Here is a 143,804-nt window from a genome sequence, read left to right as displayed (position 1 = left end):
TAATACAGACACAAGCAGGTTCTATCTAACTTCAATTCGCTTAGGACAAACTCTAAGCCTAGTTGACATGTTACATAGTCAAACTAGCTTATTTTTTGCTTACTTGCTCACCCATCCCAACGAGTTTGCCAACCATAATAAACTGCATTTCACATAATTACGGGAGCTCCATTGATGCAATATCTTTCCATTCCCAACATTCAAAATTGAAAAGCAGCCCTTTTAAGGTTTTTTTTTTTTTAAAGCTGTCTTGGGGAAAGTCAAGTTGAAATAATTATTCTAAATATGGGAAGGGGCTGATTCATATGCTTTACTTTAGAAAACTTGGGCCAGTAAAGCTAAAATTGTTGAAGTTTCAAAGCATTGGCCAAGAATCTAAAGTCTTTTCGAGGCTGGACTGTATTTTCTATTGGTTTATCTTAAAAATTGGCTGAAACTAATAGTTGAATTCCATATACAGTCAAGTTCGGGTAAAGTCCTTTTATTTTAAAAAATGAAGCTTTGATAATAGTTATTGTATTTAAATATGCTAAAATGATAAATGTATAGATGGCATTCAAAAAAAGATTTGGCAAAATTAGAGAAGCTATAAATTAGGCAAGCAGGAGAACAGCACTCTCATCCTTCATCTCTGTATATAGGAGAACAATGGGCTCTCAAGCTGAATGCTGCTGGGTTTGTGTTCAAACAACTGATATGCTTCTCTTCCTGTAACTAAGGAAGCTTAAATTTTAAAAAAATGCTCCTTTTGATTCTGACAGTGAAACAGGAAGAGTCATGTTATTCTTAGTTACCCTGGGAAATAGCAATTCTTCAGACAATGCCAAACAGATATTCATCCAACAGTGGAGAAGTATTATGCTTAGTCTGGTCTAAGAGGAAGACATTTTGTTCTAATTGTTTTGTTTGCTGCTTTGCAAAATAATGCAGGATTCCTTCCAATAATTTCCTAGAAAACACTGGACTTTCCATTGCACACCGTTGTGAATCAGGTTTGCTGTATATCTTAATGATTATGTTGAATGTTTGAATATTGTCTATAGTATGGATATGGAACTTGTAGCTTTCTAGAGTTAAATGAATTACAGTACCTAGCAGTTCTGATCATTCCAGTCAGTGTCGAGCAATTCTGGGAACAGAAGTTGAGTGATTCAGGAACATCTTGAAGCCAGGGTTCTCTTTCCCTGAGTGACCTGTGTGGTAATTACCTAACTCATCGACTGTTTAGGAGTGCATCAGTATTTAAAGTTTGCCAGGAAAAGTGCAAATATTAGTTTTATGAAGGTCTGAGAAGCTGATGTATCTGAGGGGAAGCAGGGATAGAAATAAGACATCAATAGTCTAAGAAACAGCATGAGTTATTTATGCAGTTTTCCCCAACCAGATGTATTGGTGTAGGGGTGTCAAACTCAAGGCCCTTGGGCCGGGTTCAGCCTGTGGGGTGCTTAGATCTGGCCCACAGGACCAGCCTGGAAATATCAAAGGACTGGCCTGTGGTGCTTCTGCTGGCCAAAATGGGGCATGGGGGGGGGGCTGTGTGTGGCCCCTGCTGCCCTTTTTTGGCCAGCAGAGTGCTGCAGGAGGTTTCCATCCTGTCTGCCACCCTCACCCCCAGCTGGCCTACCGAGGAGAACTACAATGCTGATACGACCCTCGGAAGAAATCCAGTTTGACACCCCTGGTGTCAAACTTCCAGAATTCCTAACCACAGGGAATACTAGTTCAGTTGTCTATCAGTTCTGGAACTTGCCAAATAAGGGGAAAGCTGTACTAACTATATTACTTTGGAAGTACAATACAGCACACAGTGAACTGGGTGAACTTTTCAAGGAAGAATTGAACCAGACAACATAAAATTACTTTGCCCAAGGTATTTTAACTGGAAAGTGTATTTTGGCAATGGAATCTTTCATAAGTTTGATGGGAGCTGCAACCACTTACTAAACTTAATGGAGGATACAGTGTTGTGACTGGATTTTATTTTACTTCCTTGGGGTTTTCCTGTACTTCTCCATAGATCAGGTCCACTTGAGACAGAATGCAAGGATTACTTTGTTGCTAATTCACTAACTAATAAGGGAGTGAAATTTTTAAAGATTTGGCCTTTCTTTTCCCAAACAACGCTAATGAAAATTTCATTTTTGGCAGTAAAGTGAACAGGCTTAAGGTAGTGAATTATATACAGCTGATATAGCAAGCTGATAACAGACCTCCTCCAAGATAAAGCTTGCTCTCCCCCAGTGTGGTTTTCAGATCTTCCAGTGGTGCCGCTATTGTAATCAACATCCACTTTGTTGGTGGTCATTCTTTCCACTTTTTACTGCATTATAAATTTCTCAATTTAATTGGGTCTTCATGTAATATGTACAGGATATATTTTGAGATGAGCCATTTCTGCCTCAGGTGAGAATTCTGGTATGATTTGGATTTGGATTTTGTTTTCTTGGCTATAACATTCTTGGGTGTCTTCTCCAACCCCAAAGTTCAAAAACATCAATATTCTTCCTGTCCTACTTCTTAAAAATCTTTTGCTTTCATAGCAAAAGCATATCATAGAGTGAATTATTTCTAAAGTTGTAGATAAAGGCACATCATTCTCAGCCAGTCCTTGAGTACTGAAGATTTGTCCTGAAATGAATACAAACTCCAACTCCTTTGTAGTACAATGGTGGTTTATTCATTAGCTCAGCAAACAACAAATACTCTTCTCTGACAAGAAAGGCTAAAAGCCAGGCAAGGTTAGAGTTGGGTTTGAGTTTGCTCCCTTTCCTTTTATTACCATTATCATGAGACACACCACACCACACCACACTCAGGCCTATAGCAGTTCTAATTCTGGCCATGCCTAACCCATTATCTCTAAATGCTATTAACCCTATAACATGTCTATATCCCTATCCAATTCCAACCACCACTAACTGATCCCCACCTGGTGCCACCTTCACCATGTTTTAACCTAAGGCTTAATTACCACCTATATGTGCCCCAACCCCCTCTAACAATATGCACCACATCAATACATGAAAAAAGCCATTTCCAGCAGCCCCGCAGTTGTTTCAAAATCCATCCTCCATCGCTGTAGTTGTTGCAGAATCCATCCTCAGCTGAGTCATTCCAAAGCCATCTGCCAGCACACAAGCAGAAATACAGATCCAGCAGCAACAGAGATAAGGTGAAGTGGCCAGCTGACTTGCTGCGAGGCATATTCTGAGCTGACAGCCTCAGAGTGAACTCTGAGCCGGACAATCATAGCATCCAAGTACCTTTTTGAAAGACTTAAATTGCTCTCCTGCTGAGTGCAAATGTAGTATATTTCTTGACTGCTAGTTATTTCACTGTTGTCAGTAGTAAAAAGTAAAAGCTATGGGAAGATTATAAGAGATCAGATACTTCCTCTTAACTTTATTCTTCATACTGTCTCAATCACCCTCTAGCCAGGTCAAACATTTCCCAAACCACCTCTGATCCACCAGCAATTTACAGCCTATCAGATGGAATGCCCTCAAGATAAAATCACAATACCAGACCGCTCACAATAAATCCATACTTAGAAAGGCATCTAAGCATCTGAGGGTGATCTCTTTTGGACTTCATGTCCTCAGGACAATATCCAAATACATCTAATATACAGCTCATAATCGAAACCCCTGGCAAATACCTCAATCTACATATCAACATCAAAAACTCTTTCATTATAAAACTATTTGTATATCCCTAACAGGGTGGCTACCCATAAAGCAAACCTCTGCTCTAGAAGATGAATAAATCATTTCCATTCAGCATGTTGATTTCATTCTCATTTGTTCTTGTGTAACACTGGCTTGAATTGGGACCCAAATTATTCTGGCAAAGCTATATAACACTTCTATATCTTTATTGTCATTTCTAAGGTTGGTTGCTATATACATTATTAATTTGCTCTTCGTTATGTTTAATTTCATTTTCCAATGTACTATTTGACTTTCATTACCAGAGTTCAAAGATTATTTGCATTTTCAGCTGTTACAATGATCTAAGCACAGCACAGATTACTGAAAATTACTTCCATCAATTTAAAACTTGCCTTCTTGCAATCCAGCTTCTCTCAATGTATATATTCAGCATATAGGTTAAAAGTTCACGAAATCTTGGTAGGCTACAAATAGCTTGATGCCCAATAATATTTCTACAGCATCAGAGAGTTGAGAAAAGATTAGAGAATTGTTTCCTTGAGAAAAGCAACCACATTCTTTTGGGTGTGTTTTAAAAAGGGCCTTTATTTAGTTGCTGCAAAGAAGATGGAGCAGGAAATGCTTTAGGGCCAATTTTACATGTTTGAGCATCTTGACAAATAGTGTCTTATTGAAGATACTCAGGCTGAGCCAGGCCTGCCAGCGGTGGCTCTGCCAGCATGAAGTGATTTACGTATGTTCTCACAAGGAGACTTCCAAATGATCAAATTACTTCCCTTTTCCTCTAACTATTGTCCTGTTTATACAATAATGTCTTTTTACTGGTTTGTAAAGTGATCTATAATCCCATACCTGTTCTTCAAGAAATAAAAAGGGCAGGGAAGCACAGAGCAACGAAACAAAGCTAATTCTTTCTCTCTCTCTCTCTTGCTTCCAACAAATATCTTATTTTCAGCCCACTGGTTCCTTATTGCACCAATGATATTTGCAAGACATTTCAAAGTTTATCCTTAATCTTATGTTCTGAACAAATCTGCACTCTGGGACTAGTCAGAGTGTCACTTCTTTAAAAAAGGATTCTCCTCTGATTTGCTCAGAAGAAAAATCAGCCATTTTGGTCCCTGGGAAAAGGCATTGGGGGGAGGGGTTTAAAGTAAAATCCATTGCTTGATAATACTGTTCTTAGACTCCTTCAGAGTACACCAAAGACCATACCCAATTTTTGATTTGGGAATCATTTTTAGATCTCTCGTTTGTGGTCCTTGTTGAGAAAATGCATTTCGTGATAATACATTTGCATATAATGTGAAAATAAAATAGCTCTAATATTATTTAGAAACAATTCGAGAAAGACAGAAGAAATCTAAAGTAGGGAAGGGAGTAGATACTTTAACAAATCTTTCAGTAATCCAAATTTTGCACTTCCTATCCTGTGACTGTCTATTGCAAGCAGTCAAAAAAATGTATCTACCCATGAACTGAACCTTGTGATGAAAGATGCCATGAAGATATATGTGTGTTATTTGAATAGGAATATGGGAAGTGGGAAGAAACATTAAGTCCAACTTCTCTCCTCATACCTGCACACTGCTAATAGTAAATCTCCATCAAAGTTGCCTTTCTATAATGAAGTGTGTTTATGTGTGTGCAAATGAATGCATGCTAGTTCTGCAGAGTTAGACCTAAATTGAAAGCAGGCAAATATGCGATGAAACCTCTCTCCAGAAATTAGTTCCATCCAAGTATAATTTCACATAAATTGTTCCTTGTTGGTGAAAAACATAAAGGATGCGGTGTAATTTTAACTTTGTTTCTGGGTTTTCAGCTTAAAAAGCATGTTCCTTCACAAAAGAGCTGTAAAGCACACACTTTACAGCTCTTTTGCTCTGTTCGTTCCCTAGGGCAGTCATCCCCAACCTTTTTTACGCCGCGGCCCGGTATCCCCAACCTTTTTTATGGCGCGGCCTGGTACCGGCATTAGCTGGGCGCCGCCATCTTTTTTTGATGAAAAAGTGCTTCCGGTGACCTCACCGGAAGCACTTTTCATCAAAAAGATGGCGGCATGCGCTCGTGAGCTTTCCGGTAGAAATGGCTTTCTACCGGAAAAGCTCACGAACGCTGGTGCCGCTATCTTTTTGATGAAAAGTGCTTCCGGTGAGCTTTCTACCGGAAAAGCTCACCGGAAGCACTTTTTCATCAAAAAAAGATGGCGGCGCCCAGCAAGCCAGCGGCCCGGTAGGACTTGTTCCACGGACCGGTCCCGGTCCGCGGACTGGTGGTTGGGGACCCCTGCCCTAGGGGATGTACTAATGATCCACTTGCTCCCTGATGTCTGTAATAAATGGACACAGCATTGGTGAAACTGACAAGGCATTTTGTTAGTTTCACTACATGGGCAGGGCAGAGAGAGAGATGATGGAAAAAAAGGAGGTTGGGATGGGCTGGAAGCATGAATCATGAGTTATATCAGAGCCAAATTATAAAAGTCTGGGTCACCATCCAGGGAATCTGGATAAAGGAGTGGCTTCTCCCATGGTTGCTGAAGGAAATGTATTTAACATTGAAAAAATAAACGGTAAATGTTGGCATGTAGATTCAGAGTTTAAAATGTCTGAGTGATGCATAAGAAGAATGCTGCATTTCAAAATTGCAACAGAGATTACATAAAATAACCGAAAAAGTAAGACCTACCTGAGGTTCTCATTGCTGCCAAGGCAATGAATAATAATTCTGAATACAAACTATTAAAGTCTTGATGTATAACACACCAAATTTAACTGGTTAAAATGAAGGTGTGTAGATAATTGTGGCAATACCACAATTATCTACACACATGCATAAGCGCACCAACGTGCCTACCGTCCCTGTCCTATTGTTTCTTTTTTCTCTTTTTTTCATTATATGCATCCATTTCGTGTATTCATAACTATACTTATACCTGTTATCTTATAATCACTTGACAAAATAAAATAAAATAAAAAATACCAGGGAGACTAGAAGACAAAAGGACTGGAGAACATTCTAAACTTCCAAAAATCAAAGCTGAAAGATTATGGCATATGCTGGCCATGGTGGTGCAAAGGTTATCGGCACACTGGGTGCCAAACCAGAAGGCCTTGGGTGACACTTCAAAAAAACTGTCCTTTGACAACATTTCCATCTGCCAATGACAAAAGACCACACTACTTGGATCTGCATGTACTGTATACTATACCAGTACAATACAACAATCATAGGTTCCTGGGAAGAACTTGACGCATATGAAGATCAACAGCAAAAGAAGTAGAACCTGCATTTTCTGCAGAGAAACTGAAGAAACAGTGGACCATCTTATTAACTGCTGTAAGATCGTACAGACTGACACAGGGCAAAGTACATCAATGGCACATTAGGATACCTCACAAGAAATCTATTGCCTGCAAACAAGAACTGGTGGGACAACACAATAGAGAAAGTAATAGAAAATGAAGCTGAAGTGCTCGGGGTCTTTAGAAATCAAACAGACAAGCACCTTCCGCATAACCTGCCCCAGAAGTAACAATTGTCAATAAAGGCAAAAGTCTGGTTAGTGCATATTGCAGTACCTGAAGACAGCAGAAGAGAAGAGAAAGAATTGGAGAAAATAACAATATACGAAGACCTGCAAATAGAAGTAAAACAACTGGCAAAAGAAAGCAATGATAGTATTAATAGTAATAGGTGCCTTGAATGTGATCCTTAAACATCTGGAGCATCACTTGAGCATCATCGGCACCGACAATTGGTCAATTGCAAAGGACAGCTTTACTTGGAACAGCTAATATCCTATGATGATCCGATCCCGTTAGTATTACCCGATAACATCTGTGTCACAAGTTCTTTTTTAGTTATACCCAGTTCAAACTCAAAAGATCCACAAAAGCATTGAACCCTAGACTTAGATTTTCTATAAGGGAGATAGTTTATTTCAGAAAATACTGTATATCTAAGATACAAAAGTGAAATATACAGATATGTGTATTGATTCATTCTCTAACATCTACACCAGGACTGCGAAACTCGTGGCCCGTGGTCCAGATGCGTCAAGCACTGGTCATGCCCAGTTTAGCCGAGGTGGGGGGAAAGTCACAATACATCACGTGATGCTGCCGTGATGACGTGAGTTTGACACCCCTGATCTATACTATATCCTACTTCTCTTACTGTTGGTGTTGCACAATGTTCACTTGTACTTCTACTTCTATGCTTTATTATTTCTACTAGCAGCGTACTATTACCATAACTACTATGCTACTATTACTAGTATAGAACAGTATTTTTACTGACCCTGGTCCGTTTTTAAACCTCCCCTCCCCCACCTCTTCAGGATTTTCTTTTCCTATTTTCTCCTTTATTAATGGGCAGCATATAATACACTGACATTAGTTTGGGGGAAATGAAAGACTTAAAAGAAAAAAACCTGCTGGTGGCATGAATCTATCTGATATGATTCAAAGTTTTCACAATCAGATTGGCATCCAATACTATAGTCTCGGCCAAATCTCCATTGTGACATTTAGGAATTTTGTAGCCCTTGGGTGCAAAGAAAAAACAAAGTCCCCAATTTATGTTGGCTTAATAAATATTTTGAACTTACCTGGACTTGGTTTCTTACCCTAAGCAGAATTTAGGGCCAGGCTGCAAGAAGACAATGTGGAATTAAAAGCTGAATAGATTCCAAATGTATTGAAAAATATAAAAAGAAATTGAAGAGACGCACACAATGAAGTCTTTATGTAATTGGCCCAGTGATATTTCGCTGCCATGCAAGAACATCACTGAACATTCTGTAATGCAGGAGTTACAGCTATCTAAGGAGATCCGATATCTACCATACTACTGTGCAACGTTGCTTGCATTCCCTTTTAATAACGGAGAAGGGTATACCTGTTTCTTTCAGCTGTACTGGTTCCTGAAAGACCTCATTATGTCTGATCCAAAGTCTTTTCTTTACCAAGGAATATTTATTGAAATCTTTCCTTATCTATACATGTTATAATCAAGACTAACTACACCAACGTCCTAGTGTGTGCAATTGTGTGGATGTAATTTTTAATAAAATTTTAACAAGATAAAAACAATACTAATTTTAGAGAAGAAATAAAGAAAAAAGTGAACAGATAAAGAAAAAGGATTATAAAAAACTGCCTTTTAATATTACGTAGTTATAAATGAATTTATATGTTACCCTTAATATACAGGGTGGGCCCCGATACAGGGTGCCTCGTGGCTCAGTCCCGTGTTGCCTCAGGAAGGAAAGGCAAAGGAAGAGCGCGGCGGCGCTGCAAGCAGCAGCGGCTCCTGGTTTGCCTTTCCTTCCCGGCACGCGTCGAGAGGCCGGGCAGGCAGTGCCGGGCGGGCGGTGCACGGCGGCGGTGCGAGGCAGGCGGTGCGAAGGAGCTGGGCAGCGATTTCTTGGCGTGCGGTGGTGGGGGTCTCTTTTGGCGGCCCCAATTTTTTTCAGAGGGAATATCATGCCTGGGTGGGTTTCTACTGGTTTTGTCCACCTCTGTAGAACCGGTAGCTCTGAATAGCAGCAGACATAGAACCGGTTCTATGTCTGCTGATGTTTTTGCCCACCCGCCCACCTGGGCTCTTACCTAACCTTTATTTCCTGATTTTTTCAACTTCAGCTGCCATGCGAGGCACAGCCGCAGTTTAAAAGCAGGAAAAAGGGGCTTTTGAAAGGCTGCTTCTCTGCACGCAGCATGCTGATGACGATTTACAGGCGCGCCACCAGTAGTTAACCCTGTCGGATCCCACCCATGATGTTACATTATAATTTCCAACTTTCCATAGTGTACCTTCTCTAATTACAAGTTCATTTTTTCTTTCTTCAGTAAAAAGTCCATAAGAGGTTCCCAATCACTAATAAATGTGCTTATCGTTCTTTCCCTAATGAAACAAATTAATTCGGCATATGTTAATTGTACCATCTTTACCAACCATTCCTCCATTGTGGATGGTTCATTTTTGTACATGTAATAGTGTTGCAGCAGTTATCATGTGCAATTAGGGTTAGGTTTTAAAGTCCTAAATGGTATGGGGCCCAAAGGTTGCAAAGGCCTTTCCCCCCATACTGAAAAGCAGTACCCCTCTTGATAATTTTAGTGTCATAGCCATCTCAGCTGTGAGCCTCCAGCTATGGAAAAATCCCCCCACCCCAGTAATGGCAGCATAGCAAGTTTTATTCATTCAAATCTCACCCAGGTATTTTAGTCATTTGATTTTTGTGCGCTTACGCTGTAGTTTTCCTCTTTTTATCATCTGTACAGTACGCTGATAACTGAAAGACGGAGTATTTTAAACCTGTGTTAATAGTAAACAACCACCGAAAGACAGTCTTTGCTTGAACCTGTAATTCTACGATGCTAAATAAGGAAGCAACTTTGCAGAAAGCCCCGTGCTGTTGTGTTTTGATTCCCAGGTGTTCACAGCTTCATCCAAGTGATGCTTTAGGTCTAACCATGGCAGAATGAGGTTGGATTCAATTAAGCTGATGCAATTGTTTTTCTTTTTTCTTTTTGTCTTTCCAAGGGTGAGCATCTTCTACTCCTCCAAATATGCTGGATTAAAATTCTCCTTGTTCCCTAAATCAGGATTCAGTATCACAAGAGCTGCACATTGCCCAACATTGGCTGCCCTGGGTTCTACTGTACCACTAATTGTTTTTGGAAGAAGCCTTGAGACAGACAACCCAACCCAACTTCCAAGCAGATCGTTAATAGCTATAATTAAAACTGCTAGGTATCCTAGATTAGGTTTGGCTGGGCTATGCTGATGCTCAACAATTGACTTTATGGGAATAGAAAGTTACCATAGTTGAACCAAAGGAGGCCAGTGTGATGTGCAGTTAAGATGTTGGAACAGGTTCTAGTCCACTGTTATCCATGGAAGGCCACTGGGTGATTTTGAGCCCAATCATTCTCTCTTGGTCTAACCTATCTTGGTATAGTTATGGGGAAAAGTGGAAGAGGGAGGGCTATGTGCACTGCTTTAAGCTCCTGAAGTAATTTACCAAAAAAAATGAAACACATTAATAGTACTCATACCCAGTACTCTAACAGATTAGCAATTCAGGAAGTAGCAGTACAGTATTTGACTAAATAATCTTGAAAGCTAATGCTGGACTAGAAAGACTTCCTGGCAAACAGCAAAGGCAAATAGATCCATAATGTTGCCAAGAAAGACAGATACCTTGGTGCAGTCATCATGATTTTACCTTTACCTTGAACAGACAGGTAAAACTGACCTGACATCCAATTATCTTAATGCCCAGTTTCTACTTATGGGAATCATTTGTAATCTGTTTAACGTTTTCATCAAGTAAATCTCTTCTGATTCATTAAAACATTCTGTATTCTGGAGCTTTTAAAAATAACACACATGGAAAAATACTAAGTTATCATCCTTCTCGCCTCCTTCCCCAGGAACATTCTGATGAAGACATTATTTCTGTGAAATAGTCAAAATGTTAAGCTAGTGAAGCTATGGAATGATGGACCAGGGACTTAGGTCTGCAGTTCCAAAACAGAGACAGGAGAGAAAGGCAATTGTGATGGCATCTGGAACTTATCAAAGCTTCCTCTCAAATAGACTTTGATCAAAGAAACCTGAGCCCCTTTCTCTGTGGGGTGAGTGGGGAGAAAGGCTGGCCTGGAGGTTTTCTTGGACTCTTGTTTAATTGTGCACCACATAATTAATCAGGATTGCTGATGCTAGACACCCTTCTAGTGGTATCTCAAAAGCCTGAGTGATGCATTGAGGAAATTACACTGCACAACAATATGCTGACCGGGTGCTGCTAATTAGAGATAATTTTAATTCAGTCTTCTCCAAGCGAATTAGTGCATGACAATGGGAAAGCTTTCACTGCTGTTCCAAATTATTATTTTTTAAAAAACAATGTGCGTCACATAATATGCCAACATTGTGGGGGTTTGAGGACACTTTCATAAGAAGCTAATACCCATAGAATTATATGACCCAGAAAAGGGGTCATCTAGTTGGAAATAGGTTCCCCTGAAAATAATAAGTCTTAATTTCTCTCCAATAGGCAGTACGTGAATTTTAATCTCAAGAACCTTATGCAAGCAGAGAAATGGCTGTTTCTATAAGTAAAATAATTTTCTACACTCCATAAAAGTGGCTAAAAAAACAAGAGATGAGTATGGGATATTTTAAATTTGTTAGAATTCCTCCCCGGTTCCAAACTGTAAGTGAATTAGGTATTGAACATCATCTTGTCTTCCTACCAGCCCCTTTTTAACATGGGGGGTGGGGGGAAGGTTCAGAAGTGGGGTGGGGAAGGCTGCAGATTTAGTCTATAGATTAAAGAGGTGGGCAAACTTTGGCCGGCCTCAAAGGCTTCTTAGTCCCTCTACTATACCTTGAACTCAGGTGAAATTTTATTTAGCCATTAAGGAGCCAAAATTAGTTGTTCACAATTACATTATTTTTGTGCTGCTATTTGAAAAGAATTTCAGCCAGACATGACAATATTACTCAGAGATCAGATGCCTGTAAAGTACTGCATTTATCAGACTACTCCAAAATCAGAATACTCTTGAGCATTACAAAAATTTCTGTCCATGAGACTTGTTTGGGATATGAAGATAAAATGAACATAGTTTACCTGGAATGGACATGTGAACACAAAAGCATTGTTAAAAACATTAATCAAAAATATAAAATTGTTATTACAAATAATTTAAAAGTATTTTCCCCACCAAATGGTGCAGAATTGTCTATCTTATAAATAGAAAAGAAAATAGCAATTCGCAAGCTGGATCTCTTGCTTGGTTAACCAGGCTTTGGTTTTTCAAAGGGTCTTTGGTTTGCAAGTGCTTTTTAGTTCAACTATTCAATTCAGCAGCTTCATTCGATCTGAAGAAACCTAGCAACTTCCATCCTCCTTCTTTGCTTTTCTTCATTAATTTCCTGCACCAGCACAATCCAATCACAATCCAAGTTATTAAATCTTGTTTGTGTTCCATGGTCATGCTCTAGAACAGGAGAAAGGGGGAGAAAATCAATGGAATAAAAATATTTCTCAACAGAATAAACAAATCATTTTTTCCCCTACCAGAATGCAATACATAGATCACCCACTACTGTATTTCCTTAGCTTCCAAACAGGTTGTATACGAGACTTCCTCCTAAATTTATTTAGTGTTTAAATGAGATGACCTCTAAAAATAGTATCAGTAAAGCAGCAGTTACTTTTCAGATCAGAAACCAAGTGACTTAGCACAAATGGTAAATGTTTGTCTCACTTACACAGTAACAACTACTGTCTCAACATCATGAAGTGGTGGAAACGTATTTAAGTTTGGGTCTGTAAGGTTCTGACTGATTACTTTTACTGGTCAAATTTGGCCTGCACCTTAGAGATTCTTTACTGAGACTTCCCATTAGCAAAGTACTTTGAGAGTACTTTTGTCCTGTACACCTGGTGTGTTCTATTTGTGTTGGCACTCAAATTGACCAATGCATGAAAACCAATGCTGGGAATTGGGAGAGGCTGATTATGGCCTTAGGACATCTGGAAGGCATCTGACTGGAGAAGGCACTATGGTACTTGAAATTGATGAAACTGTGACACACCTGCTGCAAAGCATCTGAACTTCCAAGGGCTTCTCAAATGACAGGGCAAACCACAGAGACACAACAAGCTTTCGGCAATAAAGGATCAAGGCATATCCTACAGGGATCTCCAGAAGAACTTTCAACCCTAAGGATGATTGCTAAGACATTTCACAATGTTCCATTAGTCTTTAATAAGCATCTTAGAACTGAATAAATGTATTTTAGAAATAAGTGTTATGTTCTCTATGAAACCTTATCACTTGACATTTGTATCCCCTAAGAATTTTTGTTCAGTGTATAACATTGCTTAAATGTTAGCAGTTGCGAGATCTCCTTCTGCCTTTGTGCATCCATTTGAATTGAATTGTGTTTTAATAAAACCAAGAAAAATGCTAAGCCAGGAGTATATAAATAGCATTAATGGAATTTTTAAAATTATCCTTTATCCCCTATTACAAGAACAATGATACTAGCTCATTCTTCCTTAGTGGTTACAGTTACAATGAATCCCCCACTAACATGATTGATTGGTTAAGTTGGGTATGATCTGTTGTTAAGGCTGGTATATATCTTTGCATTTCTGGCTACTTCTACAGATCACTGCCTCCTATCAAAGACATTAGTTGCAGCATTGGTGACTTCATCCTGCAGTTAAATATGCATTTCTAGAACTAGGTGCTGTATGTGTCACCCATAGCTCAAGTTACTCAAGGAGAGAAAAGAAAGTGAACACATTTTGTGAAGAAATCAGTACTAGTTCAATGGCTGCTTTCTATCCTGTTTCCCTTGTATTAGCAAAGCATTTCCTCTCTAGGTGATCTTTAAATGTATTTTTTTTAAAAAAACAAAACAAACTGTGCACCCAATAACAACTTTTAAAGCAGCAGCATATTTCCCTACAACCATGCAGGCTTGGTAGGAGCAGTGCAAACCTGGGAAAAGATGTATTTGGTTTAGAAAATTGCTAATATGTATTTCAAAGCATCATTTTATTTTGTCTTTAAATCTAAAGCAATGAAGAGCCCTCGCTATGATGGAAAGTGCATGTATATATATAACACTATATTTGCACATTTCCATGTTTGTCAGAACATGAGTTGCACGTGGTAAAAATACTAGTTTCAGAAGGGAAGAAGACACAGATTATAGTAATGGGCTACAAGGCTGCACTGCAAGGTCATTATTTAAAAAAACAGCAAGAACTCCCATGTTCACTATGAAAAAAAAAAACCATCTGTGTGATTCTGCAGTTTGGGATTCTCAATCTAAGTTTGCCCATCATACTAAACCATGGTTTACAAATGTCAATGGAGATGCAAAATCAAACATTAATTAAATCGACCTGAAATTCTATCTCTCCCTTCCCTCTCATAATTAGCTATTTAAATGGCTTCATCATCTTACATTTGCAGAAAAGGCAAATGATGTTTTTTCTTAGTTTCCTCTTTGAAGGATAGCAATCTAAAATTCAGAGTCATCTTGCTCACAGATAAATACAGTGTATCTCAGTTTGATGTGTGAACCGCACCAGTACTCCCATAATGATTTAGCTGGCTTAGTTCCCTATGTAAACAAAAAACAAAAAACAGCCGATTTGTGAACCATGGTTTACCTAGCATGTTGCACTACACTCTATACAGAGAATAGCCCAATTCATTAGCAAACACATTAGACTTGCAGCTCACTTTCATAACAGTGTCTATTCCGTCTAGGCAAGAAGCCAAGCTACGAGAAGCCCCTTTTGCAAAGGCGCCTTTCATTTAGCTTCACTGCCCACTTAAGGAACCGGAACACTCAATCTTCTTGACTCCAAGAAAAGCCGACAGCTGGCAAGAGAATAAAGGAGCGGTGGCGGGTATGTGTGTGCATAACTAAAGAGGAATCATAATTGAAGAGGCGTCAATCATCACGCCGCCAACCCTCTTGAATCTCTTCCGGACGCTCGTCCGCAGCCCTTGGGAACCATCTACGTCCTCTCACCTCGGCTAGGCTGGTCCGCGCGGGACTGGCCGGGCGCGGGGCTCAGGGCGCCCGAGCCAAACGCCGGTCCCGACTGCCCGTCGCCGCCTGCTCGACGGCCTCCTGCCGGCTCTTGAAGTCCTGGATGGCGCGCTTGTTCTGGAAGTCGATGAGCGCCATGGTGATGGAGGCGTTCCAGCAGCTCTCGCCCGGGCACCGAAAGTCGATCTCCTTGCGGTCCGTGGTGACGATGGTGAAGTAGACGTACTTGCCGGTGCGCTCCACGCAGTCCACCTTCTGGATGGAGCCGAAGCGCAGCTCCTTGGCGCGGGCCTTGCCGCCGCCCTCGGGCGAGAAGAGGCTCAGGCTCTCCTTGCTCAGCACCACCTGCTTCTTCTTCCACAGCTGGAAGAGGCTGTCGCTGCGCTTCTCCAGCTCGCCCTCGCGGATCACCTCCGACGCCGGCCCGACCGACGGCCCTTTCATGCTGCCCGCGCTCCCGGCCCGCTCTCGCTTTGTTGCTGCTGTTGCTGCTGCCGCCGTCGCCGCCGCGCCACGCGAAAACGATGCCGGCTCGCCCGCTCGGTTCTGTCGGGTGCCGGTGGCTGCGCGTCGTGCTACTGCGCGAAGAGCTCCGTTTATCGTCTCGGGCGGCGGCTCCACCTTGCTGCGAGCCTCTCCGCCCACGCTGTCGCCCGATTCCCTGGTGCCAGACGGGACTCCTCCCTCCGTTCTCCGCCCGCGTTCTTTAACCCACGCCTCAGATCGCGCCCCCTGAAGGGGGCGGTTGGGGAGACTTGGTAGCCGAAGCGGAGGGTTTAAAAAAACACAACGATGGAATGAAAACAAAGGCATTTTTGCGGGTGCTGTGAGGATTGCCCATTTGACGGAAAGATCGATTGTAAATTTCCCATTTCCTCCTCACTTAACGGGGATAGACAACTGCCCTACTAGCTGGCAATCGAATACGTGAGCCACATTGACTCAAAAGTCTTCTATTCGAGGCCAAGGGAATCAAGTTACTTTTGTAGGAGCTGAAGTTATTATGGTGGCGCATTCCTGCGTGCGAGAAAACCATCGCGGGCAATTACCAGAAAGTTCGGAGTTCAGAATGCAAGATGGAAAGAGTTTTCTCGTGGGTTTTTTTTTGTTGTTAATTGCTAAAGTATAACAAAGAGGCGGCATCAAAGACACACGACTACAACAACATCAATGAACAGTGGTCCAGACCGCCAGAAGAGAAAGAAATACAACTTTGTACCTCCCTGGACACCCAAAGTGGTAAAAGGGGAAGTGAAGAAGAAGAAGTTTATAACATCATTAACATCATAGATCAGTGGTTAGGATGCAGGAAGGAAAGCAGATTGTCGTGGCATACCCAGCCCCTGATTTCTGCCTACTTCTTAGATGGTTGATAGAGTGAACTTAGCTGGTCTTGGAGATCTGAGCAAGCTGAGCATTGTGAGACAGGACTTGATTTGCAAAAGCCTGAGATACTGCAATTGCCTGCTTTTGCCAAGGGTGATGCTTGAACCCAAGTGAAAAGTTCCTCCTTACTTTACACCAGGGGTCCCTCAACCGCCGGTCCAGCGGACCGGTACCGGTCAGCGGAACAAGCCTTACCGGGCGCTGGTTGCTGGGCGCCGCCATCTTTTTGGTAAAAAGCGCTTCTGGTGAGCTTTTCCGGGCAGAAAGCTCACCGGAAGCGCTGTTTCGTCATAAAAGATGGCGGCGCCAAGCTCCGGTGAGCTTTTCCGGGTAGAAAGCCATTTCTACCCGAAAAAGCTCACCAGAAAGCGCAGCCGCTTATCTTTTGTATGACGAACAGCGCTCCGGTGACGCCACCGGAAGCGCCGTTATAAAAGATGGCGGCGCCCAGTTGACGCCGTACCGGGCAGCGCGCCCAGCTGATGTCGGAACCGGGCCGCGCGTCCGAAAAGGTTGGGGATCCCTGCTTTACACCACAGTGCAAAAGTCCAACTCACTCCTTAGCAACCAAGGTCATTAGTCAGGGGACATGGAAGCATCCATTGTTCATTCACATGTAGAACGTTAGCACCTACCCCTCTCCTAGAAGAATGAAATATTCTAGGAAATATTTAAAAAGGCAGAATATTTCCCTAAAAGAGAAGTAAAAATCTTAAAGGAAACAGAAACAAAAGATTCCCAGCTCCCTGCCCTCAGCAGATATTTTAGTGCCAGCCTATCTACAAGACAAAAGACTGGGCCAGTCTATCTACAAAACAAAAGACCTCAGCTCCAGGATGATGGGATTATCCTTCAGGGCAGGCCATTCATCAACAATAGGAAATTGCCCTTCATTGCATCACCCAGCAAGATTCAAGCAAGCCTGGGACACAGACAACCTCAACTATCACTGCATAGCCCCATGGGAGTCTGACAGCAGCCAATAGGATACCTGCCCTTGCCACAGGAACAGGAAGTTCAAAGAGAGTTTCCAGTGTCTTTCTCCCCACTTGGAATTGAACCCAGATGGACGTTTCTTCCAACACAGAGAAATATAAAACATACATTTAGGCATGTATGTAGAAACACAAATGTTAACATTTATATGAAAACCCCAGTGTTTGGGATTCCATTAGTTGCAGACAATAATAAGAAACAAAATAAATAAAACAGTTGCCCTAGAAATGATAAGCAATAGTAGCAGATTACAAAATGATGACAAAATAGCAGAAGTTTGTGAATATCATTTCCAATCTGTTTGAGTCCTATATGAAAATTAACATCCTCCCTGGCACTCACATGAGAAGATCACTTTTGAATCATCTATGAATATGATTCATTTCAAATTTTAAAATAGCTTCTAAGATTAAGGAATGGCCGTTCCAAGAGACCAAGCATTTGGAGGGCAGCAAATCAGGAATATAAGCCCTTGTATTTTGAGGGGCTCTTGATCCCAGCATAGCTGCACTATGCAAAAAGTCCATGTCCCTCCATGTCTTCTGATGAGGTATTTCCATAGCGTTTTAACTTTCGGAGCCTATTGCATTCATTGCCTATGTTGGCTGTAATCAGAGGCTGGATGCATCATACATAGGTGCTCTAACCTAGGCTTCTCCAGCAGCGCGAAGCCGACTCCTCGTCCTGATAAACCCCTTTTATTTAGTTTACAGTGAATGCTTCTCCAGCAAAGCCCCAGTCTTTCAAGATATTTCACAATTACAGACCTTTATCAGGCTTGGAGAGTTGCCAGGCCAATATCTTTCAGTTGCCACACTGTAGCAAACAATACTTGGCAAGAATGCAGGAACAGATCTTCACCCAAATGAACTGTCTCCTGCAAAACCTCACCCCCCCTTTCGCTCCTCTTTTATGCTCTATGGGAGGGGCCATTCACCGTCCACCTGTGGCTTTACTCCCAAGTCGACCCTTGTTCCTTAGCTGCTCCCTTCTTCTGGCAGCTCTGGGCATGCGCACACTGGGAACAGATTCAAGCTGTTCTTCTGCCTCACTGATGTCCGACTCCGAAGGCAGCCAATAACTGTCAGATGTCCCTGGCTCCATCTCTGCCTGCGACGCAAAGCACTCATCGGAGCCTTTCCCAGACTCCAGGACTGGCCCATGTTCCTCCCCCAACCTCTTCAACCCTACAAATCTGGAGACATACTGGAGAATCCTCTCCTCTCCTGTTTGGCTCACTTAGGTCTTGCAGGACAGCCTATCTCAAGATTGTTGCCAAGCTCCATTTGGTGAATCAACTGCAGTCACTCCACAAAGGTGACTTCTTTTTATATCAGAGTTCCTGGAATAGAAGCCATTTCTTGAAGTGCCTATAATTTGTTGCTTAGTAATGTTAACCAAATCACACCTCCTCTTTTTCCCTCTGATGATACATTGTGGCAATTCTGTGAGGGAGATTATATCACCCTCCAAATGCAAATCTGAATTTGCCCAAAGTGTGATCTAGATGTTACCTTGATGAAATACAAATGTGAGAAACATTAGGTAAAATGTAAGTCGGGTGCTTCCTCCCTGGGTTGAATCATAATGGCTGTGTTCACATAATATGCTAAGCATTGCTTAGAAGGCAAAAGACTTTATTCAGAAAGACCTTTCTTTGACAGGCTTAGAGAAGAGGGGGAACCCTTGCCACCATGGGAGATATTTTTCCAACTTGCCAGTAATCCTGGACTTCCCAGCTGACCTGATTTCCCTTCCAAGGACTAATCTAATTTTGTTCTGCTTAGTTTCTGAAACCAGGCAAAGTGGACGAAGTGCAGTTCTTATCAATTCTGGTGCTACTTACCCAGGCTTCACTGAAAAAAAAAATAACACTATTGACTTGGTTCATATTATATACTAAATTATAAACTATAATTACAAAGTACAGAAGTTGAATATGATAGGTGAAATCAGCCAGTGTGATTTGTTGAATTGGGCTTAGTATGTTATATGAATGTATCCATAGTGGTTTGTAAATTGTGGTTTATGACTTTGGACATTGTCTGCATTCCATTCATTTGTTTAAATATTTCAAATATGTAGTCTTGAATGGGGCCTGGTGACCTTTCATATTTGGACTGGGTTTATCTAAAGGCAGGGTCCCAAACTGTTGGTGGGTTGAAGAGCGACAAAGGTTATTAAAGATTACTTGCAAAAAAAAGGTAAACATTTGCCAACCTTCAGTAACTGGGCTACCCAGAGAACACACATACCAGAAGATCTTGAGACAATCAGTTCAAGTTACTTTAGTTCTCTCCTAAGTGGCTAGGCATTGGATGGGTGGCTATGGGAAAGTAACAGAAGAGAAGCGTTTGTTTCCTGTTTGACAAATCCAGCAGCTCCAGGCAAAGGAAAGAAACAAGAGGTTGTGATGAGTAATGCCAAGAGTGAGAGTAAGTAAATATTATATTTGCAGGAACATTTTTTTGCACATATTATGCCTTACATGTGTATATTTATATGTGGATAAACTCAACATAGCCATTTCCTGAATAGATGCATACATCCAGGAATGGCCTTTCCCAAGATTTTCCTGTAACAACCCCTCTTATTTTTTTTGTTGATATTTTCTGAATAAACAATTCTAAAACCAAAAAAATATGCATCTAATTAATCAGCAGTGCAAATATTTATGATTTTTTTTTAAAATCTAAAGCTTCTGCACCAGGTCCAGTTGAAAACATTGCTTTTTGCAAGACTAGGAACAGCAGCACATTCTCTGAATTCCTAATTGAGTTTGAAGAGCTTTATCTAGTTTCATGAGATAAAAAAAACAAATGCAAACACTCAAGATGGAAGGAGAAATTACTTTGTTTAAAGCAGTATGTCACATCAGTGATGTGATAATCCACAAAATATCAGAAACTGACTGCAAAGTACAGCAAGTCGCTACAGAACCAAGCTAAAAATATTATTGATGCATTCCTAAAAGCACGGAATAAAATCTGTCTGGGATTAAAAGGCCTTTACTGCTTATTAAAAGACAGGTAAAGAGGAAGACCAGTGAACTTGTAATATGGCCAATGACTATTGAATTGTTATTAATAAAAACATTCAAAAACTAGTTACATTGAAAAAAGTGTTTTTCAAAAGGCAATTGGATTCTGTTTTTCTTTGAAGACGTTTTGCTTCTCATTCAAGAAGCTTCTTCAGTTCTGACTTACAACAGAAGCAAAACATTTTCAAGGAAAAACTAAGTCCAACTGACTTTTGGAAAAGAACCTTTGGGACCACTGTGATTTGAATACTGAGAATCTCCATAGATAGTTACCTGTATCAGTTCATACCAGATGAACATCAATATGATTTCATTTGATTGATTGTATGTCAAGTCGTCGTCAACTCTTAGCTCCCACATAGATTTTCTCCATGAATGATTTTATTAGAGAACAAAAAAAAATGATGTCATATGTTATGAGGAAATCATTCTGTTGTGTAATGGCAAAATCCAGACATCATTTCCCAAGTGCCTCCTGAAATTAAACAAAGTGGATATTTGTTTGATAAATCCATAAACTGATTTCCTTTGGCCTCAGTCTTCAAGAAGAAGAAAAAAGGATTTTTGTAGCATTTGCACAAAGGAAGTGGTCAAAGTTTAATTATCTAGAATCTTAGACTGTGAGAATTCCTCTTTACTTCAGCCAAGCAGGCATTAACCAATACTGTTAAATAATGTCATCCTGTGTACCAATGTTTATCAGTTTGGCATTCCTTTCCTCTAAGCAATCTTTAAATGTTTCCAAATTATTCTTACAAAACAATACAAATCTTTGGGTTGTGAGAAATAAGCATTTTCCGGTAAGTAGAAAGTTCATATTATTTATTTGCAACCTAGTTAATAATTACTATAGTTGCTGATGATTTTATGCTGCTTATAGTTTTATTGCTTTCAATGTAAGATATTTTTGTATTACACCTTATTCATTAAATCACTCTGAGAATACAATTAGTGATTATAATTATCACTACAGTGAGTAGTTATAATTATTAATAAATACATACTGTACATATTAATAAATTAATGCTTAGCATATTTGACTATTCAGTTTACTAAGCCTCTTTTGATCTGTCAAGCCTTCATAGATCTGAAGTTCCATTTATTCATTAAAGAGTTGCCATAATGAAAGATCATCCTTACTAGCATAATTTTGGTTTATCTTTCAGACTAATTTAAATTACTATACAATAATAAATTAATTTTTTGCTTCCATTGCTTTAACCTGTTTGGTAATGCTTTCTACTGCAAATGGAGATTAGCCAATGTATCCTATTAAAAATCAAAATAGAAAGATTTAACTTTGCCTTAGTTAGCTTCAAGCTTTAATAGTTTCTTTAAACACACCAGAAACTACATTTATCCCTCTGCAGAAAATTAGGGTGCTGTTCCTATTCATTTAATTCAGTACCTGGTACTGCAAAGTTTCCAACCAAATTTCAACAGGCTATAGCAAAAGTAATCAAGCAGAGGCAGGATGTGGATAAAAATAATAATACTTTATTGTCATTGTACATATATACACAGTATACACATACAACAAAATTCACATAACACCCAGAGACCAGACCCAACACACACACACACACACACACACACACCAATCCCCAAATACACCCCCACTCGCCAAACTCCCCGCCCCCTAAAAACACACAAGCATCCACACAAAAAACCAAGTAATAATCACACCAGATAGACTCAGCTACAATTAATACCTAATACATAGCACTCATGCAGTCCCTTTCATTTATGGAATATGAACTATCTATGTTGAACATCCATTTTGGACCAGCTGAAAAAGGAATGTATGATTTGATAAAGATACTCAATGCCACACTACCACTGCTTCCCATCAGGAAATGTCCTGAAATACGTTTTGGTGCATCTTGTTCCTTTATAGGTGAACATGACCCAAGTAAAACCATCAGGACAGTAAAAATTTCAGATTCTACTGCTATCAGGAAGCTTGGCCGGTCTCAGAAAAACTAAACAGGATTGGGCTTGATTAGTTTTTGGATGAGAGTTCACCAAAAATACTCTTAAGATTTTGGGATAGACTGGGAAATGCAAAAAGTATAGACTATCTTCTCTAACAAAATTTGTTAGAAACCTGTCCAAGGTGTCTCTTGGAAGAAAATGCTGAGCTCTATCAGCTCTACCTCATAGAAGCTAATTTAAGTCAAGTTGTGTAATCCTTAGTGCTCTCTGAACTTGGTTGTTTGATCCTCAATACTAGTGAGTGTAGTGGGTGTGTGGTTGACTCCTTGGCAGGTCTTTGATTAAGACATTGCTTTCAGCTTTATTATTTGTTTCCTTAGTAATTCATCTTGATCGGTGTATTGTGTTCTGCTTGATTGTTTGGTGTTAATCCCTGTTTAATTGGGTGTTGGCTTCTGGAGAGGATGTGTCCTGGGTATTTTGTTTCATATTTTGTTTTTGTTTTTATTGTTTCTTTTCAACGGTGTATAAATGTGGTTTATCTCGATGTGTCTATTAATGGATTGTTTGTCTGATTGCCAAGCTTCCAAGAATTCTGTAGCATTTTTGGGTTTATTGAGGATGCTCAGTTTCTCGGCTGAAACTATGGTTGGGTCTGTCTATGTGTTGAGAGATTAAAGAGTATTCATTGTGTCTTTTGATTGCTAGTTGGTGCTTGTGGTTATGCTTTGCTAGCATTCTGCCTGCCTGTCTTACATAGTGGCCATTACAGTCCTTAGGCTATATGTTGTAGATGACTCCAATTTTTTTCTTCTTGAGCTGCTACTGGAGCTTTTGGTTTAGGTAAGAAGTTTTGGAAGGCTTTAGTTAGATTGTGTGCTATGATGCACACAATGCACAAAATTACCTTATGGTTATAGGGTAATAGTCTGTCAGTTGTTTCTCATATATTTTTAATGCACGACAATATTAGTCTTTCAAAGCTTATATTGGTTGTATGGTAGTAGATTGAGTGGTCAGGCATCTTTTGATAAAGCTGCATGGGTATTCATTTTCTCGGAAGATATTGTGTAGGCCAAGAGAGTCAAACTGGAGGGCCGAATGCGTCAAACACAGGCCACACCCACCCCAGCTCTGCAAATGGGAAAAACCTTGCAAAACGTCAAATGACAGCAACATGACGCGGCGAGTTTGACACCTGTGGTATAGGCAGTTTGTTTCCTCTTTTTTTGTTTTTTGTCTTCTGGGCTGCTGCAGCACATTGTGTTTGTCTGAATAATGTAACAGCTCCATTTATGGGAGATTAGGTTGTTACTTTGGTGATAGAATACTTGTTTAGTATGGATTGTTTTTTCGATAGACTTGTGTTTTTTAATTTGCTGTCATTTGCAAAAAATTGTATAAACTTATACTAGACCTCTCAGCAACCTGCATGCTCAGCACAATGAGTTAGTAGTAGTTCTCTGTTTAGTCAAACTGTTCAGCTAATGAGCTTGTTGCAAAGTTGTATTAACTCAGTGGCAACAGACTGCCTGCTCCACAGATAACAGTCTGTATTCATTCAGGTGTAACCAAGATATATATCATAATTGGAGCACAATATCCTACACATGTTAACACTTGCTTTTCAACCAGTCTGTGTCTGCCATATTGTAATACCTCAAACTTTGGTGATGCCGCTGATATCACAAAACAATAGGAATGCCTGAAACAAAATTCTTTTGCAATTGTCCAAATTTTGAAAACATGTTTATACCAGTAGTGGGATTCAAAAAATTTTTTACCACTGGTTCTGTGGGCATGTCTCGGTGGATGTGGCAGGGTAAGGAGACTGTAAAATCTCCAGTCAGAGGTGGGATTTGCCGGTTCTCTGAACTACTCAAAATTTCCGCTACTGGTTCTCCAGAACTGGTCAGAACCTGCTGAATACCACCTCTGGTTTATACTATTATCTTACCCCTTCCTTTGTCAGCCTAATAAGTGTTAGAATGGGTAAAATATGTTGCACTGAGGGCAAAAATCAAATTTTTTCTTAGTTGTGGAGGACACTTGTCTCAGGTAAATAAATTCTTCCTCTATTTACACTACCTCTCAATTTATAAGAAAGATTTTGATGCTGCTGTGAACTCTTTGGAAAAAAGATGAGATACATTAAAAATACTTTTTGACCATACCCATTAACATTTTATATGGGTGGTCCTTGACTTACGACCACAATTGAGCCCAAAATTACTGTTACTAAGCGAGACAGTTAAATGAATTTTGCATCATTTTATGACCTTTCTTGCCACAGTTATTAAGTGAATCACTGCAGTTGTTAAATTAGCAACACAGTTGTTAAGGGAATCTGGCTTCCCCATTGACTTTGCTTGCCAGAAGGTTCCAAAAGGTGGTCACATGACCCCACAACCAACCTAAATATGAGTCAATTGTGAATTTTTGTCACATGACCATGGGAATGCTGCAGTGGTCTTACGTGTGGGAAAAAAGGTCACCAGTTACTTTTTTCCTGTGTGTCAGCCTTCAAGATTTTCTCCCTTTGCTTTGCATCTTTCGGCTGTCATAAGTAACGGGGGGAGGAGGAGGGAATGGTTATGGGAAGTGAGCTGGAGGTGTTACAAACCAGAACTGTATAAGCTGGGCGGGAGGGGGGGTAGATTCTTGCTTAGGTTTCTATCCTATTCTATGCGCAGCTGCAACTCTTTATCAAAATATGTCAAGGTCAATGGACAGAGGCCTCATCACCACCTGGAGATGCCCACATGATGATATACACAACTTTTAATTGGATGAGCCAATTGAACTATTGGGGGTGGGAACGTTGCCATTACTTTGTATATGTGATTTACGGGCCCATTTTCTCAGATTCAGAATTCTTTTGTTGCTACCACTTGATTTCCAGTAAAAGATATCTTTTTGCTGATCAATGGAGTCTAAGTATTTCTTTCTTGGATTTTGAATGGAGCACCAGCTGACAGTGTGGTTGTAACGTCAAACAGTCACTAAATGAACTGTTGTAAGTTGAGGACTACCTATAGTCAGCCCCTAGCTTCATTATCCAGACATATGACCTCTGGATCTTGAAGGACACTTTCACTTTGGACGAACATGTAGTACTGTCAATGTCTAATCTGATTGCTCATGAAATATGAGACGGAAACAGTTTGCAGCCACTGGGACAATATGAAAGCCCTAATCACGGGAGGCAGAACATGACAAACTGGGAAACCCTTTGTGATTTTAATGATGTTGGGAACGATGTTTGTTGCCTTTAGAAAAGCAAAGAAATGGACATCTTTACTAGGTATGAGGGTAGCCAGCTTGAAATGATTTTTTTTAAAACCAGCCATTGTTTTTGAGGCAATACAAAAACAGAGACTGATGGTTGAGAAATCCCCTTGTCCACAATACCACCCAGGCAATTGAGATCACAGAATCTGGGACGCAACACTTGTCTCTGCCCCTAAAAATGTAATGCCCTCAGGACAGGGGTCAACTATCTTTCGGAAGGCGAAGGTATGTGTTGTGTTTGGTGGCAGCAGCTGCGACAAGGGTGTTGAAGCAGACATGCCACCAGCTTTGGCGGAGGGCGGGGAGGGGGAAGGGAGATGAGTGAATGGAGTGAAATCTGAGTCCATAGTTGCACAAGCCTCGACACGCAGGCAGTCCCACCCGTCTTTTCCCACAGCGAGGGAAACAGCCTCTCTTTTTATGGAGAGAGAAAAAGGGTGTCCACTTGTCACTGTTTCCTCCTCGGCCTGACTCAGCCGGTCGGTTTGGGATGTGGGAAGCCACAGAGTCTCCTTGTGTTTAAACTGGGTGTTCGGTGTTAAAAAAAAAAACCAAAAAACACAAGGCAACCAAAATACTACGTTCATGAAGAAACTGGATGAAGGGCAAAGCGCTTTTTAATTGTGAAGATCGTGGCTCCCTCCCTCCCTTGCCTGGCCAGTTCCAATAGGTCATAATGAAGAGGCAGTTGCTGAGTTTTGATGACTTCGGGGGAAAGAAATTAATAGGAAAGAACTGCAACCTGCACCCACAGAGCAGGAACAGGTGTTGCCTTTGCTTGGAGCTCCAGGCTAAGACCGGGGCGGGCTGGCTACAGCACCTGTGCGACTTCCCTCTCTGCCTTCCCAGAATGCTCTGCGCCCGCAATCAAATGACAAAAAAAGCTGGGGCCTTGTCAAACTGTGGTTTAGGCCAGAGGGGGTATTCAGCAGGTTCTGACCAGTTCTGGATAACCAGTAGCGGAAATTTTGAGTAGTTTGGAGAACCGGCAAATACCACCTCTGACTGGAGATTTTACAGTATCCTTTCCCTGCCACGCCCACCAAGCCACCCCCACAGAACCAGTAGGAAGAAAAAAAAAAGAATCCCACCACTGGTTTAGGCATATGTCAACTCAGCCACTGTATTCAAAATCAGCCTCACTGATTCCCGTGAAGTTTGCTTAGAATTACATTAAATATGATGAAGAACTTATCTATTGAGGTTTTCCAATCTTGCAACTGTAATTCAGTAATTGAATCCACAGTTTTGGTCATAAGAACTCACTGATATGATAGGATAGTCACGTGACCATAGGACCTCTCTAACTACCATAATTTGAGATCTGTTGCTGAGTGCCCAAAATGCAGTCACATGACTGCGGGGGTGGGGAGGACAGATGTTGCACCTTTGAAGCCAGGTTGTAAATAGCCTTTTTTTTATCCATCATGACTTTGGACAGTTGCTAAGTGACTGTTGAGAACTATCTGTAGTGTATTCAGTAAAGTAGCAATTTTTGCTAAAGAATGTCATGGGAAGCAGTGATTTTAAATAGAGGAGAACAGACTGGGATAGTGGTTGAAGGAGGTCTTCACTCATCAAACTCTCCCTCCATGATAGTGAAATATGATTGTCATAATAATTTTAATTGGCAATGAATATAACAAAAATATGTAATGTAGGCTACAGTTTGCAGATAAAGAAATACACACACACAAACACATACATACATACATACATACATACATACAGGGGTGGGATTCTACAGGTTCGCACCTATTCGCTAGAACCGGTTGTTAACATTCTAAGCAGTTCGGAGAACCGGTCGTTAGAAGAAATTATTGGCCTAATCCTGTAAGGAAGGCAGGAAGGAAACATTCTGGTGTTGCTTACAGAAACTGCCTCTCCGTTAACCCTTATTACATTCTTGGCAAGTTCCTGTCTCAGGAACTTCTCTGGAGTTTTTTTCCCTTCCTTTGCTGGTACTTTGCTTGTGTGGAGTGACCATTCAAAGTTACAATGGTACTGAAAAAAGTGACTTATGACCGTTTTTCACACTTACAACTATTGCAGCATCCCCACAGTCACGAGAGGCCAGGCGAGGAGATGCGTGCCTTGATGTGAGTGATATTGAGTTGGCCACGCCCAGCCAAAAACATGACCACCAAGCCATGCCCACCACCTAAGCCACGCCCACAGAACCGGTTGTTAAAAAATTGAATCCCACGTGTGTGTGTGTGTGTGTGTGTGTATTCTAATTATATGGACAATTATGTGCCACATAGTTGTTGTGGTACATAGCAAATAGTACATAGCAGTAGATGTTGAGACTTTAGAAAGAGTGCAGAGAAGAGCAACAAAGATGATTGGGGGACTGGAGGCTAAAACAAATAAAGAACGGTTGCTAGAATTGGTTATGACTAGTTAATGAAAAGAAGGACTAGGGGTGACATGATAGCAGTGTTCCAATATCTCAGGGGCTGCCACAAAGAAGAGGGAATCAACTTATTCTCCAAAGCACCTGAAGGCAGGACAAGAAGCAATGGATGGAAACTAATCAAGGAGAGAAGCAACACAGAAATATGGAGAAATTTCCTCACAGTTAGAACCAATTAGTCAGTGGATCAGCTTGCCTCCAGATGCTCCATCGCTAGAGGTTTTTAAGAAGAGATTGGTCAGTAATTTGTCCGAAATTGTATAAGATCCCTGCTTGAGTAGGGAATTGGAGTACAAAATCTCCAAGTTTCCTTCCAACTCTGTTATTTTGTATTCTATTCTATATTTTTAAGTGCCTTTGAAAAATAAGAAATAGAGAATTGCCAGGCTGCCAAGCAAGTACCAAAATCCAGCATTCTCTTTACTCCTGAGACCTTTGTGGGTGTAAGATTTGAGAAAAAGTTATATATTTCCTGATAGTGGAGAACTGGGAAGGAAAATAAGTTCAGTAGCTGCCTGGCCTAAAGCCAATAAATAATGCTTTGGACTTACAACATATCTGTGCCCTTGTTAAGAGCACAAAGACTTTGTGAAAGCAAATTCCTGATGTGAACTAATGGGATGACTTTATGACTAACAGCTCAGTTTAAAGAATTATTGCAGTAAGTCCGCTGTAAAATTGATGTGAGTCATTCAACATACTGTGACATGGCAGGGAATGTTATTGCTCCTCTATTGCAGCAAAACAGGATACTGGGCTATGCTGAAAGTAGCCAAATTTTTCCTTTAATGGTACTGAGAATGGTGCTATGGGGACACGTGGAGAGATCTGCATATTCTGACTTTTGTTTGAGAATTCTGCAAGTATAATTTTGATACTCTCCTTATTTGCAGGTGGGGAAACAAAACTTCTGCAAGTTCATATAGTTGCTACCAAACTGTTAATTGGAATTATCGAATAATGCAGAGGGTGATCATGTGAGGTACTGGTAGTGTTGTATTGAAATTTAATAAAATAGCCACACTTTTCAACCTGGTGCTTTGAAAACCAAATATGTCCTTCACTTGAAAAATTTGCCCCTCCACCTTTGATAAAAGAGGTTCTTACTACCATTGCAAAAGCAGGTGATAATATCACAGCAGAGGGGGGAATTGTCTCAGCCAGTCACCACATGGAAGAAGCTAGAAAAACCTTTCATTCAAGAGCAGGGATACTAATAAATTACATCTAATCCCAATATATTGGGTTTTCCTGTGCTGTTCCAAAGGTTGCTGAGTTTGATATCTGTCTTTGGCACCCAAAGGATAAAGTAGGGTAAATATTAACATGTGCATGCCATCACACTCAATTGACCCAACTTCCATACTTTGATCACAACAGCACAGGCATCTCACATATAATCTCACATATCCTGCCATTTGGGTGTCATTGCCTTTTTCTGCAGATGCTGCTGGCCTCTCCCAATCTAACCAAGGGAAAGATGTAGAACAGAATGCGAAGAAAGGGAACATTTTATCCACCAGGCCACTATACAATAATTAAATTCATTACTGTATGCTGAAACTTGTAACGAAGCTACTTTTAAAAGAAATCCATTTTGCTTTCATGCATTGGAATGGTTGGAATGTGTCACTCGGTCAGTATGCTTAGACAGTAAGTATAAGCTCAGTTTGGGACATTGTGGCCCCCAAAGCATTAGATGTGTCTGGATGTACCTGTCATGACAACACTCAATCTTGACACATGACTGAGGTTAATAGTGTTGCCTACCAGCCAATCAACCAACTCACAACTGCTATAAGGTGGCAAATTCTTTAGAAAAACCTTAGAGATTTCTCAGGTGAGCTGGATAGTGTTCAGAATAAAAATCTACAACAGATGATCGACTGAGTGGCATTCCTTCATTTTGGCTTCCTAAGGTAGGGCCAGAGATTAAACTGCTATTGAAGCAGCGGAACTAATGACTCATTAGTCAATAGAGATAAGAAGCCAGTATCCGCCTCTCATCAAGTTGACTGCAGAGATAAGGAAAGGTGAGGTTGGAAGTCCCCTTAACATTCCAGGCAAATGTGTTCAGAGGACATCTTCTATTTTCAGAAGTGGTAATTGCAACTTCTCTATTTTGGTAACCGATTGGAGGTAAATTTAGACATCTTTCAAGCTGAATCTTGTTAATGGACTTCAGAGTTAAATGAACTGCCAATGGTTCTGTGACCACATGAGGGAAGTTTGAAGTTTGACAGATGATAACCTTCCTGATAGTATTGTAGAAAAATCCTGTTTCAGGAAGGGCAAGGCTGGTGTTCAAAAGCACTTATCTAAACCTTCTAAAGATCTCTCCGTGTACTGAAGTGGCCCTGAAAAACATATTGTGTGTGAACAGAGAGCTCCACCCTTGTATACCGTCCAAGCCAGTGATTCTTTGGATGTCTTCATGCTGCCGGTGTAGTAGCCATTTAAATAGTAGCCATATAAAAACTCTAAGTAATTATATATTTAAATAATTGTGCTTTGCAGACACCTCGTGAAAAAAACTAAAACTTCCAATCTGCTGGGGGGAGTGGCTAGAATCCTCTCCTGAGCCCAATAAGTATTTATTCATGTACTCCCCTGTCATTGCCTTTGATCTACCTGTGATTTACTTTTTTCACTTTTAATTCTAATAGAATCAGTTGGAAGCATTTCAAATCAAAATATTAATTTTCAGCCTTCTAGCCCTGGATGAACCCAGAGATGTTCCAAGTAGCAGAGGTGGTATTCAGCAGGTTCTGACCAGTTCTGGAGAGCCAGTAGCAGAAATTTTGGGTAGTTCGGAGAACCGGCAAATGCCACCTCTGACTGGCCCCGCCCCCATCTATTCTCTGCCTCCCAAGTCCCAGCTGATTGGCTGGGTCTTCTTTTGTTGCCCTGCACAGGAGAACAGAGCTGGAAAGCCGGTTAGTGGAGTGGGGAGGGGAGGGGATTTTGCAGTAACCTTCCCCCAGGAGTGGGGAGGGAATGAAGATTTTACAGGATCCTTCCCCTGCCACATTCACCAAGCCATGCCCACAGAACCAGTAGTAAAAAAATTTGAATCTCACCACTGCCAAGTAGGTAAATGTGATAAATAGCTGCTGGCCAGTCATTGTCTTTTGAATTTATGGGAACTGTAATCCTAAAAATCTGGAAGATTAATTCTCACAATGTGTGGATAAGCTCTAATGCACTAAAGATTTAAAGACTGTTCAAAGATAACATTTATCCAGAGTATTAAATTTATTGTACAAAGTGATGTGCTGAAACCTCACATTGGCTCACAAGAGTCATTTAATATATATTTTTTAATTTAGTAAGCAGAGAGCAGAGCTCAGCCACCACACTTAGCATGCCAGTCAGCCATTCTGTGGCTGGCTGGTGGTATGGTGCAGTGGTAGTAAGAAAACCGGAAAAGCTGGTTCTTAAACATTTACCATCACACCACTGTAACACACACCCTTCTGCAGCCAAATATGCAAGGCTATAGCCAGATCATCACAGACTGCATTGGGTATGATGGTTATACTGATGGTAATTACAATCTAATATATAGTATATGGATGACAGTAAGTATAAGCATAAGCTAAATTTGGGACACCATTAAGTTCAGGGAAGCGGCCTTTGCAGGAAGATCAGGAGGAAAGCTTTCAATCTTGTTTAAAAATTATAAAAAGAAACATCCATTTGCTATCATGTTCGGAACCAATATAGGAAATTACTATCTGTCTCCATAGATCATATGGGGATGCTTTATAAATATTCAGCGATGAACAAAAGGTGTCCAGAAGCTGTATCATGACAATATTTTGTCTTTATGGAATCAAGGACCGAGGTTTGGCCCCAAAATTCCACTTAGATTAAGAATTGAGCAATCATTGGTAAGTTCTGTCAAAATTGTTCCATTTCTAGTTGCAGTACTGTGTGGCACATTGTAAGGACAGATAACAGCTTGCTTCAGATTTATTGAAGACAGGTTACTCACAAAGAATTAGAGTATATTACTAAAGGAACCCTTCTGTATTAACCATTTTACTAAAACTGGCAAAGTGGGATAGAGTTCATCACCCCCATTGCATAGAGCAGGGGTATCAAACTCAAGGCCCAGGGGCCAGATCTGGCCCACTGGGTGCTTAGATTTGGCCCACTGAGTCACCTTGGAAACAGTGGAAGGGCTGACCTGCGGTGCATCTGCCAGCGAAAATGGAGCTCCGCTTTCGCTGGCAGAGGTTTGCAGGAGGCTGTCACAGCCAGAAATGGAGTTCAGGAACCCATTTTCGCAGGCAGAGTGCTTGGGCCACCACAGGCAGAGGGTTGCAGGAGGCCGTCACTGCCAAAAATGGAGCTTGGGACGCCAGAGGCACCCCCAACATGAATGACGTTGAGCTGGCCACAACCCCCCAGCCCCCCAAGGTCAAATACCACCCTGATGCGGCCCTCAGTGAAATTGTGTTTGACATCCCTGGGTTAGAGTATTTGTCCAGGTAGCCAATATTTACCTACTTTGTTTAGAGATTCAGGCAATATGGTTTTGGAATGTCTCCTATTAGGTCCTTTGACTGGAGGTATCTTAGATTGTAAGAATAGAAAAAGTACCCAAAGTATCTTCAGCATTCTATGAAGCTCACATAGAAGAATGTGAGCACTCACATTCTTTATCATTGGGATGACCAAGTAGTGACTGCCACCTTTTCTATGGTTTTTTCTAAATATATTTAAACCAAGTCTTTCACTGGTAAAGCATGGATTCCTTTACCAATGAAGAATTCCCAACACCAAGGAAGAAATATAACTAATTCCTTTGTGAATAAGGAGTTATAGAATTAAGCATTGCTTTAGGGAAATGAGAATAAATGTATGTAAGGATAATAACAGTGGGTTGTATATACTTTTATTTTAAAATGGATTTCTTAAAAATGGCAATTCACAATATAGACAAATATATGTAAAATTTGCATCTTTTTATGTTGAAATCTCAGTATTTGCAACTTATAAAATTACTAAGCAATCTCTGCAACACCCAACAACTATAAAATAGATGTTTAAATGATAATATTTTCAGTTCCACCAAACTTACCTGTTTCTTTTCTGATGAATTCCTGATTAGTGAACTTTCTTCACCAACAGTATAATTCCTGGATATTTGCAGTGTTGATCAGCTATAATGTAAGTCAACTGAATTTTGATGAGTTCTCAGGGAACAATTAATAGACATTTTTTGCTGTGAGAAAAAAAAGTTGATGACAACTTCCAAAGAGATGGTAATCCTATATCACCTTTTTATAATTAAGTCCTTCTGCATAAAGCTGTATAAGACCAGGATATTTTTGTGTGAACATAAGCAAGCAGCCATGTTAAACATTTTAACAGGTTATGTTTTAGTTTTTATTGTTAACGTATACATTTTGAAAAGTGCGTTGGTTCTCTCTTATTCTGTGGTTTTAATTAGCTGGTTAGAAGGAAAGGACTTTTAATTAATTAGTTCCAGCTTGTATACTGAAGTGTATGCCATGAAATGCCTTTTTCTACATAATTTAAATTTTTTTACATCTGGATATTCTGTTTCCAGAGGATCACATTTATTTTATGCCATGTGATCACATCCAAATATTCTGTTGTTGTTTCCTTTATTAAAGTTGCCTAATATTTCATAACAAACAATGTATTTTGAAGGTTTAAATTTCTGTATTGAAACTACAACTATCACCATGATGTTTTTGATGCAGACTGCAAATATGTCAGATATGAACTTTATTCTTTAAAATCACAAGTTTTGAATTTTAAAGTACTGGAAACATTCTTGTTTTTCTATCATATAACCTATTCTTTTCAAATTTGGGTGAAAATGACCAATGGACCTTTTTAGATTTTTAAAGAAAGCTAATCCTCCATTGATAAGATTTTGATGAATAGTTCAAATAGGTTTTTCTAGCTAATAAAAAAATCTTGGCACAAGTGCTGCCAAAACTCAATGCTACATCTCCAGTTTCATTCTGAAATGACAACACTGCAACAGTCTGAGCTGCTAACTACTAGACAATCACACTGTATATTTGTTTATTTATAGATTCAGTTTCCACCCCAAATAATTCAACTTTAACATGAGAGATTGACTTCGATATATTGAGAATATAGTTAAAATGTGGGTAAATATTTACTTTTGTGTGTGTGTGTGTGTATGAGAGAGAGAGAGAGAGAGAGAGACAGAGACAGAGAGAGGGGGGGGGGGGGAGGGGAGGGGAGGGAGAGAGAGGGAGGGAGGGAGAGGGAGAGGGATACATATAGGTTGGGGGATGTATAATAATCTGTATATTCAGAATTGGACCAGTAGAGAGCCTCTGTCTTTTTGAATAATGAGCAAATATTGCAAAAACAGAAAGTTGGGAGGAAACCTAAACCTAGAATGCAAAAATTAAGGTAAGTGCTTAGAGAACAATAAAGATACCCAAGGCACTCTCTTTGGTGCTACCTAAATCATCCAGAACTTTGCAGTTCTTTGAGGGGGGGATTGGTGTGCTTTCAGGTGTTTCTTGACTCTTGGCAACAATTTTCAGAAGTGATTTGACATTGACTCTTCCTATGGCTAAGACAGAATTATTGGCCCAAAATCAACCAGCTGGCTTTGTGCCTAAGGCAGAGCTAGAACGCAAATTTATCCTGGTTTTTAGCCCAGTGCCATTAGCCACTCTACCAAACCAGCTATAATATATTGTAGCTTCGTTGATGTATTATATTATTTGGAAGCAACTTGAATTTTGGACTCATTAATCTAATTAATCTTGGACTTATTAATATGGTAAAGGTAGGAGACCTTAACTCCCTGGGGGATTACAACTCATGAGGGGAAAATATCATCAGAGAAAGTCAGTCTGTGAATAACACCTGTTAAATAAGAAGGATCAAAACATGTGATTATACTGGACTTCCGGTTTGAGCTTCTTCAGCGACGGACTGAAATCCGCGATCATGCATGGTTTCGATCTGTGCTTGCCGCCGAGCGCCATGAGCCGGCTGGATTCGGGGCTAAGCCATCCTGTAGAGGTGGTGAAGAGGGGGGAGACTGCCAGCAGGGTCGAGGAGAGCCACATCTCTCCTCCTCAGTTGGCCATTACTCCCTTTCCCGAAGGCGGTTGCAGCGGTGGTCAGAAATGGCCATCTCAAAGAAGAACTCGACCGGAAAAGAATGTGCAGGAGGAAGATAAGAAGAGAAAGTTTTGGTTGACCGGGTTAAACTGAAAAAGCAACAACATAAGGTACCCTGGAGTTTGAACTATAAAAAATAACATTGTTCCCAAAGAAGACTTTGAAGCAGTGAAGGAGAGAGGGAAGGGAAAGGATTTGGCTTTTTTCCCCTTCCCTTCCTTATACTGACAGCTAAGAGATTTAAGTAAGAAATTGACAAAAATCCACTTTGACATCAATAGGCATTTAAGCTGAAAATAAAATGTCAAAGGGATAATAAAGACTTTAAAAGCAGGAAAGGAGAGAAAAGGAAAGAATAAAAGGGCGGGATCTGGAAAAATGGAGGAGACTGTCTGGAACTAAAAGGAACTTACAGTGAAACCTTAACAACATTCCTAAAAGATACATTCTAACTGAAACTTTGTAACAAAATAATAGAACCCCAGGAAGAGAAAGTGGAAAAAAGAAGCAAGAAGAAACAGCTTTGGGTTATTTGGATTACTTGGTGATTTTTGGATTTTTAGCTATTGGATTTAAATGACTAAAATCAATTGGGTGGTTGTTTAAAAGTGTTTAAAATGGCATCACTTTTATAAGAACTGAAAATGGAACTCAAAAAACAGAAAGAAGATGCACAAGAAGGAAGAGGTTCTTTTGGCTTCGTATTTCAATTTTTAGAAATGGAGATCTAGAGATCTAGAAATATGAGAAACTACAAGAAATGCTTGTAGAACAAGAAGGTTGGGACAAAGAAGATGCCATCTTTAATGATCAAATAACTTTATGTGGGGGGGGAAAAGGAAAGGGGGGAAAGAGAGTGAAAAGTTTAAGATTTTAAAAAAACAACAACAAAAAAAGAATAGTTTGAAAAATAATTACAATATTAGGAAGCAACAGGAGAGAGGATCACAGAAGAGAGAATTAGAAGTAGAGAGACAAGGGGGCAAAAAGGGGAAGGAGAAAAAGAGGGGGAAGAAGGAAAGGAAAAGAAGTTATAAAAGACAGAAACAAGATATAGAGAAACAGGGAAAATGTGTAATGATTGAAAGTATAAGCCTATTTAGAGATAATGGGTGAAAATTTAATTGAAAAAGGGATTCTGCAAAGGTACATAAGATAGTATTGTTATATTAGAAAGAAATAATTTTAGAAAATATGAAACAATGTATGATTAAAATGATGGATAAAATACTTATTGTAATGCAGTGGAATGTTTGTTAATAAATAAATGAAATAAAGTGAATGAGAGGATGAAATTAGGAAAGGATGGGAACATTTTAATTATTATTAATGATTTATAAAAATATAAGAGAAATATGGAAAAAAAGGAATTAATTATGGAAAGTTTATAAGTGTTCACAAAGAAGTATGATATTCAATTGAAAAGAAATGTTAAAGATGTTAAGATTCTAACTAATATTAATGATAGAATTGAACTGGAATGGAATGAGTGTTTTATTTACTATTGTTTTATATATATATAAAACAAACGAACACAATACAGAAGCCTGATGACGGCAGATGAGATTCTGCTGAAACGTTGCTACAACTTTAAAAGCACAACTATAATGACGTGGGAAAATACCCAAACAAAGCTGAATACCATACATGTAAGTACCCGAAAAACTTAAGAATATATATATATATATATATATATATATATATATATATATATATATATATATATATATATATATATATATATATATATATATATTCTTCGCTTGGTTCAGGTATTTTCCCACGTCATTGTAGTTGTTCTTTTAAAGTTGTAGCAACGTTCAGCAGAATCTCATCTGCCATCATCAGGCTTCTGTATTGTGTCCGTCTGTGAGTCAGACTTTTACAGTGGTTTCAGATTTAAATTTGGGGCAGCCTATTGCTGTGCCAGAATGGTTTTTTCTTCATCCTGATTGGTTGGGAGTCTTGGTCTGTGTTTATTGGTCTCGGAGTTTGCTGTGTTCTGCTTGATTGGTGTCTCTAATATCTTCTGTCTGTTTTTTGGCTCTTTTTGTATCTTGATTGGCTGGCAGCATTGTGTTGCTTTATTGGAGGCCTTTAGTGCAGCTTGGCTTCGGGTAAATGGACGGCTATCATTAGTTAGGAAGCTGGGTTTCATCTGGGTGCCTGGTTGGGGTGTGTTTGAGCAGGAAGTATCAGGGGGGATCTGTTTGTGCCCAGGTGTTTGCCTGGCTTGTGGTGTGGAGATTTTTTGTTTGTGAGTGCAGGCTTCCAAATGATTGACAGCCTGGTGGAATCATCTCTTCTATTCATGCTTTCTGGTCTTTTTTCAATCTCTATGGCTTCTCTGATGATTCTGTGATTAGGGTTTTCTATAGTGGCCAGGGTTTTGGTGCCATTGAAGTTGATGCTATGACCTGTGGCTTCCATGTGTTGGACTAGTGAGGAAGTGTGTTCCAGCTTTTTGACTGCATTTTTGTGTTCATCCAGGCGGGTGCTTATTCTTCTATTGGTCTGTCCAATGTATGTGGCCGGGCATGATGCACAGGGGACTTCGTATATGCCTTGGTTTTCCAGGTCAATTTTGTCTTTGGGGTTTCTGAGGATGGCTGCTATTTTTCTGTCTGTTTTGAAGGCAGTCTTGATGTGGTGTCTGTATAGTATCTTACTAATTTTGTCTGTAGTGCCTCTTATGTAGGGCAGGACAGCTGTTCCATGGGTCTGTTCATCTTCTGGGTCTCTATTATGTCTCAGTGTGTTTTTGTGGATCAAGTTGGTGATTTTGCTTTTGTGGAAGCCGTTGGCTGTCAATATTTTAGTCAGGGTGCATAGTTCAGTCTTAATGTGTGTCTTGTCTGCCAGGCGTTTGGTCCTGGTAATTAGTGTTTTAGCCACGGAGTTTATCTGTGCTGGGTGGTGGTGGGATTGGGCGTTGAGGTAGCGGTTTTCATAGATTTTCACGGGTACAGGTATGTAGGTCTAGGTGTGTTCGGGTCTTTTCCTGTGTAAGATTAAGAGTATCTTGGCGATGTTTCGCCGAGGTCCCACTTGCCATCCTCAGGCTGGTGCTTTCGGCTTCCCCTACATCAAAGGCACCACAGACAAAATCAGCAAAATTCTCCACAAACACAATATGAGGACAGCCTTTGGCACTGACCAAAAAATAGCCAACATCCTAAGAAACCCCAAAGACAAGATCCAGCTAGAAAACCAAGGAGTTTATGAAATACCATGCAACAATTGCCCAGCCACATACATTGGACAAACAATATCCAACACTGAACACTCCAGCAAGAGAATAATCAGGGAAGCCATCAAGATAGAGAAACACCCACATAACATGAACAGACAGGACAATACCTCCCACCTACCAGACATCTGGAAGCTAGCCCTCACCAACAAATGAGTCCCAGCCACGAAAACCACCACCAGACCCAAAACAACACGGGACACCACCACCAATCCCCCTCATCAGACCCAGGCCTGAGCCCATCCTATAAGCAAAGGACAACCACCATCCAGAAAACAGACCACAGCTGCTTCACCAGTGGTGCACCCCCCGATCCCAAAACCAAACAAGCTGATACACGCCAAGAACACAGACCCAGACCCCAAACTTGAAGCCAGACTAAAACCCAGAATGCTACATCACAGCCACCCACTCAGGATATCACATCAGAAAACTCAGGAAATTACACACAAGAACTCAAGAAGTTGCAACACAGCAAAAGACCCAGGATATCACAGCACAAGACCAAAGATACCACAGCAATAAGTCTCACAAGGTCATCACACAACCCATTACCCAAGCCATTACTACACAGGAGGCTAATGGAAAAGAGATCAAAACACAAACAACCCAGGAGATTACAACGTAGGACCCAGGATACCACAACAAAAGAACTCGCAAGCCCATCACACAACCCATTACCCAAGCCATTAAAACACGAGAGGCTAATGGAAAAAAGATCACGACAAAACAAACGACCCAAGAGATTACAGCACAAGACCCAGGATATCTCCACAACAAAACTCACAAGGCCATCACACAGCCCATTATACCAACATCAACTCCATCAACCAATCAAGAGGCAGCAGTGCAACCAACCAGCCCAGCACACCAGCCCCACCACCTGCTATTTATAGAGAGACGGCAGCTCCGATCACCCACTGCTTGCACTGGCACGAAGCCGAAAGCACCAGCCTGAGGATGGCGAGTGGGACCTCGCCGAAATGTCGCCAAGATACTCTTAATCTTACACGGGAAAAGACCCGAACACACCTACACACACACACACACACACACACACACACACACAGAGAGAGAACATAGTGTGTATTTTAAGAATGTACCAAGCAGAATTCGATTGGAAGTTATGTACTATATTGAATGTTATAATTTTAAAGGCATAAATTGAAGTTTAAATAAGAGTTGAATGGATAAAATTAAAAGATATAAAGGTGTCATACTCCAATTAGTAACTACAGGGGAAATTTTGTTTAATGAGAAAAGATAATATGAAATTGAAACAGGACAGACAAAAGTATAAATATAATGATTGGAAAGACATTGAAACTTAGAAAAAGATATATAATTGAATTTAGATATAAGATAATTAAAAATAAAGTTGAGAAAACCAAGGGAGGGGAAAAATTATAGAGAAAATGTTAAAATAGTAATAAGATATGGAATAGAACACAAAGATGAATATGAAATTGAGTTTGTGTCTGTATGAAGAAGTGATAACCCGGGATCACGCTATTCTAAAAAAAAAATGTTTTATTTGTATTGTTTTTGTGAAAACCCAAATAAAATGTATATTAAAAAAACATGTGACTATATTACTTGTGAATATTAATGCGACTTTGAGCTGGATGGGTTTTTGATCAGGCCCAGCACGCTTCTTATAGGGTTCTAATTGTATCTGCCAAACTTAACTGGATTGTGCACAGATACGAGGCACATAACTTACTGTAGTACAATGCAATTTATATTATATAGGACTTTAATCTAGGGTAGGGGAAAAGGCCAGACGATTTTTATAAGCAAGAGAAGTGGTGAATGCCCATGTTGACTTTGTCTTTCTCACAAGTAACATAAAAGGAGACAATGAAGGGCAGAAGAAGGAACCAAAATTTGTGCTTCTGGAGAAAGAGATTAGAGGCGGAATTACAGCAGCTATATAGCTATATACTGTAATGCTGACTGGGTTGGAAAAGTTCCTGAATACATCTTCAACACCATAATTTCTAAATTGGATTTTGTAAATTTGGTTGAAAACCACACCCTTAATTATGAATTGCTAAAGGGTGATTAAAATGACTCTGGAACTTTCTTCCTAGTTTGTGACTTTTGGTTATCCCCAATAAGTGCATTGGTCTGTTCTAATCAGCAGACATAATAACATGCATATATTGTTTGAGGTAAACTTACAGGAAAAAAAGTTGTATACACTTTTTAGAGTGAAATCATAAGTACAATTAGTTATGTATTTATAATGTCATACATTATAAATCACGTAAACGGTGTGCCAGAAAGCTCTTTTAAATACTTAAGAGCGGATTGCCAACATCACAAAAAATCAGCACAGAGATAATCTCACAACTGCTCTAATTCCACAAAGCCAGCAATTTGAAAATTAAGCTGCACTCCTTGTGGAGATGCCCAAGACCTGTAATAATATTCCTCGTGTTACAATTTACTAGTCAAATGCTATAAAACTTAGAAAATAAAAATACTTATGAGACTAAAAATGATTGGTTAAGGGCAAAACACAGCAACAATACAGAAAGTCAGTTAAAAATCAGGGGAAGGTGGAATATCTTTCCTGGATCAGCATATTCCTTTTCTGATTTTTAAAATTATTTTAGATTTATTTATTATTTTAGATTGGTCTGTCTGTGTGTCTATGCCTGCCTGCCTGCCTGCTTGCCTGCCTATCTATCTATCTATCTATCTATCTATCTATCTATCTATCTATCTATCTATCTATCTAATCTACCTATATCTGTCCCTTCATCATCATCATCTATTGATTACTTGTCTGTCTATCATCTCTCCCTCCCTCCCTCCTTCGCTCCTTCCCTCTGTCTGTCTATCTATCTATCTATCTATCTACATCTATCATCTATCTATCTATCTATCTATCTATCTCTATCTATCTATCTATCTATCTATCTATCTATCTATCTCACCACTCTATTCCACATCTATCCTACCTCTATCTATCATCTATCTATCTATCTATCTATCTATCTATCTATCTATCTATCTATCTATCTATCTATCTATCTATCTCCATACCTAATCCTCCTACTTACCTCCCATTCTAGGTTGGTCTGAGAGAGAATGACTGGCTCAAAGTCCCTCAGCCAGCTTCCATGTCTCAGGCAGGATTACGACTCACATCTCCAGCATTCTAATCCAACATATTCACCATCACACAAGACTGGGTCTCAATTGATGGGGTGGGATGGGAGCGGGGAATTCTTATTCCAAAGATAGTTTAGCGCAGTGGTCCCCAACCTTTTTATGCTGCGGCCCGGTACACGGCATCAGCTGGGCGCCCGCCCGGTACCGGCATCAGCTGGCGCGCCGCCATCTTGTTTGTTGATGAAAAAGTGCTTCCAGTGAGCTCACCGGAAGCACTTTTTCATCAAAACAAGATGGCGGTGCTCAGCGCTTAGTGAGCTTTCCGGGTAGAAATGGCTTTCTACCCGAAAAGCTCATCGAAGCAGGCGCCGCCATCTTGTTTTGATGAAAAGTGCTTCCGGTGAGCTTTCTACCCGAAAAGCTCACCGGAAGCACTTTTTCATCAAAACAAGATGGCGGCGCTTCAGCAAACCAGCGGCCCGGTAGGATTTGTTCCACGGACCGGTACCAGTCCGCGGACCAGTGGTTGGGGACCCCTGGTTTAGCGGATATACTATGGAGTAGGAAGGGATAACTAACAAGAAGATCATCTAGATAGGTTTATGGAAGACTTACATTGTGTCTGATTTTGTTTTGTTTTTTAAATATAGTCGGCTAAAGGTATATAAGCTGTGGTTCTGCTTTTGCCCAGGTCTGCTCAGCAAATTGCCAATGCTTTGCTTGGGAGCCCAGTATCTGTAGTAATTTTTGCATGCCTAATAAAATTATGTTCAAAGTTATTTGCTTGCTTTAAGTGAACCAGGTTTTGCCCACAGCACAATTTTGGCTGAAACAATCAATGGAAAAATATGGGTACAAGGAGGCTACATTTACCATTTGTGACACTGCAGAATGCTAACCCTGACCACAATGTCTGTAGTGACTTTGATTTCCATTTTTTTGTCTTTGTAGTGTTTGTGTCTGCATGGGATAGCTGTAATACTGGCTTTAAATCCAAAGGTGCTTTTTCAAAAGGCAAATGGACTTAGTTTTTCCTTGAAGATGTTTTACTTCTCATCCAAGAAGCTTTTTTAGTTCTGATGAATGGTGGAGGATGGAAGGATTTACATTCCTTGCAGTCATCTGGTCACTAGGACTCTTTATGAGAGTCATTGAGGACACTTGGAGTAAACCTTTGAAATGGTTGTTCCAAAGGTACTTTGAAGAAGCAACTTTAGGGACACCCATGACCTGGGTGACTGAGAATCTCCATAGATGGTGGCTTTAAACTATAGGGTACACTTTAAAAAGTTGATTATGTTAAAGCCGACACATTCCAAATTATTGATAAAAAATGTACTGTACGTGGCAGAGCTGTTAGGAAAGTACATAATTTCTGCTAAGTACATAATTTCTTAAATAACTCAGTGAATACATCAGGGTTTCAAGCAATCAGAATAGAACTGGAAGGGACCTTGGAGGTCATCTAATCCAACCCCCTGCTCAAGCAGGAGGCCCTATACCATTTCAGATATGTGGTTGTCCAGTCTCTTCTTAAAAATCTCAGGTGATAAGCACCTACAATTTCTGAATGTAAGCGGTTCCACTGGTTAATTATCCTCACTGTTAGGAAGTTTCTCCTTAATTCCAAGTTATTTCTCTCCTTGATTAGTTTCCATCTACTGCAGGGGTGGGATTCAAATTTTTTAACAACTGGTTCTGTGGGCATGGTTTAGTTGGTGGACATGGGTTGGTGGTCATGTGATTGGTTGGGCGTGGCCAACTCAACATCACTCACGTCGAGGCATGCATCTCCTCACCTGGCCTCTTCGTGACTGTGGGGATACTGCAACAGTCGTTAAATGTGAAAAACGGTCATAAGTCACTTTTTTCAGTGCCCTTGTAATTTTGAATGGTCACTCCACACAAGCAAAGTACCAGCAAAGGAGGAAAAAAAACTCCAGAGACGTTCCTGAGACAGGAAGTCTAGTCCTGCCAAGAATGTAATAAGGGTTAATGGAGAGGCAGTTTCTGTAAGCAACACCAGAATGTTTCCTTCCTGCCTTCCTTACAGGATCAGGCCAGTAATTTCTTCTAACAACCGGTTCTTGGAACTGCTTAGAATGTTAACAACCGATTCTAGAGAATAGGTGCAAACCTGTAGAATCTACTGTTTCTTCTCTTGCCTTCTGGTGCTTTGGAAAATAAATTGACCCCCTCTTCTTTGTGGCAGCCCTCAAATTCTGGAATACTGCTATCATGCCACCCCTAGTCCTTCTTTTCTCTAGACTGGCTGTACTCAATTCCTGCAACTGTTCTTCATGTTTTTGTCTCCAGGCCTTTAATCATCTTAGTTGCTCTTCTTTGCACTTTTTCAAAACCCTCAGAAGAACTTGCAATGTGAACTTAGGAAATGTGATCACATCTAGAAGAAGTGTTCAGAGACCCAGGTAGAAGAAAAAGCATGCAGCTGCTCAAGACAGCTTATCAGCCACTAGTAATACAGCAAATACAAGTTTGAAATGCCATTCTTATCTTCAACAGGAAAAAAATAGGGTGCTTTTGAATGCCTTTTGAAACCTTGTTTTCTTATTCCTTGTTTTGTTGATTTTCATGGTCCTTTGGCATGAAAAAAAATAATCAAATATATGTTTGTGAAAGGTGCTTTCATAAGAGACTCAAGTTGATAATACTTGTATTAGGACAACATGTCATTTGCAAAAGGGTGTGCATGTCACTTTCATTTGTTAACTCATCCACTAATGCAATTTATGTTTATGCTACTCAATTATGTGGGATAGTACCTGGGGATCTGCACATTAAGGAAGGAAAGAGATATACAATTTCCACTACAGACAATTCTTGCTTTTCTCCCAGCCTTTTCCCCCCTGGTAATACAGAGATACTTCATAAGATTGAGGGAAAGGAAAAACAATAGAGAGGATGGAGAGATTGGATCTACGAGAATGTCCTTGGAAGATGCTAAGCATTATTATTGGGAACAGGTTGAGATGGTATTTGTTTGTGGAGTCAGCTGGGGTTAAAATTGCTTTAATGTGTCAGCCCTTCAAGGTAGACCAGAGTAGGGAACCAAGGTTATGAATGCTAATACTACTTTTATTATGAGATTACATTAACAGAATCTTACAAGTCTAAATATGTTTTCCCCCCACCTCTCTTTATCTTCTTGAGAACTAGGCAGGGTCTTATATGAGGTGCTTTCTCAAATTACATTTTTACCCCATAGTCAGATTTGTCTTTATTTGACCATTGTCCTGATTGTGGATCTTCCTCTTGTTCCTCAAGGTTATTCCTTCTGCTCATTATGCAACGTCCTCTACCTATTTTAGGCCTAAATCTGCAAAACACCATTATATTAAGGTGTTAAGGTTTAGGCGAAGGATGACATTTTGTAATTGTGATGATATATAAATGACTACCTATTTAACACATTTAACACATGGGAAGTCAAATTCTGGTTTAACAAAGAACAAGCATCTGCTTGCATCTTTTGCATTTCCTTTTCCTCTGATTAAGCAAGACTGACCTTGGATTCTTCATTCATTATTTGGCTGGTAAAAAACCACGGAGCTTTAATTACTCCTCCCAGAATAAGTCAAAGGAGAAATTTCTGCCGAACAATCTAGGAATGGAATTGTCTATGGTCTGTAAACATTGCCTGGCTAGGGAAGGAACAGCTAGACACTTTCAGAAGAGCCTATGCTGTTCATTTGTTAGACATTCAGAACTTGGTTAGAAAATCAGAACTTGGTTAGAAAGTCTGAATTGCTACCTATAAAGAAGAATATTTGTAGCTTAGAGTAGGAGCAAAGTGTCCTTGATGCTCTCTGAGCTTGGTTGTTTTTTTGCAGATGTTTCATTACCCAAACTAAGTAACATCATCATCACTGATTATTATCCTTGGTTTGGTTAGTGAAATGTCTGCAAGAAAACAACTAAGTTCAGAGAGCACCAAAGACCCCCTCAGTCAGAACTGGGCTTGTCATGTCAACCAGACTATATTAGACTTCTAAACATGTTGTTTTGAGAAGAGAAGCATTTTAAAATTGAGTATCAGGAGTAGTAGGACTTATCACAAATTGAAATTTCCTTGACATACTGAAACACGATATGGGGCACTAAAAGACTATCAAAAGGAATTTTAAGTGTCCTTTGAGAGGTTGGGAAGAAGCAACAATTTTCAGTATAAAATGGAAATTAAGTCAATAAATGCTTGCAAGTAAATATCAGTGGCTTGCTGGGTGCCATCAGACTTCCTAAATGTATTTGCTTAATGTTCCATGAACATCCGATATTTCTCCCTCTAGGTAACAGCAGAAAGAAAGAGAAGTTTTATTCCACGGAGAACACCCACTAATGAGAGGCTAATCATTTCACTTGGTAGCCATAGTTAATGACAGAGAGCATTGTTTTTTAATCCTCGCCCAGACAATCCACCAATTCATTCTGGTGACAGAGTGCATTTAAAATGTGACTATGCAGCTTTTAAGAGAAAAAGAATCACCGACAAGCCAATGCATGTTTTTTTTTTCAAAAGTAACCTTCACTAAAATCAGCAGGACTTCTAAATAAGTACCTGAAATCTATGTAGTTTCAAGAACAATGTTTATTATAAGATTTGCTCTTTGTGGAGAGTGGTGCAACAATCAAAAGCTGTATAATAAATCCTGTTGCTACTCTGGACTTGTAAATGCTCACTAGGATTGCCACTAGTGAATTAACTGTGTTAATGTCATTTAAAAATTGCTTAGAAAGTAACATAGACTCTTGTTACAAGGAGAAAAATAGTTTCTAGAAAAATGTTTTTCTGGGCTGAAAGAACTTCCCACATCTATATGTACTATGTCATAAATTCAAACTTCAAACTCTTGGATGACAGAAAGTCTGCTCATTGACAAAACTTCAGTCAGTTGCAAAAGGTCATACACTGCTTGCATCCACAAATATACTATGCTGATACATTACAATATCGTAAGTTTTGGGGAAGACCTCAGTATGTATGAAGGCTAACACTAGCTAAAGAACTGGCAGTTGTGACTTCACATTGTTGTCAACAGTTGATAATACAAACCACAACAATAATACTTTAGTACAGAACAGAGTTCCTTTCAATCTTTCATTCTGGTCACCTATAGAACAGCATTCTTTATTTGTCAGAACATCAATATTTGGTTTGATTCAGTGGACTCCACAAAGTCAGGCAAAAAGATGTTTATATGTCATGTTTTCAATAAAAAAAATAAGTGGTGTTTCAACTGCACCATCATGTACATCTTCTTGTCTTTTTAAACCAATTTTATTAAAAAAACATTCATTGTAGACTGTATAGATAAGTTTAATGAAATATGGGACTCATTTATACAGAATACAGTAGATTTAAAAAGGAAAGCCATATAAATATATTAGAAATGTATACATGAATATTTGCATTACATAAGTATATATACAATTGTAACTATTCATTGTTATGACATGTTTTGTCATACTTCTTTCACTTTTTGTTCTTTTTCTTTCTTTGACAATGTATGTATCTCCATTATTATTTTCTGTTTTGCTTTGTTTTTTCTTTTTGTTATTAATTAAAAAGCAATAAAATACATTTAAAAAGAGTAACATTCAGCATTCATTGAACCCGATTATCTGAAAGCCACTCTACAAAAGAAATGTTTAGCAAGATTAGAAAACATGGTCCTCCAAATATTATTAAATGGTAAGAAGGCAGAATATTCCATGCTACCCAGACCCTTCATCAATCCTGGTTGTCCTTGACCTCACAGTGACCCCCTAAACAATAAAACAAAATGTCTGCTAATGTTTTTCTGCCTTTATTGACACTTGGGCTGAAACTGACTGAACGGTCTTTCACTAATACCAACCACTCAAGTAAAACCATAACAAATTCCCTCAAAATATGAAAGTCTATTACATATACACTAATGATTCCCTAGATCCAGACCTGTGACTCAAAACTAACATCTGAACACACAAAAGAGATGAAGATTATTTTATCCCGCAAGGTGAAAATGGCATTTCCTCTGGACTGGGGACTGACTGAGCTCACCCAAGCTCAGCAGCTGAAGGCCAGCAGATCATGTTCGTGCACTTTACTAATAAAGCTTAAACCTTCCTATAAATATATCTAGCTTTGACTTTCAATACATGGCCACCTTTGACTTTCAATACATGGCTATCTTCGCTAAGCTGTTCATTTTGCTGTCAAATAAATTTTATAAAGGAAAATATTTGTAGGTCAGGGTTGAAATGAGGGGTCCTTGGTGCTCTCTGAGCTTGCTTTTCTTGCAGACGTTTCATTACCCAAACTAGGTAACATTATCAGTGCTTATAAGGAGTGGAGTTTGCTCTCATTTTATATTCTAGTGGCTTGCCATGTCATTGTTGGTGGGAGTGATATTAGATATTATTTAGTTAGGTTCTTACTGTTGGCTTCAAGAAACTGCCAAAGAAGCCAACAGTAAACAGCCCAACCAATCTAAGAGTTTAAGAACACTTCCACCAACACTGACACGGTAAATGTCATGGATTATGGAACTCCAACTCTTTCTATGGGATAATTATATACAAAGGGAGCAGGATTAAAATTTAGGAGTGAATTTTGACAGCTGTAGCTGTTTCCTCCCTTTTAGTAAAAGTATCCCTTTTTTTAATCTAATCATTCTACTAGCTTGGGAAGATTCTTGTGTGATTTCAACGCTTACATTCTGCATCCTGCATGATCTTAATGAGAGGTGACACTTCATTACTTTTAGGGTGTTGGTTTCTAACGTCTTACCTAAAGCTTAAACTGATTCATTGGTGGAGCTGGGGTGAGACACCATGATCTCATGAATTGGCTGCTTCCACACAATTCATAAAATAAAACGGCCACACCCAACACTCCTGTTCTGTTGCTGTAGCAGCTGCCCAAAGAGTCCTTAACCAGCAATTTACATGCACTCAAGACATCTCCCTCTACAATTATCTAAAAGCCATGCTGGTTCTCTGGGATGCGGCTAATCCATTCATCACTTTCCAGCTGTTCAACCAGCAAGACTTTACAGGACTCTTCAGTAATGAGTTCAGTGGTTCAGTAACCCACATTTGCCTTCCTCCCAGGGTGAGAATCACTAGCACCAATTTTGCACGAGGGAAGAAACTCAGTGTGGTTAATGAATTTTGCACAAGAACAGAACAGAAATGGTTTTTTCCCTGTTTAAGTTCTTGTCTTGAACTCATCTATTTAAACAACCCAAAATTTGTTTATTAAAAAAAAAAAATTTTAGTCCTTTAAAAGAGAAAATGGAATTTGGACAGGTGAGTAAATTAGTCCTTCCATGAGTGTATTTTCCCAAAGAAAGTAGATAGGCTACAGATTTGAGACATTTTAACATAGAGGATGCTGATTCAAACAACAAAAGCATTAAGGAGCAAAGCCATTAACATCTACAGAAAAGTAATCTCTTTACAAGACACATTCTTAGACCTCTATGCTCCATTCAAGACAGCCATTGTATTCAACCAATTCCTTCATTCTGATTAACATGTACTTCCCAGTCAAATTGTTTGCTATTCTGATTAAATGTATACTGTAATTTGCATAAATCTATGCAGGTAGTCCTTGACTTATGACTATAATTGAGCCCAACTTTACATTACTAAGCAAGACAGTTTTTAAGTGGGTTTGCCCCATTTTATGACCTTTCTTGCCACAGTTAAGTGAACGACTGCCATTTTTAACATGGTTGTTAAATGAAATCGGTTTCCCATTAACTGCCTGTTGTAAGATGCAAAAGGTGATTGATCACATGATCCCAGGATACTGCAACTGTCATAAATACATTCCAGTTGACAAGTGTCCAAATTTTGATTACGTAACCATGGATACTGCAACTGTCATAAATACATTCCAGTTGACAAGTGTCCAAATTTTGATTACGTAACCATGGGGAGACTACAATGGTTGTAAATCTGAAAAATGAACATAAGTCGCTTTTTTCAGTGCTACTGTAACTTCAAACTGTCGTTAAGGGAAGGGTTGTAAATCAAGGACTATATATATAGGGGCTTACATTCTTGGTCATGTTAGAATTATCTATTGCCTCTGATACCGAAATAAACTAATTAATGCATATTTATGTATACATGAGGATCAATGTCGGCTTTTACCTAAAAGACAATTAAAAGTCAATATTAGAAATTCACTGGAGATTTTGGAATACTTGTAGCAACAAAATCAAACTGTATTGATGTTCTTAGGTGCACAGAAGGATTTGGACAAGTTGAAGCAGAACTTCCTGTTCAGTTTTGTAAGAAATGAACTTTGGAGAGAATTTTATTACATGGGTGGTGACTGATTCACATGTCAAAGAAAGCATAAAAAATTGTTAATGAGATCCAACAAAATCTTGTGAGATGCAAGAAGCAAAAAGAAAGGGCTACTTTTTGTTTCCTGTTTCTTTTAGCTTCAGTGGAATTGTGAATCAAATAAACTCCAAAATCTTCTCTGATATTTGGTAATAGATGAGCAAACCTTGTTAAATTGAAGAAGAAAAAGATACTTTGGGGAAAAGACTTTTCATGCTACCTAATATACTATTTCCTTGAACAGTCTCTCCAAAACAACAGTACAGTGGCATGATTAATTTATTTCAAAGATGTAGCCCTTTGAAATCCTACTTGAAACCTTACTTCTTGATTTTAAATTGTGTAATTTATTCCTGCTGCTGAAAATGTATCCTCTGCTTTTTCTAGATGAGACACATATAAAAAGGGATTTTCGCCATGTGGTTGCAGCCACCATTTTAATTTTTTTATTCTTCATTTACATGTGCCAATGGTCTTTATTTTATAGGACTCTCCAATATTATCATGGAATTCTCTCATACTTTCAGAACTGGAGGTCCTCTCCCTAAGTAATTCTGTAAGATATTAATTCAGCTGCTCACTCCCACACAAACTTTTCTTACTTTATCTTCCAATGAAAAATGCTAACAATCCCTCTGTGTGGTACAGGTAGAGTGAGTGGAGGTTTATTGTTGGCATAATTTCAATGGGTCACACAGGCAATTATTAATTGGGTGTGTAGTCTCGGGAAGCAAAACCATTCAGTAATGCTGGAATTCCGCAACAAAAATGTGGCTCTCAAGAAAGAAAGATGTTCTTAACAGGATATCTAGAACTGGGTGTGGACAAGTAGGTATGTTCCTGCAAACTTGACCTTTATTCAGCCTTGCCCCTGTCTTCATGACGCCTTCTTTATACAAGGCATTCTGAGGTACAAAGTTAATTCCAAGCTTCTCCAAAGGGCCTTGATTGTAATCAAGACTATTGATGCCTCAGGTAGTTTGGCAAAAGGGAAGAGGGAAACTTAAAACATTGGTGAAAAACTTAAAACAAAACACCTGCCAACTGCTGTTATCTAGCAAAGCCAGTTGTGTCTAAATTTCAATATGATGAAATGTGCTAGACTTAACTGTGATTAATTTTTGTAGGATTAGATCACTAATTCTGAATACGTAAGTAATACAATGGTGGTGGCTAAAATAATGTGTGGAGTATTGACTGTATTTTTACAAAATCCAAAATCAAACGATAGTTTATAAATTATAATGCCTAACACAAAACCAAATAAATCACACTGACAGAGTGTAATGTATGAACAAAACCAACATGTTGAACCAAAACACCGGTTGTTTGTTTTACATTATTAAGTTATGTGAACAGTCTGCAAAGCAAACCAACAGCTTTGACTTCTAATTGCCTAAAACTGAGATTCTTGATTAAAAGAAGTGGAGTGTAGCTCTTACACCATATATAAGCAAGTCATAAAACTGTGTCTTATTTTAGTGTTCTTGAGAATTAAAATGCAAACAACAGCAAAAAGGACATGGTCACCATGGCCTGTAAGTCATCTCAGTCATGAAGATAACTTTTTCTGAAACCTTTACTTTTATCTAAACCTTTACTTTTTAAGTAACTTTAGATTCTAGATTTAATGGAATAATGATGGTAATGGGTAGAATGGCTGTGAACATTCTTAAAATGATTCCAAATAAGTGATTTGCACAACACTTCTCTATTATTCCCTACTACTTTAAAAAATGTATTTTTTTTCAATTTCTCATGCAAACACTTGTAAAATTGTAGTTCCTCTAATAAATTGACTATGATGACTCTTACTGTGACAGTTGTAATGGCTAAAATGGCCTCATTCTGCAGCTGTTCTAGTTTCCTATTTCTGTGCCTCGAGGCTGGGGGGAAAAACATAGTATAACCCTCTCATCTGGCTTCAGATAACACAAAAAGTCCAGATTTGGTCAGATACCTGTTACAACCAACCAGGCTGGAAGGACATAAACAAAGGAGCAAGTGTTTTTGTTCCCAGATTAGTAATATTGATTAGAAAAGGAGTCCAAGTAGCAACATGAGAATTCTGATGAGTGGCATTTAGTGTAAAATGAGAATCAACTCTCTGGTATTCAAACAATTGTAATCTCACTTTCTCATACACTTAGTGCAGTAAAGAAGCAGAAGGCTCTTTGGAGGGGTGGCAATTTTTAGGTCTATAAAATCTTGGATTATAACTATAAGCCAATATAACAATGTGGGAAACAACTCTTGCCCTTTACCTTTTTATCCCAGTCAGACCTATGGTTTGGATCTGGACAATACACTAACCCTACAGATAATTGCTTTTATAATATCATGTGAATATGGTCACATGATTTGTCTTCAATATTCCTAGAAACTAATCCTGCTCCTGACCTGCTGTGCTGGTGGAGAAACTCTGAAAAGCAACATAACTGTCTTTGGCACAATACACAGGGATGCTTTAGCAACTTTCAGTCAAGCTAAGTTGTAGCCACTTTCCAGGTCTTCCCTGAACACAAGGACGGAGCGGAGCGAAGCGAAGCGAAGCGAAGCGAAGCAAAGCAAAGCAAAGCAAAGCAAAGCAAAGCAAAGCAAAGCAAAGCAAAGCAAAGCAAAGCAAAGCAAAGCAAAACAATCTGGAGGTCTTCTAATCCAGCTCCCTGCTCAAGCATATACCTATACCATTTCAGAAATGGCTGTCCAGTCTCTTCTTAAAAATCTCTGGTGATGAAGCACCTATGCTTTCTGCAGGCAAGCTGTTCCAATGGAGAGCAAAATAAAAATGCCTGTCTCAGATTCCCAGCTCTGTGTTCAATTACTGAAGTGAGGCTTCTTATCTATGGCTACTGTACCCAGTGTTTTAGGATATTTCTGGAAAATGCAGAATAGTTGGAACACATTCAGCATAATTTATACAATTAAGAAATATAATCTTGTAAATGTAGCACACCTTGATCTAATAAAACACATACAAACCGATAACAAGGCTTTGTGTTATGGGCATAATTCATTTTATAATGGCGATAGCTATAAAAATGTGTCCTTGAAATATTTTCCTTTGCTTTTAAAGCTGATTATGCTCACACATCATACCAAGTCATGTTTCTTTTAGTCATGGATTGTTGCACGGCCCAGTATTGTCTGGGTTTGCAAACATACATGGAGATAGCTAGAGTACATGTATATGTAATGGCCCAGTACTATACTCACATTCATTGTATGATAGAATATCAGCAGATGTGATTTCTCCCTCTTTCTAAGCTGTAAAAAACAGCTGCTAGTGCTGAAGTATTTTTAGAACTAGGTTAAGACATTTGGACAAAATTGTGCCCCTCTCCCCTCTATATGTAGGAATTGACTGGATTAACTCTCATTTCAAGGATGGATATTGGAACACAATCTCCATTGCATCCGAGTGATGCCTAATAGAGCACAACCTGGGACACAGCTCTACCCTTCATTGCCTCTCCCATATTTTCTTCACCATTGGTCCCACCTGACCACTCCATTCTGCTCATGAGATGGCAAACTTTGGCCCTGCTTTTGAGATAATAGGAACCTTCATTGTGAGTTAGAAAATGGCAGTCCACGTGGCCTGTGAAAAAGGAAATTGGCCAGGGACAGTTAATTGGTTTAATTGATTTATTACAGGTCATTACAGAGAGAATGTGAAAGAATGCAGACCAGCCAGCCTCTACCTTTCGCTTTTCTACAGGAAAGAAAAAGAATGACATTTATAAGGAAGTCACACGCCGACTCCAGAGTCTGTGGACTTAGTCCAGCAGTGAGAATCCCAGAGCTGCAGTTGAGTCAGACCCTGTGGGCTTGGCGACAGTTGCATTCCTGAGGCCAGTCATCCTGTGAGCCACAAGTGAGGCAAAGGGGAACGGAAAGCCCAGGATAAACTTGTGGAAAAGGAACAATAGGCTTGAGAAGAGCAAAAAGACAGCAGGGAACACATGTCACACAACAGAAAGACATATGTCAGGCTGATCATAGGATTAGAGGAGAGAGGAAATGGCACCAGTTTTGAATATTCTGTGTATATGCAATGGCCCAGTTACTATAACTAGTTGGTGAATTTCACTGTCACTAATGATGGGAGAAATTCTTTTCTTTCCCAACTGTTTCTTGCAAACGGATCTTCTGAAATTAAAGCTATGATCCTTTGCATATTTGGTCGGGTGTGGATCCTACTGATTGTTTTTAAAACCCACTGGAAGAAATGGAAACCATAGTTTCCTATTGAAAACAACGATTGTTGCGTTGCTAATACACATTTCGCAGGACAGAAGCAACAAATCGGCTTCTTGTTTGGTGGGTCAAGATTTATTTCATTATGCACCCCTTTCTCTTGGGTTATGTACGTGTGATAAATTGTGTGTTATGGGTTAGGTGTGCATGATAAAAGGTAGTGCATGATAAAAGGTAGTACAAATCAAACAGAGGTGAGTGTGTGTCGTGTCTGTTCAAGAGCGAACAACTGTGATCTTGGCCTCAAAAGTCAGAACAAGGTATAATGCCTGATGAAGAATGGAGTCGGTTCTTAATTTCTAATCTTTATTTGACACAAAGCTGAGCAAGCTTTTAGCTGAGAAATATTTAGATAACACTCAGGATCCCCCTCTTCATCCTCCTCCCATAAGTCACAGTCACACAATTCTCTTAACCCATTATCTTACTTGACTCAATATACTGAAACTAACCAAACCCACTGGGCTTGTAATCCAGTTACACCCCAAAACACATACAAGGCAAGATTAAAACAAACCAAATTAACCTGTACCGTGAATGCACCTGCTGGAACATTTCGGCATCTGGTTATGGGATGTTGGGTGAACAGGTCAAGAGATACCTAAGCCACACCAGCAGCTTTTCCTTCTTTTTCTCTACAGAATGTGTTAAGAATTGTAGAAAATCGCCTTAAGAAATTGCGGAACAGGAGACATGGGAATAAGAATTATTACTCTGGAGTAAATAAAATAGGATAAAAGGAAAAGAAGAGGGTGCTACCATATTTCCAGAAGAAACACAATCATAGGATTTACAGGAAAGTGCCCTCCCCAAAGATGCCGTTACAGGTAGACAGTTTTTCCATAAGAAAACGGATTAGTCCTCGACTTACGACAGTGATCATTCAGTTACAATGGCATTGAAGAAAGTGACTTATGACAGTTTTTCATACTTATAACCATTGCAGCATCCTCATTGTCATGTGATCAGAATTCAGACTCTTGACAACTGATTCACATTTGTGTCCGTTGCAGTACGATCACCTTCTGCAACCTTCTGACAAATAGGTAAGTCAATGGGAAAGGCAGATTCACTTAACAACCGTGTTACTAATTTAACAACTGCACTTAACAACTGTGGTAAGAAAGGTCGTAAAATGGAACAAGTTTCACTTAACAAATGTCTTACTTAGCAACCAAAATTTTGGGCTCAATTGTGGTCGCACATTGAAGACTTTGTGTAGTTTTTAGTTCCCTCTCGATCCAGAGTTCTGGGTGGGGGGAAAAGGCGTTCTGAAATCTGGCATCTCTGCCACATAATTTTATCAGTGCTTCATGTGAAGCCCTAATGATATTTGGTAAAAAGAATAATGAACGCCAACCATTGGGGGCCCAAATCCCAAAGGCTTTTTAAAAATTATTATTATTATTTTACTCAGAGCTGTAAGGAAGCGGCGAGCAAAAAGAGCTTGGGAGTTTCGGGAAGGAAGGAAAGCAGCCGCAAAACTTCCTTTAATGGGGTGGGCGATCCGAAAGCGAGCTGGGGGGATGCTTCATAAACTTCGCTGCCGAGAAAGGAGCGGCAGGAAGCCGAAAAGACGTCGAGGGAGACCGATCCAGCCGCGCCCCACTTCGCGCGGTCTGAAGGCGGCGGGGCTGAGGGGAGGCGGGGTGGGTTTTGTTCGTGGCTTGACAGGCGAGGGGGCGGCAGGAAGAAAACCCACCGGCATCCAAGCCGGCTCAATCTCGTCTCGCCCTGAAAGGCGGAGGCGGCAAGCACGGGGTGGGGCCTGGGCAGGCCCAACGACCATAAATGGCGCCCATCCGGTTGGTTCGGCCGCAAAGCAGCACGAGCAGCGGAGGCACCCGGACACTGCAGAGCCGGCATCGTTTTCGCGTGGCGCGGCGGCGGCGGCGACGGCGGCAGCAGCAACAGCAGCAACAAAGCGAGAGCGGGCCGGGAGCGCGGGCAGCATGAAAGGGCCGTCGGTCGGGCCGGCGTCGGAGGTGATCCGCGAGGGCGAGCTGGAGAAGCGCAGCGACAGCCTCTTCCAGCTGTGGAAGAAGAAGCAGGTGGTGCTGAGCAAGGAGAGCCTGAGCCTCTTCTCGCCCGAGGGCGGCGGCGGCGGCAAGGCCCGCGCCAAGGAGCTGCGCTTCGGCTCCATCCAGAAGGTGGACTGCGTGGAGCGCACCGGCAAGTACATCTACTTCACCATCGTCACCACGGACCGCAAGGAGATCGACTTTCGGTGCCCGGGCGAGAGCTGCTGGAACGCCTCCATCACCATGGCGCTCATCGACTTCCAGAACAAGCGCGCCATCCAGGACTTCAAGAGCCGGCAGGAGGCCGTCGAGCAGGCGGTGGCGGGCAGTCGGGACCGGCGTTTGGCTCGGGCGCCCTGAGCCCCGCGCCCGGCCAGTCCCGCGCGGACCAGCCTAGCCGAGGTGAGCGATCGCCGCTGTTTTACCTCTAGTAGTAGGTTGCGTTTCTGATCCTCGGTCTCAACTTCTTTCTTCCTCTTCGTTCCTCATCTGAGAATGTTGGAAGTAAAGCTTCTCCAACAACATGATTGAAATAAAGTTAGGCAATTCCTCTTCTTTTTGAACTTTGGGAAAGCTATGCTCGTTCCCCTCTCTGCTAGGTCTATTGCGGGAGCGGAGACCCATAAGAATTTATATTTAAGGACTGCGGAACTTTGCTCTACATTTGTCTCGGTGTTCAGTCCAGATGAGGAAAATGTTAGCGAAGAGGGGAAGTTTGTAACAATCATAACGGCTAAACTATAGCTGTACATACCCGAGATGCACAAGGCATGAGACACAAAGGGTAACTCTGAGCACGTTCCTAGCTGGAAAGCTACTTGCCTCAAAAGAGTCCATTCATTGGAATAGAGACTGCAACATATTTGAGATTCAAGTGACAGGAACCGGAGGCAGCTACAGAGGAGGAACAGTTTGAAATCTGCTGTGGTGCAGAATTTCTGTCAAAAGGAGCTGCTTGTTTTTTTGCCTGAGTCACTGAAGGAGTAGGGAAGAAATACCACCACCCCTCTCCTTGTTTCTCCGAAGCTTGTTGTGCTTGGTTTACTGAGACAAGACCTGAAGCCAGGAGATACTGGCCTTCCCAAAATTTCTCTGCTGAATACTGCCTTGAATGTTGCTCAGAGAGTTGAGAACATATATAGCCCTCTTTTTATAACCTTTCCGGATGGTGCTACATTTTTGCACTATTATCCCGAGTCATTGGGAGACTTGAAATGATTTCAATAAGTTACTCTCCATTTGTTTATTGGAAAGTTCAGTGCGATTCTCTGTGAAAGCTCTTAAACCCAAACTTGGTATTGGTTGCTACTAAGGAAGTGTGTATGAGATTGCCATAGTACTTTACCTAGAAGTAAATTTTATTGGGCTTGATAATGCTGACTGTGATTAATATGTATTGTGCGAAGTTGCACTGCTTGGTTTGCAAATGCAGACTTTTAAGATCTGTTCCTATTCATAATTTGGAGCAGGTTGCAGTGGAGCTAGTGAATTTATTCTTGAGTGAAAATGAATTTCTAAACACTTTAAAGCCCAGTGCAATATATTGCTTGTGCCTGTCATCAGTTACTGTATTAGTAAATCCTATTCAGGCATTAGATTTAAAAAAAGGGGAGAAGTACTCGCTGTTTTGCATTTTTCCTGTATCCCTAACAATTTTCTTTTCTTCTTCTTTCAATAGATTATACATCTGGATAACAAATACACTGCACCAGGACAGGATACCAATGAAGGAAAACAAACGATGCTACTATACCTAGATTTTTTTTTCCAGATGTGATCAGATGGCTAAGCTTCTCCTTAGAGGCATTTATAAACCAAAGAACTTTTTTTAAAAAAAAGAAAGAAAAAAAGACTTAAGGCAAAGAATAAGGTTGTACATCCAAGACACCCAACTTTGCATTAAAAAAAGATTTTTTTTTCTATTTATGAGATGCAAAGAACATGTAGCACCTGCAGGGGTGAAACCATTTAAATTATTTGTAATATCTATATTTGTATTTATTTTGATAAACATTTGTCTTAAATTGCTTTTAGCATTTGAATGTCCATTCCAAATAAAATGCTTTTTTTTACTGTATTTCTGCTGTACAGTGTTCCCTTTATTAGGAGTGAAAATCTGTGTTCTAACTGTAACTTACACTGAGTGTCAACAAAAAAAAAGTACAAGTGATTAATTTACTAATCCAAAAAGTGATAAACAGATTGATTCATTGTTTATTCTCTCAAAAATATTTCTAGGTTTAAAAAATGTCAGAAGACTATCTGTGCCATGAACTACTTAGAAAAATCCATTATTTCTTCCCAATATTTTTAGTCTATTTACTCCAGCGTGTATAACATAAACATGCATGATATAGGTAATGCCTTGCAGTTAGATTCTGCATACTTCACTTGAAAAAAGTTCCTTTTTTGAGCTTTTCAATCAAATTACATATCAGGAGCATATACAATGGACAGGTATTTTGAACTAAGAATGGTGTGCTCATCTACCTAATTTATGAGTTGTAAGAGAAGCACATTCTTCAGTCTACATTTTCAAGAAAGAAGAGAAAACTTACAACTTTGCCCTTCCCATCTTTTGTTATAATTTCTATTAACTTGGTTGAGTGGTCCTATACATTTCATTTCCTTCCAAATTTGAATTATTACTATATTTTCTAAGTTCACTGGTTTTGAAATTTGAATAGCAACCCATCTCCCTACGGCATTGAGTAATGATACTCCAGTATAAGGAGAAAGGCACTGCAGGTTCCACAACAAAATGTGTGCTTATTTGCCAGGCATGTACTTGACTGCCTGATGCCTGAAGCAGGTGAACATAAAATTAACTATACTGGGTCGGGGAAGAGGTGCCCAATACCTCCTTAGGGAAGCATGGCTAGATAAATATTTGTGCCATCTCTTGCATCCACTTAAAGACCCATATCCACATACACTGCTCAAAAAAATAAAGGGAACACAAAAAAGAGACATCCTGGATCTGAATGAATGAAATATTCTTATTAAATACTTTGTTCATTACATAGTTGAATGTGCTGACAACAAAATCACACAAAAATTATCAATGGAAATCAAATTTAGCAACCCATGGAGGTCTGGATTTGGAGTTACACTCAAAATTAAAGTGGGAAAAAACACTACAGGCTGATCCAACTTTGATGTAATGTCCTTAAAACAAGTCAAAATGAGGCTCAGTAGTGTGTGTGGCCTTCACGTGCCTGTATGACCTCCCTACAACGCCTGGGCATGCTCCTGATGAGGTGGTGGGTGGTCTCCTGAGGGATCTCCTCCCACACCTGGACTAAAGCATCCCCCAACTCCTGGACAGTCTGTGATGCAATGTGGCGTTGGTGGATGGAGCGAGACATGATGTCCCAGATGTGCTCAATTAGATTCAGGTCTGGGGAATGGAAGGGCCAGTCCATAGCATCAATGCCTTCATCTTGAAGGAACTGCTGACACACTCCAGCCACATGAGGTCTAGCATTGTCATGCATTAGGAGGAATCCAGGGCCAACCGCACCAGCATATGGTCTCACAAGGGGTCTGAGGATCTCATCTCAGTACCTAATGGCAGTCAGGCTACCTCTGGCAAGCACATGGAGGGCTGTGCAGCCCCCTAAAGAAATGCCACCCACACCATTACTGACCCACTGCCAAACCGGTCATGCTGGAGGATATTGTAGGCAGCAGAACGTTCTCCATGGCGTCTCTAGACCCTGTCACGTCTGTCACATGTGCTCAGTGTGAACCTGCTTTCATCTGTGAAGAGCACAGGGTGCCAGTGGCGAATTTGCCAATCTTGGTGTTCTCTGGCAAATGCCAAACATCCTGCACGGTGTTGGGTTGTAAGCACAACCCCCACCTGTGGACATCGGGCCCTCATACCACCCTCATGGAGTCTGTTTCTGACCGTTTGAGCAGCCACATGCACATTTGTGGCCCGCTGGAGGTCATTTTGCAGGGCTCTGGCAGTGCTCCTCCTGTCCCTCCTTGCACAAAGGCTGAGGTAGCGGTCCTGATGCTGGGTTGTTGCCCTCTTACGGCCTCCTCCATGTCTCCTGATGTACTGGCCTGGCTCCTGGTAGTGCCTCCGTGCTCTGGACACTACGCTGACAGACACAGCAAACCTTCTTGCCACAGCTCGCATTGATGTGCCATCCTGGATGAGCTGCACTACCTGAGCCACTTGTGTGGGTTGTAGACTCCGTCTCATGCTACCACTAGAGTGAAAGCACTGCCAACATTCAAAAGTGACCAAACCATCAGCCAGAAAGCATAAGAACTAAGAAGTGGTCTGTGGTCACCACCTGCAGAACCACTCCTTTATTGGGGATGTCTTGCTAACTGCCTATGCTTTCCACCTGTGTCTATTCCATTTGCACAACAGCATGTGAAATTGATTGTCAATTAGTGTTGCTACCTAAGTGGACAGTTTGATTTCACAGAAGTGTGATTGACTTGGAGTTACATTGTGTTGTTTAAGTGTTCCCTTTATTATTTTGAGCAGTGTACATTGTTATGTAACAATTACCGAATGATAAAAGCCATTTGAGCATTCAGTTAACTCCCCCCCCCCCCCAGATATTCTGCTTGGAGAAATGTGATACGGATAGTTTTCAACTTATGACCACAATTGAACCCAACATTTTTGCTACCGAGACAGTTGTTCAATGGATTTTGCCCCACTTTACGACCTTTCTTGCCACAGTTGTTAAGTGAATCATTGCTGCTAAGTTAAGTTCTACAGTTGTTCGGTCAATCTGGCTTCCCCGTTGACTTTGCTTGTCAGAAGGTCGCAAAAAGTGATCACGTAACCCAGGGGTGGGATTCAATTTTTTAAACAACTGGTTCTGTGGGCGTGGCTTAGGTGGTGGGCGTGGCTTAGGTGGTAATGTTATTGGCTGGGCCTGGCCAACTCAACATCACTCACATCGAGGCACGCATCTCCTTGTCTGGCCTCTCATGACTGAGGGGATGCTGCAATAGTTGTAAGTGTGAAAAATGGTTATAAGTCACCTTTTTAAGTGCCATTATAACTTTGAATGGTCACTCCACACAAGCAAAGTACCAGCAAAGGAGGGAAAAAAAACTCCAGAGAAGTTCCTGAGACAGGAAGTCTAGTTCTGCCAAGAATGTAGGTTAACAGAGAGGCAGTTTCTGTAAGCAACACCAGAATGTTTCCTTCCTGCCTTCCTTACAGGATTAGGCCAGTAATTTCTTCGAACAACCAGTTCCCCGAACTGCTTAGAATGTTAACAACCGGTTCTAGAGAATAGGTGCGAACCTGTAGAAACCCATCCCTGATGTAACCCCAGGACCCTGCAATGGTCATAAATATGAGTCTGTGGCCAAACATCTGAATTTTCACCCTGTGACTATGGAGATGCTGCAACGGTGTGAGAAATGGTCATAAATCAGTTCCTCTGTAACTTTGAACTGTCACTAAATGTTGTAAGTCGAGAACTACCTCTGCATTTCATGAGAATTATTCAGAGGAAAATAATATTGGATATAGTGATCTTTTAGGAGTGTTTATTTGTGGTTCATATATTTCTCACATAGTTTTTAAACTTAAACCCTTGATAATATATTAAACATATTAACCCTTTTATAATTAATTAATTTAATAGCTTGATCAGAATGCTTTGAACTTAGTTTTATTTGTATTATTTACTGGGCTTATTTTGCTCGTTTGCTACCGATCCTAAAGGCCTTAAATGACTGTGTATCTCTCTGTGTGCATTTGTACATGTGTGTGCACATGCGCACATTTATATATATATACACCCCCACCCAATCAGAACACAGCCAAGCCCCCACCCAATCAAGTCACACCCCCACTAGCAGTTATAAGGAAGAAGCAGCTGCAAGCTCACATTACTCTGAGAAGCACAAAGCCGAAGACACAAGCCTGAAGATGACGAATGAGATTTCGTCGAAACGTTGCCAAGATACTTCCAAATTTTGAGAAAACCCAATTATATATATATATATATATATATATATTTATATATATATATATATATATATATATATATATATATATATATATATATATATATATATATATTTGTTTTCTGAGTTCTCGGTATTTGGTGGATAATTACATGTATATACAAGTATTCAGCTTTGTTGTAGAATATCCTGGTGCTGTCATTTTCCCATGTCATTGTAGTTGTGCTTTAACAGCTGGTAATGGGTTGTGTGAAAGTTTGTGCTGTGATATCCTGGTCATTTGCTGTGTTGTGACTTTTGAGTTCTTGAGTGTAATTTCTGAGTTTTCTGATGTTGGCTGTGATGTAGCATTTGGGTTTTAATATGGCTTTGAGTTTGGGGTCTGGGTCTGTGTTCGTTTGGCTGAGTTCGTGGTGTGCACATTTCATGAATCTCATCTGCCATCATCAGAACAAAATGCTTAGCTGATGATAAAACAACTATATATATATATATATATATATCCCATATAAAAGGACTACAGACAAATATATATATATATATATATAAACATATATATATATATATATATATATATATATATATATATATATATATATATATATATATTCTGAAATTCTCGCACCTGCCTCACCACAACATTGGACAAATAACAGAAGAATAAGTGGATCTTGAAGAACATAAGAACTCAATCAAAGAAGAACAACCTCTTCCTGGTCACACCTCAAAGCCACAGGACATGAGATTGACCTTAAAAATACAGAACTATCGCCAATGAACACCACAGCAGAGAATAATTGAGATAGAAACGCCACACAGATGAATAAAAGAGATGACACCTCCGCTACCAGCCATTTGGAAACCCGCCTCATGAACAGACGAGTACCCAACATGATATGACACCAGACCACCATGAGGGCACAAGATGCCACCACCACACTCACGTAAAATCAGACTCACACCACACAGAAGATGAGACACGACACAGACCGAAGCCGCTGGCTGCATCATCACTTCAAACTCTCTAAACCATACATGAAGCTCTGAAGCCTCACTCATGAAGATGTGGCACACCACAACTAAGCCAAACGAACACAGACCCAGACCCCAAACTCAAAGCCATAAAAACCCAAATGCTACATCACAGCCACCGCTCAGGACATCACATCAGAAACTCAAGAAATACACCTCAAGAACTCAAGAAGTCACAACACAGCAAATGACCCAGATATCAGCACAGCCTGGATACAAGCATGATGCTGTTAACACAGGAGACTTCGAAAGAGATCAAAACACAACGACCCAGGAGATTACAACGCAAACGCCCATCACACAACCATTACCCAAGCCGTTAAAACAAAGAGGCTAACGACCCAGGATCTTACACAAGATCCAGGATATTCTAGATTACAGCCCATTATACCAACATCAACTCCATCAACCAATCAAGAGGCTGCAGCACAGCCAGATCCCCACCACTATATATATATATATACACACTATATATATATATATATATATATATATATACCAGAACCTATATATATATATATATATATATATATATATATATATATATATATATATTGTAGCAACGTTGCAGAATCTCATCTGCCATCATCAGGTCTGATATATATTGAACAATCAACCAATGGAACACCTTGCCCTCGAAAGTTGTGGGAGTGCCATCACTTGGGACCTTCAAGAAGAGATTGGACTGCCATTTGTCAGAAATGGTGTAGGGTCTCCTGCTTGGGTGGGGGGTTGGACTAGATGACCTACAAGGTCCCTTCCAACTCTGATTATCTGTTATCTGTTGTATGTAAACACATTCTCAAAACCCCAAACACATATAAATGTAAAAAAAAAAAAAAAGCAGAACACTCTTTTCTTACATAGTCTTCAACAGTCTTTAGACCTGAGCAGGATGAGGCTGCCCTGATTTCTGCAGGGGAAGTGTTCCAAAGAATGGGGCAGCTATTAAGAATACCTACTTCTGTGGCTCCATTAGGAAACAATTGTGTAGGGATGGGACCTGGAGTTGACCCTTTCATAACCAGGTGTGGAGCCAACGAGGACTCTGAACATGCCAACCAGTGTCTTAAGTCCCACTAGGAAGCCAGCTGGGAACCACTACAGTTCCTGAAGCAGCAGGATCATCTCAGTATATTCAGATGCACACAAAACTGCCTGGACTGCTGTATTCTGTACTTAGGGTATCTCCCAAATGTTCTTCAGGATCAGCTACATGTAGTACATTACTGTAATCCAATCAGGAGATGACCAAGGCATGAGTGATGGTGAACAGAGTCTGCCCAGAAACAATTGCCATCCTTTGAATGGGTATAAAATGGAATCATTACATCTACAAAGTCATTCCATACTGGAGGGATTCAACTAGACTCTGTCTCTCTCTCTATCCAGTGTCCTGACATCCTCCGGAACTGGGTCAGCACTGTCATTGCACTGCCTGTTTGGCCAGGGGATGAATGACTTCCCTCAGTGGTTTCATGCAGAAGTTTAAGTCCAGAAGGATGCCCTGTTTGAATGGCATTGAAAACCACGAAGAGGACCAGAAAGGTTGTGCTCCTTTGATCCTGATCTTTCCAAAGGGGACCTTGACTGCCAAGAGACCTCTAAGATCTTTGCAGCCATAGGGCATCCATTTTCTCCATGACCTTTCCAAGACAAGAAACGTTGGAGACAGGTCTATAGATAGTGCATGGTACTACTGGTAAGTTAAGGAGGCTGTAACAGACTCCTTGCTCAAGAAATCTTTACTTCATTTGACTGTAGACATCAGGCCCTCAATATGTTGGATCAAATCCATCCAGATGGTCCAGGATTTAATGGCATGTACAATTTGTGGACAATCACGTAATATCACTGTTGTGTGAGCTGCACTGGCTCTCCTTAGGTTTCCAATGCTGGTCATCACCTTTAAATCTCTACTTGGCATGGAGCCAGGTTACCTATGGGACTACCTCATCCTAACGATTCCTGCTTGCCCCATCAGATCTGGCAGAGTGGGCAGGTTCCTGGTACATTCAATTTAAAAAAAAAGGTGTCATTTGGTGGGTCTTTGAACATGTTGTTTCCTGTTATGGCGCCTGCTGTCTGGAACAATCTTCCTCCTGAAATATGGACAGTCCCTATAATATTGGCCTTTTGTGAAGACCTCACTCTTTCCACAGACTTTGTATGTGATTGGTGGTTTTGTGGCTTTAGTGAACTGATATGATTTTTGGGGGAGTGGGGGTTGGTTTATCTTGTTTGGCACCCAGAGTTTCTTGGATTAATGGTAGCCATATAAATTGGATTCATAAATAAATAAATGACGGTCACTCCAGCCCTGAAGTTCTGAGCCACTCCAGGCCACTTGCTAAGAGAAGGTAGGCTGAAGTCCCTTGATACTTCAAGCTGGAGGAACTCTGTTTCCCCTCTTTCCCCGAACAATCAAGTTGAGTAGTCCTGGTAGGGATGGCGGAGTGCAAGAAGGTGAATGGTGCACGAGTGAGGCCAACTGGCTCTTCTAACCCAGCCACACAGCCAACAGAGTTGCGAGGAGGCCTCATGACTTTCTAATTCATGCTTTCTTTGGAGCAGATCTTGCTTTTCAAGTAGTGCTTTTCAAATTCTAAAGCTCAGACAACCTGTAACCACCAGCTGGCATTGTATCTGCCCAGAAGCAGTTTCTTCCTTTTCAAATACTCTTCCAAGTTTGGCTCTAGTAAGCAGGAGGAAGCATCAGCTTGTTTTATAGGCATTTGAATACCTAATTTGTAACATTCAGGCAACGAGGGACAGGCCTGGAGTGAACTCAAAGCCTCTAATAATAGAATCTATGTTCACAAAGCCTTTTGAGGTTGAAAATACTTTAAACCTTTCTTTAAACATCCTTACTTCAAACATATAAGTAGGCCAGTGTCTCTGCACTGCAGATGGTTGTAGAATGGAAATGGGATTTTACAGGAAACGGGATATGTTATACAGGCTAAATTCACACAACTTGCTAAGCCATAGGGTAATGAATAAGACTTATTCATCTAGCCAAGATTTACAATTATGTATAAATTCAAAATGAGGATTGCTTCACTCTAGTAAATTTTTAGTTGTAACTTGGGTGAGATATGTACTCTACCCAATTAATCATGGAGCATGTATTTAATGCTGAAATCAATACATTTTTAAGCTTGTATTACTAACAATGCCTTATATTGTTAATTCAAGTATTACCCAATAGAAGTTACCATTTGGGTTCCTATTACAATGTAACAATATAAGTTGTCAAATATCAAATGTCAATAGAAACCTCAAATATCAATAGGAGCAAAAAAAAAAAGGATATTGTTGCAGGATACAGCAATATTTGCTAGAACGGACAGAAAAAGCATTTTATATGTAGCTCTGTATATCTGTTTTTTTTTAATGTATTTTCCCAGACATTTTAAACATATGTGTTTACTGCAGAATGGTTTGCCACTACTGCATTTTGATGATCCTGGTATTATATAAGTTGCAAATAATAAAAATACAGTATTTGTAGGTAATCTTGCTCACAATGCCTCACCATGAGAAAGGTCATTGTTGAATCAGGATGCTGGATTCTGCAAGCACTATAGCTGCTTTTCTGTGGTGGCAAAATTTGTAGCAGAAAACGAAGTGAAAATGGTAGGGAAGGGAACAAGGGTAACCATAACCATTGGTGGGGCGGGAGCAATGGCAGCCAGAGCCATTTTTAGCTAGAAAAATGCTTTGGCTCCAACACTATTTTTCTTATCTTTGGAAATTCATACCCAACAATTTATGCAAACGTTCCTTTATGATGATATAAACTATTTCTAAATATAACATTAAAAAACCCAAATGACTTCAAATAAGCTTAAAACACGAGCCTTCTTTGTTCTTTATGTCAACAATACACATGGAATTAGTCACTGAGTTTTCTCTTCTTTCTGGGGGATCTTCTTCTTCAAGAGATAAAAAAACAGAGATACATTCACCATTAGCTGTAAATAGCCAAAAGAGGAAACTCCAAATTGCCTATATAAAAATCCTCCCATTGTTGGGCCAAATGTCCGTATCAGTGGAGTAACTGAAGCACTGATTCCAAGCATGGCACCTATGAGAAACAATGGAAAAATCAGGAAGCACAGATCAAAATTCATTTTATGATCTTCTCTAGCTCCAATGGATTAAAAAGATCAGTGTCTTAAAAGAGTTAAATATATTCACCCTGATTATAAATGGGCTCTGTTCCTAGAACATGCTTGATCCAATCAGCCTCACCTCCAGTCAATCAGCCCCAGACTAAGAATTTTGGAAAAATAATATTTGCAAAAACTCCCGGAATTGCCTGGAATCCCAGGAACACCATATGCCCAAAGAGTGTTCTAGTTTTGTATATCACCTAGAGCCCACTTGGATGGGTGGCTGATAAATTTAAAATAAACCAGTTTGGGTGCCATAGGAAAAAAAATTCTGGACAGCACCTGGAAAATTTGGTCCGGCAAAATTTCCATCTGGTAATTATATACCCCTTGTACCTGCATATATACTATATTGATACATTATGACATTCTAGGTTCTTGAGAAGAAAAATGATATATATGAAGGGCAATTTCTATTCACTACTGTATGCAATACTGTAGAAGACCATTACAATATATTTTTACTTGAAGTCAAAAGAGTCATCAAACTATATGTACCAATAACAACTCCCAAAACCAGAAAAATCAAATTACCCATAACAATAAGGAAACTTCAATCCAAAAAGAGATCACTCTGGTGGTCATGTTGCCAACTTCAAAACCCAATACAAAAATTTATGCCAGCAGATAAAGACTGAATGCACCAATTATCACATTAAACAAGAGGAAAACCTTCTACACACCAATTCCACCCGTGCTTTCTACAATTTTGTAAACAACAAACTAAAAGACTCAAGGTCCATCCCACCCCTGAAAGGACCTAATGGTAAAGACTGCAACGACGACACCATTAAAGCCAACCTCTTTAACACATTCTTTGGCTCCGTATTTGTAAACAGCAATGGATCATGCCCAGTATTTCCTAGTCGAACCACAGACAACTACAATGATCTAATACATATTGATTTTACAGAAGACATTGTTGAAAAAGCACTGCGCAATCTAAAACCATCTCTATCTATTGGACCGGATGGAATATGTGCCTATTTCTTAAAAAAGCTATCCACTGCCATAGCCGAACCTCTAAGCATAATCTTTGAAAAATCTTTCAGGACCAGCTCCTTGCCAAAACTATGGTCACAAGCCACGGTCATCCCCATCTTCAAAAAGGGAGACCCCAGCCTAGTTGAAAATTACAGACCAATCTCTTTATACTGCGTCACCTGTAAAGTCATGGAATCAATTATTAACCTATCCTGTAATCTGCAACTCTTACACTGGAAAAACATATGGACTACACAACTTGATCAGGGCAAAGCAATAGATGCAATCTACATAGACTTCTATAAAGCCTTTGATTCAGTGGTACATGACAAACTACTCCTAAAACTAAAATCTTATGGTATCTCTGGACACCTGCATAACTGGATAGAAGCATTCCTGTCAAACAGACAACAAATGGTCAAAATTGGGAACGTCCTATCAAATTCTGTACCTGTCAACAGTGGTGTCCCCCAAGGCAGTGTTCTAGGACCAACTCTCTTCATACTCTACATAAATGACCTCTGTGATCATATCAAGAGCAACTGCGTTCTCTTCGCTGATATTGTAAAGCTGTTCAACACCACAGACAATACTGCTACCCTTCAAAAAGACCTTGACTATGTATCAGAATGGTCAAACAAATGACAACTCCAAATCTCAACAAATAAATTCTCTGTCTTACATATTGACAAAATAAAATCAGAAAATAAAATACAGGCTGAATAGTCAAGACCTTGTTGATGATCCAAACTCTGTCAAGGATCTTGGAGTACTCATCTCTAATGATCTAAGTGCTACAGCCCACTGAAACTACATAGCCAAAAAGTCCTTAAAAGTTGTTAACCTAATCTTACATAGATTTTTCTCTGGTAATATTACGCTAATAACTAGAGCATACAAAACATTTGCTAGATCAATACTCGAATGCAGCTCATCAGTCTGGAACCCACATTACGTATCTGATATTAACACAGTTGAGAAAGTCCAGAAATATTTCACAAGAAGAGTTCTCCACTCCTCCACTCATTGCAGAATACCTTATGCCACCAGACTCAAAATTCTAGACCTAGAAAACCTAGAACTACGCCGCCTTCGGTCCGATCCAAGTATAGTATATAAAATCATACATTGCAATGTCCTACCTGTCAATGAATACTTCAGCTTCAACCATAACAATACAAGAGCAAACAATAGATACAAACTCCAGGTTAATCGCACCAAACTTGATTGCAGGAAATATGACTTCAGCAACAGAGTGGTCAATGTCTGGAATACTCTACCTGACTCTGTGGTTTCTTCCCCAAACCCCAAAATCTTCAACATTAGATTGTCTACTATTGACCTTTCCTAAGAGGTCTGTAGGGGGCATGTATAAGCGCACTAAAGTGCCTACCGTCCCTGTCCTATTGTTTCTTTAATTTTTTTTATTTTTCTTATATGTATCCATGTATTCATAACTATTACTTATACCTATTATCTTGTAAGCAATTGACAAACCAAATAAATAAATAAAACACCAGCTAAAGAACTAGCAGCTGTGATTTCACATTTTTGTTTATATAATTATCACAAAATGCAAAGACCTGCAGATAAAAGTGGAACAATTGTGGCAAAAAACAAACAAATAGAAATCACCAACAGTAATAAGTGCCCTGGATGCAATTGCAAAATAACTGTAGCACCACTTAAACACCATTGCCATTGACAAAAATCATCATCGTCAATTGCAAAAGACCGCTTTACTTAAAACAACTTAAACCCTGCAATGATACCTTTAACACCATCAAACAACATCTGCCTACCCTTGGTGGATAAATATGCCAAATACAGTCTAAACATCTGCCTGACTGTGCAAACTACTACCACAGTGATGATGATGATGATGATGACGATGATGATAATGCCACCACTAGCCCTTTCCTACAGAGTGAGGCAGGGAGCAGGAGCTGAGGCTTGGCCTTTATACCCAATCGGTGTTTGGGAGGTATGTTCTGTGCCGTCAGATTTGGAAATGGATTCTGTAAGAGAAAGGTCTGTTTTCTCAGCCCCTTACCCTCCATCTCTTTTTTTCAGATGACTGGCCAAGCAATATGGGTCAACAGGTTGGCTTCCCACAACACAGCTCTTTGTGGGAGCTAAGTTAATCTTGTGCACTGGTTAAAATTAACCACTTGACAACCTGACCAGTTGACTCTTTTGGTATTTCCCCAACACATTAATTGCTCCACTGATTCCTTGACAGAGTTCTGTGACAAGACAATTCTAATGCTGGCCCCATTTTAGGTGACAAAGATAGATAGATAGATAGATAGATAGATAGATAGATAGATAGATAGATAGATAGATAGATAGATAGATAGATAGATAGAATGTGATTATGGTTTTACTTTCTGTTTTGTTATAAGAGTTGGTGCATTTGGATATAACTCAGAAGTATGATTCACTTACTGAAAGCAAAAGTTTCATATTTCTTGTATCCAGAATTTTAAAAAGGAGAAATATTTAGAACACCTGGCTGCAGCTTCATTCCTGATCAGTGAAACTATGCTTTATGTATTATTATGGTGAATTTCGCTTGATTTAAGTATTGCCTATAACATTTTATTTAATGTACTTTTCTTATTTATGTTTCTTAAATTATCTGGAAATTTTCTTAGCTGTAAGACTACCACCTACTTGGCAGTAAAACAAGAATGAAAATAATTGCACACCAAGAGTTCATTAAGAATCATTGAATGGGTTGCTTTCCACTTGCAGGGAATGGCAATGGGTGTGATAGAGGAAATCTACAGGGGACGGTAATGTGCAGCTCCATCCCTGGCCAAAAATGGGCGTTGAAGCTTTTTTAAAGATAATTGTGTTAGCTTGGGAGTCACTTGCACTGCAGTAATTGCTAGGCATGGATTTAGTAAAAAAAAAAAAAAGCCTAAATGTTTAATATATCTTGTCCTTTGGCTCATGCTGACCCTAGTTTACTTTTTTTGGAAGATTGGCACTTCTTTGCATGATAGAATTAACCACTTGTTTTTAGAGCTGAAAGGATAGGAACTGTGCTAGCTACAAGCTTATGTTTAAGGCTCTTCTGTGCTTCAGTTCAAACCCTCAAATTTAAATATAGCACAAATTCCAAACATGTTTTACCCAGTGACTTGTCATTCCCTATCTAATACCCCCAAGACCGTACCAGCCCTTTCTGCTGTAAGGTTTGACACATATACCCATAACACACGGGGGATGAGCTGGAACCTCACAGATTCCCCCCCCCCTCTTTTTTTTTGCAATATGTATGAACATCCAGGCACACAGATACCCTTGCTTCTATTCCTTTAGGTCCCGAAATCCTGTTTCTGGTCTACACTGTTCTTAAGCCTTGTTCCTAATTTTCTGCTGCTTTCAAGCCGATGTAAGCAGTCCTTCTCAACTGTCAACTCATAATCATTGACGCAAATCAGACTCGGGATAAGCTGTTGAACTGGCTTCCACATAATGATTCAGGTTGCCTCTGGGCCAAGGAAGCAAGCTGAGCAGGCTTCGTCTCCCTGACAAAAGCTCTTTTGAGAAACAGTCTGGGCCAGTGGCAGCTGCTGCTTTCAACCTCCCCAAACACCCTCCATTTCAAAAGGTTTGGCTAGAACCCAACAAGGAGTGAGGGCAGAGAATGTCCAGGCCACAAACACGGTGACTAGCAATAGCAAACTTCATTTCAGCTGCATTTTCGTTAAAATTTGATTCAGAGGAGTGAGGCCCTTCCCAATATTTACTTAGATAATGAAGTTTAAATACTTATTTAGTTTCTCTGGATAGTTTATCAACTAGCAAATTATTATAGACAACCATCATCAAAATCATTGTTTCCTAGTCCACAGCTAGAAGATTTTAAACACTAAAACAGGGGTCCCCAACCCCCGGGCCGCAGCCCACTACCGGGTATTATTATAGGGGCGTGCATAAGCGCACCAACGTGCCTACCGTCCCTGTCCTATTGTTTCTCTTATTCTTTTATTTTTCTTATATGTAACCATTTCATGTATTCACAACTATGTATACATTTATACTTATTATCTTGTAAACAATTGGCAAATCAAATAAATAAATAAATAAATAAATAAAAATAAGTATTGAGCCCTTCAGAACCAGGCCGTGGAAGTGGTAATTGAGACTGTGAATGTGCATCCCCACTTGTGCAAACCAGTGGGCAAGTGCATGCACACATGCTCCATTTGCACAAGTGGTGGGCGTGCATGCCTGCACACGCACTTGCCGCTGTTTGCAGAGAACCATTGCCCCTCCCCAGCTGATCTGCAAAGCTGTCAAGGTTGGGGAACTCTGGGCTAGAATGTTGTTCTTGGGTATCAGTTAGGGCAGGGGTGTCAAACTCAAGACCGGATCTGGCCCATGGAGTGCTTAGATCTGGCCTGCAGGGCCATCCATGGTGCATCTGCCACCAAAACCAGAGCTCAAGAGGGCTGTGTGTGGCCCTCCCATACTCCATTTTCGACTGCGACAGCCTCCTGCAGCCCTCTGCCTGTGAAAACGAAGCATGGGGAGGCTGTTGCGCAAGAAAACAGAGCCCAGGCGGGCCCCATGTGGCCTCCACAAGCTCCGTTTTCACTGGCAGAGGGCTGCAGGAAGCTGTTGTGGCCAAAAACGGAGCCTCGATGAGTGATGTCGATCTGGCCATGTCCCCAGCCACACTCCCTCCCCCGAGATCAAACAGAACTCTGATGTGGCCCTCAATGAAATCGACTTTGACACCCCTGGGTTAGGGATTGTTCAGAGAGGAAGCATCTAAGACAGTGGTAGTCAGCCTGGTCCCTACCGCCCACTAGTGGGCGTTCCAGCTTTCATGGTGGGCGGTAGGGGTTTTTTCCCCTACTTTATAAATCACCATTACTGTGGAACCGGTGGGCAGTTAGAGAAAAATTTACTACTAACAGAGATACAAAGTGGGCGGTAGGTATAAAAAGGTTGACTACCCCTGATCTAAGACATCTAAAGCTTTTGAGAATTAACCCATGTGTGGCCCATATGCATGATTACTGCCATCATCCCACATATAATCTCAATGGCTGTTCTGAAGGGCTTCTGATTGGAGCTAGCAGTTGAGAAAAGAGCATTTAGGTAGGGGAGTTGCTTGGCTGTGTAATGAGGTGGAGTGGGGTGGGATCTGTCTTGAAGTTCAGACAGGGTCACATATCATCCAAAGTCCAGGCAGAAAAATTGCTATGCAGAACGAACATTCTCTAGGAAATTAATCTCAGGAAATGCTGCAAGATTTTACTTCTTCGTTAAAAACTGGGTCATTAAGTAATATGGGTCACTGGCTTCCTTCCTTTAGTAACTCCAGCTCTTTTGATTCTAACTAGTATTAACCGGCTTGGCAGATAGGCAATTCCAGTAAGACGATCCTTTTCTGCATCCAATTATGTTAAAAGCTGCAGAGACTTTGGAACTTGGCATCGCTTCCTGCAGAGCTCTAAAAAGTTCCTAGTCAGAAAGAGCATGATGTACCAGACCGTTGCCAATGCTCATTTTTGGAAAGCAGTGAACCAAAAGAAAGCAGCACATCCGAAAGGAAACATTAATCAGGAAGAGAAAAGACTGAGCCCAGAGTTGGTATTCAGCAGGTTCTGACCAGTTCTGGAGAACCGGTAGTGGACATTTTGAGTAGTTCGGAGAACCAGCAAATGCCACCTCTGACTGGCCCTGCCCCCATCTCTTCTCTGCCTCCTGAGTCCCAGCTGATCAGCTGGGTCTTTTGTTGCCCTGCATAGGAGAATGGAGCTGCAAAGCAGGTTAGTGGGGTGGGGAGGGAACGGGGATTTTGCAGTATCCTTACAGTATGCCATGCTCACCAAGCCACACCCACCAAGCCAAGCCAAGCCACACCCACCAAGCCAAGCCAAGCCAAGCCACACCCACCAAGCCATGCCTACATAATTGATAGTAAAAAGTTTTGAATCCCACCACTGACTGAGCCTTACCTGTGTCGGAAACAGGGACTGACTTGGTCAGGATGATATCGCTAATGACACCGACAACACTGATGGAAAACACCATGGGGGGCACAATGAGGCAATAATGAAAGACATTGGTCATCAAGACCTGTGAGAAAGAAGAGTAGCAGGTCACAAAAATGAGCTACCCATATTCAGGAAGATTTTCTTGCCAATTTGTCAGGTTCCACAAATGATTTCAAATCTATTTGTCCCAAACATATTGGTTTACAAAGGAACTACAGATAGTCCTTGATTTACAACAGTTTAGTGACTGCTCGAAGTTACAACGGCACTGAAAAAAGTGACTTAGGACCGTTTTTCACACTTATGACCGTTGCAGCGTTCCCGTGGTCATGTCATCAAAACTCAGGCACTTGGCAACTGACTCGTATTTATGACATTGGCAGTGTCTCGGGGGTCACGTAATTCCCCCCTTTTTCGGCCTTCTGACAAGCAAAGTCAATGAGGGAAGCTAGTTTCACTTAACAATCATTTTTACTAACTGAACACCTGCAGTGATTCACTTAACAACTGTGGCGAGAAAAGTCATAAAATGAAGCAAAAGCTCCTTAACAAATGGGTCACTTAGCAGCAGAAATCTTGGGCTCAATTGTGGTTGTAAGTCAAGGACTGCCTGTACTTGGTTGCATTCTATTTGCATAAACGACTTGGGAGGGATTTGGGCGAAAAGAGTGGAATACTGATTGTTCAGGAGAAGTTGTGAAATAAATTCATAAATTGTGAAATAAAGAGACATCTATCAGGTCCTGATGATCTGGAACAAATGGCCATGGATGCTATTAAGAAGCTTAGCTGATATTTGTTCAGGCAGTTATTATTAGATTTTTTTCAAAAATAACACAACTATATAGCCCTGTTAGTGGCAGATTATAGCTGAACTGTTTAACGTTTGTTTCTTCACCCCAGGGGACTCCGGGTCAGCCTAACATCATCTGGACTTGGCACAACTCACTTTTTCTGCTTGTTGAACCACCATCACAGGAGCAGAAGATTCACTGGCAGTCACAACTTGCAAATAAGAAATATTTGCAATTATCCGTGTGTCAGCGTTCCAGCAAACCTCATTCCAATCAATAACTCCGAGACAGACACATCTCAAAGGTACCTATATTTGGATAGTAAAACTGGTACATCTGTGGAATCCCAAATCTGAAAGTTTTCGGGCTTCCTTCAATATTCAAACTACAAATCCATCCCCCTTTGGCCGTCATCACATCAACTGGCTCAATCACGATCCGTCCTAAAGTCAGATTATTATTTCATTCTGCGCCATACTCAATGACCTTGAACTAACAAAAGAATTTTATTTTATCTACTTAAAGCTACTCGATTGAAACCTCCCTTCTCCCAGTTTCTCAGGCTTGTGGCAGGGTCAGAGCAACGACTCTCAAAATGACTTCCAAAGCTGACACCGTGTCTTAACGTCCACAGTCACAGTTCTGAGGATTAGTACGTATTATAGATAATATTGGGTCACCTCTGACTACCGACTTAAAAATTATTTTCATAGATGAAGGCTGCTGATGTTAGCAGGGGAACCGATACTGTCATTTTTTAATGGGGGAAGCTTTTGGTGCTGTCTATAGCAGGGATGTCAAGCTCACAGCCCGCGAGCTGAATGCATCGCACACTGCCCACGCCCACGCTCGGTTTAGCAAAGGGGGAAAAAGTCATGATATATCATGTGACAATGTCATGACGACACGAGTTTGACACCCATGGTCTATAGCAGTGATCCCCAACCTTTTTATGCCGCGCCCGGTACCGGCATCAGCTGGTATGCCGCAGCCCGGTACCGGCATCAGCTGGGCGCCGCCATCTTGTTTTGATGAAAAAGTGCTTCCGGTGAGCTCACCGGAAGCACTTTTTCATCAAAACAAGATGGCGGCGCCCAGAAAACCAGCGGCCCGGTAGGATTTGTTCCAAGGACCGGTCCCGGTCCACGGACCGGTGGTGGGGGACCCCTGGTCTATAGCATCTCCTGCCTCCACTATTATATAACAATATAGTCAAAAATCACTCCCTCTCTTATCTTCACATAGTCTCAGCCAAAGCATCAGATGATCTGACACAGTTCTTCACATAGTCACATATTGTGGATGAAATTTGTAATCCTTACAACATGCTGGCTTGATTATTACAAATATTTTTATTCCTCTTCCTTCTAGCAGATCGGCTCCACTGCTCACTCTTTGTTCTGATTTAATTAGGATTCTTATAGTTTAAATACAAAATGGATAGTTGATGAGCAGATTAAGATTATTCCTAATGGAAAAGAACTGCTAGTACTTGAAGGCCCCTGCCAAGAGCTTCTAACCTAAAGGATAAATTGCAGCAGAATATTCATTTCTCCAGTCTCATAGGAGTCAAAGGTTGCCATTTATCATTGGGACCTTTTAACAGTCCAGGAAGTTTCTATTTTCAATTATCCATAGAGTGACTCATGATCTAAGATAACTGATTCCCTGTGAATTAGGACACTACGGAACCCTGAGAGGATGGGTTGGGCCTGTTCAACATCAAATTTTCCATGACTGATTCAATCATTTACCTTCATCGTTTGCTGTATCAGCCTGCACTAGTGTACACTGTATATGAGAGAAATATTCTCCTTACATGGCTTTAGCTCAGGAAAGGAAGCAGTATATTCTTGGTTCTTCTCCAAAATTCTTTCCCAGATTTTGTCTTGGGGCTAAAATTTGCAACATAATATTTCCCTAATATGATATGCACAGCAATATCAGCACAGATAATTAAAATTAAATCATGCTTCTCCAAATACATGAAAGGCGGCACATGGAACTTAGGATTTGGGGAACCAGTTTGGTTTGCTCACTTGGAAGTGACTTAATTGAACTTCAATGAGCTGAAATGTCTCTGAGTTATTCAGATCAGTTTGCATATACAGTATGGCAAGGTCAATCTTTTTGTACTACACTACTGTAGTATAGATGCTTAGAATCTTAATTCCACATAAACATGGACTCTAGATTTTGGAATGACTTTCTAGAATTTCTTCAGTTGGGGGAGATGTTCATTGGTAAACACCCCAGTTTGTGTGCAAAAAGTCATTAATTGAATCCTTGGCTTTCTGAGTTCTGAAAGTCAAGTACCAATTGATGGGAAAGATTTGTCTGTAGAAAGCTATTGGTTTACTCCCTTCAAATAATGTCCTAGAACTTGCTTTCTTTTCATTTTTGTCACTTTTCACAAAATTCTTCAATACCGGAAGAAGCTGCTTTTGTAGATTCAATATAGGGATGTTATCCAGGTTGCATTTTTTGTTTGTATATCCCATTTATATATTAAAGCATCAACTGGTTTCATTTGTATATCCAGTGTAACAACTTTTCCCATATTATTGTAGACTGTCATTTTTAAAACCACTTTCAGATCAGTCTCATCCAGTAAAACTTGTTCCTTTTCCATAGCATCTTTTAAACACAACCTGTCTGTAATGGCAGACACTTTTAAAATTTACTTTTGGGATCATTGTTCATAAACATCCCTCAATATGTCCAATGGTGAAGTCTCATCTCCATTCTGTATTAGTCAGTCAAATTCTTTCTTCTCCTGTAATTGTAATCTTCAATTCCTTCCTCTAGTGTCCAACTTTCAATCTCATCCTATTATGTTTTTTTAAGGAATTCAAAACAGCAGCATTCCCTCCTTATTTCGAATTCACCTGGACCCTTAGTTAGTTCGTACTTTTTCCAAAATTAACCTTCTAATCACCTTTTGCTGTTTATTTTTTAAAAAGAAATTTTTTTAAGCCCTTAAACTTATATTTAAAGTTTCTTTCACAAAGAATTTAACAAGATTCACCTGGTACTGTAAAATTTGTTCCAAAGGTTCTTAACAGCTGAAAAGCAGTTAATAACTGATTAAAAAAAGAAGTATGCAAATTCAGTATCCATAACGGTGCTGACCATGGTTTGGACAAAGAGGGTGTTTCCTCACCTCCCAGAGTTAGAAACAAAATTTGATGTTCATGATGGCAAGAATATAGCTGATTGATAACAGAAATAAGAATCAAGAATCATGGGGAATACAACAAAAATCACCAGAGCTTTTTTTTTAAAGACCCCAAGAAGCTGTGGGATTGGTGGCAAAATGTTCACATGAGCTTTCCATCCTGCCATTTTTTCTCTATTTTTTAAAAAAATCTTTGAAGTCAGTGGCCCAATAAATGAGAGTGTCTCGCGCTTCTTGACTGTACTATTTGAACAAAAAATATTCGATCCTAGAAAAAGCTTGAGAAAATACAGATAAGGAGCTAAAAAGCAAATGGCTGTTGTTTACCCTTACATCAGTAGTGTCCACTGGCTATGGCAAAAAAAAAAAAAAGTCAAGATGACAGCCACAACAATGTGATCGTAACTCCACCCATTTTTGTGTGAATTGAATATGAGATTCACATTAAAATAAGTGAAGCTTTGATCGTAACTCCACCCATTTTTGTGTGAATTGAATATGAGATTCACATTAAAATAAGTGAAGCTTTGATTGCACAATTTAAGTTGACATACTCAATTTTTTGCTCTGTCTGCCCAACCCCAATCTGCTGCCTTGTCTTCTCTTCAGCACTGTAAGAATGCTTTGCAAATAAATACATCTTTTAAATTTCCTGGAAATGAAGTAATGCTCTGCTTCCAGTCTTTCTTTTCTTTCCATTCACAATATACATTGTTCAAGATCTTGGAGTGGTGAGAAAAATCCAATATCAGCCCACTGAGCTCAAAGAGAATGCTTGATGTTTTCATTTCACACAAAGGCATATTCTCTAGTGCTAGAGCACTCCCCAAAATAAATTTGAGTGGTGCCTTTTTTAATATTAATGAAAATGTAGACAATTTAAACTTTCTCAGTTTAGGAGACTTTTGCATGGTTATTCTGCCAGACTTAGTTCCTAGAGATGTGACACTTGGGGCCGTTCAGAAGTAGTCAAACTACAACATGTACAAAAGTAAGTAAACCGCACCAAACGTGCGGCGCTTCGCTGGGGTCAGGGGGCGCGGGGGGGGCGGGCCCCGGCCCCGCGGCCCCCCCCCCCCCCCCCCGCCCGCCCGCGCGCCCCCCCCCCCCCCCCCCCGGGGGGGGGGGGGGGGGGGGGGGGGGGGGGGGGGGGGGGGGGGGGGGGGCCCTGGGTTGTTGTTTTTTTTTTTTTTTTTTTTTTTTTTTTTTTTTCCTTTTTTGTTTTCCCCGTTTTTTTTTATTTTTTTTTTTTTTTTTTTAAAAATGGGGAAATAAAAAAAAAAAAAAAAAAAAAACTCTAGTATCCCTGCCCCCCCCCCCCCCCCCCCCCCCCCCCCCCCCCCCCCCCCCCCCCCACCCCCCCCCCACGGCCCCCCCCCCCCTCCCCCCCCCCCCCCCCCTTCCCTCCCCTTTTTTTTTTTTTTATCCCTCCCTTTTTCTCCCACCCACCCTCTCCCCTCCCCCTATACCTCCAAAACAATAACAAAAAAAAAAAAAAAAAAAAAACAACTATTTTCCCCAAACCATTGCAAATTCTAGCTGGGTCAGTGAGGAGCATCATTGAGGGATCACACAACTTTGCCTCTGGTCTACTCTAACTAGTAACAGTTCTTTAAGTTTTCAAGTGGAAAATTCTTCCTGTCAACTGTCACCTAAGAATGAAATGGAAGTGTGCTTCAACTTTCTGTAGCTATTACTGGGCTGTGCTTCCGCTCAAAGACCATCATTTATTTCCAAGATGCCTCTTCTGAAAAGTGATCAGGCTGAACTCTGTCTGGCCCCAGCTTGAGATCTGGGGCATCTTGTTTACTGCTCTCCATTTTACCTCATTTTTTTCTCTCCCTTCATCTGTTACCTAAACTTTTGTAGGCCTCCTTTTCAGCACAGCTGGCCTCAGTTAATTTCAGGCCTGCATATTTCGGAGGCCACTGAGGGGAAGTGATTCTACGGGGGCGGATGAGGGAAGTGTAACTTGAGATCTTTGTTAAATGTCTTCCGTATATACATCTTTTTTTATCAGCTAACTTTATCAGCTGCACACTTTGTTCGGGCATGGATGTCCCAGGGGATCCGTTCAAGTCGCATCAAGATCTCTTTTTTCCTTCAAAGGCAAAGAGATAGATACTTTCTTATTGGATGCTTAAGCCCAAAGCTTTCAAAAAGTTTTATTTGCAAAGAGGACAACAGCCTCACTTTTCTGTCAGTAGTAATTAAGGGAATCTATTTCTGATCCCTTTCTTTTAAGGTTTGTGTGGTCCATTTCCCAGAGTAAGCCTTTTGTCCGAGATGCATCAAAAGTTAGATGCTGAGTGTATATGGCTGTGTGTCTCAATGTACAGGTGGTTCATGATTTGCGACCACAATTGAGCTCAACAATTAGGCTGCTGAGCGAGACATTTGTTAAGTGAGTTTTGCCCCATTTTACGATCTTTCTGCCACAGTTGTTAAGTGAATCACTGCAATTATTAAGCTGGTAACACAGTTGTTGAGGGAATCTGGCTTCCACATGATACTGGAATACTGGAAATATGCAGTAAATATGAGTCAGTTTGCCAAACTTTTTAATTTTGATCATGTGACCATGGAGATGCTGCAATATTCGTAAGGGTAAAAAAAGTGACAAAAAGTCACTTTTTTCAATGCCATTGTAACCTTGCATGGTCACTAAATGAACTGTTGTAAGTCAAAGACTAACTGTACTTCTTACTAAACTTTACTTTGTTCTCTGAATTGAAGCTTATTTTGCTCAATATCATGCTTAATATCATGTTGTGATCAGTTAAAATTTAAGAACTCGTATTAATAGAAACTCTTTAAATATATGATCCGAAGTGATGAGCCGTTTCGGCCAGATGGTATTTTAATTTTTGGAAAACAGTGTATATTTTCGCTATTTCGTTGATTATGGCTGTCCATTTGAATGGATTTACAGATATAATTTTTGTTTACTTCCCATTTCTTTCCTGAGATTCAACTGCATAATCTGCAGTGGATATTATTCCAGGACTTTGTAATCCAAAGCAATATAAAATTGTGTTGAATCTTACCATAGCAATGCCAACGCCACATGAAACAATAACACTCAGCATAAGCAAAGACTGCTCAGTATACCGACTGGTTAATCTTCCAATTATGAGGCCCTGAACAACCTGGGGGGAGGGGGAGGGAAGAGAGAGAAAAAAATCCAGACACATCAAGCTCTAAGAAATTTCTAGATTAAATACAGGCTCATACTAAACAACACTTTCTGCAGAATATCCAGATCCAAAATTATACTATATCTAGGAAATGTTCAATTGACTGAATAGCATGCTTTCAGCATCATATGTTCCTGTCTTCTATCATTAATGTTCCTGCCAGTATATTCTGTGATACATGCCATGTTTATTGTCCTAATTTTATTTTTTTTAATGAATGTTTAAAAATAAATCTCCCAGGTGTTCACAGGTGTTTTGATCAAATCCACCATCTCATTCATTTTGTAAGAGTGCCCATAATATTTGAAATGGACCAAATAAATTATATTATGCTGATGACATAAAGACATTACAGTTTAAGAAAACATTATACATAAATCCATGCAATGGACCTTTGTTGGTTTTTAAGGAGAAGCAACAGGACTCTTCTCTCATTACTGCTGGTCTTCAAACAGTTTCCATCTATAACCATTTAATCACCTCTTTCAAACAGTTTATTTGTCACACCAAATAAGCCTTTTTTTGGGGGGAAGCAGCTGGGAAGGCATTTTGAGTTGGAAAAATATCTACACATTTGGTAAGAATGGGCATGAGGTTACTATCTAAATTAGAGAACAGCTGGTTCATCATTAAAGTGAGAAATGTCAAAGGAGTAATCGGAACATACCATTGTGTCTTTAAAAAGTGGTATTATTTCAACAAATGTTTTAAAAACACAACCAATTACAATAAGATAGGAGTTCCCTATAATTCCATATAGGATTGATCTCTCTCAGTGCTTTGATATCATGTTGAGGAATCTGCTCTAAACAATACAAGTTAAATTAGAATATAAGAAATATAATGTATTTGGAAATGTAAGTTAGACAAGTACAAATTTTCCAAAAATATCTTTCATCCGAATGAGATTTTTTTAAAATAATAAAATGTTAACAAATTTGATCCTGGTCACTTTACTCAGCAAAATGAAGACTATATCTGTTTCCAGTGTATAGTGCACAGACAAAATATGAATGCTTAGTAAGAATATTTTAACTCCCCTCATCTCCTACTTTTAAATATTGCTGATATGGTACACAGTTAAGATAATTAGGATAATTTAAAAAAATTGCCAGTTAAAAGATATCAGCTAAAATCTTAAACCCACTGATTATACTTTTTAGAAATGGATTGAAATACAGCAGTACAACTTAGTGCTCAGAGCCCTACTAAAGGTATATTTGTACACTAACATTTGGGGGAAAATAATTCATAATCCACCATTGTGCATATAAAGTTCCAATAAAAAGGAATCAACAGAAATTAAATTCTTCACTAGGTGCTTGAGTGACAGGATCAAACTGTCACAAATGGATCAAACTGTCTAGTTAACATCCCTAGGCAGGAAAAATTCAAATGTTTACTAGGGAAGTTATCAACACTATCTAAATGGGAAGCTGTAGAGGAAAAAAAAAAGTAAGCTCAAACGTAGAAAAGTAGGTAATAAATTAATGACAACACAATTTGATCCCTCAAAATAGTTCTTAAATGTATAGGTTTTTTCCTTGGGTGTACCATTGCACTAAACAAGTAATTATAAGGTTCGAGATTTAATTGGATTTTCTCCACCCTAAAGACTAGTTCCCAGACTCCACAAATATATCTTTTAACACACTCATTTCTACACTGATTCTACAAAAGGTAGCCATTGTGCAGCTGATAGGAAAAGAACAGCTGGGGCCATGGGAAGTGTTGTAATTACTACTGTATCATCTCTTGATTCTTTTTTGGGGGGGGAGTGGGGGGATGCAGGGAGAGTTTACTGTTCCATGGAACAAAATTGCAAAAAGTTTCTGTTAAATCCTAAATGACTATCAGAAAATCAGAAGCCCACTCTTGTCTGCCAGTTTTATGGCTGTGGTTCTTTTAATGAAATTCTACTGTATTTCACTATTGAACTTCAGATCATGCCATCAGAATATGTGCTCTAACATGCTAATAATAGCAGGTACAGGATTGCTTATCCAATCTATCCCTCACAACGGCAGAATTACTTTTGACAGTGCCCTAGTTTTGAGGACTTTGGGCTTATTTACACACACACTCACAGATACACACCCTCTTCCATCGGAGTGTTTTTTTTTCCCCTTAAAATCGCTCAGCAAACAAAGAGCAGAAGCAATATGAGAAGCCCAGTGGTGATTGCATCACAATTACAGAACAAGCAAGCTACACAGCTGTTCTGTCTGCTATTCTGCTAGAGCAGACCATAAAAGATAAAAGATCCATTTAATGTATTTCTCAGGAAAGATTATTCCCGATAGAAAATGGACTGATGGAGAAGGAGGGAGGGGAAAATTTGCTAATAGTTCCATCATCCATCACAAATTGTTCTGCATAAAGATAATTTAATCAATGTCAATGTGATAGCACACGGTGCTTTGCCTTGTATGGTAGTCTGAGAAAAGCTACTTACATTTTGCCTTGTACGGTAGTCTGGGAAAATGTAATGTGAAATAAGAAAGACTTCTACACTGTTGGCTAACAAATATAAGAGATAAAAATTCCACAGGTCAAGATTGTAGAATGTTGGAGTGGGGTTTGGGTGCATAATGTATCAGTCCATGAGCAGACATGAAGATCAGCTGCCAGCAGTAGAAATTTTGGGGAAAAAGATACTATAAGGCAGACAGAATCAGGATCTTCTACAGGTTTTTTTTTTTTTATTGCTGCCTCTTCAGGTCATAATGAATGCTTCTAATAATCAGGGACCGGTGGGGTTACAGCAGAAATTGGCTTTTTCAAATCTGAAATCTTGGAGAGGTCATATTCTGTGAACCCTGAGAGGCTTGCACTGGAACAGGATATTCTGGTCTTTCAAAAGAAAGTCCCTTGCACAGTGTTAAGTATAAAGTTGGCAATACTTCACTGAGAAAGATTCATAACTCTTTCTGTCTCGGATTGCACTCAAGAAGAGTAATTTTCAAAGACAGTTTTTCCTCAGTACGGTATTCTTCCAGTGATTTTTGAAAGAATTCCTATAAACTGCAGAAAGACTGTTCAAATGTAAAGTCTACTGGAAGTGGACTTTAAATGGTACGGAGGACATTATGCTGGGAGGCTGCTCAAGCAAAGTAATTCACAAACACAGCTAATATTATAATGTAAGACAGCCTAGATCAGGGATGTCAAACTGGTGGCCGTGTGTCATGCGTAGGCCACACCCCAGCCCAGCTCCATGAAGGGGAAAAACATTGCAGTACGTCACATGACGGCAACGTGGTGCTGCGAGTTGACATCGTGGCCTAGATTAACACAAGAAACTATTTTTTACAGAATCAGACCACTGTCTAATCTGAGTACTGCAAACACGGCAGTCATATTTGCCAATATGTTCATGTAATTCATTATTGGATATATATACTTGGTCACATTGCAATAGAGCCGTGATGGTGAACCTATGGCACATGTGCCAAAAGTGGCACACAGAGCTATCTTTGCTGGCATGAGAGCCAGCGCCCGGGATCAGGTCCACTGCACATGCACACGCGCCTCCCGCCACACATGCATGGAGGGTGGGGCGCGAGAGGGAGATGTGCGCGCATGCACAAAGACACATGGTGCATGTGGGGGGCTGGGGGGATCACACGGACATTGCATTATGGGTGCAGGCACACATGCATGCACACGCACACACATGCATGCACTTTTGGCACGTGACAATGAAAAGGTTAGGCATCACTGCAATAGAGGATGAATCCCCCTTTTTGTTATAAAATATGTCACATTCATACATCTCAAGAGCCCTGCAAAAGTAAAGGAGACAATCGGAGATCAAGAAATCTTGCAACCTCCTATTCAGAAGGGACCAAATGTCTCCTTCACATGAAAAGAAAGATGTCTTTAGTCAAGGTAATTGAACAAGGTCCTATTTTTACAGGAGTTCAAAGGGAAATTAGATGCTGAACTCGTCAACAGATTATAGCTCTCTCTTCTATCACCTGACAATAGCTGAGAAACTAAAAGGAAATGATCAGGTGAGAGTGCTACTAAGTTTTTTAATTAACGATTGTGTAACACACCCAAATGCTAGCCTGTAGCTATATCAGCATAATTGTATATCATTAATGCACTTTACGGAATGATACTGAATCAAGGATATGTGAAATGAAGGTGGATGTATTTTGTAGCCTCTGATTCTGAAAATGACAAGAGAACAAGTTATTCTTAGGTCTCTTCTATGAGTATTAGATAAGATGCATTAGGTTTTGTGCTACCCGATACTGCTTAGCAGTTACTAGCATGTTGCAACATCTCATACAACATAATGTACCATGGAATAATGGCTACATAGATTAGCCACTGCAGGAAAAATTGCTAGCTCACATGAATCACACCCTCTCCTCCTACAGGCATTCTATCAAAGGGCGGAGGCTTACCAGACTTCAGGCATTTTTTTGAACTCAGGGTCACTGACTCAGCAGTCCCATAATAGGTGGGGCTATGCAGCCTGTAATTCTTACCTAAACTTTCCAGTATCACCTATAGGTGGAAAGGATCCTTGGGATTTGGTTTTCTATAATGATGTTGAGTTTTTCTTCAGCTATCCTTAACTATTATCTATTTCTGATCTCCTCTGTTTTGAAATATAGCAGCCTTCCCCAAAATTTGGTAAATGTACAATTCCTTCAGTTGATACACAAATAGGCATTTTAATCTGGCTCTTCCCATTGTTAGCCTGTGTATGACTAAATATTGTTCCACCAACTTCTCTGTAGAACCACCAGTTTTCCCAGCAATTCTTCCAGTTTATTGTGTCCCAGGGAATCGTAGAGTATAGAGGTAGCTAATGACAACTTTCAGGCATAGAGACAAATTTGGTTTTCAGGAATGTGGATTGATTTAGAGACTTGGTTATATACCTTTGGTATTTGATTCCCCAAACACCATACTGAATACCTAAACTTGGCCAATAAAGAATTCTATTCTTAAGTACTTTTTAGAAGTCCATATTGAAAAATGCTTCCATACTGAACTTCCTTTGGCCATTTCAAGCAAGTTGGTAGGCCTCACCTTCTAATTCTGCTTGCCTTTGTAACATGACCTTCTTTGAAGTAATATGAAGAGAAAGCTCTTTACCTTAACAGGACTCTGTTGTATTATCAATATACCAAAGAGGAAGGAAATAGTTTGCAAGTGACATAACAAGAGCCGCCCTTGGCTATGTACACAAGCTGCAGGTGAAACAACTTTGTCTTTGTCCTCCTTCAAAGCCATATAAGCCTCTGAATCTTTAGGGGAAATATTTGATTGGAAACTCCCAACAAAGTAATTCAAAGAGTAAAAATTGCCTTTCTTCCTTTCATGCATCATTAACAACAGCAACTGTGCCATAAATCCTGCTGATATTTTCAGATCTTAAAGCAGAAAAATACACAGTAGAGATAAAGTTTAATCTCCTTTTTGGAAGGAAGCCAGTCTTGGGAAGTACCTGAATTGATTTAACAAATAATCTCTAAATATTTTTTCTGCCTTCAAAAAAATCATATTCATACTGCTGAAAAATGAAAAAGGCATAGCATAGCTATCATACACGAAGTCCAGTACAAGAAATCAACATTAAGGTTAGTAGTATTACAAGACTCAATATTATAGCAATAGCACTTAGACTTATATGCTGCTTTATAGTGCTTTACAGCCCTTTCTAAGCTGTTTCTAAGCAGACTCAGCCTATTGCCCCCAACAATTTGGGTCCTCATTTTGCCCACCTCGGAAGGATGGAAGGTTGAGTCAACCTTGAGCCTGGTGAGATTCGATCTGCCAAATTGCAGGCATCTGGCTGTAAGCAGAAGTAGCCTGCAATTACTGCACTCTAACCACTGCACCACCAAGGCTCTTATTCCAAAGACTACAACAGAGAAACCAGAACTGCTGATGGAGTGGGTCATTTTTGTCAGATTTGTACAAGAATGTGTAAGCAAATAAATGCAGTTCTACTGAAGTCAGTAGAAAAGTAGCAACACATATTAATGGACACTGTTCATTTTGTTTTGAATTTGACCGTGAAGAACTGCAAAGACAAGAGAAAGGCTCAGTAGCATACACCAACACTCCCAAAGCTAAAACCAGCATAATCAAAACCAAAATGTTGCATTGCAAACAGTCTTTTTCAATTCCATGAGACTGAAAATGTTTCTAAAAATAAAGTGGAGGAGGTTGACATGTACACGTGTATATAGCAAGATTTCTTTTTCCTAGCCAAATCAGAAGTCTGACTAAGTAAAATAATGACCAAAAAGCAACTTTAGTCCAACTTTATTCATGATTCTTAGGCCATTTAAATTCTGCAGCTCGAAGGTGCAACAACAGAAAAGGGATATGAGAGAATTCTTTAGATACCTGAAAAGATGACACACAGAGGAAACTAATGGGTTGAAGATATCAAGAGCGAAATTCTGATTCAATTAAAAAAAAACCCCTTTCTTAATAGTAAAAGAGGTAGTGAGCCTCCTTTCACTGGAGATGTTCCATCAGAGCCAAGATAAACATCTGCCAGGGATAGTTTGATTTGGATTCCTGTACTGAGCAGGGATTGTCTTAATGACTTAATCAGCTGTTCTAACTAACTACATTTTGAAGGTAGCGTAAATAGAACTAATTTATTTCTAGCTCAGCTGTTCTATAACCCAAAAAACATTATTTCTTTTTGCAACAGTGCAGCTGCACAAGGTTTGTGAGCTGTCATTTCTCCACCACAGTTAGAAGGAACATCTACCTCATCCTTTCCCTTACCTCCTAAACTACAATTACTAGGTTCTAAATCAACACAGGCTGGATTGGGTAAGGATGACATTGACAAGAATGTCCTTTGTTTTGTTTTTTAACTCTCTCTCTCTCTAGCAGAGGATAAGCAGACATACAAAGGACTAGATTAGTTAAGAGGTTTTTTTTAACATTTCCTTTCTTTCCTTTTTATGTGAATTTGAAAGATTTGGCTATAGTAGTAGACGATAGAAGACTGGAAATGTCAAATTCCATTACTATATATTACTATTTGTATGTTAATATCTAGAATATTGCTTGCTCCCCTCCCCCCAATCTGCAAGACCACTTTTTAACATTATATGAAGTTTGTCCCTACTATAAATAAAACCTTTTATTAATTCATTGATCAGATTCATTGATTTGGGATGTGCCTTTGAATACATTTTAGATTATACATATGGTTGTTATATTTCCTGGGATCTCCTCTATAGAAAAAAGGAACTCCTAATTTTATAATTAATCTTTTTTCCTGGATGTATTCAACTATTATGATAGTTGAAGAATTTTCATATTAACTCAGTTTCTCTTCCATCAGACAGGTAGCCACAGGCACGATCTGGAGGTGCACAGGTGTGTGATCTGGGGGTCCTTCTGGACTCACCACTCCTGCTCAAAGAGCAGCTGGCAGTTGTGGCTAGGAGGGCCTTTGCACAGCTTTGTGTTGTGTGCTAGTTGTGCCGTTCCTAGACCAGGGGCTCTGCTCATAGTCACTTATTCCCCCGTCACCTCCGGATTGGATTACTGTCAAGCACTCTACATGGGGCTCCTTTTGAAGAGTATCCAGAAGATTCAGTTGCTCTAGAATGGAATGGCATGTGTGCTTCCAGGACCAATTCAAGATGCTGGTTTTAATTTTTAAAGCCCTTCATGAAATGGGACCAGGTTACCTGAGGGACCATCTCTCTCCAGTTACATTTGCTTGTCCCAAGAGATCTGGGAGAGACCCATTTTGCTGATCATGTCTCCTAGGGATTTGACAGTTCCCAGAAGATGGGCCTTCTCTGCTATGGTGCCTGCATCATGAACCTTTTTCTCTAGCCCACTCCCTAGTGTGAAGTTAGCTCCATCCCTCTTAATGTTTCACAAGTCCCTCAAGACTTGGCCAAGATCCATGATGGCACAGTGGTTCGAATGTAGTATAGCACGCCAACTCTGCTCACACTGCCAGGAGTTCAATTCCTTCGATCCTGGCTGGCTCAAGGTTGACTCAGCCTTCCATCCTTCCGAGGTTGGTAAAATGAGGACCCAGATTGTGAGGGCAATATGTTGACTCTGTAAACTGCTTAGAGAGTTCTGTAAAGCAGGGGTCCCCAACCACCGGTCCGCTGGACCGGTCCCGGTCCGTGGAACAAGTCCTACCAGGTCCGCTGGTTTGCTGGGCGCTGCCATCTTGTTTGATGAAAAGTGCTTCCGGTGAGCTTTTCCGGTAGAAAGCTCACCGGAAGCACTTTTCATCAAAACAAGATGGCGGCGCCCAGCTGATGTCGGTACCGGGCCGCGCCATAAAAAGGTTGGGGATACCGGGTCGCGGCGTAAAAAAGGTTGGGGATCACTGCTGTAAAGCACTATAAAGTGATATATAAATTTTATTGCCTTTGCTATGTCATCAAACCTAGAACTCCCAGGGCACTGGTGGTATTTTAAAATGGTTTATCATTACAATTCATACTCACTTTCTCCTTGCTCTGGTTTTATATTTTAAATAAGGACCATTTTACATATTCATTGTTTTATTTAATTGTATGCAACCCAGAATCATTTTTAATGAGATGGGAAACTGTATAAATTTGATAAACAAACAAGCATGCAAATAAAATCAGGCTGCCTATACTCCTGTCATTGAATTGTGTGCTATGAACAATTTCAACTTGGCCATGTTACCCATTGAGAATATCACAATTGATTTACTCCAAGTTAGATCTGTTTTTTTAATAATCCTTTTGAAAAAGAGGTCATTTTGTTCCACAACCCCCTTATGTTATTTCTGGATAAATTCTGTTTACCTGACTGTATCTTCTTTCATCTTACCTATTCACTAGGTTGACTTTACTCATAAACTCAACCACAACTTTTAGATGTGACTGAGAAGATTGTCACAAAGGACCTTTTTCAAAAGGCTATTGGACTTCCTTTGGTTTCTTTGTTTTGTGTTTAATGAAAAAACAAAGGAAGTCCAGCTGCCTTTTGAAAAAGCTCCTTTGTGACAACCATGACCTGGATGAATGAGAATCTCCATAGACTGAGAAGATTTAAAAAAAAATCAGCAATTAAAATTAAGGAAAAATCTCTTTTACCAATCTCCTCAGTCTAAGCAGTATCTGGGAAGTTGAGCCATCCAAATATCGAAAAGATACCAGGAGTGTTTTTACCAAAATACCAATCTGGCTAGTTGAAAAAGGATCACACTGTATGGATATTACAACAAGGGTAGAATGGTTCATCTCTTGAATTAGCAGAACATATGCTTTGGTATTACCACACAAAACTATATAATTAACTGGAGAAGATCCTTCTATCTTGGCCAGGGCAATTTGCTATAGGTGCAAGTAGACAATGATTAACTAAAGAGGAGGTGGAAGATTTTTCCCCCCAGAGATTAATTCTGCATTCAGTCTTGGGGGATTTGACACATGTCATATTGAAAAGAAGTACAAAGACATTGAAAGGACATGGGGCTAAATTGGTAAGGTGCAGGAAATGAGGAAAAGGCATTGCAGCTGCCTTCTGGGGAATGTGCCTAGGATATTTCCTAGGATTAAATGCCATCAGCTTCTGACAATCTTCTATGTAAAGCCCTTCTAAATGGAAGTCATTATTCAGTTGTTGATATTAAGAGCTTTATGCAAACTCTCACTAGTAGGGGTTTTTAGGTAGAAATAGGAATTGGAAAAAGTTGGCCTAAATTGTGAAATTACTAAACACATTGACATAAGGAGAGTAGTTTGTTTATAAAACTGTTTGGTGGAGAGGAAGACAAGATAATAAGAATTTGGTGTATCACATTTTTTGTGAGTTCCTAAGTGTGGGGCAAGACATAACTGAAAACAATAAAAATAATTTTGATTATTATTATCACATTGTTATTAAAAACAAACATGTTTTGGCTAATTAACTTAATATTTATTCAACACATTGTGGAAAATAATTGTTAACAATTACTGGGGATTCTCTGCGTTTGAGAAGTTTTGAATGAAAATTTCATAGTCATCTCTTGGAAAAACAGACCTGTTTAAACTCAGTGGAAAGTGTGACGAAAAAATAATAATTGAATTTTGAAGACATTTTCATGGATTGTGCACTTAAAACATCACTGGTTAAGAAAAAACCTTTAGCATTGTTCAGAGACACTATTTTGGAGTGATTTCCAAACAAATGAGGAGGGATCCTTGATGGCCTCGGAAGGATGTTGTGATCTCACAATCGCTAAGTTAAAAGCACAATGAAGATAAGTGCTACTGAAGGAGAAAAGTTGTAAGAACAAATGATTTAAAGCTGTAGAAAATTAGATATTTCTCTTTTCCCCCCCCCCTCCAGGACAGTGGTCGTCAACCAGGGACCACTGGTGATCCGTGAGAAAATTTTGGTGGTCCGCAGAGAAATGTCCCCCTCAAAGCACTTCCCCCAAAGCAATTAATCCAGGTTGTGCGGGAACACAAGGCTGCGTTGCTCACATGGCTCGCCCCCTCCCCGGCCCCCACTCTTCGACTGAGTGCAAACTTTACCTTCAGTAGAGCCATGCGAGCTGGAACTGGAAGGTAAGACCAACAGTGGGGGAGGGAAATCCGTCCCGGGGTGGCTTGCTGATATTGGTGGGAAAGTCGGTCCCATATACCAGAGCTGCAGTAGTCACAGGACTGGCCGTTTGGTCATCCTGGAGCAGCTGCTCCTCCACCTGGGTGCACCAGCCTGCAATGGACTGGAGGAGCAGCTGCTCCGGGATGACCAAAGGGCCAGTCCTGTGACTACTGCAGCTCTAGAATATGGGACCAACTTTCCCACCAACGTCAGCAAACCACCATCAGTCAAAATTCATATTAATGGTCCGCGGGATTTGAAATTATGAGTTTGGTGGTCCCTGAGGTCCAAAAGTTGGTGACCCCTGTTCTAGGAAGAAGGAAGGGTCTTTGGCATGTTAAAGAGCAGAGGCAAAACCTCTTGAATGAGGAATGTTTTATTCCAAAGGAGCATAACATCCCCTCCCAGTTTGTTCTTAATGTGGAATGTGTGCTATGAGAACAGACAAACAAATGGTGCTCTCTTCCCACTGCAGCAGATGCCTCCTTCCTTCTCATACACAATGGGCGTGTGTCTGTTTGAGTTTCCATATAACTATGCTATTTTGTTCTGCACATACACACACAGAGAAAGAAGTTTAAAACAAACAGGACAGTTTTGTTTTCTATGTTTCAGGGTCAAAATCATCCCTAAAGCTTAAAAAGAAAACCATTTGCAGGAGCAGGTTTGGATATTTGAAGGGAGAGAAAAAGAAATTCTCCACTGGCACCAGATCTCTAAATAAAATAGGTAAAATTCATTTTGCTCCACACTAAACAAAAGCAATCAGTGCTCTGTATAAACTTCAGAGCAATAAAGATCACTGAAAATTATTCTTCTGTGTGGTAAAAATAGAGTAAAACGGCGGAAACTTCTGCTAATGCATTACATTAATACTTATCCAATTACAGGCCTTGGAAATTCCCTGCCTTTTTAACCTTCCCAACCTTTGTATCTGATAAATGACAGCAAATTATTTGAAAAGTAAAATGGATCTCTGTGATTCTAAGGCCAAAAGATATTAAAACAGAAATCATTTTAGTAAAAGCAAGAGATGGCTGTGATTGAGGTATGCTTCACAGACAGGCTTAGCCTAAAGGCTGATTTGACAACTTTCATAACTAATTTTTTTGTTAACGCTGCATTTTAACAAACTAAAATTAAAACCTGCATGATAAAACAAAGAGATTTTTTCCCCCAACTGATGAGTTGGTATCTAGAATACTGTGTCTGAAAAATCCTTCCAGGCTTGTCTGCTCCCAGCAACGTATTAAATAGCAAATATCCATGACCCATCTGAAGATGAAAGTGCTTCCTTTTAGAAGGAAGGTTGTTTTTGGAAAAAGAAAAGTCCAGACCAACTTCCTTGACTTCCTGGTAGTAAGAGGTTATGTTAGCAATATTCAAAGCCATTATTCTTGCTTAACTATTGAAGAGAGGCTATGGAGAATATCACAAGAGATATCCCAACTCTTGAGTCAAAAAACCCAACTCAATTAGGGAAAGTTTTAGGAACAGCTCCCTCCCCTGTCTCCCCACCTTCTGAATCTTGGCCTGGCTATAAGTACGTATAACAAGGATGGGAGTAGATGCCTCAGATATTCTTCTTCAATGCATAGATACTGACAAGTTGGTGGCAGATGAGGACCAGATCACCCTGCAGGCTCAGAATAATACAAATAGCTCAAATAGGGTTTGACCCAAGCACAAAATCTCTGCTCCCAGCAATGTGTGACTGTATCCCAGGGAAAAGCATAGTAGAGCATTTGACAGGATGAGGCCATACCCGAAGGTGCGATCATAGCTCTGATGAGGTATATAGCTGATGATCTATATATCTAAAATTAAATTCATCTATGCACACTGACACACACACAGGAATATGAGGATAAGCTGTCAATGCCCATTGTATTACCATTTGAAGGATTCCACTGTAGGACATCAAATAACCAGCATGAGCAACTTCCAGACCAAAGAAATCGATGGATATGATGGAAAGCATAATTAGGAACACCCCTAGGGTTAAAACAAAAACACTTATTTTAGGATAACCAGGAAACTGTTATTGCAATTATTGTATTTCTGTTCTCTTGCAGAATCCAATCTGAGTCAGTGACAGGGACCAGAGATTTATTCTTCCAAATTACTGCTGCTTTTCATGTAGTTTTCTTAAGTCACAATATGGAAATGGTGACCATCGCCATCTAGGATTTTTAAACTTCTTCAGTACTTTTCATATTAGTCTATAGCCCTGTGCATGGAAGCTACCATCTAAGCATTATCCAGACCCAACCCTGCTTAGTGTTTTGTTTTATTTTGATCACACAACACCTGTTATGCCATTTGATCATTAGGATCAATCATGGACTCAATTCACATTTTCTACTTGTCCCATAGCTACTACAGGCTTCCTACCATTATTCAGTTCAGGAAGTGACAATATAGTCCTCCTTCTACTCCCAGCCCATTATACTTATTGACAGACTTGTTGTAGGTCTGAAGCTTTACTTTTCTATCCTGAGCAGTCTTCAGCCTTTCAAGTGATTGGTGTGTATCATGCTTCATTTAATTTAGCATCATCCCCAGCTCTGATTGGCTGCAGTGCCTGGTCCACCTCTCTCTTTCAGTGGCTAGTTGCTACCTGTATAGCCATTCACTCTGTGACCAATGTACTGGAATTCATCAGTACTTTGAGCCTTGGTGGCACAGTGATTAGAATGCAGGACTGCAGGCTACTTCTGCTGACTTCCAGCTGCTTGCAATTTGGCAGTTCAAATCCCACCAGGCTCAAGGTTGACTCAGCCTTCCATCCTTCCAAGGTGGGTAAAATGAGGACCAAGATTGTTGAAAGCAATATGCTGACTCTGTAAAACCACTTAGAGAGGTCTGCAAAGCACTGTAAAGCGGTATATAAGTCTAAGTGCTATTGCTACACCGCCCCCCCGGCCTTAATAAAATGCTTAAGTTGCAATGTAGGCATGATGGAATGAAACTCCTCAGTTACAATGAATGCTCCTCCTTTGTTTCTATGAATTTAAGCCATAAATTGTATAAAGTTTCTGTGGTATAATGAAATGAAGAAATAACCGTGACCCCTTTCTTGTGTTGTTATACCATCAGTCCAATAATGCTACAACAGGGGATAGGATGGTGGTGATGATAGAAAGAGAGGATATTATACTTCTCAATTTGTAGATGCTGAAGAGAGGGAACAGACCAAATATATCACTTTCATCCCTGCCTACTTTGTCATGGATACAGAGGTACAGATGTCTCTGTATCCCAGACAGATTCCACTTTTCTCAGCCTTAAGAAAACCTTAGTCCAGGATTTAATCTACACAAAGCATGGACTCTGATATGCCTTTCCCTTTCAGTCTTTCTGAAATCTCTGTATTTGATACACATTTTTAAGCATTTCTCACATTCCAAATGTGTCCTTTTCTGGAACATTAAATGCTTCTAAGTTGTATTCTTATTAAATATAGAATTGATGGTCCCTCTTCTCGTGTGCATTTATTTGCTTTGAGTCTGAAGAAAAGCATTCATTTTGAGGGAAATGTGAACAAGATAATACTGTTTGTGTTTAACAGAATTGTGCTTTCTAAGATAGTTTCCTTTAGGGTTATTATTGTTTTGAAAAATTACTACCTAGGTGGTAAAGTCAGAGTCTAAATACCAGATTTGTCCAGGAAATCAAGATATAAACCAAAATAACCCCGGTTTAGACCAGAATACTGTAAATAAGAGAGCTGGCTGGGTCTTTGTGTATATCATAGCCTTGCTTACAATATAAATAAAGGAAACACTCTCATTTAAGAATTATGTGTTGTTTCCATGACTGAAATAATTTTATGAATGGAGAAAATACATGAAAACACAGGAATATATTTTTCTGGAGATACTTCCTACAACTTGCAATATGAATCAACAGATAACAACCATACACATTCAGACTCTAAGGTTAGATCTTGTTCCTAAAATCTCATCACAATGGATCAACTTTGCACAGAACAAAATCCCATAGATTCAGGAAAAGTGTTTAACAGCATAAACCTTAAACATCTTTGTTTAAGAATTCTGGGGAACTGAGTCTGTTACAAAAATGCTAAAGGAATGAATGTTGAAGCAGGAAAAAAGGATCTTTTTACATTAATGGCATAAGTTTAAACTCAGTTGTTATGATTTCCTAGCCTCTTTCTTAACAAAGAGCTATTAGCCTTGACCTGGATTAGGCTTTCAGCTGTGCAATTTTCTTACTGGAAATCTTCCAAATCTGCCATTTGTGTCTGGATCTCAAGTTCCATCAGCCGAATCCTCTAATTCCAATACTGATGCATCATTATATTCACAAAATAGGTGGTGGGTAAATCAAAAGTCCGCCATTAAATTCAGTGGAGTCAAAATACGCTGACTCTTTTATTTCTTTTCATATTTTCACAACAGGAAGCCACTGCATATCGAATTAGATCATTACACAGTCTTGTCCAATATAATCTACAATGGTCGGGATTGCAGCAAGCTATATTATGGCTTGTTTAATTTGGATTTAGCATGTTATATAAACCCAGCAATTAGGAGTTATGGGTTAGAAAACGAACTATGGTTTAACTCAATGTACCGTGTTTCTCATATAATAAGTCCGGGTCTTATTTTTTTGAGCCCTGAAAAAATGGCTAGGCCGTCTTTTCGGGGTGACTTAATTCCCCCTTGCATCTTTGGGTGGGCGGGTGGCGACGGCTTGGATGTTGACCTCGGCGTTGGTGGGGCACTTCGTATTGGGGTCAACGCAGGCAGCACCAAATCTAGGTGTGCAACAAAAATACTTCCTAATGGCAAGCCCCCACCATTCCCCCCCATTTTGCATGTTTTAATATAGGCCTTAATTTGGGGGAGGGGCTTAATTTCATTTCATGCCTATAAAACATGCTGGGACTTCCTCTTGGGGGAGGCCATATTGTTGGAGAAACAGGGTATAAGTCCAGTCCATGTCTGGACTCTTTAGCTGTTTTACTGATCTTATTCTTAGTGTTGAAACTGTAGAGAATAGGAAAATGACCTTGAAGGAAATAAACAAGGAAAAGCGCAATCAGGCTTGTAAGATTGACGTTTGATGTAGACTAGATCAGGAAACAGACTCCACTGGAAAAATCAACCATACCTAATCGAGATAGGCTATAAAACAACATTTGGCAAGTCTGATTGTATTTTACCTCCTTCTCTTCCCAGGACTTAAGAATGTCTCTGCCTGCCTCCTTTGCTTACTTAACAATTCCTACCTCTTTCCCTCGAGTTCATCTTCCTAATGCTCTACTACAGAAACTGGACTTAGGACTCCCAAATGCAAACAAGCTAAAATTCCAATGGCAGCCAGTTGTGTGCTGGAACTTACAACACAGAGCCACTGCAATTCTCATTTCTCCTAACAAAGGCACAAGGAAAAATGCTCCCCTTCCTCCTCCTCCTCTTCTTCAAACTACAGTTCAATTTCATCCCTTAAACCCAAAAGTATTCTGGTGGGCCACACTGGCAGATGACACCTAGCTGAGAAAGGTATGGTACAGGAAATCTTAGATATAATCTCAAGGCAATTGCCTAGATGGCAAAGCAACCGTCACCATGTGTTAAAAGGCCCATTAACTCTGTCACATTATAACATTGGCAGCTAAATAAATGTACTTTTTCCTAAGACAGAATCACAGAAGATTTTAGTAACCTACTCCCCTACCCCTCAAATCATATCTGACTGAAAGGTGTTATTCAAAAAAAAATCATAGCACACTCACCTGTAGGAAATACAGAAAGGACTTTGATTAAGAAAACATCCATTACCCCTGGAAGTGTCAATAACCGAATAATTTCTTGGAGGCTAAAAACACTACTGGACTGGGATGTTCCTGGGGGGGAAAAAGATAAAATATTTTGCAGACAAAGGTAAGCTTTTGAAACAAAATAATATAAAATGTTTTCTAATTATATGGACAGTTATGGGCCTGTAGTTGCAGATGTAGTAAATAGTATATAGTAGTAGATGTTAAGACTCTAGGAAGAGTGCAGAGAAGAGCAACAAAGATGATTCAGGGGCTGGAGGCTAAAACATATAAAGAACGGTTGCAGGAACGGGGTATCACTAGTTTAATGATAAGTTATATGATAGCAGAGTTCCAATATTTGAGGGACTGCCACAAAGAAGAGGCGGTCAACCTATTTTCCAAAGTACCAACAATGGATGAAAACTAATCAAGGAGAGAAGCAACCTAGAATTAAGGAGAAATTTCCTGATAGTGAGGAACAATTAAACGGTGGAATGGCTTCCCTTCAGAAGTTGTGGGTGCTCTATCACTGAAGCTTCTAAGCAGAAACTGAACATTCACAGCCACTTGTCCGAAATGATATAGGGCCTCCTGCACGAGGACAGAATTGGACTAAAAAGCTTCTAAAGTCCTTTCCAACTCTGCTATTCTGTTAACATAGTGTGATTTTATGGCAATCTGTTCTGAGAATATTATGGGATACTTTCATTACTGCTTGCAGCTGCACAGGTTGCCATGTTTTAATGGGCTGGAGATGGAAAGATTAAGCTTCTCCTTTTGGTCTTACAGTTCCGTCCAGGCCAGGCCTCCTCCCCTCCAATTCCTATAATTAGTTTTAGAAAAAAAGAGATATCAGAATATGATGTGCTGGTTCCCTATTTCTTTCCCTCTGGACACTTAAGAATTTTGAAAGAAAGTATGGATGTTTTCATAAAATGGCTGTAATAGGCAAGTTTTTCCAGACATAAAATGGCTACCACTGCACATGAGAATAGTCAGATCCTTCTATTCATTAGGGGGGAAAAACAGGTCCAGGTTATCATGATGTTATCTTCTGGGGAGATGGATACAGTACCAAAGTAAGTAATGGCCTATGTCCCTTCCTCTCTTTTTATTTCTAAAGGATGCCAAGGGCATCTGAGACATTCTTGGAAATAAAAGGGGATGCTCAAAATTGGCATTTGCTCTGTGGCAGGCCAGCGTCCCATTTCATTTGTCTACTAAATGAATCTTTCCAAAAGATTTTTGTCTAGTGGAGCAGAGGATACATAGCTACAAAGGAAGGTGTTCATAGACACTCTGGTGCACAATGCTGACACACTGGGGAATCAGACTGTGCAGTAAGCATAGAGGATAATTCGACCCTTCTGAATTATGGCTAACTTCCAAGTATGTTGGTATAACACTATAATGCCCACATTCTAAAGTCTCTGTCTATCTCAGGTAAAATCTGTGTAAATGTCTAAATTATGAACAATTCTTTTTAAAAAATAAATACATCTAATTTATTTTTATGTAGTAAGCGCACTCAGCATCTTTAGAATAAATATATAATTATAAATGTTTGAATAAATCAGCCTCCTACAAAGTGGCAATTTCCAAATGTGTTGTACTGTAATTGTAATCATTTCCATCCCATATGGCCAATGCTACCTGAAGATTTGGCAGTTTAGTTCCTCTGATCAGGAAAGACTAGATATAAAGAGTTCCCCAAATCCCTGTTTCATTTCCATACATAAATACTTGAAACTTTACTTTCCAAACATCTGAAGCTCAAGAGAGTATGGCTTCTTGGAATAGTGTATGTATGTGAAGAGAACTTAGTGTACGCAGAGAATAAGCACTGCACAACCAGCAATGAGCCCTAGAACAGTGGTCCCCAACCTTTCCAGATCTGTGGACTAGCAGTGGCCTGGGGACAGGGGGTAGAGGGGATGGTTTTACACGCACCTACTGTTTGCGCAAATGGAGCTTAAGACCCTTGTGCACTCACCCACCCCTTGCACAGACCAGGGGTTAGGAACTTCTGCCGTAGAATGAATCCATTCTATTTTCCTCTTTAAATAAGTAATGAGTTAAATAAATTTCATGATAGCCTTTATCTTCCATTCTTCCTTACTTCCCTCTACGCTGTTATGTGTGGTACAAGCCAGATGTCAAGCCAATATTCAATAGCTCTACTATATTATGGCATATGGTAAAAAAGCAGGAGGCTACTGATTTTGAAATCTTTACTAGAGCAAATCTTTACTGTGACCCAAGTCACAAAAGTAAGGTAGTTGAGTTCTTCACACTATCTTTCTTTGAGGAGGTTTGTAAAACAAGCTTAAAAACACACACAAAGGGACAAGAAGGGGGAAAAAGGCTATTCCAGGCCCAAATCTGCATTTAGTCATAATTTAGTCATTTAGTCTTGACATAATTTATGGGAATCAGCTGCAAATATTTAAATTAGGTAAAGGTAAAGATTTCCCTTACACATACGTGCTAGTCATTTCCGCTCTAGGGGGCGGTGCTCATCTCCATTACAAAGCCGAAGAGCTAGGGCTGTCCGAAGACATCTCCGTGGTCATGTGGCCGGCATGACTAAATGCCGAAAGTGCACGGAATGCTGTTACCTTCCCACCAAAGTGGTCCCTAGTTTTCCACTTGCATTTTTTCATGCTTTTGAACTGCTAAATTGGCAGAAGCTGGGACAAGTTAATGGGAGCTCACACCGTTACGTGGCGCTAGGGATTCGAACCACTGAACTGCCGACCTTTCTGATCAACAAGGCTCAGCGTCTTAGCCATTGAGCCACCGCGTCCCTGATATTCAAATTAGACCGTACTATATTCTCAAGCAGCTTCAGATCATATCCAGAACTCATCCATGGGCTACTGGGATGAGGAAACAAATCATATCCTTTTTTATGTGTGAAGGACACCAAGTCAAGGGAGTCCAGCCTACTTACTGCTGGAGTAAATGCTTTAGCATAACACTGCTCACGTGAATATCTACCAGCCAGTTAAGGATTGCAATACATTAAAGCCAGCATTTTTCCCCCCCAGGGAACAAAACAATCACACTTCCACCTACCTTGGGGTTAAGCTGAAGTTCCCTAAACCTGTGCCATGCAGTTGAAATGGAAAGCAACCCTAGCCTAATTTAAAGGATACTCACAGAGTAACCCCTAATGGTTTTAGTTCAGACTTTCAGGCTGAAATATTTTGGGTTTCCCCCTCCCTTCTTAAAGCTCAGATGTGGCAAGCACTCACCCTGTTGTGCTTCATTTCTCTTGGACTGTGGCTTTGTCTGGGAAGGAATACAAAGAAGTGCCATCAAGGCACAGGTAAGGTATCCAGCTACTGCAACATAGCAAGGAACAGCAACACTGCAAATAGAGAAGAGATCAATGGAGCTACTGTGTAATGAATACTCAGGTAGGAGCACAGTGGGAGGCCCTTTGTCCTGATGTTTTTGCCCTTAAAAGCTTTCTTTTTTTGAGTTGGGAAAGAAAACAAAACAAGTAAATGTCCGAAGTTAAGATGGTGATGAAAAAAATAACTTTATGACCAGTCTTCCCAATTACAAGTCTGTAAAGCAAAGGAAAACTGAAGTTAAGACCATAAGAACAGTTGCAATTTCACTTCGTGATGGCTTCACTTAATGACTGAATTGCTGATCCCAATTGTGTTCAGTAAACAAGCACTACCTATAGAAGAATCTATGACTTACCTAGGATTAAAACTGGGGAAAGAGAATGTCTGAACTTCATTCTGCAAATGAGTTAAGATGATTGTTTTCATGTGAATCCACTATGTACATGACCTGCATTTATTTTAGTGCTATACACTGAGCTCTTAATTCAGTTACACGGGAGAGGGGAGGTTAAGACTGTAATTCTTAATTAATAAACTCAACGTTGTTGAACTGAATCAGTCTCATTTGATAGCAAACTTATTTAATACAGTGCAAATTCGAGCCAGCTCAAGATTTCAAACTTATCTTAACCCTAATTCTGCTTCATATTAGAGCAGATTCCTAACTGTTATCCTTGATAGGTCCTAATAAACATACTGGGGCTGGATTGACACATCATACAGTAGCTATACTGTGGTATGTTTAATTTTGGTTTAGCATGTTCTGAGAACATAGTCTCTGTTGATAGCTTACTGTCTTGAGGGAACAGTGGCTTATTTAGTAAGATTAAACATGGTTTATTTGCACTATGTGTGGCTCAACCCTGTGCATACGATTTTACTGGCACTGAAAAATTCCTGTTTCACTTGGTTCTGATAAATATTTCTGCTGATCTTTATTTAGCATAAAACAGGCTTTTGTTTACATTTTACATTACATGCACTAATGCAAAACAAACAATGAAATGTCAAATGCCAATTATAAATAGGAAGAAGGAAGTTCAAATCCTAAATCTTTTCTTTTCTGCAGTCCAAAAGAAAAAAAAAAGGAAAAAAAAAAGAACTCTGGGAAGCAACTTGGCAAACAATATTTCTTTTCATGGCTTTTAGAGTTATGGGAATAGAATGCAATACTTCTGAAAGGCACCATGATTGAAGAAGATTGAATCAGTTCCCCACCCCCCACCCCCCCCAGTCTGTGGGAAATTGTCTTAGCATTGGTGATACCATCACGTGAGACTTTCAAGAAGAGATTGGCCTGCCATCTGTCAGAAATGGTGTAGGGTCTCCCGCTTGGGCGGGGGGGTTGGACTAGATGACCTACAAGGTCCCTTCCAACTCTGATTATCTGTTATCTGTTATACCTATTGATATTCTAAGTCTTTGCATATTTTGGATGTTCAGTGCTGCTGTAACATAAATGATTCCCTTGATTCCTTGTTCCAGTGGAGAGATCCTTTACAGCAGAGGTCTCTAAACTTGGCCGCTTTAAGACTTGTGGACTTCAACTCCCAGAATTCTCCAACTAGCTATGCTGGCTGGAGAATTCTGGGAGCTGAAGTCCACAAGTCTTAAAGTTGTCAAGTTTGGAGACCTCTGCTTTACAGAATAACAGTGTTGGAAGAGAGCTAGGAGGTCTTTTAATCCAACCTCCTGCTCAAGCAGGAGATTCTATTCCCTTCTGGATAATTGGCTGTCCAAACTCTTCTTGGAAACCTCCAGTGATGAAGCACCCACAACTTTTGGAGGCAAGGTATTCCACGGATTAATTGTTCTCATTGTCAGAAAATTTCTCTTTAGTTTTAGGCTGGATTTCTCCACGATAAGTTTCCATCCATCATTTTTGTCCTACCCACAAGTGCTTTGGAGAATAGGTTGACTCTTCTCTGTGACAGCCCTCAAATATTCTTGAAGGAAAAAAGGGTCTTTGCAGCTTCTCTTTCTTCTTTTTAGCTTTTTAGCTTCCAAGGCCACCATCCATGTGGGCAGTGGAAAGCATAATTCATGATAGCTGAATAAAAATAATTACCTTAATATCTTAGTTATTGCTATGCTGCTGTCAGTCACAGGACGAATTATGTCATATAATTATTAAACCAGCTGCCCCCCCTTTTTTTTAGAAAGCTCAACATCTTTTAAGTCAGATGAAAGTATTGCTTGACTGGCATCAAAGATTTGTATTGCTGCTAAAACAAGATAGTTAAGCTTGGTAATGTATATAAATGAAGAACTTCAAAGGATAACATATACAGTACAATGGCTGGAGAGAGCAATTTGAACAGTCCAGAGTGACGGAATGTCTGATTATATGGTAATTAGAACAACTTTCAAAAAAAAAAAAAATCAAGGAAACAAACGTTTCAACAAATTGGAATCTTCTAATGTAGGATCAAACTAATACGTTCTACATGTCATGAGCCTCAAAATGAATTCATTATTTTCTTGTACTTTCCAGTTTGAGCAAGAGAAAGAGATAATTAGTCCATCTGTCTATCACTTCAGCACTGTACTTGTTTTAATTTGCCTAATACAAGTAACTATGAGTCTAGAGTTTAATTTGTAAATATTTTAAGTGGATTGTATTATTTGTATGGAATATAATTGTATAAATAAAATAAAACCAATAGAAATGAAAGCAAGGACTCTATAAAGCTAAATATTTCAGGATCTCAGAAATACAGATTGGAGTCTCATAAAAATATTCCAGCCCCACTCAACTTTTTTCAGTCTTAATTGTACAATGAAAGAGAAAGCAGACTGCACAGCCACTGAATGTTAAATTTAAGAGAATACTTCAGTCTGTGATTTCCAGTATCATGGTTCATCTTAATAAATCTTGACTTTATCAATATGTTGGAATTTTCAGAAGCAAATGTGAGTTGGACAAATTAGCTCAGAAAATCTCAGATTTTCAGATTCACATACTGTATAATATACAGTATTTAAGTATCCATTCTTTAATACCACATGGGGGCAAAAATAAGGTGATCAAAAATTTTAATTCTTTTCAGTATTGTAAAAAAAGGGAATACTTTCAGCATTCCTTTCTAAAGAAAAAAACTATTTCCATACTAATTCAGTGAGTGGGATGTGGGATTGTTGTATTTAGGGTTAAGTGTTAGATGTTGGCTTTCATTATATCATCATCTCTTCCTTTGCCTACAGCTTCCTTGGCTTATCCTGTTTCAAGTAAATCACAAGCAAATACTGTATATCAGAAGACAACTCTTTCAATGAAATTTTGTGCACTGCTGCAGAGTGACGGAGAGACCTATGTAACAGAAAAAAGCAACAACAGTTATGGTAAGACAGCAATAAGGACATCAAGTGAAGATGGTGGCTTCAACCATGTGATCAACCTGTAGGTGCTAGCAGGGGTGTGAATCAATCAGTGTAACAACCAGTTTAGTGAGTGTGCGCCTGCGCCAAACATGCGCTTTGCATGGCGCCAAGGGTTTGCTTTTTTCACTTTTATGTCCATTGTAATATCCTCATGGTCATATGATCAAAATTTGGGGGCTTGGCAACTGGGATCTATTTATGACAGCTGCACTGTCTGGGGCCATATGATCCCCATTTGTAACTTTCCCAGCCAGCATCTGACAAGCAAAGTCAAAGGGGGGGGCAGTCAGATTTGCTTAAGGACCACATGATTCACTTAACAACTGCAGCAACTCGCTTAACAGCTGTGGCCAAAAGGGTCGTAAAATGGGGCAAAACTCCCTTGCTTAGTAACAATATTTTGGGATCAGTTGTGGTCGCAAGTTGAGGACTAGCTGGAGATAATTTTTTAAAGGTTATTTTTTTTTCTTTCTGATTTTTTTTTTTAGGTGTTTAGGAGTTTTCTGAAGCACATGCCATTTTATCCACCCAGATACGGAGATTTAAAAAATGGTCCCATGTTGACACATATTTTACTGCTATGTACATTCAAGGAAAGTTAATATTGACTCCTTCCCAAGTCAGCTGGCACAGCTTTCATCTTATTGGCAGACCTCATTCCTTATCAGTTGTGCAGGAAACCCAACTGCAATGACTGATGATTGTATTTGCAGTGTCTAGCACAAGATTGTTCTGGAGATTATAAAGGTACTTAATGACAGATTAGCTTTCAGAATAGCATACCTGATTATGGACATACCAGAGTCTTTGTGTTTGAATACTGGGCAATCTCTCCAGCCATTGAAAAATAGAAAATGACTCAGGTATACGGTTTCCATAGGGCTGTGTGTGTGTGTGTGAGACAGAGAAAGAGAGTGTGCAACCAAGAGAAAAATCTATCCTTTGGCAAGCAGAGAGGAGTTGAGTTTTAAAAGTTAGCATTCCTTTTCAAAGGGAGGGAATTTTGCCTCAGATGAGAAGTGAGCAGCATGTGTTAATCATAGATTTTTAACCCACTGGTAATGGATAACCACCTGAAATTAATAACCATGGCCTTGAAAGTAGAGCAGCTGCAAAGCACAAGTCTTAAAGTTGCCAAGGTTGGTTATCCCTGGTTTATAAATTGCTTATCCGTGCTATGTTATTTGGGCAAGAGCGACTATGGTTTGGATTACCAGGTTACTAGGTTGCCCTGATTGGAAGAAAAAACTCCCACTGTAACAAATCCAGATTTGTTACAGTGAGGTAATTTTGGCATAAATGTGGCTCGAAAACTTCTAGAAACCTGAGTGATGAGACCAAGGAGAGCAGGAAGTAACAATATTCTCATGCAATATTTAAACTAAAAAACAATAACAATTCAGAGTTCTCATTCAAGGCACAAAATGACCAGACTCATTAAATGAGTTCTCATTATGCTGCTTTGGACACATGCAAAGATCCAGCTCCCTGGGAAAGGAAAGAGAAGAAGAGGATGGCCACAGCAAGATGAATGGACTCAGTTATAATGGCAATGGTGTAACATTGAGAGACTTGAAAGAACAAGTTAGAGATGGAACATCAGAAAATTCATGTGGTTGCTAGGAGTCAAAAATGACGATGGCATAACAAACCATCAAGATATTGCATAAGGATATTTCTGCACTTGAACATGTAACCTTCCCTGTATGTCATGAGCTATTCACGATTACATCCCAGCATTTCTTGCATTAGAGTTTCCCAATCCCTGGGCCAACTTCTGGACCTTGGGCTTTCTAATTCAACCTGCCTTTGAATTATGGATTTCCTGTCTGGCCGCTCACAGAGGGTCAGATTAGGTAATCATACCTCTTCAGCCTTTATTCTTAACACTGGTACACCACAGGGTTGCGTGTTGAGTCCCTTACTCTATACTCTTTATGTGCATGTCTTCATTCCCACTCATGCTAGTAATACTATTGCTAAATTTGCAGATGATACAACAGTTGTGGGACTTATCTCCGGGGGGGATGAGTCTGCCTACGGAGATGAGGTGGACTGGTTGCTTTCATGGTGTGGAGACAACAACTTGGTCCTCAACACCAATAAGAACCAAGGAGCTTATAGTGGACTATAGAAGGGACAGATCAGACCTCCAGCCCTTGCTTATCAATGGAGACCGAGTGGAGGAAGTGGCCAGGTTTAAGTTTCTGGGTGTTACCATAAAAGAGGACCTGACCTGGGGTGCCCACATTGAAACCCTGATCAAAAGGGCCCAGCAGAGATTATACTACCTGAGACTTCTCAGAAAACAACAACTGAATGAAAAACTGCTGGTGACCTTCTACCACTGCACCATAGAGAGCATTTTAACATACTGCACCTCTGTATGGTTTGCCAATTGCACAGTGGCAGATAGGAAAGCACTCCAGAGGGTTAATGTCATTGCCCAGAAGATCATTGGTTGCCCTCTCCCCTCTTTGGAAGAGCTTTATAGCTCCCGCTGCCTTAAGAAAGTTCAAAACATTCTCAAAGATCCATCTCATCCTGGGGAACCCTTTTTTTGAACTATTACCATCTGCCAGATGGTAATAGAATAATAAAAACAGAACAAATAGGCTGAAAAACAGCTTCTATCCCAGGGCAGTAGTTCTTTTGAATTCTGCTGTATAGTGCAGTGTTGGTGTGGTATCGGGGGTTTCCGTTTCAATGTGTGAAGGATGTGTGTTTGTGTTTATTTTCATGGTCATGGTCATGATGTGCACTGAAGATGGTGTTTGATTTCATTGTACGAGGTGCAATGACAATAAAGTAAACTAACTAACTAACTAACTAACATAGACTGGTACTGGTCTGTCCGTGGCCTGTTAGGAACTAGGCCCCACAGCTGGAGATGAGCAGCATGTAAGCAAGCGAAACTTGAAACCATCGCCCTCCCAGTCCATGGAAAAATTGTCTTCCATGAAACCGATCCCTGGAACCCAAAAAGTTGGGGACTGCTGCTTATATCCTTAGCATTTCCAGACCAGAATAAAAAAAGAGTTATTATTTGCAACTATTAGAAGGCTTATTTGCTTATTATATGCTGGAGGATTATCCTGTGTGAATAACTTCAATCTCAGAGAGAATTGGGCCAGATTTATGACTTAAATGGTAAGAGCTCACATTAGCAAAATCGAATTTGTTTTCCTCTAAAACCCCTAGGTTTACCTACTGAAGCTAGATATAAGTGTGAGAGCAAAAACTGCCTCTGAGCTCGGGATGATAAATTAATTGTCAATCAATGTTTACTTCTAAGATGTGCTTCTCTGTAACTCTGTTTATATATGAATATATGTATCCCTCCTAGTTTTCCCTTCTTTTCTGACATCCTCTCCAAAGTGAGAAACCATTGATGCAAGTGAACATTTCTATCTGAAGAGAAGAATTGTGGATTTTCAGAAAAATTGAGGAAGAGAAAACGAATCAGATCTTAATTTTCTGAAGTTGAAGGTGATGTGTGTCTCTCTTGCTCTGTATTATTCCTTCATTACGTAAACAGAGATTAGTTAAGAAAACATTGTACTCTGTTTCCCATAAAGTTTGCTAAAGTTTTGCATAAAGGTTGTTGATTATCCACTGGAGTATTATCCTGTGTTTAGGAATGCTATCTGCTAAATGTCATCCTGATTACAGATCATACGAGGGGGATCCAGCACACAGACATAGTTCTCTGAAGTCCTCTCCTAAGATAAACTATGGAATCTGAATCATGAGAATTTGTGTACAAAGCTAGATGTGATACGTAAAGGACTGAATTAAGTCAGACTGATGTAAGCGGAAATATTTTTGAACAGGCACGTACCAACCTATTTTGCACAGACCAAAGAATCTACGACAGTTGGCCCAAAAATGTTTATATTGTAAAAGTTGTTTTGAATACTACAACTGTTCGTTTTGTAGCACCCCGAGGGGATGGTGTGGGGAGTGATGGGAGAGGACTATTTGATTTGGTTTTTTGGGAGGTGATCTCAAAAAGTTCAGATTCAGAATTGGCTTTTGTATCCATAGAGTGATTATTATATTGAGTTTAGTGCTTCATTTATTTTCATTTCTTCATTTTGAAGAGACATGTAACATTTCATAGAACATTGTACTCAACTTCAAAGAAACATCTGAAAATATGTAAGAATTATAATATGTATTTGAAAAATGGGGGTATTTAACAACGCATTGAATATTATTTCCTGCATTTACTTTTGCTTGCATTTGTCAGAATCCAAGTTGGCATTCTGTTTATCATCCCATATGCCTCAAGAGCCTTATTCCCGCCACTGGTCTTTCTTCCTTCATTATTCCAATCACTCCCACAAAATCCCTATTGCTTTGTTCTTTTTCAGTCTTTTCCCCATACTTGAATGATACATGTAGATTAGCTATAGACACAACTTACTGGCATTCAGTCTTGCACTGTTGGAATATTATTAACCTACAGAAATATGATCTGTATTCCTAAACCTCTTTATGCTATTTCTGGTGATGCCTGCTGTAGTTTTATTTATTCATCTATTTAATTGATTTTATAGGGTTGGCCAACTCAAACAGTGTGACTCTGGACAGCATACAGCTATAAACCAAAAGAACTACAAAACATTAAAAGCATACCCACTAGATAAAATACAAAATGGTGACAATAAGCCCCAATTTGTTCACTTAAAAAAAAAAAGTTAAGACCTGGCCATGTATTTACATCCAGAAGCACAATTATGAAATAACCGAAATAGGACTCCATTCTTCTGGATGTAAATACATGGCCAGGTCTTAACTTTTTTTAAAAAAGTGAACAAATTGGGGCTTATTGTACATTGGGGTGGGGATATTCTTCCAGGACCCAGGAATGATGGACACTGAATAGGCATGCTTCCTAGGTCCCATAAGTGACAGAATTTAAAAGAAGTGGTGGCCCGAAGAACATTTTGTTATAAAAATTGTTGTTGTTACTGATCGTCATTTGATAAAACAGCTCTTACAATTCTCATCATTTGTAACTTTTGAGTTGACCACTGTAACTACCTTGTGTAAAATCTTTCTCTAAAGATAATTTAGAAGCTTTCTTGATGGAAATATTGCTATCCCCTTTCAGTATTATATAAACCTAAAGAAATCGATATGAAAATAATTGCAATGCTACCATTTTGGTTTTGGCTGGATCCAAAGTATAGTTTTTTCCCCATTTTTGAAGCTCTTCATATTTAGCATTTAATCCCTATAAAATTTGTAATTTCAACATTCCATTGTTATATTGGATCAAGGTATAAAGCTGCATCACAAGGAATACTTAATCATACTGTTTTAAAACAAACTTCCTCGATATTGAACTGTAAGTTTTTGTTTGATTTCAATTACAGCTGTCAGTTGCCTCAAAAATAGAATAAGATGGAACATTTATTTATTAGATTTCTACGGCCACTCAATTCAACTTAAAAAAACCAATGGGACACAGGTAGCTGTCATTAGTGGCCACAATTGGAGCCAGAAACTCATTTGTTAAGTGAAGCAGTCACTAAATGAAACATGCTTATGACGTTATTTTAGCTTTCCTTTCCTTTACAGACCTGCAAAAGGTGTTGTAAGTGCAAGAATTGGTTGCAAAGTGACTTTTTAATTTAAAGTAAAGGCAATATAACTGTAGTGCTACTTGCATACTGCCATGAATTTTCATTTCTTAAGTATACTTCAAAACAAAATTTAAATCTCTACAAATTAGCAATGATTAATCTTAATGTGTCTTTTTATATGCTGTTGCTATTTGTACTTTCAGGAATTAGAGCAAATTAATGCATTCAAATTTCCTTCACCAGCTGCTGGTTCTTGTCCAGATGAAGAAGAAACAGCTTAAGAGTTTCCAGAATATAAAGAGGGTTTGTTTGCAGCATCCGTTATGTCATGGCTTAGTGATGCAAATGTCAGCCTCATGGGAGGGCACAGAAAAAAGCTTTTCACGTCTCTGCCTCATTCTGGTTTATTCTCTCTCTAGTAGCTCTTTGATCTATATGCATATTTGTTCCTATTGCCAAAAGGCAGAGAATTTATTCTGTGGAAAAAAAACAAATCCTTCCTCAATTGGATGGCATGGGCAGGAACCTTCAGACAATATGAACCTTACCAGACATTGTTCTAGTGGCCACCAAATGGCTACAGCTTTGCTTACAGGCAAAGAATAACAGAGTTGGAAGGGACCTTTGAGATCTTCTACTCCAACCCATTGCTCAAAGCAGGAGACTCTACCATGTGAGACAAATGGCTCCCCAATCTCTTTTTAAAAACCTCCAGTGATAGAACACCCACAACTTCTGAAAGGAAGCTGTTCCATTGATTAATTATTCTCACTATCAGGAAATTTCTCCTTAGCTCTAAACTGCTTCTCTCCTTGATTAGTTTCCATCCATTACTTTTTGTCCTGCCTTCAGATGCTTTGGCGAATAGGTTGACCCTCTCTTCTCTGTGGAAGCAGCCCCTTAGATAGTGACACACTGCTATCATGTCACCTCTTGTCCTTCTCTTTGTTAGACTGGACGTACCAGTTCCTGCAACTGTTCTTAAGATTTTGCAGTTCCCAAATCAACTTCGTTGCTCTTCTCTGCACTCCCCTGAAATTTTGAATCAGTGTACATAGGAAGTAATGCTATTGAATTCATAATTGTTTTCTACTTGGCTGAACCCCACTGCACCGAATAAGTCAAAAGGAAACTTGTAATCCAACCTGTACTGCTTGGATTCTAAAGGATATTATGAAAAGTTGTGGTCTAAAACTTGTTTAGAAGTTAGTTTGAATCAGGCTTTTGTGTCAGAATGAAGGGCGAGCTCAGGGCCAGTTCCTTAGCTGACAGATGTAAAAAATCAGAACAGTACCCCTTCCATGTCAAGATATTTGGGCTAGTTTACTTCACAGTAGCAGTGACTTCTACAACAGCATTAAATAAAAATTAACTAACAATTTGCAACTTTTTCATGACATCCACAATCAGAGATCCCAATTTATTCCTGGTAAGGTCACTTATCAAGGGCTGGGGGAAGGCAGCATAAATATAGCTCATAATTAAGTACACCTTTCATCAGATAAATCCCAAATAGCTACCTCATGTGACTTGTAAAACTCACACTAGCAATGAACAGCTGTCCTTTCTAAATTTCCCCTTCCTTTATCTTTTGGAACCATTTCAGAAGCAGTTGCTGTGGGCATAAGGCTTCCATTGACTGAATGTTATCTCAGATGAAAAGGAATGAAAATATAATTGGTGTGACGCTGTGCCCAGCTTAGACTGATTGCAGAAAGGAAACTGGCTGGACATGACTTGGCTTGCTTGGGACAGGATATTATATCACAGAAATGTCCTCTGCACCCCACACTCCAAGCATCAATGATGACAGGAACTGGCTTCTATGTCACTAATCATATCACGAAAACATTCCCTGTTGCCGATGCAATTGTTCTTTCTTTTCAAGTCCTAGGAGAGAGTATCTAATTTTGTAGTTAGAAAAATGTAAACCAAATTAGATGTTTGTAGGATCACAAAATTTTCAGCATGCTGTCTTATTTTGATGTCTTGTCCATTCACTTTTGATTTCACAGTGCTGTCTTTCAATCTTTTATTGATTTTTTTGAGGCATGTTGGGCATACCCAACTAGATCTCTTGATCCCAACTTCAACTTTTTACTGAAAACTGTTGGGGATGGGGAGTAGTGTATGGTAACATGAACATCTTGTCTCATATACTAGGTAGTTTAGCTCACTGATAAGTGTTAAGTCATTTCTTCATATAATAAGAAATGAATAGCAATAGCACTTAGATGGATGTATATACTGCTTCACAGTGCTTCACAGGCCTCTCTAAGCAGTTTACAGAGTCGGCATATTTCCCCCAACAATCTGGGTCCTCATTTCACCGACCTTAGAAGGATGGAAGGCTGAGTCAACCTTGAGCCGGTGAGGATTGAACCTCTGGCAGTTGGCAGAATTAGCCTGTGATACTGCATTCTAACCACTGCTTCACCACGGCTCTTTTGCCACACAGGTGCTCCCAACACGAGTGATGTCGAGCTGGCCACACCCACTCTGGCCACACATACTCTGCCCGTCTCCAAGGTCAAACACAACCCTGATGCAGCCCTCAATGAATTTGAGTTTGACACCCCTGTCTTGGAGGGATGAGCCTATGAACAGGGATACTGTTAGCTACCATTTTAAGAGTCACTAACAATCTCTGAAAACACAGTCCAAGTTATTGCCTAAAGAGCAAAGCAAAAATATGGGGGTTTTTTTTCCTCCGTAGGCACAAATGTGACAGCTGAACACATCTCTGAATAGTAGTACAGTGCCTGTTGAAAAAAAAGCACGAAAAAGAAGGTGCAAAGTAGACAAGACCCATTGTTAGGACTCCAACATGCATAAGTCTGTAGCTACATTTCTCAGAGTGAAAAAGATTGATTTATTAGGAGTTGACATGTCGCTGGTTGCAGCCAACTCTGACACATCATTCATTTCACCCTTGACCCTGGTCTTCCCCCCACCCCCTGGATGTATATTCTTCAATGAGACACATCCATAGCTACTTTCCCCCACTCCCTTTCTGCTGGCAACTAAAAAAAAAACCAAAGAAGTATTTTTAAGTTGACACTCATTTTTAAACGACTCTTAATTAATGTATACAGGTAGTCTTTGGTTATGACTGCAATTGGGATTGTAAATTGATATGGTCATAAATTGAGGCACCCACTTGACTAGACCCGATTTTACAGCTTATTTTGTGGGGGTCATTAAGTGATTTACTACAGCCATTAAATGAATACAGGACTGTTAAACAAATGCTGCAATCACAAATGCAAATCCATTCTTCTGAATGGGCATCTTTTCTCTCTCTCTCTCTCTCTCTCTCTCTCTTTTTTGCTGTAAACTGACTGTGGGATGCTGCTATTGGTCATAAAGGTGAGCCTGTCAAGTACCTGAAATGAAATCACAATATTGGAGAGGTCGGCATGACATTTTATGAGAGCCAGAAGTACTTTATGGTTGTAGAGCACCTGTTCTGGGCCTCTTATTAATTCTGAATGGTTGTTAAATGACCAGTTTCAAGTTAAGTATTGCTTGCATGTAAATTAGCTTTTGGAATTACATGGATCTTTCTTGGAAGGCAATGTTTACCAACCTCAGCAGTTTGAAGATATGTGGACTTCAGCTTGCTGGTGGCTGGGGAAAAAAAGAAATATCCAACCATCTGTTTTAAATCAGCAAAGTGTTTTTGTTTTTTTTACGATTTTCATTTGTCTTACATATTCGAAAGGAATGGACCCTTAAGATTGAGGGGCTGTTATGAATAAAATTTGGAAACGGTCTCCCATTTTGGTCAAGTGTAACTGATATGCTTTCTATTCCTTTAATTAAGTCCGCATTCTTTCAAATGAAAATGAAATTAGCCTTTCATTTTCCGCAAAGTGGGGGATGGAAACTCTGTGCTGCTCTCTACTGCTTTGGGAAAGAATCTCCAATGCTTGCCAAAAATATTGTATTCATCTAATGACGGATGTCCTCAGGCTGATTCTGCTGAAGAGTCTCTTATTGTCTCAGCTGCTTTTTTTTTTTTTTTAAAGTACTCTCTGTCTCATCATTGCCTCATACTGTGGTTTCACACTGGTTCCCCAGGCCAACTAGTTACTAGTTGTACCGTGCTAGGCCTTGGGTTTGTTTCTTTAAATCAGTTTATGGAGAATTTGAAGCAATATGACTCTAGATTAAGGAAGAAAACCTATGTGGTCACTAAAAGTCAACACTGACTTGATGGCACACAGTGCTATTCCTAAGGTGAGAAGGGGGCAAGAGAGTAAGCTCTGGCAATTTGTACAAATGGATTTAGCTATTTGTCAGAATCCACGAATGCTGATTTTGTGCAAGTCTGTACAGCTTGTGCTCAAAGGTACCCAACTAAAGAGATACACACAATCCAAACAAGGCTTCAGTCATCCTTGGCAAAGGCCTGGATGATGAGCCAGGATATCAATGCCCTTCAAAACACCAACAGAGTGGGGCCATTCAGATGGAAACTTTATTAAACAGGGCAGGATTAGATGGGATCTAGAGCAGGCCCTTTCTGTTGAACTCTACACTAGGGGTAATAGAAAAGATTGGGGAGTGAGCTGCAAGTAGGTCATCTTTGAGTTTCTTCCATGTTATTCTTTGATGTCTGTTAGCTGTGCAGTAGAATTGTCCATGCAAATAAACATTCTGACTAATACAGGTTTTATACATGTATAATGGTAAAAACAAAATGGTTCAAATGTACTTGAGGTTTAAGAAGTTTCTAGAAGACCCTGGAAAAATTTCACCGACACTCTTCAACTTTAGCCAAGAAAAGAGCCAAATGAGGAAAAATAGGAGTTGCCAATGTAATGTCCCAGCCAGAGACTGACTCAAAAAGTGGGGCGCTTTCCCAGCAGGCACAATACACCTCACATTACCTTATTTTTCCTCTCCATTTGTAATATGTCACATCTCAGGTAAAAGCAAGTTTCAACGTGAATCTTGTGAGTGTGAGCCACTATTCATCACTATGTTGGGGTATCAGCAGCAAAGGAAACATTCAGCATTCAAATATTTCACATTCCTTTATCATGCTCATACTGAAGACTGGTATGATAATTGTTGTGACCTTCACATAAGATAATAGTGGAGAAATTAAAACCTGAACAGAGCTATGGAAACCAGGTATATTTCACATTTGGATCACAAATACCTGGTATTAAAGAATAACAATAGTTAATAGGAAAATAACAAAAACTGAAGCAGAATGGAATGAGGTAAAGGTGAGGTGGTTGAGATTTGCCACACATATTTTTTATCTAGGCTCTATGTCAGGGGTCCCCACCCCAACTCCCCGGGCTGTGGCCCATTCAGAGCTGGGACAGGAAAGAGGTGGGGGAGCATGCGTGCAAAGCTCCCCTCCCATGCTCCCATGCAAAGCTTCATTTGCACGAGCATCAGGCATGTGCGCCTACTGCTCATACAAACGGAGGTGTGAGCGCTTACCCGCGCATGCCTGCCACTCACACAGATCCATCTCTGCTCCCCTCCCCGGGCTGCCAAGCCAGAAAGGTTGGGGGCCGCCGCTCTATGTTGTAATTGCCCCTCCCCTCCCCACAAGTCCTGCTGTGCTGCCTCATCATGGTGTTGGTGGGGTTGTTTCTGGGAGGGATTTGGAATATGCTCCAATGTATCCAAGGTGTGAAGGTCATCTCAGCTGCCCAGTTAAAGTAAGCAGGCATTAGATTGGGTAGCAGCAACATAGGAAGATGCCAGGGGCAAGTGATCACTTTAGTGACAAAAGCAAAGGCATCAATTGCTACTGTGTAGGAGATGGCAAACCACTCCTGTATTTTTACCAAGAAAACCACATGGGTAGTAGATATAAAATGATTGACAATATAGTGTCAGATGATGGGCCCCTCAGGTCCATCAACATAGTAAAACAGAGCTGAGGATCTTTTGGAGTACTAATCGTGTGCTAGGTTAAAACTTTTGAGGCATCTAGTTGCTGATGTTGCCATATAGGAAAAACAGATCCAAAGTTGAAAGGTAGAATTACAGTAAGAACATGGAATGTAGGAAGCATGACAGAGGTGGCATTCAACCGTTTCGCACCGGTTTGAGCGAACCGGTAGCAGTGATTTGGCATGTGTCTCTGAACTGGTGGTGACCCCCTGGCTGGCCATGCCCCTGACCTGGTCGCCCCGTTGCTCACTTGCCCCGGTCACTCTTCTAGTTTTCCCTACCACGTGGTGGTCACGGCGCAGCTCGGGTGAATGTCCCGTGGCTGCTGCACATGCAAGTGTGCATGTGCAGCAGCCCCGGGACATCCACCCACCTGCCAACCCTCCCAGAGCATGCTTTCTTCCTTCTCCTGGCACTCTGGTTATTAGGAACTAATGGAATACCCTCTAAAATATGGTGATCAACCAAAGAAGAATAAATCAAGGTACTATTTATTTATTTATTTATTTTGATTTGTCAATTGTTTACAAAATAATAAGTACAAGTGTATACATAGTTGTGAATATATGAAATGGGTACATATAAGAAAAATAAAAGAATAAGAGAAACAATAGGACAGGGACGGTAGGCACGTTGGTGCGCTTATGCACGCCCCTACAGACCTCTTAGGAAAGGGTGAGGTCAATAGTAGACAGTCTAAGGTTAAAGTTTTTGGGGTTTGGGGAAGAGACTACAGAGTCGGGTAGAGTATTCCAGACATTGACCACTCTATTGCTGAAGTCGTATTTCCTGCAATCAAGTTTGGTGCGGTTTACTTTGAGTTTGTATCTGTTGTGTGCTCTTGTGTTGTTATGGTTAAAGCTGAAGTATTCATTGACAGGTAGGACATTGCAATGTATGATTTTATATACCATGCTTAAGTCGGACCGAAGACGGCGTAATTCGAGGTTTTCTAGTTTTAGAATTTGGAGTCTGGTGGCGTAAGGTATTCTATAACGGGTAGAAGAGTGGAGAACTCTTCTTGTGAAATACTTCTGGACTTTCTCAATTGTGTTAATATCACATACGTGATAAGGATTCCAGACTGATGAACTGTATTCGAGTATTGGTCTAGCAAATGTTTTGTATGCTCTGGTTAGTAGTGAGATATTACCAGAGAAAAAGCAACGTAGGATTAGGTTAACAACTCTTAATGCCTTTTTGGCTATGTAGTTGCAGTGAGCTCTAGCACTTAGATCATTAGAGGTGAGTATTCCCAGGTCCTTTATAGAGCTTGGGTCATCAACAAGATCTTGACTATTCAGCTTGTATTTTATTTTCTGATTTTTTTTACCAATATGTAAGACAGAGCATTTATTTGTTGAGATTTGGAGTTGCCATATGTTAGACCATTCAGATACATAGTCTAGATCTTTTTGAAGGGTAGTAGTATTGTCTGTGGTATTGAACAGCTTTACATCATCAGCGAAGAGAACGCAATTGCTCTTGATATGATCACAAAGGTCGCTTTATGTAGATTATGAAGAGAGTTGGTCCTAGAACACTGCCTTGGGAACACCACTATTGACAGGTACTGGATTTGATAGGGCGTTCCCAATTTTGACCATTTGTTGTCTGTTTGATACTGTTACTAGCCAAATCTGAAGAATAACACAGTGGCCAATTGATTGGATGAGGTCAACCTACATTCCAATACCAAAAAAAGAGGTTGTGCTTCATCAGTTACAGAAAAGCCTTTCATGTCAAACTATGGAAATCCTAGAAGATCTCATTGTCTTCATGAGAAACATATACAGTCAGGAAGCTACAATATGGACAGAACTTGGGGAAACAGATTGGTGCCAGGGAATTGTGACTAGACTGCATACTATCCCCTTATTCATTCAACCTATATGCTGAATACACACACACACACACACACACAAAGGGAAGCTAGACTGGAAGAAGATGTGTGTAGTTTTAAAATTGGAGGAAGGAATATCAATCACTTGTGCTACCCTGATGACACTATTCTGATAGCTGAATATACAAAGGATCTGGAAGCCCTAAAGTAGTAAAGAGCACAAAAAAATAGGACAAAATTAAGCATAAAGAAGACCAAACTCATGACAACAGGTAGAAGAATCAGAATTGGCAATGAAGATATAGAAATGATGGACAACGTCTGCCTTTTAGGCTCAACAATCAGCAGTAAAGGAAAAAGCTGTCAAGAAACACAGAATCTGGGCTTTAGGATTTAGGATTTGTTTATATAAAAAAGATAGAACTCTTGAACATGCAGCCAATAGCCTGCAAAATTCTGGTAGAGCTTATGGATAATCTGGCCAGCGGCCATGAAAACCCCATCCTCTAGAATGTCTTGACATCAAGAACAAAGGATTTTTTTGTATTCTGGCATCACCAGTGTAAATTGTCCGGCCAATCAGCATAATGATTCCTGACTGAGAAATGCCAGCATTTCTGCTATAGTACAAAAAGAAAAGAAAAAAGAAAAAAAGGAGTTCTCAAGCCAGAATGGGGAAATTGTCTAGAAACAGAGGCCTTGGGACCTTTACCCTGTTCATCTATGACCCAGCGTTTACCCCTTTAAACGCCCACTGATTTTCCACTGCGCCAATGGGATGGAAAAGCAAGAAATTCCATGGAATTTCCTCAGAGCTGCAACAACTCTGTTATGGGAAAGAGACACATGGTTATAGAACTGCCTTCTCTGAGCAAAGAACTATGTCATCCCATCTCTTGATGGAGAGCCTGTATTGTATTTTCCTCACAGGGGTAATGCTCTGGTCCCGACTGGCTGATCTGGTGTGAAGACACAGAACGTTCAGTTACTCGGAGAACAAAGTTGTCAACAACAAAATGTTCCCAGCCCAATCTCCATTTGTGAAAAGACATAATGGTTTGTCAGTTGGTTTTGGGATTTTTTTTTTTAAAGACAGATGTAGGTTCAGTGAACAAACTGAAACTTTAAACTAGAAACCCTAACTTTTTTGATTCACCTGCTGTTAATGATCATATCTTTCCCATTGTGATGAGATTATAGCAGTGATGGGATTCAATTTTTTTTTTACTACCGGTTCTGTGGGCATGACTTGGTGGGCATGGCTTGGCTTGGTGGGCATGGCTTGGTGGGCATGGCTTGGTGGGCATGGCAGGGGAAGGATACTGCAAAATCCCATTCCCTCCCCACCCACTAACCTGCTTTCCAGCTCCGTGCTCCTGTGCAGTGCAACAAAAGAAGACCCAGCCGATCAGCTGGGATTCAGGAGGCAGAGAATAGATGGGGGCAGAGCCAGTTAGAGGTGGCATTCGCCGGTTCTCCAAATACTACTTTAAACTACTCAAAATTTCCACTACCGGTTCTCCAGAACTGGTCAGAACCTGCCGAATACCACTTCTGGATTATTGGTGTGATGGAGTTTTACATTTTTTTTTAAAAAAATGTTTTTTAAATCAAATGCAATTGGGTTTCAATCATTACAGGCTTCCAAATATGTCTAAAACGAGGCTCCTAGTCTACTCTGGTTGCCTGTGAACAACATACACCCAAAGAAGGAAACATGTTTTTTGTTGCTGTTGAGAACTGGATTCTTTTGTGGGCAATCTCCTGGGTGATCACAATGATTGCCAGTGTTGGGCAGAACCCAGTGCCAAAAAAAAAAGGGCGGCTCTCTTTCACTCTGTGACCCTCCTAGTTCATTGCCTCTCTTTCAACAGATCCCATTTCACCCTTCTCTTGATCTGCCCACTGACCAGTTGGCTGCCAAGGAGTCTGGACTGATGATCTGCAAGGAGCTTTTGAAATAAAGTCAAAAGTCATTTATGAGTCATTTACTTGTTTTTGTTGTTTGGAAGAAAATTACCCCATGATATCACGGTTCAAAACAGCCACATAAAGCTAAATTCTACCAACTCTGTCCCAACCATGAAGGTACTCTTGACCCAAACCAGAAGAGGTGAACATATAAGTCTATGAAGCATTCAACCCTGATATCCTCCCCCTCCCCACTTCTTGCATTACATTTCATGCCTTTGAACACATGGCTCTAAGGCTGGATTGATTTAGCATTAGCATTAGCAATAGTACTTAGACTTATATACCACTCCACAGTGCTTTACAGCCCTCTCTAAGTGGTTTACAAAGTCAGCATATTGCCCCAACAATTTCTGTCCCCCTTTTATCAGCCTTGGAAGGATGGAAGACTGAATCAACCTTGAGTTTGTCAGGATCAAACTGCTACCAGTCGGCAGAATTAGCATGTGATACTGCATTCCAACCACTGCTCCACCATGGCTCTTTTGCCATATTTTATGAAATAAACCATGATGGCTACTTAATTTAATAGTTACTAAGCCACTGAAGATTGGTTGAGTGTTTGGTTGGCACAATATGTAAATTTTAGCATTGAATTCTCAGCTTCCTTCATCCTCAATCAGATTAGGTTATTGTGTTGTCATCCAACCTCTATAGAGTGGTTCAGATCTTAGAAGTAGCCTATGAACATATAGCCTATCAACTATAACAGTTTAAGAGTCACTAACAATCTCTGAAAACACAGTCCAAGTAATTGCCTAAAATATGGGATTTTTTTCCCCCTCCCTAGGCACAAATGTGTTAGCTGTACACATCTCTGAATAGTAGTACAGTACCTACTAAAAAACACATGAAAAAGAAAGTGGACAGAACCCTCTGGTTAAATTCTTTCTGGATGGCATCATAACCAACAAAGAGAAAAAAGATCAAAATAAATAGAGCACAAATCCATTTCTTTGCATTAAGCAGCAGGGTGTGCCGTTTGGGGAAATGATGCAACTTTAAATATACACAAGACTTCTGGAAAATGTTAGCAAGGGAGGACTGGTCAGGGATGACTTTAGCAGGCACTCCAGTAGGTTGAATATGCTTCCCTGAAGGCATCCCTCATCCTGCCCCGTTCCTGCATTCTTTGCGTCATGGATCTGCTCTCTCTTCCACTGCTGGCACAATAACTCACTTATGCTTCAAGGGCTTGCAGAGTGCTGAAGAAGGAAGGCTCACAAGAGGTCATTAAGGACCTTCCCATAGAAGACGAAGTATGCAGGAAGTCCGAATTGAGCTCATTTCTTTAATAGCAACAGTAGGGAACCAGCAGACCTTTCTTCATTTGCCTTTTCCCATGGCCGAAATCCTTTGGTTGTGTCTTTGTCCTGTACTGTATATCCCCATAATGTTGTCATCTGAGTCTCAGCCTATCCCTAAGACACAGTGAAGCCACAGGAATCTGGGCTGATGTTAAAGCCATGTTTCCACCACCACCACCAAAAAGAACTAATTTTAAAGACTAATGGGGAAGATACTGTTGGAAGAACTATCCGTCTGGTTCAGTTCCAAGCTGGGAAACAGGGAGGCTGATTGGAAAGATGGTTTAATGATGAAGCAGAACTACATGGGTCTGTGGTTCTGGGCAGCTGACCACCTGATTTGGTCAGTACATGGATTTTTATACAGTTTCAGAGATGTTGCTGAGGGGGTTGTGCAATGTCTGAAATACCCTTAGGAGATTGTGCGATGTAGTGAGCTCTGTGTCTTTGGCTAAAGGGTAGTGGGTTAATCTTATTATCTCCCAAAGGCTCATGTCCTGTTCTTAATCCATCATCCTGGAGCTGAAGGTCTTTTGTTTTGTAGTTAGGACGGACCAGTCTTTCTTAATGGGCACAAAATATCTGCTGGGGGGGAGGATACTAAGAAAGACTGAGTCCGCTTCCTGGCTCTAAAAAAACCATGTTTCTCCATTTTGACATTTAGGGAAATATAATTTATTACCTTTTTAATAATCCTCAAAATATTTCATTCTTTGGGGGGGGGGGGCTTCCCACAATGTTATGCTAAGATTTCTCAACCATGCTAAAAATAAAAATCCTGCCATTTATTTGTTATCTTTGAGTTATGCTGCATGCTTTTCTGGAATACACAGTGGTGTATTCCAAGTGTATTCAATTTTTTTTACTACCGGTTCTGTGGGCCTGGCTTGGTGGGCGTAGCAGGGGCAGGATACTGTAAAATCTCCAATCAGAGGTGGCATTGCCGGTTCTCTGAACTACTCAAAATTTCCACTACCGGTTCTCCAGAACTGGTCAGAACCTGCTGAATACCATCTCTGGGAATGCAGGTGATCCTCTCTGGCCCAACTCTGGAAGGAGAAGAGTAGGACACAGGTCTTGGTTGCTATAGTGCTGGCAGCTCCCTGTCGCTGTTAAACAGCAGACCCAGAGGTAGGTTTTTAAATGTAATTTTCAGCATCTTCCCCAGATTATAAGTCTTGGTGAGAAACCATGAAGTATACTTTTATTCAACCCCACCATTTGTGGACTGTAGCTATGCATTTGCAGCTAGAAAAAAATATAAGGAATTATATTGATTAATCCTTGTCTATCAATGAGCAAAAGAAATAAAAGCTGATTCTGATATAATTAACGCTACCAGACGTTTTAAATGGAGAACTTGTCCTAATGTCCTCCAACTGGCAGGAATAACATTACATAATATAGTATAACAGAGTTGAAAGGGGCTTTGGAAATCTTCCAGTCCAACCACCTGCTTAAGCATGGGATCTGACCAGAGGTGGTATTCAGCAAGTTCCGACTAGTTCTGGAGAACCAGTAGTGGAAATTTTGAGTAGTTTGGAGAACCGGCAAATCCCACCTCTGACTGGCCCTGCCGCCATCTATTCTCTGCCTCCTTAGTCCCAGCTGATCGGCTGGGTCTTCTTTTGTTGCCCTGCACAGGAGAACGGAGCTGGAAAGTAGGTTAGTGGGGTGGGGAGAGAATGGGGATTTTGCAGTAACCTTCCCCCAGGAGTGAGGTGGGAATGGAGATTTTACAGTATCCTTTCCCTGCCATGCCCACCAAGCCACGCCCACAGAACCGGTAGTAAAAAAAAATTGAATCCCACCACAGGGTCTGACCATATCATGTCAGACAAATGGTTATCCAGTCTCTTCTTGAAAACCTCCAGTGATGGAATACCCACAATTTCTGGGGGTAAGCTGATTAATTGTTCTATCAGGGAAATTTTTTCTAGGTTGGTTTTCTCCTTGAAAAAAATCCATCTATTACTTCTTGTCTTGCCCTCAGGTGCTTTCAGGAGTAGGTTGACCCCCTTTTCTCTGTGACGTCTCCTCAAACATTAGAAGTCACCTCCTAGTCCTTTCTCTTTGTTACACTAAACAAAATTTAGGCAGCTATATGATAAATAGGAGTAGTGACTGTTTTAATAGGCTTGAAGCAGCCTTTCACAAGATGTTTGTTACCTTGTTTTGAGTGTGGGTTTAGCTCCCTTTCAAAAGAATGCTAAACTCTCTGCCTACAAAAACTCTGATAAAGAATTGAATGATGGTGTAAGGGTGTTTGTTACCTTGAAAAACCAGAGAACTATTCCCAGTTAACCAGGCAGCTTCCACTCCAAAAGCCAGCTATTTAATAGGCCTGTCAAACATCTATCAAAACCATCTGCCAATCATAGCACTATTGAGATAGATGGGTGGTTTCTCAGTGATGTGAGAAAGAAGGGCATTGAAGCCATGGGGTTTAATCAATTATTTTGTCTAGCACATCCCAAACCAGGACACAAATATCTTGTGGCAAACCATTATAGAGGCCACAAAAACAGATAGGAATTGGTAACAGGGACAGCAAGTTTTGTTTTCTGATGACTTAAGGATGAGAAGGTAGAGGCTTCCGGTTTGAGCCTCTTCGGCAACAGACCGAAACCTTGTCTCTGCGAGGCTTCGATCCGTGCTTGCCACTGGAGCGCCCCGAGCCAGCTGGTTTCAGGGCTAAGCCACCCCGTTGAGGTGGTGAAGAGGGGGGAGACTGCCTGCAGGGTGGAGGAGAGCCGCATCTCTCCTCCCCAGCTGGCCATTACTCCCTTTCCCGAAGGCGGTTGTAGCGGTGGTCAGAAATGGCCACCACAAAGAAGAACTCGACCAGAAAAGAATGTGCAGGAGGAAGATAAGAAGAGAAAGTTTTGGTTGACCGGGTCAAACAGCAAAAGTAACAAATAAGGTACCCTGGAATTGAAACTATTAAAAAAACAATAACATTGTATCCTAAGAAGATTTTTAAGCTGCAAAGGAGAGAGAAAAGGGAAAAGATTTGGTTTTATTTTTTTCTCCTTTTCCTATACTGACAGTTAAGAGACTTAAGCAAGAAATTGGAAAAAAAATCCACTTTGACGTTAATAGGCATTTAATGCTGAAAATAAAAAGTCAAAGGGATAATAAAGATTTTTGGATAATTAAAAGCTTTTGAAAACAGGAAAGGAGAGAAAAAGAATAAAAGGGCAGGATCTGGAAGGGAGGAGACTGCCTGGAATTAAAAAGAACTTACAGCAAAATCTCAACAAGACTTCCAAAAGATACATTTTAACTGAAATATTGCAACAAAAACTCCAGGAAGAGAAAGTGGAAAAACAAATAAGAAGATATAACTCGGGACTATTTGAATTACTTGATGATTTCTGGATTTTTGGTTATTGTATTTGATTGACTAAAATCAATCGGGTGGTTGTTTAAACTGTTTAAAACGGCTCCACTTTTAGAAGAACTGAAAATGGAACTTAAAAAGTACAAAGAAGATGTACAAGAAGGGAGAGGTACTTTTGGCTTCGTATTTCAGTTTTTAGAAATGGAGATTTGGAATTATGAGAAACAACAAGAAATGCCTGCAGAACAAGAAGATTGTGACAAAGAAGAAGCCATCTTTAATGAACAAATAATCTTAGATGGGGAAAAAAGGAAAGAGGGGAAAGAGAATGGAAAGTTTAAGATTGGGAAAAACAACTCCAAAAAAAAAAAAAAAAAATAGAGTGAAAAATAAGTAGAAAATCAGAAAGCAACAGAAGAGGGAAATGCAGAAGAGAGAATTAGAAGTAGAGAGACAAGGGGGTAAAAAGGGGAGGGAGAAGATGAGAGAGAAGAAAGAAAGGAAAAGAAGTTATAAAGGACAGAAACAAAATATAGAGAAACAGGGCCTATTTAGAGATAATGGGTGAAAATTTAATGGAAAAAGGGATTCTGCAAAGGTACATAAGATAGTATTGTTATATTAGAAACACAAATAATTTTAGAAAATATGAATCAATGTATGATTAAAATGTCTGATAAAATAGCTATCGTAATTCAGTGGAATGCTTGTCAATAAATAAATGTAACAAAATGAATATTTAATGATTTATAAAACATATGTGAAGAGAAGTAAGTGAAAAATTAATTATGGAGATTATATGTGTTTTTATTATATTTAATTGAAAAGAAGTGTTAAAGATGTTAAGATTTTAATGATTATTAATGATAGAACTGAATTGGAATGGAATGAGGGTTTATAATTACATATATTTATAATCTTTTTTAAAAAAGAATATAGTGTGTATTATAAGAATGTACCAAGCAGAATTTGATTGGAAGTTATGTATTATGTATTATATTGAAGGTCATAACCTTAAGGTATATATTGAAGTTTAAATAAGAGTTGAATGGATGTAATTAAAAGATATAAAGGTGTCATACTCCAATTAGTAACTACAGGAGGAAACAGAACAGACAAGAGTATAAATATAATGATTTTAATTGAGATGAGATAATCAAAATAAAATTGAGAAAATTAAAAGAGGGGAAAAACTATATAGAAAATGTAGAATAGTATAAGATATGGAATAGAACACAAAAAGGAGCATGAAATTGAGTTTTGTGTCTATATAAAGAAGTTCAACCCGGGACCATGCTATTTTCAAAAAAGATGTTTTACTTGTAATTTGTATGTGTGAAAACCCAAATAAAACTTTATTTTTTTTAAAAAAGGATGAGAAGGTAGTGTTTCAGTTCCGCTGAGTGAAAATGTACTGGGATTCTCCAGAGAACGTTGAACTAAATCATCACCCTCTTTCATCCATGCTGGCTAGAGCTGCTGAAACAATGCAGCAACATCTGGAAGAACATCTGTTTCCTATGGGGAAGAATCCTGAAGTAGTATGTACAAATCAGAATAGGTCTAATTAGCTATTATGAGCTTTACTTCTAATTCATCGTCTATAAGATTCAGTGTAGTTATGCATCAAAAAAGGATAGTTTCGGGACCCAGTTACAATTTACAATACTCATTGTATTCATACTTCTTCCATATGTGCGTGTAGCATGCATCGTCAAAAATGCAATAGGAAAATTGATTTCTACTATTCAAGGGATCAGCAAGAAAGCGGAAATCCTGTTATGTAACCAGATACAATGGATGGAGATCTGTTTTCCTAATTTGAACCAGCAAATCTTCCTTTCCTAGTAGCAAATAAATCTGAAGTACATCCAGAAATCAGTATCCCTCACACTTCCATTTCTATATTTTAAGATGAAGTTTAATTAGAAAGAACTAATAAACAACCAAGCCATGTAATGCATATTTTCATAATGCATAAGTTTATGGACCTTGTAATCAAAACAAATTGATGCTGAGTGCTCTTACTGACCCTCATCATGAAAATGCAAATTAGGAAAAAGAGGGCAGAATGATGATTTCTTACAGAAGTGTGTAATGCCAAGTGAACAAAGTAACCTTTGCTAGAAACTTCTTATTTTAAAAAAAAAACAACCCTCTCACTTCCTTTAACTTTTCTCAGCACATTAGCACCACCTAGTGTATATTGAAAAAAATAACACTTCAAAAACTTTCTCAGAATATTATCTCGACCTAGTGCATTGTTGGCTAACCTGTTTGGGTTCCTGTGCCAAAAATTGTGCACGCGCTTGCATGCTCGTGCTCGCGTACCAGCACCCAAGGAAATGCACGCCCCCCCCCACGCATGCGCGCGCAATCCCCACTTACCACCACCACCCCTGCCGCCCCCTTACCTGCACTGCGCCTCACAGCTGATTTTCGGCTGGTTTGAGGCCTTTTCGGTCTCCTAGAGGCTTGAGGAAGGTTTCTGCAGGCTTTGCAGGCCGAAAACTAGCCCCGTTTCGTCACTTCTGTTATTTTCGGAAAAACAGGAAGTGATGAAACTGGCCTAGTTTTTGGCCTGCAAAGCCTGCAGAAGCCTTCCTCAAGCCTTTGGGAGGCCGAAAAAGGCCTCAAACCCACCAAAAATCAGCTGTGAGGCATGCGCATGCAGTGAGGTAGGTTTGCCTGCAACTCGCGTGCCGGCACAAATGGCTCTGTGTGCCACCTGTGGCATGCGTGCCCTAGGTTCGCCATCACGGACCTAGTGTATATTGAAAAAAAAAAAACACTTCAAAAGGCAATCTCTGACTCTAAATCCATTTTTCCCATATCCAGCTACAGATTTTTCCCTCATACCAAATGGATAAAATTCTGAGTGGTGTCTAGAGAAAAGATACGGAGTTGTACAACTAAGTGCTAAAGCTAGATATACAATTTTATATCAGTTATACTTCTAGGTATGCTAAATAAAAGATTTCATAAATCCTTCTACAACATGGAGCAAATGTGGGGGCCTATATTAGCAATGTTTTAGAAAGAGTGATATATTTTCAGTGACTGGAAGGGATAGAGAAGAGTGATAGCATGCAGGGTTCAACCTGTGGACTTTAGAAAGGCTTTGAAGTGATTCATCAGAACACGTTTTTGCAGCCTGTGCCCTTTAAATGTACTGGATTAAAAAAGGATTTGTAATTTAGGATGAAGAAGAGCGATTTATATTTTCAATGGGGCATTGAGGTCAGGCCAATGCACGCAGGCTCTGACTTTTCATAAAAGTAAAGGTTCCCCTCGCACATATGTGCTAGTAGTTTCCGGCTCTAGGGGGTGGTGCTCATCTCTATTACAAAGCCAAAGAGCCAGCACTGTCCCAAGACGTCTCCATAGTCATGTGGCCGGCATGACTAAACACCGAAGGTGCACGGAACGCTGTTACCTTCCCATCAAAGTGGTCCCTATTTTTTCTACTTGCATATTTACATGCTTTCGAACTGTTAGGTTATTCCCTGTGAAATCATGAGATCTACACATTCAGGACACACTGAAATTAATTTATGACGTTCAATGAACATGATCAAAAGTACGCAAGTAAATTCTGTGAGGAAAATACGAAAAAGTCACTAGGAAAGTTAATTTTAAAAAGCACACAAGATTTTGAGTTTGAGATGATGTTCTTAAGCTTCCATTTTTGGATAATGTTGCCAACTTTCATTCACACTGAAGTAAATACCCTGAGAAAGACTTATCAAAAATCACTGTATGGTTTGATGAACTGCTGTAAACATCAAGAGTCATGTAGACATTGGTCAGTAACCTCCATAAAACCATGTCAGCTACTAGAAGGCAATAGCTGACTTTAACTTTCTTTGACCCTTTCAGCAGATGTAGAAACCCAAACACACAAAGCCCCCTCACTATGATCTAAAGAAGATGTTTCTTCAGCTTGTTTTATTCTAAACAAGATATCCTTGCAAGCCAATGCCAAGGGATAAATGCCAAAAGACCATTCACAACACAATTTCCCCATTGTCATGAGAAAGAGTCAGACTCAACTGCTGATGACCTCAGGGAAACTTCTAAGCAATTTTCTTGCCAAAATGCAGAATCGGGTTGCTAGGTCTTCTTCCAGGATGTTTTCGGCTTCCTGGTCTACAGCCCCGGTACTTCCTGTTAGGATCCACCCACGCTACGGGGATGGGATATAGTTCTGCTATATTTTCCATTCTCCTTAGGGCACAAATTAGGGAGTGTAACTGCTCAAATCAAGAGCAGAATGTATTGTCAATGGACAAAAACAACGAGAAGAAAACCGTGCCACCTAGTGGTCAAATGTATGCATTATGATATCTTGTCTTCGGAGATGAAGAATAAGACAGACTGCCCCTGCTTTGTTCTTTTATTTAGAAGATGCTCTTGAGAACCATCAGTTTAGAAGATATTACTGAGAATGATTTCTCAAAATACAGCAGTGTCTCTTTCTCTAAAAAATGAATTAGATTGTATGCTTCAGGAAGTTTGAATGATTAACAGCTGTACTCTACAGGCTCTGTACTCTTTCTGTGATTGCTACTTGATGTGGCAATTTTAGGCCATTTCAAAAGTAGAAATTCTGGTTTGCAGGTTCAAATATATATATATATATACAATAACATATTTAGTGGCAAAAAGAGGGGAAAAGAAAAGAGTGGAGAGTAAATATAGCCCTTGTCAGGGTGGGATTCAAATTTCTTAACAACCGGTTCTGTGGGCGTGGCCTAATGTGTGGGTGTGGCTTGGTGGTCATGTGGCTGGGGTGGGAGTGGCTTGCTGATTGGGCATGGCTATGTGGTCATGTGACTGGGTGGGCGTGGCCTTGTGGCTGGCAACCCAAATTTAAGTGGTTCTCACTTAATGACCAGGTGCTCGTTTAGTGGCCAATTGCTTAGCAAGTGCTTTTTGCCAGTTTCCAAGGCCTGGGGAGTCCCTGGCAAGGCCCAGGCAGGTGGCCATGTGGCTGGTAACTTAAATTTAAGTGCTACTCACTAAATGACCAGGTGCTTGCTTAGTGGCCAATTGCTAAGCATGATATAAGGATTAATGCAAATTGGAAAGGAAAGACTGCAGAGATTGTGCACAAGTGATTTGTACCAACCAACTGAAGATGGTTTATGTTTTATGTTTATGTTTAAAAAAAAATAAAACTTATTTAAAAAAATGTCATTTATGTATGCATGCAACTTCTTGTTACATTGATGTTGCTATATATTGATTTAAGCAGAAACAGATAATATAACAAGAAGTTGCCTGTCTCCCTTTTGGTAAGTTGCTTTTTTATTTATGTATTTATTTATTTTTTTACTATCTGTTTTTGTTTTTATTAATCATAAAAGCAAAACAGATACTAAAGAAATAAATAAACACATGAATAAAAATATTTTACTATTCATCTTGATGTTTCTTTAAGCAAAGGAGAAAGAAACATCAAGATGAATAGTAAACTGGGCTGGCGGTGGAGGTGGCAGGAGGAGGTAGGGGACCGGCCCAGCAGGACTTGCTACTTTGCCTCCTCACTACCAATCGGTGGTGGGAAGGCAAAGTCGCAACCCTTGGGCTGCGGCGGGCAAGGGATGGTGGCAGCCCGGCGGCCCAGCCAAGATGGCGGCCGCCATGTGGGCGAGGCAGCAGCGCCTGGCCCGGGAATCGGCTCTCGAACGGGCTGGGGGTGGCAGCAGCAGGAGGAGGTAGGGGACCGGGCCAGCAGCAGGAGTTGCTGCTTTGCCTCCTCACTACCAATCGGTGGTGGGAAGGCAAGGCAGCAACAATGAAGGGCCGTGGGTGAGGGAAGATGGGGGTGGGTGACCGGGACTGGCGGTGGTAGGTAGGCGACCAGGTTGGACGGTCGTACTTACCGATCCGTGTCTTCAGAGGCTGGCGGCGGGGTAGGCAGGCCGGGTGGCGAGGCTGGCTAGCGGCGGCAGCGGGAGGCAGGCAGGGCAAGGCAGGCTGGCTGGTTGAGGACAGCTGCGGTGGCGACTGGGGCTTGCGGCTTGCCCTAACTCAACAGTGCGGCAGAAAGCAGGCAGGGACGGTCAGCTGGCTGGCTGGCCGGCTGGCTGGCTGGGCTGCTGCTGCTGCTGGTGGTGTGAGCGATGGCGCCACGTGGGTAAATTTTTGTAATTAGTGCACATGCACTATAAGTAGGGGCGGGGCTGGGAGGACGTGGGAGAATGTGGAAGGGATTTTCACGCATGCACAGTAATAAAAACTGGTTTTTGGCCCGTAGGAGCGGCGGAGAAGGGCGGGGCCAAGCAGGGTTTGGTTTTACTGGTTCTTAGAACTACCGGTGACATTAACAACCGGTTCTATAGAACTGGTGCGAACTGGTAGAAACCCACCCCGGCCCTTGTTAACATTCAGCATGGACTTTGACTGTCTTCTAAACAACAAATTGCTCTGAAAAAATTTCTAAAATAAACTGCCAGAAGTAGGATATTTGTTTAAATTCACTGATCGCATGACCTCACACACAACAGGCTTTAGCAGTTCAACATTGCTTTGTCATTTTAAAGCCTGCTGGGATTAATCTCTTATCATATTTCGAATCCTTCCAGAAGAATAGGTCCTTGGACCTGCACTTCTCATATTCTGCTAATAATTGCTCTCCATACTGGGAGCTAATAAAAAGATGAAGGCAAAACTTTCCTGGGTTGATTTCATGAACACATCCTTGTACCATTTTTGCCAACAAGCAGAATCGGTTCACTAAAGCACTCCATCAAGATGTATTCTTGAATTTTCAGTCCAGTTTACAGTATTTCTTCCATCCAATTATCATTTAATGTTGATCCTACATAGCTTTTTCAAAATAAGTCAAGGCTGGTCAGGTGCTTTCCCTTAGATGAGCTCAGAATGAAGAGGATTTCTCTAGTTGGATAGATAGCAAAAAATAATAAACAGGGATACAGTCCTATGGGGAGGGTCTTTGGTGCTCTCTGAACTTGCCTGTTTTCTTACAAATGTTTCATTACTCAAACTAGCTAGTTCAATTTCAATTCAACTCATTTCAACCCTGAGCTACAAATACAGTGGAACCTTATTGCTAACACTAGTAAATGCAACATTTCTTCATCTAGTATGTTCCAGTTGTTTTATCTTACACTCTTAGACAAAATTCTGAAGATAGGTGATAGAAATTGAAATCCAGTATCCTGAACACTAGATAAAATGGTTCTAAATTCTAACACTTTAGAATAGTGGTCGCCAACCAGTGGGCCAGGGACCACTGGTGGTCTGCAAGAAAATGTCGGTGGTCTGCAGAGAAATGTCACCCCCAAAGCAACCCTTAAAGTGATTAATCCAAGCTGCACGGGAACACAGGGCTGCGCCACCCACACGGCCCTTGGGAACACAAGGCTTGCGTCGCTTGCATTGCAAACAACACGAGGTAGTGAGGGGAGAGGGGGAACTTGCCCCACTCAACCCACAACTTGGCCTGGCCATCGGGCTGCTTCTTTCTTCTTCTGCTTTTGGCTGCACGCAAGGAAAGCAGCAAAAGTCTTTCTTTCTCTCCCCCACACTCTGCCAGAAATGAGGATCCCAAGGCATCCTGCTCCAAGAAGCTGTGCCAGCACGACAAATCTCACAAAGACTCATTTCTGGTGGAGTTTGGGGGAGAGAAAGAAAGACTTCTGCTGCTTCTGCTGCTTTCCTTGCATGAAACCAAAAGTCTCTCCCCCGAGAATGGAGCTGGAGACAGTATCCTGTGATCCCAAATAAAAAATGATCTATCGGTAGGAAAACGGGGTAGGGAATTTTCCTCAGACTTTTTTGGGGATTTTCCCAGGGTCTCTGGTCCGTGGGATTTAAAATTATGAGTTTGGTGGTCCCTGAAGTCCGAAAGGTTGGTGACCCCTGCTTTAGAACAGTGTATCTGTAGCAATGTGAAGATCTGTGGAATTTTGGGAATTGGAGTTCATACATCTTTAATTTGCCAAGTTTGTGAAACAGTGCTCTAGAAGGTATTATATCAGAATAATAAGAGTGAAAACTGTAAAAAGCACCCTTTCCAGTTTCCCAACAGGCCTTTGATGTTGTAGCTCATTCTTAGGGTGCTGAATTCCTTTATAGATAGCCCTTGAATTACAACCATTCATTTAGCGACTGTTTGAAGTTAAATTGCACCTTGCACTTATGACCATGAGGGGTCCTTGGTGCCCTCTGAGCTTGTTTTCTTGCAGATATTTCATTACCCGAACTAGCTAACATCATCACTGTTAGTAAGGAGTGCTGTATTATCAGTTTATATTCTGGTGACTAGCCTGTCTGTGTGGATGGGGTCGATGTACCTGTATACATCTGAACTAGACTGTGTTGTTTCTCTGTGTCATATAATATATGTGGGTATATGCATAATTTTGTATTTATTTTGCCATGTTTATGTAGCGTATATTGGAAGTGGTGACCCTTTGAGAGCTGTATACAACAAAATTTCATTTTGACGCACTGTATGCTGATTAGTGTACATTCAAAATGGCAATAAAGTTAGTCTAAGTCTAAGTCTTAGAGATTCTTTGATTGGGCTATTTGCTGAGGCTCTGGCAGTTTCTTGATTGAGGTATTGCTTACTTGATTGTTGGTCTGTAGTTGACCTTGGAGTTAATCTATGCTGATCTGAGTGCTGATTACTGATGGAGAGTTACTGGAGTCTTTTTGTTTTCTTTTGGGCTGGTTGATTGTCCTTTTTGCATAGATGTTGTTAATGTCTATGTGTCTTTTGATGGCTGATTTATCAGAGTGCCAGGCTTCTAGAAATTCCCTGGCATTTTTGGACTTGGCCTGGTCTAGGATAGTCACATTTTCCCAATTGAAACTATGGTTAAATCTGTCAAGATGTTGTGAAATTAAAGCAATTAAACTTATGAGTCCATGGTCATGTGATTAAAACTGGCAACTGGCATATATATACGGTGATGATTGGTATTTGTGACCTCCCAATAAGCAAAGTCAATGGGAGAAGCTGGATTTGCTTAACAACTTCATGATTTGCTTAACAAATGCAGTGATCTGCTTAACAACCATGGCAAAAAAAAGTCATAAAATCAAGTTTGATTCATTTATCAACTACCTTGCTGAGAAAGGGGAGTTCTGGTCCCATTTGTCATTGCAATTCAAGGACTACCTGTATTTTGGAGATGATAGACTAGAGAGAGCCCTTGTGGCTGTTTTTATTCTGCTGTATGTTACATGTTACTCTGCCACTTTATAGCCTCCCCACCTGTCAATGGTGTTTGGTTTGAAGAAAAGAATATTGAAGGAATTCCCTCGTTTTTTTTTCTTTTGGGAATCCACCGAAGTGTTTGAAACTAGAAAAGCTACAAGCCACTGAAGAAATTCTTACAATGTGAAGGGGTGAACACATACACAAACCCTCAGCTGCTGTTAACCAGGGCAAATGCAAGGATTCTACGTTGCATCCACTAGAATTTTATCTATCTATAATTGGTCTTCGTTTCAGAATCATTTTTTTTCTCTCCAGAAAATAGAAAAGGGATTAAAAATTACAGAGAGCCAGTTTGTTGTAGTGGTTAAACCATCAGGCTAGCTAGAAACTGGGAGCCTGTGGGTTTTTCTCCCACCTTACTCACAAAGCCAGCTGGGTGACCCTAGGCCAGTCACTTTCTCTCTGCCCTAGGAAGGAGACAATGGCAAGCCACTTCTAAAAAAACTTTGCCAAGAAAACTGCAGGGGCTTGCCAAGGCAGTCTCTGAGAATCAGTCAAAGTTAAAAAAAAAAAGATTTTTGTTTTAAATGTAACAATTTTGAGGGAGGGATACTAAGCAGAACTTTATTCCTTCTCAACACATAGCAATCTTTTCCTTTATATTTTTTTCCATGGAGTTTCACATTATTTACTGGTATCTTGGCACAGAATAAGGCATTTCTTAATAGGTCAAGAATGATCCAACTTCATAGCTGAAATATGACTACCCACCAAGCACAACTAATCATATGGCCATTAGACTACTCACCCAAATTTTGTGGTTAAGATGCCGCCGAGGGAAGATCCAATAATTACTCCTATTCCAAAACAAAGTCCAAGTTTTCCTAAAGCATCAGCACGTTTGGCAGGAGTTGTCAAATCTGTTATAACCATCTGTGCACCTGTGAAGACAGTGGAAAATTGCAAGCTTTCGTTGAACTATGAAGCATCTTTCCATGTTCACATCTGAAGGGCTCAATTAATAAACAAGGTAACTGGGAACAATTGACTCCTGGATTTGTATATCTTGTAACATCACCTGGTAATCCATGAATGAAGATGCCTGGAGCCCTGGAAAGGAAGAGCAGCGGGACACTGATGGATACAGAGAGGAGCAAGAAGCACAGAGATCCAGCCAAATATGAAAGAGTTAGGGCAGCTCTGGTTCCAAACTGGTCAGCAAACCTGGAAGAAGAAGGATGCAGAATATTTAGAACATTGACTGAACCTCCATTAGAAAAGCAGAACCTATCATATTCAGAAACCACCAACCTGATCTCCCCAAAATCTGGATGCAAACCTATCTACCTACAGGAAGTCGTCGACTTAAAGCCATTTGTTTAATGACTACTCGGAGTTACAATAGTATTGAAAAAAGTGATTTATGACCAGTTCTTGTGCTTATAACCATTGCCGCATCCCCACAGTTATATGATCAAAATGCGGGCACTTGGCCCCTGGCATGTAGGTATTTATGATGGTTGTAGTGTCCCAGGGCCGTGTGATTGCCATTTGTGACCTTCCCAGCTGGCTTACAACAAAGTTAATAGAGGAAGCTGGATTTGCTTAACAGCTGTACAACTCACTTAATGACTGTAGCACTTTGCTTAACAACTGTGGCCAAAAAAGGTCATAAAATCAGGAGCAACTCACTTAACAAGTGAAATTCTGGTCCTAGCTGTGGTTGTAAGTCAAGGACTATGTCTGTCTGTCTGTCTGTCTGTCTGTCTTCTGTCATCTACCATCTATCATCTATCAGAATAGTGGATGAATATTTATTTGGACTGATGAGTACCAATAAAATATAAATGCTCAGAATCATTCTAAATGTATGTAATCCTGAAAATTTTAGCAAATAACACAGACTAATAAATTGCCTTCTCAAGCAAAGCCTCCCCATATAGTCTTTTCAATCAATTGATGTTATCAGCAGCAGTGGCCTTACTCCAGTGTCCCCCAAGCTTAGAGAAAATTGCATGGACTTCAATTCCCAGAGTTCTCAGCAATGACCATGCTTCTTGGAGAAATCTGTGAGCTTGAAGTCTGAAGACACTAAGGTTGTAAGGAAAGCAGTTTTGCTCCTATCAGATCCCTAAGTTCTAGTTAACACAGGGTATTCTTCAGATTTTCCCCTTTTCTGTTTTATCCTGCATGTTTAATTGAAATGGATACTAAATCTGAATTATTTTCCTAAGTTAAACATGATACTGTTAATTTAGGGCAATTCTGCCATTGCACAAGAACAACACTTTAGATTTACCTTCCAAAGATAGGGCCACCCAGAAGCTGAAGAATACCAAAGAAAGTTTGTAAGTAGCCAAATCCAATTGCATCCAAACCCAAGTTAGTTGCCAAATACTAAAACAGAGGAGAAAATAGAAAGGTTAGACATTACATTTTTGAAAGGGATGTTAAAAACAAAGGTGAAGTTGATCATGATTTCTGATGATCTATGTAATTTTCTTGACATCCATATGGAAATGATCGCTATTGTCTTTTAAAATGTTCATTTCACAGTCTAGCCGGGGGGGGGGGGGGGGGGGGGGGGGGGGGGGAAGGGGGGGGGGGGGGGGGTTGGGTTGGGGGTTTGGGGGTTTTTTTTTGTTTTTTTGGGGGGGTGGTTTGTTTTTGGTTTTGGGGGGGTGGGGGGGTGTGGTGTTTTGTGGTTTTTTGGTTTTTTTTTTTTTTTTTTTTTTTTTGGTTTTTTTTTTTTTTTTTTTTTTTTTTTTTTTTTTGGGTTTTTTTTTTTTAAAGGGGGGGGGGGGTTTTTTTTTGGTTACGGGGGGTGGGGCGGGGGGGGGTTGGGGGGGGGGAGGGCCGGGAAGGTTGGTGGCTACAGCATTGATATTTCGTAATGGTCTCTCATCCAACTCTTAATCAGGTTGGATACTGCTTAGCTTCTCAATCAGCCATGCTCAGCTAGGTATACATATAAACCAGGGGTGTCCAACCTTGGCAACTTTAGGATTTGCAGACTTTAACTCCCAGAATTCTGGCTGGCTGGGGAATTCTGGGAGTTGAAGTCCACAGGTCTTATAGTTGTCAAGGTTGGATAACCCTGCTATAAACTATAACTCATCCTCAAGTCTTAGTTTCTCTTTTTTCCTTCATTTTAAAAGAAAATGAAAGGGACATTTCTACCTCCACTCCTATTGGTCAGAGATTTAATGGAGTTTTCAGCCAGCAACCCCCTCCCAATACAAACCAAATGCTGCTTAATCTTATTAAGAACCACTTTAAACTTCAGATTTCACTTTGTGTTTACATACGATTCACTGAATTCTGTTAAACTGTTTCATACGGTTCTAAGCTCTTTTCTATTTAATGGGAAATAAATATTGACATTATAAAACTCTTAGAATCCTTTTGCAGCATAAATAAAAAATAAGCAAGGGATTATAACTTTAATTCATTTTCATTTTCCTCAATAATTGTTTTCTCTTTTACCACTGAGTAGTCCAAAAGAATCAAACAACAACTTCTGGAAATGATATAGAGAGGGAAACTGATTTCAAAGTTGCACCAACACCCCCTTTTAAAACATCAATATACATAATGAATAACTGTGTCCCTAGCAATTAAACCATTATAGCCTGAACAGTCTGTAATCAATCTCATCAGAAAGTGTGGTTTAAAAAGTTCTATTCAGCTCCCAATTAATAATAACCGTAATAATAATTATTAACAATACCTCTAATCTAATGCCATAAAACAGGGGTGTCAAACTCGATTTCATTGAGGGCTGCATCAGGGTTGTGTTTGACCTCGGAGGGCAGGACGGGTGTGGCCAGAGTGGGTGTGACCTACTCGATGTCACTCATGTCAGGGGCACCTGTGGCAGCACGAGCACTCTGCCAGCAAAAACAGGCTCCCGAGCTCCATTTCTGGCTGTGAAGACCTCCTGCAACCCTCTGCCAGCAAAAACAGAGCTCGGGAGCCTGTTTTCACTGGCAGTTGCACCGTAGGCCGTAGACTGTTTCAGAATGGCCCTGTGGGCTGGATCTGGCCCCTGGGCCTTGAGTTTGACACCCCTGCCATAAAACACCAGCATTTGCCTATCCCAGGTCCTTGGGAAGGACTTGATAGGTGCCAAATCCAGTCTAAACATCTGGCTGATTGTGTGACCAACCATAATAATTACAAATCAAGTCTAATGAGAAGATGATAATAGGCGCCTTGTGTACAATCCTAAAGTATCTGGAGTACCATTTGAACACCATCAGCACCAACAAAATCACCAACAGTCAATTGAAAATGGTGGCTTTACTTACATCCTGCGATGGTACCTTTAACACCATTGAACAACATCTGCCTACTTGAGAAGAATCAATACATGGATAAAAATGTCAAATCTACTCTAGCTGGCGATGTGAACAATCATAATAACTACATTTATATGCCCCACTTGACTCCCAGCAACTCTGGACAGTTTACAATGTGTTAAAAGCATTTAAAAACAAGAAACAATTCAAAAAACAATTAACTAAGTTTGTTTTATTAAATCCATTCCTTGGCCTGGAAGACAATACAGACACAAGACTCAAGGAGAGTCTTGAGAGAAAGTTCCTTATACAGCCCCGTCCTTACGAGCTAGTAAGGCAACGAGAACAACTTTTGCAGGACAAATATTAGTTCCTATATTTTAATTTATCTGAGGTGACATGGTTAAATGGATTTCCACCTAGTAGTACCGAGAAACATGCCATGGTTTCAAGCAATAACTGAGCAGGCAGCAAGCATTCACACTTTGTACTCACTGGCACAATCCCAAATTGCATAAACATGCAAGTCAGATCCATAGCCGTCAGGAGGTAAGTGATTTTAATCACCCACCAAGCTGAGGTCATATTTACAATTTTCTTATCTTCCATCTCCAAGGATTCGTCTTTCAGTTCCAATTTTTGTTCACTCTCTGAAAAGTTTTCTATATTCCTGCGTACTGCACAGGCTGGAGAGGTGTGTATGTGTGGAAATGAAATGGAAAATAAATGTTTAGCTAGAAAGAAGGAACAGCTGCTCATTTACATAAAGTGCAAAAGTCCCGGGTTTGGTTTTTTTTTTTTTAAACAAACAAACATGAAATTGGAATGAGTGCTGAGTCATGGCACAGGTTACATTTTTATGCCCACTTCATTTTAGCAAACTGGGTTAGCAAACTCACTTGCTAAAATGTTTTATTTGCTTAGATTGCTAATCTACTTGCTTAGATTGGTGATGGGGGGGGGGGAACCATACAAATAAAAATAATGGTGCGTCCAGAGGTGGTATTCAGAGGTTCTGACCAGTTCTGGAGAACCGGTAGCGGAAATTTTGAGTAGTTTGGAGAACCGGCAAATGCCAACTCTGACTGGCCCCGCCCCCATCTATTCTCTGCCTCTCGAGTCCCAGCTGATCTGCTTGGTCTTCTTTTGTTGCCCTGCACAGGAGAACGGAGCTGGAAAGCAGGTTAGTGGGCAGGGGAGGAAATGGGATTTTGCAGTAATCTTCCCCCAAGAGTGGGGAGGGAATAGAGATTTTATAGTATCCTTCCCCCTGCCATGCCCACCAAGGCACGCCATGCCCACCAAGCTGACAGATCCGATAGTAAAAAAAATTTGAATCCCAACACTGGGTGCATCCATATCTTATGTGCATCTACTTGGAGGTACCAAGACCCTCAGTGAACCAAGTTATCATAGATACACTGCAGTCACATAGCATAAAACTTTATTCAGAAAGAAAGCCTATTATGTGATATATTTATTTAGCTCCTTATCAGTAAACTGAGAGTCACTGTTTTGGAGACTCAGAAATTTTACTGTATTGACCAGAAATACATGCTAATCACATACTAATCTATACCCATGCTAAAGTATTTCAGTAAATATATCTACTGTGCAGGTAGTCCTCAACTTAAAACTATTCATTTAGTAACTGTTCAAAGTTACAAAAGCATTGCAAAAATGACCGTTTTTCACACTTATGACCATTGCAGCATCCCTGTGGCCACGTGATCAAAATTCAGATGCTTGGCAACTGGCATGTATTTATGACTGTTGCAGTATCCCAGGGTCACATGATCAGCTTTTGCGACCTTCTGACAAGCAAAGTCAATGGGGAAGCCACTTAACAATCCTGTTAGTGACTTAACAACTGCAGTGGTTGACTTAACAACTGTGGCAAGAAAAGTTGTAAAATGAAGCAAAACTCATTGAACAACTGTCTCACTTAGCAACAGAAATGTTGGGCTCAACTGTGGTCATAAATCATTTAACAATAGCAAGAGATGCCTTTTGGAACTTGAACTGACCAGCCAGTAGAAAATTGGAATGAAGCCAATCATTAGGAATAAACGCTACACGAGTTATTTATACCTGTGGAAAGTGGGGCTAGCATCATACAAAATGTAGTTTTAAGAATGTTGGTAAAACTACATTTTTGCCTGGGGCATTTGACAGTTATTGACAGATTAATTTTTGGACCTCAGAAGATGAAATTGGGCGTCATTCAGAGAGAAGATTCTTGAAGAAGCAAGACGGGGCTTTGCTACCTTGGGATGCAGTAAATAGACCGTGATAATAATGAGTCAAGACTTAAGAAAGATTAAGTTGTTATTATTACTAGCAGGGAGTTGGGAAACTAGGTACCCAAAAGGCAATGGTTTTTGTTGATCGCGCTCTGTCGATTCCAAGTTCTGTTCTCTAAAGCAGTGGCCCCCAACCTTTTTCGAACCAGGGACCGGTTTCACGATTATTTATTCTTCCACGGACCAGTACCTGAGTAACGTGAGACTCCACCGCCATCGGGACGGCTCTTCGTTCGAAGCCCCCCCCTTCGACGAAACTAAGGCGCGAGCACCCAAACGCCGCTTTCCAACTGAAAAACTGGAAGCACTTTCCAACCAAAAACCCGGAAGCAACCGAAAACCCGGAAGCGCTGTTGAAACAAGATGGCGGCGCCCAAGCTTTGCGGCCAGGTAAAAAATGATCCACGGACTGGTACCGGTCCAGAGACCGGTGGTTGGGGACCCCTGCTCTAAAGCATATTTTTTTCTGGCCTTTTCTCCATAGAAAGCATCTTTAAACCCTTTCCATAAGTCTCCCAACATCAAAGAACAGCATAAACATTGTAATGCTATAAAAGAGGCCCAGTGCTGGTTCCCAACCTAACTTTTAAAGTTCCCAGCAATTAAACATTATAACATATATTTCTCAGCCAACCTCTAACGTTTTCATAAGGTCAGAGTTAGGCTTCACCCCCTTTAGGGCTCAATGAGAGACTTGCTGATTCAAATTCTGCCTGGAACAAGCGTTTTGGAGAACTCTCACCTTGCCAGACAGGTTTAGTTTTACCCTAAGGAGAGAAATTAATGACGACTTTGCATATTTACTTGCAGAAAGTAAAAAATGTCTTTTAAGAAGATTATTCAGTTTTTTCCAGCCATAAGGAGTGAAGGGTGAACACTTTGAAAACATTCCAAGCAATGTTTCCTGAATTAAATCCAACTTTAAACCTGAACAGGGGGTTGGACTAGATGACCTCCAAGGTCCCTTCCAGCTGTATTCTAATTGATTAATATTATGGCTTTTCCTTGCCAGCACTTTCTGCCCTTGGCCTGGTTACAACTGTGACTCAAAGCTGTATACTTTTTAATATATATCACAGAAACAACTCAGTGTACTGGTTAGCTTTCAGTCACGTTATGTTGAGCATAAATTGTTAAGTGAAGAAATTTTTTTTGTCTGTTTACAGGTAATCCTTGACTTACGACCATTTGTTTAGTGACTATTTGAAGTTACAATGGTACTGAAAAAAAGTGACTTATGACTGTTTTTCACACTTACAACCGTTGCAGCAGCATCCCCATAGGCAGATGATCAAAATTCAGACGCTTAGCAACTGGCATGTACTTATGTCGGTTGCAGAATCCCGGAGTCATATATGATTACCTTTTGCAACCTTGTGATAAGCAAAGTAAATGGGAAAGCGGTGTTATTAACAACTGCAGTGATTCACTTAACAATGTGGCAAGAAAAGTTGTAAAATGAGGCAAAACAGATGTAACAACTGTCTTGCTTCGCAAGAGAAATTTTGGGGTCAGTTGTGGTCGTAAGCTGAAGTCTACCTGTATTGATATTATCTCTTATAGGACTGTATCTTGTAGGTAGGTAGGTAGGAAGGAAGGATGGAACCAGAGGTGGTATTCAGCAGGTTCTGACCAGTTCTGGAGAACGGTAGCAGAAATGTTGAGTAGTTCAGAGAACCGGCAAATACCACCTCTGACTGGAGATTTTACAGTATCCTTCCCCACCAAGCCACGCCCATAGAACTGGTAGTAAAAAAAATTTGAATCCCACCACAGATGGAAGGCTAAGTCAACTTTGAGCTGGTGAGAATCGAACTGCCGAATTGCTAGAAGCCAGCAAAACTAGCTCACAGTACTGCATTCTAACCACTGTGCCACTACAGCTCTATATGATAATCCATTTTATGATCCTTGCTATAGAGATATTTACTTAAGACAGTAATGCCTTTGAAATTCCTGTCAATTGGCTTAATAATCTGACCAGTTCTGGAGAACGGTAGCAGAAATTTTGAGTAGTTCAGAGAACCGGCAAATACCACCTCTGACTGGAGATTTTACAGTATCCTTCCCCTGCCACGCCCACCAAGCCATGTCCACAGAACCGGTAGTAAAAAAAATTTGAATCCTACCACAGGAAGGAAGGAAGGAAGGAAGGAAGGAAGGAAGGAAGGAAGGAAGAAACAAATCCCATTGAATTGGAACTCAGATATTCAAACTGACAATGCCCGAGTTTTCTGGTCTCTCCAACAATGTAATTGCTGTCCTATCCCCTGGAGTGTCCTTAGGTATTTTCTTAATACCCTACAACAGGCATGTCAAACTCGATTTCATTGAGGGATGCATCAGGGTTGTGTTTGACCTCGGGGGGGCAGGGGGTGTTGGCCAGCTCAGTGTGACTCGCCTATGGTGGCCCAAGTGCTCTGCCAGCGAAAATGGGCTCCTGAGCTCCACTTTCGGCTGCAACGGCCTCCTGCAACCCTCTGCCAGCAAAAACGGAACTCGGGAGGGCTGCACATGGCCCTCACAAGCTCCATTTTCGCTGGCAGAGGCACCGTTGACTGGTCCTTTGCTGTTTCCAGGGCAGCCCCCTGGGCCAGATCTAAGCACCCCCAATGAGCTGGATCCTGCCCGCAGGCCTTGAGTTTGAAACCCCTGTTCTAAAAGCTCCTCACAGGAGACTCCATTCTGTCATGAATTGGGGCACTACTTGTTAGGATGACAATAGGCAAATAGACTAACTTTTTTAGAATTGCCACTCTTGTCTGTGTTATGGCGGTTGAAGCTATTTCACCCGTGGTATTAAAATGCCTGCTATGTTCACAATGGAGATTGAATCTCCAGGGGTCAGTAATTTTAACTGCTAATGTGATTACAAGATTGCTACTCTTTTTTAAAAAAATGTGATCAGTTCTCAGATACCTGAGAAGATTGCAGAATTGCTATCAATAGCTCTGGCTTCACAAACCCACCAGTGTCTCCTTTACATTATGAATCATTTCAGGATGTTTATGCCATTTCCCTCCTTCAAC

General features: G+C 40.2%; 3 protein-coding genes and 2 long non-coding RNA genes across 6 annotated transcripts; 3 read left to right on the top strand and 2 right to left on the bottom strand.

Annotated features, from left to right (window-relative positions):
- Positions 1-12,075: 12,075 nt before the first annotated feature.
- Positions 12,076-15,954, bottom strand: LOC113412554 (pleckstrin homology-like domain family A member 2). 2 transcript variants are annotated; one of them, XR_015746648.1, is made up of 2 exons: positions 14,963-15,869; positions 12,076-12,694 (listed from the first exon to the last, which is right to left on the bottom strand). XR_015746648.1 is itself a non-coding variant. In XM_087950882.1 (2 exons), exon 1 carries the CDS (start codon positions 15,720-15,722, stop codon positions 15,300-15,302), a length of 423 nt encoding a protein of 140 aa, XP_087807008.1. In that variant the 5' UTR covers positions 15,723-15,954; the 3' UTR covers positions 12,076-12,694; positions 15,258-15,299. The 2 variants fall into 2 exon arrangements, 1 of the variants encoding a protein (XP_087807008.1); XM_087950882.1 differs by having other exon boundaries at positions 15,258-15,954.
- A 38,842-nt stretch (positions 15,955-54,796) lies between these two features.
- On the top strand, positions 54,797-58,589 carry LOC113412553 (uncharacterized). Its single transcript, XM_026668289.2, has 2 exons — positions 54,797-56,914; positions 58,191-58,589. Exon 1 carries the CDS (start codon positions 55,985-55,987, stop codon positions 56,870-56,872), a length of 888 nt encoding a protein of 295 aa, XP_026524074.2. The 5' UTR covers positions 54,797-55,984; the 3' UTR covers positions 56,873-56,914; positions 58,191-58,589.
- An 8,684-nt stretch (positions 58,590-67,273) lies between these two features.
- SLC67A1 (solute carrier family 67 member 1) lies at positions 67,274-139,213 on the bottom strand. Its single transcript, XM_026668380.2, has 10 exons — positions 138,968-139,213; positions 136,471-136,568; positions 135,250-135,395; positions 134,980-135,112; positions 101,504-101,619; positions 98,220-98,330; positions 94,350-94,450; positions 81,707-81,808; positions 74,649-74,769; positions 67,274-67,592 (listed from the first exon to the last, which is right to left on the bottom strand). Exons 1-10 carry the CDS (start codon positions 139,079-139,081, stop codon positions 67,405-67,407), a joined length of 1,230 nt encoding a protein of 409 aa, XP_026524165.2. The 5' UTR covers positions 139,082-139,213; the 3' UTR covers positions 67,274-67,404.
- LOC148133295 (uncharacterized) lies at positions 71,158-92,427 on the top strand. Its single transcript, XR_015746646.1, has 3 exons — positions 71,158-71,228; positions 75,591-75,785; positions 92,195-92,427. It is a non-coding gene; the product is annotated as an uncharacterized LOC148133295 (long non-coding RNA).
- LOC148133294 (uncharacterized) lies at positions 103,255-108,599 on the top strand. Its single transcript, XR_015746647.1, has 4 exons — positions 103,255-103,400; positions 103,768-103,958; positions 104,813-104,950; positions 105,478-108,599. It is a non-coding gene; the product is annotated as an uncharacterized LOC148133294 (long non-coding RNA).
- Positions 139,214-143,804: the final 4,591 nt, after the last annotated feature.

This window comes from Notechis scutatus, chromosome 1 (assembly GCF_049901735.1).
Source record: "Notechis scutatus isolate UNSWTSFEM ecotype Mainland chromosome 1, rNotScu1.2, whole genome shotgun sequence".
Classification (NCBI taxonomy): Eukaryota; Metazoa; Chordata; class Lepidosauria; order Squamata; family Elapidae; genus Notechis; species Notechis scutatus.
The sequence above is the reverse complement of the archived record's forward strand: the minus strand, read 5'-3'. Positions and strand labels throughout refer to the sequence as shown.

Bases quoted from the DNA above. Each gene is read 5' to 3' on its own strand.
- LOC113412554 (XM_087950882.1), bottom strand. From the start codon at position 15,722: ATGAAAGGGCCGTCGGTCGGGCCGGCGTCGGAGGTGATCCGCGAGGGC.
- LOC113412553 (XM_026668289.2), top strand. From the start codon at position 55,985: ATGGGGTGGGCGATCCGAAAGCGAGCTGGGGGGATGCTTCATAAACTT.
- SLC67A1 (XM_026668380.2), bottom strand. From the start codon at position 139,081: ATGGAAGATAAGAAAATTGTAAATATGACCTCAGCTTGGTGGGTGATT. The intron at 135,113-135,249 runs GTGATGTTACAA...CTGTCTTCACAG, and splicing joins CTTCATTCATGGATTACCAG to GTGCACAGATGGTTATAACA. The intron at 67,593-74,648 runs GTAAGGCTCAGT...TGTTTCTCATAG, and splicing joins AGTCCCTGTTTCCGACACAG to GTGCCATGCTTGGAATCAGT.